This window comes from Squalius cephalus, assembly GCF_949319135.1.
Source record: "Squalius cephalus genome assembly, chromosome: 7".
Taxonomy (NCBI): domain Eukaryota; kingdom Metazoa; phylum Chordata; class Actinopteri; order Cypriniformes; family Leuciscidae; genus Squalius; species Squalius cephalus.
Window position 1 is genome coordinate 12,820,784 of NC_137128.1, and position 144,179 is coordinate 12,964,962.

Here is a 144,179-nt window from a genome sequence, read left to right on the forward strand (position 1 = left end):
ATATATGACGGTTCACAGGAAACCAAAAATGAACAAACACTCTCAACAGTCTTACTAATGCACTCTGGAACTAACTAGCAAAGCCAGACAAGGCGAGTGAGCACAAGGCTAGAGAAGTGATGATAGAGGCTTTTATAAATGTCCAGGAGTCAGCTGACCAAGCAGGGCGTGGCACCAGTCAGACTGCAGGAACCAATCCGGTCTTCTTCCTGGACAGAATACACACAAACACCTCCCACAACAAAAGGGAACACAGAAACTGATCAAAAGGTAACAATTTAGGCTTGTTCGACTTAATGCAGCGCTGCGCAGGCTGACTTGAAGCAGTGGATGCCGGTTGAAAATGTTGTCCCACTTAAGACAGCGCCGATGCCACATGACTGAAGTATGGCATCAAAGTACCGTGAGAGCGATTCGAGAGCAGCCGCAGGACTCAGCCAGCCCAGTTTCTCAAAAGTGGCTGCAAGAGCTCTGATGACGACACAGCTGTTTCACGATTGGCCGGATTCACTGCATGACAACAATCACGTGTGTTTTGTGTTTATTCCCACACCTTCAGTTCCACTTATGGTCACAAATCTGTTTTTTATAACAGTAAAATCTCTTTTCATGTAGTCGCAATGTTATATTGTTTCACGTTTATCAAAATAAAACTGATTAAAAACGTAGACCCCACTACATTGGTATTTAAATAGTAGGCTTATGTTATGTTGAACTTTATTCTTGTACAAACAGGCGCTGTATTAACTATATGGGTATTAAATGGAAACGTATCTGAAACATCTGTGTATCTGACAAATATTGCATTTATTTCACTTCAGCTGTGGTAAAGTATGCAAACACATCGCAAGAGTCACTAAGGGAAGCAGAAAGTGTCCAAATTCGCGTCTCTGGTCTCAGCTCCCCCTCTGCCTGCGGGTGGCAACTCTCGCTGATCAGTTACATCCAGCCACAGCCGATGTCGAACACACCTTTTATCTTACGACAGTGGTTAAGCACGCCCACCACTTTTCAAGGGCGGGTACTCGATCTATGTTCATCAAACAAAAAAATGTTCCATTGTGTACTGTGTTATAGTATATATATTTAATCATTGCGCAAGATTCAGAAAGCAAAAGCTTATTTTGTACAAGGCTGGTTATGCTGAAACACATAATAAACAGTAGAAGATGAGAAAATAGTAAAGTTACAAACTAAGCACAAGCCAGCCCCCACTTCGAAAAAACAGTCAATCTAGCTAAATTAGGAGATTTTACATGATTTATTCAGGTAGATTCCATTAAAGAAATCGAGCCTTAAAAACTACTCAAAAATATCATGTGTAATATTGTTACCATATTTTTTGAGATCAAAATTATTCACCCCCCAAATCAGGTTTTGGCAAAATGTATCAGCTGTTTGCAATGAAAAAATAAATAAAAATCAAACAAATGTAAATGAAATACGTAGACTATAAGTCATGTTATCGTTTTGATAAATCAGATAGCTATCTAAACAGGCCCATAGTGAATCTGTTGACCAGGCTACACATGACACGAGTTGTGGTCTCATTGGCACAAGTTAATTTAGATGAGATTAGATCAGATTAGACAGAACTGAAATGATCCCAGATTGATTCCACTCTTGTATGACACGGACTTCCGAAGCTTTGTTTGGCCACATGCTTTTTAAAAACGTATATCCTCTGCTCTGCGATGATTTTTCAGATGTACATTGTGTTAAAAGCTTCAAGTAATGAACCGTTTTTCGGCACAATTTGATGAAAGCCTCAAACACTTTAGGAAGCCTAAGTTTCCCATCACTAGAAGCAAGACTAGGGCATGTACTGTTCTGTAGCAAACTGTCTCCATATACTGTACCACAAAACAAACGGCCAATACATGAGGTAAGAGAGCACAATAAGTAGGGGGGAAGCACACAATGAACAGGTGAGAACAATTAGTAAAATGAGTATGAGAGAAAGACTAAACAAGGGGGTGTGGTAAAGGGAAACAGAGGCAGAACAAGAGGAGCACATGGCCAACATAAACAAAGGCAAAGCCATGTTTTTCTGAAGATTAAGCATACTACTATAAAACTCCATGTAATCGCCCAAATTGAAAACTGTCCACACAGTCTTTATTTTGGAGAAAACATCACAGAATCATGGAAGTGCAAAACTGTCAAGGGTCAATGTCATAAGGAAGTCTGATCCAATGCTTATAATTTTTGAGATAACATTCATCCATCCAGCTATTCGTTTTAATATACACTCAGGATGTTGAACTATAGGGTTGCCACTTCACTTCTGTGTATTTGTGTTTTTTGTGTTGTGGCTCATTTTGTTTTTTTATTTTTTATTTGACAAATATAAAAAAAAGTATAGATTATTTAATTTCATTGTGGGGGCTCGAGAGACCGCAAACATCCTGAGAGGGACTTTTTTTTTCACGCTATCATACAACCAGATAGCATTCCAATAAATTGTTTTGTTTGTAGAGATAGCAAGTGTCAACCAGAACATCAAGTATCATGCCATTTAGATGAAGGGACCTTTTTTTTAAATTAATTTCAGCTAACTTCATTTGGGGTCAAAAAGACCCAGAATAGCGCATACGAGTCAAATAGCCTCTGGACCTAGTATTCAAATTGCATGTGCCATAACAACACATTTTACAATAGTTAAATTAAATTGCCCAAAAAGGAGGTTTGTATGTGTCAGAATGACAAAATGGCTGATAGCAACAAGGAATACTCAGCACAGCAATTTGATTGACTATTTATCTGTCGTATGGTCAGTTGCGCTATAGTAATTGTTTGTCTAAAATCTTGTGCTGTCACCTTGCTCGCTGCTCACCTGTTATCCAGCAAGAACAAGGTGTGACTGCATCTAACTAACACCTTTTCTATTATTCATTTGGATTTGTTATAAATCTTAAAGCTACACTGTGTAACTTTTTTAGTTGATTCTTAGCAAAAAACACTTAGTTCTTTCAAAAATATATGTGCTCATTAATGTATATTTACTTCTTTCAAGTAATAAAGTATTCTCTTAAGTTTATAATCTGCCATTGAAAGTACATACGGGTGAGGGGTTCAAATGCCGGTCGCCATGTTGCCCCTCCATCTTGAAACTACATTAGCCAAAGAGGGACATGCCTGTAAATTCAAGCTTCGCCTTTTGCGTTTTTCACTCAGTGACACCGTGACGAATGCGAGGGGGAGATTACTCGCAAGCTCGCGAGTGCCGGCAGATTTGAAAGATAGTGTGGTGTGTGTGTGTGTGTGTGTGTACTCACATTTGAAAGAGAGAATTAAAACGTCAACGCGACAGACAAATCAGCAAGACCATAGTCAATATTGGAGTAACTTTTCCCAGATGGAAAGAGCTCATGAGGAGAAAAGATTTTAAAACGGACGCCGAGGTTGCCTGCTTTCTTCTCGACAGGTAATTCAGCCTGTTGTAATTCATTTGTGTAAATTCGAAGTTTTATAGTTGCTTGTCTAACCATAGCATGGTTGTGCATAACCTCTAGAATAACTTCATCCTCGCGTCAATGGTGAAAAAGTATTGTTTACCTTGTAACATAAATCTGTGCTGCGACGGATCACAGGTAATGAATAGTTTTAAAGGCGCAATTTTTTAAGCTATATATAAAAAAGGAGTTATTATTAATTTTTTTATTTAGTTATTTTTAATTGCTTTTACTTTGTACACATTGTAACGTTAGCCTAATCTGATTATGCTGGGATAGCCGATTCCAAGGGTGACGTTTACCTCCTGACATCTGTCCTGTAGTTTTATTCATTTTAGACGTATTGTTTATTATTGTCATGGACGAAGTCGATAACTGGAAGCCATGTTAATCTTGGAATAATACGGCCACCGTAGGAGTTAAAACGCCCTCGGAATTGAGAGGAACAGAAACTAATATTCACTGGGTAGTCATATACAATTTCACCGCTAGATGGGGGTAAAAATCACACAGTGTAGCTTTAAAGTCATTATCTGTGACTTTCCGAATAAGGCTTTGGGTACATTACCACAAGATTCGCTCCATTTTTAAATCTAAATCTTGCAGCAAATATTTATCGTCGTTTATTCATTGCCTCCACATTTTGAAACAGAAGATGAAACACGGCATCTGAATGTTTAATAGTTACTATTGACATCAGCATCATTACAGCCATGTCCTCCTACGTCAACTATATTCCATCCAATCATTACAGAGCTGAAATCAGTCGGGTGGACACTTCATTCCTCCCTTTGTTGACCTACTTATCTGACCCCGGCCTTTGAAAACTGGGCTCTTCCCTGGAAATGCTTGTCCACTATTGTCACTTTGTCAGTCCCAGAGTCTGAAGAGACAGTGAGGGGAAGGAAAGGGATTTTGTGCTAAAGGTAGCGCCTTATTTGATGACCTTAGAAAGCTTTCATCAGCTATCAGGCTTGACAGACAAAGCTCTATGACTCATGTTCTATAAGGTTAACTGCAGGACAAAGTAGGCAAACCCAAAAACCTTGGTTGAATATGTTCACTCAAAACTGCACAATTCTTCACTCATTGCACATTATTGCACATATTTTCAGATAGATTTACACTGACACCTAATAAACTTTCCTTCAGTTTGTTCATTGCTTTTAATGCTTTTACACTACAAGCAATAAGCTACTTTTTTTTGTGATTTTGGGGTTGATTGCTATGATATTGTGTTTCCCTCAGGGTCACCAGCAATTGAATCTCAGGCCCAGGAATCTTTTTCCATTATGATGTTTAACTTAAAAAACGGTGAGTATTGTGAGGACATGTAGTCTACAGAGAAAGCCTTAAGGAGATGGACATGCTCTGACATGTCATTACATATTATCATAAGAATTTCACAATAAGTAGAGAAGAAATGCAAATTAACAGTAGCTAACTAATATTTAGAACACTAACAGACTGGGTCTTCCCATCATGATAGATACACTTAGTAGATCAACTCAGTAATGTACTAATGCTTTTATCCAATAAAGTCCACTAAAGCACACTGTACAAACAGTGTACGGTTTCTATGCAAGCCCTATTCTGCTTACACATTCCTCAGACTCCTTGAAAGGGGGCTCCTCTGGACCTGCTCTATCAGTTGAGCAAATGATGCTTAAAAAATTCTTTACATTCTCTTTACAAGCCTGTTGTCTTTCACCAACCGTTTCCCTGGACATACATTATGCTAGCTATGATGTATAAAGCATATAGGAAATATATATTTGAGAGTAGCATTGGTATTGTCGTAGGAATCATTAAATAATTCTACAGGACAGATTTGTATTTGAAAAATGGCAAATTCTCTCACAAACAGCCCTTAAAGTCTATATTAAATCATTTTGAGCCCATTTGCTTTACTAATATATGTTATAGGTTCACATTATTCTAAAGAAAATATTGGTAACAATTTATTTCACAGTGTCCTTGTTGCATGTCACATGTAGTTGCTAGTAATAACTATAAACTAGATGTACCGCATGGCAGTACAAAATATGACCGTCGCTCAGGCCTGCACTGGCTTTCCACAAAAATAAATGACGTGGAGCAATTTGGCTGTATTGCGTGTTTATGTATATACCTAAAAAAGTAGTAGTATGTGCATGTCTGTCTGTGTGTGTGTGTATGTGTGTGTGTTTGTGTATGTGTGTGTCTGTGTGTCTGTGCGTGTATGTATGCGTGCGTACATGTGTGTGCGCGTGTGTGTTTGTGTGTGTGTGTCTGTGCATGTGGATTTGTATGTGTGTGTATGGGTGTGTGTCTGTGCGTGTGGATGTCAGTGTGTGTGCATGCTTGCGTTTGTTTGTATTCCTGCATGTGTGTGTGTGACAGTTAGGGTTGCCAACTTCAGAAAAGGAAAATGCGGGACAATCGTGGTTATTTATAGGAAAATGAGGGACACTCAAAATATTTGTACTGTATCACACAGTGTACGTCATTTCAGTGTCTGCAGTTAAGTTTGTGTTTAAAAGGTTATCAGACATAAACACATTTGTATTGCTTAACCTATTTATGTATTTAATTCTAAAAATAATTTTAATGTCATACATGAAAAAAGTCACATTACAAATGTGGCATGACGAGGAGTTACTAAGGATCTAATGTAATGACTACGCCACCTGGGAATTCTCAACCCAGGTGGCGTAGTCATTACATTAGATCCTTAGTAACTCCTCGTCATGCCACATTTGGCGTAGTTCGGCAGGGTTTCCCGTACTTGAGACAGAGACGTGGGTGTTTATTTTTGTGTAATTGTTTTTGGGGTTGTTATCTTGTTTTTTTTTGTTTTGTTTTGTTTTTTTCCTTTCTAGAAAAGCAGCAAAACAGCAGTGCCCGTTGAGTCGTCTAATTTTCGTGAGGAGGTTCTGTGTTGGTAAGTAAGAAGTTGCATATTATAATCATGAGTGAGGAACTCCAAGAGCTCAGGGAGTTGGTGGCCCAGTTGCGAGCCGATAATGAGATGCTGCGTCAAGAACGTGCCCCTGTTGCCTCACCAGGGCTAAGCAGACCCCCTGGTGACGCAAACGGTTTGCCCGCTACACCCCCGGCCCCATCCGTTGGTGCTAATGTTGGTTTGTCTGAACGATTTGTCTTTGTACCAAGGGATAGGAAGTGCCCTAAGTTTAATGGCCGGTCGGGGATTGGTATTAGTGAGTGGATTGAGGAGGTTCAGGCATGCATTCGAATTCGTCATTTGTCCACATCAGACCAAGCTTTCATTTTATTTGACCAATTGGAGGGGGAGGCACGAGAAGAAATTCGTTACCATCCTGCTAGCGAACGAGGTGACCCCGAGAAAATATTCGCCGCATTGCGTGAGGTTTATGGATGTTCTGAGTCCCATGTGGCTTCTCAGGAGGCTTTCTTTTCTAGGAAGCAACAAGAAGGGGAGACTTTGTTAGAATTTTCCCTTGCATTGATGGGTCTAATGGAAAAGGTTAAACAACATTCAGGCATTGTGATAGATGTTCCAGTTTTATTGCGTGATCAATTTTTGGAACATGTAGCTGACTGTGCGCTTCGGCAAGAACTCAAACAGTTAGTACGCCGCCAACCGACCATTACTTTATTGGAAGTACGTGGTGAAGCCATTAGATGGGAGCGAGAGGGAATGCCAGGGGGTGCGAGGGGTCGCAGTCAATCAGTTCCGTTGTCTTATGGCCTCCAGTATGGGGTTCAAGGAGAGTTGCATTCTGTTGTAGCTGCTTCTCCCAACTCATCTGAAATGGGTGAGTTGAGAGAAATGTTGAAAGCCCAACAGAAACAGTTAAATCAACTGACACAAAATTTTGCTCGGTTTCAAGATTTTCGTTCACGTGACCGTTCCCCACGTTATGGCCCCGTAATTTGCAGACGGTGTCAACAACCTGGCCATTTTGCCCGAGATTGCGAAGGTCCACGAGTACCTTCACGTCCACCAAATGTGGGCCCTCCAACGGTTCCTTCGTCTGTGGATGGGCGCCGTCAAGATCGTCAGCCGTTGGGAAACTAGTACCCGCCGACTTGCAGAGCCACAAATCGGTAAGGGTGAATATTGGCTTGAATGAATTGTCTAGCTCTGATCCTAGTTCGAACCTAATGTCTTCATGCCCACATCTTGTTGTCGGTATGGGAGGAGTTAAGATACCTTGTCTAATTGATACCGGCTCTATGGTTTCTACTATAACGGAAAGTTGCTTTCTTGCTAATTTTGCACAATGTGGGCAGGACCGTTTGAGGTTTTGCCAGTGGTTGCAGCTTAGGGCTGCGAATGGGCTTGAAATACCCTACATTGGCTACCTTGAGCTGGATATTGAGTTGTATGGGAAGGTAGTGTTAGGATGTGGAGTGTTAGTGATTAAGGATCCCCTGGGTGGGTTGGGTGTCCAAGTTCCTGGAGTTCTAGGGATGAACGTTCTTAGTCGTTGTTACCAGGAACTTTTTGGGCAGCATGGTTTGTCCCTTTTTAATTTACCTGCGGTTTCAGGCGCCCCGGGTCCTGTAATGCAAGCCTTGCAACACTGTCAACTGAAGGCTCAACCTTCTGGCTTAATGAGTAAGGTAAGGGTACGTGGGCATAAAGCCAGACGCATTTCAGGTGGTATGATGCAGATAGTAGCGGCCACATGCTCTGAACATTGTTCAGCAGATACAGTGTTGTTTGAGCCTGCTGATCCAGGCCTTCCTGCTGGGTTGCTTGTGTCTCCAGCCCTAGTACAGGTTTTTCGGGGTACGGTTTACATACCTGTTGTTAATGTGGGGACCGTAGATGCTCTTCTGTATCCTGGTGCAGTTCTAGGTACCTTGAATGCTGTTTTTGTGACTAGTTTACCCCAAGGAGTCACTGAAGTTAAAACTGCGTCTGCAACAGTTGGTTCGCAGTCATCACAGACTGGGTCCACTGTGTCTGAACAAATTGAGTCTATTGATTTAACTGTTTTGACACAGACTGACCAGGTCCAGGTGAGGATGTTGCTTCAGCAATATCAGTCAGTGTTTTCCGCCCATGATGGTGACTTGGGTTGTACCAATTTACTCTCTCATGACATTCCTCTTCTCGATGATACTCCAGTTAGGCAGAGGTATCGACGCATACCACCTTCGGAGTATGATGTTGTGAAGACCCACATCAGTCAACTTCTCAATGCTCAGGTCATAAGGGAGAGCTGCAGCCCTTATGCTTCCCCGATCGTTCTTGTAAAGAAAAAGGACGGTAGTCTGCGCATGTGTGTGGACTACCGTCAACTGAATGCTAAGACACGAAAAGATGCATTTCCCTTGCCTCGAATTGAGGAATCCCTAGATGCGTTAACTGGAGCTCGCTGGTTTTCCACTATGGACCTGGCCAGCGGGTACAACCAGGTTCCGGTCACCGAGACAGATAGGGCTAAGACTGCTTTCTGCACCCCTTTCGGTCTCTTCGAGTGGAATCGCATGCCCTTTGGGCTTTGCAATGCTCCCAGTACATTCCAACGTCTGATGGAGAGATTGTTTGGAGATCAGCAGCAGCAGTCTTTGCTCCTATACCTCGATGATATAGTTGTGTTCTCTTCCTCGGTGGCCCAACATTTGGAACGTTTGGAAGTCGTTTTGAGTCGATTAAAACGAGAGGGTTTAAAAGCAAATTTAGGCAAGTGTGCTTTTTTCCAACAACAGGTGAGGTATTTGGGGCATATTGTGTCTTCTCAGGGGGTGGCTACAGATCCCAGCAAAGTTGAGGTGGTAGCACAGTGGCAGCGCCCCACAAGTCTTTCAGAGTTGCGTTCTTTCCTGGGTTTTGCAGGCTATTACCGTCGGTTTGTAGAAGGATTCTCTAAGCTGGCAGCCCCCTTGCATAGGTTGGTAGCCGAAATGGGTGGTCGCCGACCCCAGAAACAAGTAGAGCGGAATTTTATAAGCACATGGACAACCCAGTGCCAGGAGAGTTTTGACGCTCTGAAGAGTAAACTCATTACAGCCCCTGTTTTGGCTTATGCCGACTTTTCCTTGCCGTTTATTTTAGAGGTGGATGCGAGTCACAGGGGTTTGGGAGCTGTGCTCTCTCAGGAACAGGAGGGACAGGTAAGACCTATTGCTTATGCAAGTCGTTGTCTTAGGCCCACTGAGCGCAATACTTCCACCTATAGCTCTATGAGGCTAGAGTTTTTGGCGCTCAAGTGGGCCATGGCAGAAAAATTTCGGGAGTACTTGTTAGGGCATAAGTGTACTGTTTTTACTGACAATAACCCTCTCAGTCATTTGGCTTCAGCTAAGCTTGGGGCGATGGAACAGCGTTGGGCCTCTCAGCTTTCAGCTTTTGATTTTGAGGTACGTTATCGTTCTGGGAGGAGCAATCGTAACGCTGATGCCCTTTCCAGGCAGCTTCCACTAAATAGTGGGGAGATGCTCGAAGTGCTCCCATTTACCTTAGTTCCTGGCTCTGTAAGGCAGGCAGCAGAGGTAGAGTTGGCCTCATTGTCTACCCAACCCCTGGTTACTCAATCTGTTATGACCACTCTTCCTTGTTGTCCATTGGCGGATATTAAGAGTTTGCAGGAGGCAGATTCGGTAATTGGGAAAATACTGCCATTTTGGAGGCGTGGAGTGTTTCCTAGTCCTCAGGAGCGTCAGATGCTATCTAAAAATACTGTGACTCTTCTTCGTCAGTGGGACCGTTTGGTCGAGCAGGAAGGTGTTTTGTATCGTCGTGTTTTCCGCCCAGATGGGAAGGAGGAGATTCTTCAGCTGATTTTGCCCTCTGTTTTAAAAGATAAGGTGTTAACAGGGTTGCATCAGGAACATGGACATCAAGGGGTTGAGCGCACAACCGAATTGGTACGGCAGAGGTGCTATTGGCCAGGAATGGCGAAGGACTTGGCTTGCTGGTACCGAGAGTGTGAGCGGTGTCAGCTTGGTAAGGACGTACAGCCAGGTGCCTCTAGTTTTTTGGGACATTTGCTGGCGTCCCGGCCTAATGAAATCTTGGCCATTGACTTTACCATGCTCGAGCCCTCTAGTTCAGGCATAGAGAACGTTTTGGTGATGACTGATATCTTTACCAAGTACACCTTGGCGGTTCCCACACGGGATCAACGTGCAGAAACGGTGGCACGGATATTGGTAGCTGAATGGTTTTATAAATTTGGCGTCCCCGATCGCATACACTCTGACCAGGGCAGGAATTTTGAATCCACATTGATCCAACAGCTTTGTGACCTGTATAAGGTCCAGAAATCTCGTACGACACCCTACCATCCGGCGGGTAACTGTTTTGCTGCTGTCTCAACTAGATCTTACAATTAAAGGATTTGCGTCAATCTCATCCCACTCTGGCTGCGGCCGAATCGAAACTGTTATGCTTTAAAACGTATGCAGGTTGACCAGAGGAATATCGCCTCCCTGTAGTTTTAGTGTGTTTGTGTGTGTGTGTGTGTGTGTGTGTAGGCAACGTGTGAGTGTGTGAATGTTTACAAGGAGAGTGTTGTGTGTTTGGTAATGGTATTGTTTTCTTTCTAAGGTTTATTGTTTGGTTATTTTGTATTTGTTTCTACTGTGAACTGTATTTAGTTATTTTCTGTATATTCTGTTTTTGATTTCGTTAGGAGTTGAGTGTCCAAGAGCAAAGGGGTGGGGCTCGACTTGATTATTTTTGTGCCGTGTAACTTATGGGCACTAGTGTGTGAAGGTGATACTAATTGTTATTGTTTTGGTTTTCTTTTGCATTTCGTGTTACTTACTGAGTGTTGTGGTGTTCATTGAGTCTCCCCCTTCTGGCCATACTCAGTCCTGTCGTTTGATTATTTGAGTTGTCTTTTTGTTTAATGTATTTATTTTGTATTTATGTTGTGAAGTTTGTGCAACTTATCGTGGAAGTATTATTTTGAACATTTTTCCTTGTATTGTCCCTGTCTTGAATTATTTATTACTATCGTGACCTTAAAGGGGGGGTGAAATGCTCATTTTCACTCAATCTCCTGTTAATCTTGAGTACCTATATAGTAGTATTGCATCCTTCATATCTCCAAAAAGTCTTTAGTTTTATTATATTTATAACAGAAAAGATAGGCTGTACCGAGTCTTTCCGGAAAAAACCGAGCGTCTGGAGGCGGGCCGTGTGGGCGAAACCAGAGCCATAGAGAGAATCCGTCGATCTGGGCTTTGTTTATAAAACATTCATCGTCGAAATGCAGGGAACAAACAGCATCCACTGTTCCTAACGCTGGGTTCTTTGGTAAGCTTTCCCTCACATCCAAAAACACACTTTGGATACACTATGCAGCGCTGCCGATGATTTCCTGTTGAAGCGCGTTGATGTGCGCGGTCTCGCTCTCCTCTGGTTGACGTGTGCGCGGCCGCGCTTTTCCGGGAGAAATGCTCATATAAGGAGTTCCACTCTGGTCTACGTCATTAGATCCACGGTCGAAAAAAAAACAGCCGAAACTTGTACCAACCCGGAAGTAAGATTTTCGGCACAGAAATTCTCCGTTATTCGTCCAAAATATTTTTTAAAAACTTTGGCCATGTTAAGCATGAGAATCCATCTCTTTAACACTGTAAACAACTCTGAATACATGAAACACCATTGTACCCCCCCTTTAAATAAAATAATAATTTATTTATCCACGTCTCTGGTCCTATCACGGGAATAAATCTGTGCAGCCTATTTATTAGGTTGGTTTTCCTGGGTTGAGAATTCCCAGGTGGCGTAGTCATTACATTAGATCCTTAGTAACTCCTCGTCATGCCACACAAACAAACCATAGTTCAAAATAACAGCATTTATCTAAAATAGAAAGCTTTTTTAACATTATACACTAGGCTTACAGTTCAAAAGTTTGGGGTTAGTAAGATTATTTTTTGGGAAAAAAAATAAAGAAAGTAATTGCCTACTTTTATTCAGCAAGGATGCATTACATTAATCAAAAGTGACAGTTAAGATAATGTTACAAAAGCTTTCTATGTACTTTCTAAAAGCTTTAAAACATTAATAATAATCAGAAATGTTTTTTGAGCATATTATTCCCTCAGGTAGATTACATGTTTTCTTGCGTGGCTGGATGTTAGACTCATGAACAATAATCACGTTGTTTGCATTCGCCAAAATTGATTAGCCGAAATCAAAACGTGGACAGTGAAAGGAAATTACCGTTAGCGCGAGACGAGTCCGGCTTGAAGCGGAAGCGACCAGACGGCAGAGGATGTTCGCAAATCAAACAATGATTTGTCTCAAAACAGTGATTTAAAAAAGCTGTGATTGGATGATGACAGGTGTCGGTGATCATTCTCAAGTGTCGTGGTCAGCACTGCTGCTGTTGCTGTTGTATCAGTCAGTGGTTTATCAGCTTGTCAAAAAACGGGACACGGGAGGTCACGCACGGGACAAATAAATTAGGCCCAAAATACGGGACGTCCCGCCTAATTCGGGACAGTTGGCAACCTTAGTGACAGTATCATCCTAAACCAGCAACCCTTCGCTCAACACCACCATCTACAGGCCGATGAGTGTACAGTCACTAAATGTGCACATAAATTAATTTATTTTATACCCCCCCATGGATGAAATTCTACGAAACTTAGCATACCCCCAGAGGATGTCAAGTTAATCATACACATGAAATATAGTGCAGTTCTGAACATCTCAACTGAAGATAGGGGCGATTTTTTATGGGAGGGGCGCAAATCACAAATGAGTGATTATGGGCTAGGTTGATGTGGGCCCTTAAGACCAACATACCATAAACATTTCTTCATCCTCGGTGCCACGGTTCAGGTAGTTATTTAGGAAAAACTGCATTTTTTGGGTTTGGGGGGGGGGGGGGGGGGTATGAGTGGCCCCCGGGGACCAAACAAAATTTTTCCGTAAAAGTCTAGTGGGGCTACATGCCCACCAAATTTCATGTTCCCCGGTGTTTCGGTGTCCCTGGTATCATTGACGAAAAATTCAGTAGATGACGAAAAAAAAAAAAAAAAAAAATCTTTGACAATCCCTATATGACCGCTTTCTCTAGCTATGCTAGCGGCGGTCATAATTATGCATATTTACATTTGGTTGTCTACAAACCGAAAGGTTGGTGGTTCAATCCCCGGTTCAACCTGACCAAGTGTCGAGGTGTCCATGAGCAAGACACCTAACCCCAGCTGCTCCCGACGAGCTGGATGGCGCCTTGCATGGCTGACACCGCCGTCGGTGTATGAATGAGTGAGTGAATGGATTAATGTGAGGCTCTATGTAAAGCGCTTTGGTGGCCATAGGTCTGTGAAAGCGCTATGTAAATGCAGTCCATTTACCATTGACCATTTTACATGCAACTGACCCTAAACCAAAACCAAATCCTGCCCTCATCCTATAGTAGGTACATGTAGTTTATTAATATTCCTCAGTACTGATGTATAAGGACACCCTAAAATAAAGTGTAACCACCAATATATCTCACAATCTCCAGTGACCAGCCCAGTCTCCAGCACTACATTTCCCAGAATCACTCTTGGCTCCCCCCTGCACACACTCCATCAACCGCACCTGCCACCAATTACTCACCTCATCAGCTCCTCATAAAAGCACCTTAGCCTCAGCATTTGTCTGGCCTTGAACAAGGAAAAACTCTCATATCTGCTCTCTCCTGATCCCCAGCGACTGCTGTGATGATTTCTCTGAAACTATTCTTTGTGTCTTCTCCTGGTGACTCTCTGTTTGTTCTGTCGATATCTACCTTTAGTACTGAGCTGTTTCGCCAGTCATCCGCTGAGATGTGTTCTCTGCTCTTCCCGTCATCATCCATCTAACCTGTTAGAGAAAGAGACTGTTAATATCATCGTTCTCCATATTCAAGACATTGCATTACTACTCACCTGTTCACCCTGTGTTTGCCGTTTTGCATTTGCCTACAATAAAGTATTGTCTGCACTGTAAATATTTTTTACTTTACAGTAAAAAAAAAAAAAAAAAAAAAAAAAAAACCCAGCTGTGGTTGCCAGAAATTGACTGTAAAAAATACGGTAGCAACATTTTATGTTTTACAGATTTAACTTAAAGGTGCTGTATGGACATCTGGGAAAATGCTAACTTTAACCTGATAGCAGTAAAAGCGTACATCCCACCCTTCCTGCAAATCGCTGTCCAAAGCCTTTCCTCCTGAAAGCATGAGGCCTTGGTTTTTCACAGCCAAGAAGACCGGAGACAACGTTACTGCAAAACCAATATCACGTGTCATTCACCAGTAAGAAAACTTTACAGTGTTACAGTAACACTACAATACCAAACGTAAACAAATTCTTTAAAAAAACAGAATTAGATGCAGCAAGTTTTCGGTTTGTTTAGCTAGCAAAACCTGTCCGTGTGTAATAATATTTCTCGCATGACAGAGAAGTCTGCTTGGCTCCGATGAAGATATATAGGTCGTAGTTCCTTTGCCAGTGCCACTTGTTGTCGGTTCAGAAGGAAAGTTAGGTTGTTGCTGCTTGCTTGCCTGCCATTGTCGCTCTGTCTGCACAGCGTACGTGAACACGCTGATGACTTATGTCTGCGTGAACAGTCTGCGCAGTGGTATGCAAACACACATTGACCGACAGGGAACACATGCTATAGGACCGTTTGGACTGAACGCAACGATTGAACGAACATTTTGTGGTCCTACGCCTTCCACAGAGGACATATATTTATAAAAATACATTTAGACCTCTTATTAGAGTGATTGCTATCAGGAAATGAGGAGACTTTCAACCAGCATAACAAAACAAAACAAAACAAAACAAAAAAAATCTGCAGAGAATCATCTACAGCACCTTTAAATTCATAGTAAATTTCTTATTTCCTTAACTGATATAATGTTAATTTATCAACATATTGAAGTACTAATATCTGTTTTGTACCTTTGTAATACACTGACAACCACCAAAAACAGTCGTGAAGAGTATGAATCAACTCATCACTAGTAGCTTTTTCCCACAGTGTCATTCACACAAACACTAAACACCATCATGGTAACATGCATGAAATTAAAAAAAAAACACAATAAACATTAACATTAATAAATGACGTGATCTTTTTTACTTCCAATTTTATTGTAAAATTACATTAAATGTGAGGTTAGATCTATTATAGTTAATCACCATATACAGTAAGGAAACTTTGTTAACCAATTAACTGTTTTTCACTGTAGCATCTTTTACCGTTAAAGTCACAATAATTTTTTACAGTGTGGATTCACTGCCATCTGCCTATAGTGGGTATTTCCTGACAATATATTCATACTCTTTGAGCAAAATGTAATAACTTGCTCCACCTCTAATGACTTTTCCTTTTGGCTTTTGTCACCAGTCTCTAATTTTTCAAATGTTCCTCTCCATACACTTGGCTCTATTATGGTACACTCACTTTCTACGATACAATCAATTTCACTATACAATTTGCAAAAAATGTTTTTTTTTTTTTTTTTTACACATTCTGGCTATTACAGATAAGACAGTGATAAAATTCTAACTATTTTAAATAAAACACTAACAGCTAAAATCTATTGTTTTAAATACAAGTCGATTTAAGCATCACTGTTATAATGCAAAGTATGAAAAATATACTAATTAACAGTGTAATATTGACCCATAACCACAGTGGTACATGTGTGTATTTCTAATAAATGCATACAGTGAAAGTAAAATAGGTTGTGAATTCTGTTGATGACTTTAAATGTGAAATTTCTTAGCCACTAGGGGCATCAAACAGAATTGCTGTTTCCTGACCAACCAGAAGTTGACATGTTGGACCACTGAAACAACCAACCATTTCACTTCTGTAATGTGACGTGTTTCAAAGTGAAACAGGATATTCAATAAGGAAAAAACATGTAGGGCGAAACTTGAATTTATCCATCTGGAATTGATCATAAAAAGTGGTCTCTGTGTGACAGGGGGGTTGGAGGTGGAGGAGTCGAAAAACAAGAGAGCTTGGTGACATCAGCCAAAAAAGAAAGTCATTTTAGCGCCAGATCAAGTTGTTATATTTTGATTAAAGATTACAGAGACAAACTTTTTTTCCGTTGGAATCTCATGCACCAATAAATCCCTCACAATAAGAGCAAAAAGACCCACTTTCTGAAGATGAGAGAGTAAATAAGGATTCGATTTCACATTGACTTTAAATGTGTGGTTTAAAGCCTCTCGTTTATGTTAGGGTGTGATAGTGCCCTCAGATGATTCAAAGAAAATAAACACTAGAGGGTGTCTCTGTAGTTGTCTGAGGTGCGAGATCTGAGACAGCCCCGCTCCACAGACGCAGTGTCAGCCTCCACATCCCAAACCACTAATGATGCCAAAAAATCCAGAAAATACCACAGGGCCCCGAAAAGGTTGGCGGGGTAGTCTGACTTGATGCGTTAATGTTAAATGGATGGTGTCATGATCACCAGCCGGAGAGCAATTGATATCCACTAGAGGGCACTCCTCCCTGGACCATTGTCATTCTATCAAGAACCGCATTTCCCATAATCCTTTGCCTGGATTCATCATGTGTGATTGCATTCAGGTACTTTTCATTACCTTGTTTACTCACCATATACAGTATAAGCCTGGTTTGTTCAGTCTCTCATAGCAAAGTCTTGTCTAGTGCTACACTGCAATTCTGAGCATGCTGTCTTTAGTTTTCCGTGTTTATAGTTTTGAATTCCGTGCTTGGTTTCTTGGATTTTACCATTTACCTGTGTTTTCTTCCCTCTGATTGTTTGGATTGTTTGCCCCGTGGTTCTGACCCTTACCTGTATTTTGGATTACCCTCAAATAAAGATGCATTTGGATCCCCACCCGTTTCTCCGAGCAGTACGTGATAGATGGAATTTAAATACACACAGAGAGTAAAGGAATACATTTTATGAGAAGAACCCCACAACCCAGTTCCCAGACTAACTGTAATTTCTTTACTTACTGCTGGTATTCACAAGGGTTGGATATGTTAAAGTAAGATGGCAGGAAGATAGCGCTGATTCATTCTGTTGTAGGGTCTGTATATGCAGAGAGAGGGAGGCCGTTGGATTGAACTTCACACTAAGTGAGTGTATATGTTGTAAGTAAACAGATTCTTATACTACATCATTATAAAATTAAGGATTAGTCATGCTGAGGTGTTGGTTTCTTTGCAATACATCGCATGGGTTAATTGGTGTTTTTCCTCACAAATTCAGTTAAATCAAAGGGTCCCACTTTATATTAATTGTATTTAACTATGTACTAACATTTAAATGAATCATTTGACACAATGTACTTACTGTATTGTGTACATAGTAAATGTTTTTACATTGTACTTATATTTTAAAAAAATGCCTGCATGTAATTACAGATGTAATACATTTCTGTGATTACTGTACATCTATAATTATGCTATTGACCCTTTACTTACACCTTAAACCTAACCATACCACCAAACCTGTGCCTAATCATGCCCTTATCCCAACGCACTAGCAGCAAAAGTGTTTTGCAATATAATATGAACACAATACGTATATTGTACTTATCACAGTGGTTATAGACAGACACCTAATATAAAGTGTGACCAATCAAAGCTTAAAAATGTGAAATACATTGAATATAAGCAATGTAAGTCACTTTGGATATCAGCATCTGCCAAATGAATTAAATGTAAAACATATATGTAAGCGTATATAGCATCATGCTTTAAATGGACATGAAAATAGTATTAAATAGTGTTTAATAGTGTTAAACCACAAAACAGTTAATTAAAGGGTTGCTATAAGAAATGTTTCTTGTGTTTGCCTGTGTGTGACACATGGAAGCACAGAAACATAAATAATTTTAAGTGGTGGCTCAAAATGAAAATGACTGGTTAATCACTCCTGTGTACATGCTCAAAACTGCAGCCATTCTGATCATTTACAGATGCTTGTTTGAGCATGTCTGATCTAGAAAAACACAAGTACAAATCAATGAACATGCATGGATGCACTGTTTGTAGGAGCGAATTTGTCCAACACACCTAACCATAAAACCCTGAAAGGCAACATGCGCATCAGTGCAAATGGCCTGTCAATCATCTTCTTCAGCTGTGGGTTTTTTTTTTTTTTTTTTTTTTGTAAACTCATGCATACGTCTCTATGAGCTAATTCTTTTCACTGAATTCCAGTCATACCCTATTCATTGAAAGTGGAGTGACCATATTGCAAACTGGGTGAAAAGAAGTTTTCTACTGCATACCCTTGGCTAAGAATCTAATATTTTATTAAATTCTCATTTTATACCAGTGGGCTATGTAAAACTTAAATTGCTCTGTATTATATTGTTCTGCTCTCCATTTGTACTGATGTTTTCTTTCACTTTGGGTGGTTTCTCAGACAGAGATTAAACCTAGTCATGGATTAAATAGTCTTTTAAACCAGATTAACAGAAATCTGCTTTCTCTGTCAAGGTTTTAAATAGTCCTAGAATTGGTCTAGTCCAGAGTTTAATAAACTGATTTCCTGGAGGAATGTGTGTGTGTGTGTGTATAGGCTGTATGTATGTATGCATGTATGTATGTATATATGTACGTAAATGAGGCAAGCTAGTAAGAGCTGTGTTTGTAAACTTCACTTCCCTGGCCTCAAGAATTGCAGAAGTGACTGATGCTAGAGACTAGCGTCCTTAGTGTGCCTGTCTTCCATGCTGGAGACCCTGGTTCGAATCCTACTCTGAGAGTTTCAAAATTTGGGGGAAAGCAAAGCATTTGCGAGAGAATGCTCTCATATTTTTTTTCTTCACCATGTAGATTCCACAAGTGGTGTATGCAGTTCTCTTACGAGAGGTCTCTCGTATTGCGTAAGGTTAGCTTACGCATCGGGAAAGTCTTCTTTCTTCGAGATCTGAAGCCAAAAAATTATCCTTAATTTTGTATACATTGTCAACGCAGTGCAGCAGCCGACAGACCTAGGCAGGCTGTATAAGCGTGCTCATTGGCTGCTCGGCGGCAACTGCTTAAGCCTATCGGTGAGCGCTCTGAACGCGGCAACCAATGAGGGCGCTTCGCGCCCTCCACACCCTTCTAACCGTCAGAATGGGTGTGGCCAGCGTGTATAAATTCAGCACTCACAGGCTAAAATTCTGATTTTCTTGTCTTCAGCGAAGCACTTCGCATCGCTGGATCTGGAGAAGCCGCCGCCGTTGAAACCAGCGACCAGCAAGCCTAGGACAGCGCCTGAAGAAGCCGGCCGCCTTCGCCGCCTTCAGCCTTCCGTGCCTGCTACGCTATCCGGCGTCATATCCTTTTCACTGCTGTGTGTTTGCCTACTGCATCACACCCTCTCCTTCTAAAAGAGCGCGGGGCGTTTTTCTAAAAATGCCCCGTTTTCCATGCGGCTCGTGCCACGCCCCGCTCAGCGACGGAGACCGCCATCTCATCTGCGCTCTCTGCCTGGGCCGCGAACACGCCGCCACCGCACTCTCCACTGGCGGCTGCCCGAGTGCGAGGAACTTCCAATGTCGACCCTGCGGGCTCGGCTTGGAGTTTTCGACCTACATGTCTCCCCGCCCGTCCCTGCTGGGCCGCGCAAGAAAAAGCGCCGCTCACAGCGACCACCGGAGACCAACCAGGCGTACAGAAGCTCGCCGGAGCCTTTCCCTCGAGCTTCTCCTTCGCCTTCCCCGCCCCCCCTCACGGCCGCGCAGCCGCCGGCCGCCGCCGCTTCAGGGGATGAGGCGGATGAGCTTGGTGAACGCGCCGCGGATACCTGTTCTCTCCTGGCCTCTGACAGCGAGGAATGGTCTACCGCCTCCTCTTCAGTCCAGGATTCAGACCGATCTCTAGCGGGTGAGGACGCGGAACTTTTACGCCTCCTCACGCGTGCTGTCGAACAGCTGGGCCTTGACTGGTCTTCCCCGGAAGAGCCAGCCCCGAACAGACTCGACGGCTGCTTCCTTCACCAACGCCGCCGACAGCTGGCGTCCAGAAAAGCACCCTTCCTGCCTGAGCTTCACAGCGAGCTCTCTAAATCGTGGAATGCTCCATTCTCCGCAAGAGTGTCTTCACACGCCTCATCGACGCTCTCACAGGTTGACGGCGCCGCTGAGAAGGGGTATAATTCCATCCCCCCTGTGGAGGAGGCGGTCGCAGCGCACCTTTGCCCGCCCTCTCGTTGGCGCTCAAAGGCTGCCCTCCCGTCCAAAGCATGCAGGACCACTTCAGCCCTCGTCGGCCGCGCTTTCGCCGCCGCGGGGCAGGCCGCATCAGCACTCCACTCTATGGCAGTACTGCAGATTCTCCAGGCTAACCTCCTCCGTGATCTGGACGAGAAGCACTCGGAGCCTGCTTCCATCACGGATTTGAGGAGCGCGACGGACCTTTCCCTTCGCGCCACGAAATCCGCTGCCCAGGCCATTGGAAGGTGCATGGCCTCTCTGTCAGTTACAGAGAGGCATCTCTGGCTCACGCTCGCGGACATGAGGGAGTCTGAGCGCGCGGTGTTTCTCAACACCCCCCTCTCCCCCACCGGCCTGTTCGGCCCAGCGGTTAGCGGGATCGTCGACCGCTTTTCGGAGGTTCAAAAAACTACACAGGCAATGAATTTGTTTCTGCCTCGACGCTCCAGACCTGCTGCACGCCGTCCTTCGGACCAGCCTGCACATAGCTCTGCCCAGCGCCCAGCTCGACCTCCGTCCTCGCAGCGACGACAGGGCGGCCGCCCTCGCTCTCGCTCGACCAGCCGCGTCAGACCGCCGCCTCCCCGGGGACCCCGGCAGAGGATCGCGGTGAAGCCTGAGCCTCCAAAATCCTCCTAGCCCGAGGAGAAAAGCGACGACTGGGTCCCGCCGCGGCCGGACCGTCGTCAAAGCTTCACGTTCTGTCAGTCCCCGTTGCTACGGTTACTGCAGACACTCATTTCGCAGCCAACGAGCCGGTGAACTCACCCTCTCGCCTGCACACAACCGCCGTTTTCACAGCGACTCAGAGAAATCTCAAAGAGAGTATTATGCCTGGTCGCGCGCCTCGCGCTGTAAGTGTTTCAAATGCAGAAAATGTGCCCACTTATCTGTGTTCACCTCTGCACACAAGCACTGTAAACTCCGTGTCTCTCACAGAGCCCACTCGCATAAAGCTGGCACAAGCCGCTCGAGTGATAAATGTAGGTCACGTGTCCACCCCGCTGTGCCCACACCTACTCACTACCCGCTCTGTTACACAACCCCTCACAACCGGTCAAGTTATAAACACGGATGCTGTGCCCGCTTCCACGCGCTCACACATCCGCTCTCTTACTTCGCCCCCCCACGCCGCCTTCGAGCGTCGTGCTTCACACTGTATGTTCCCCGTCAAAAGCCACCGGGACGCTGTGTGTAAAACGGCCAGTCACCGCTGTGTGCGACCCGCCGTATCTAAGCACCAAGAGCGCGCGCGTCACGCCCGCCCCTCCGTCTCGAGCTCTCGAGCCCGCGATCAGCGGCGATCAGAGCCCAGAGACCATTCTGCCCCTGGCTGCACACGCGAGAGCGTGGGAAGCTATTCCAGGCGCGTCAGAATGGGTGCTGAGCACAGTAAAACGAGGCTATACTCTGCAGTTCGCTCGCCGCCCTCCGCGCTTTCAAGCGCGTATCGAGACCAGAGTGAATGGGGAAGTAGCACATCTACTTCGAGCAGAAATAGCCACACTGCTGTGCAAAAGGGCAATAGAACCGGTTTCCCCTTCCATGAGCGGGTCGGGCTTTTACAGCCGTTATTTCCTCGTTCCCAAGAAGGACGGAGCTCTCAGACCGATTCTGGATCTGAGACGTTTGAACAAGGCTCTTATGAAAAGACCGTTCAAAATGCTCACAACCAGACAAATCCTCGCGCAAATTCGCCCGAGGGACTGGTTTATATCTCTCGATCTAAAAGACGCGTACTTTCAGATCCAGATAATACCCCGTCACAGGCCATTCTTGAGATTCGCCTTCGACGGTCAGGTATATCAGTACACCGTCCTGCCGTTCGGCCTGTCTTTGGCACCTCGCACATTCACGAAGTGCATGGACACGGCTCTCGCTCCCCTGAGGGGTCGGGGAATGCGAATTTTGAACTACTTGGACGATTGGCTGATCCTAGCACAGTCAGAGGCCGAACTCATCGCCCACAGAACAGTGCTTTTAAGCCATTTGGACAGCCTGGGGCTTACGGTCAACTGGACCAAGAGCTCGCTCGTGCCCAGTCAATCAACCTCTTTTCTGGGTTTGGATCTGGACACTGTAGCGATGACGGCCCGCCTGTCGACACAGCGCGCGCGCTGCATTCGACGCCTGGCCGCGTCCCTCCGGCCGGGCAGCACCGTACCTCTCAAAACATTTCAGAGGTTACTGGGTTGTATGGCCTCAGCCGCAGCAGCGCTTCGGCTGGGTCTTTTACGAATGCGCCCGCTACAACGCTGGCTGAATGCCCGAGTGCCTCACAGAGCATGGGCTTCCGGCGGTATTCGCATCAGAGTGACTCAGAGCTGCGTTTCAGCTCTGAAGCCCTGGTTAGCGGCCGACTGGTACCAGCGGGGAGTGACAATGGGAGCTATCTCACACCGCAAAGTTATCTCGACGGACGCTTCCACCTCCGGCTGGGGCGCTCTGTTCGAGGGCAAACCGGCTTTTGGCCTATGGTCAGACCGGGAAAAATGGCTCCACATAAACTGTTTGGAGATGATGGCGGTCGAGAACGCGCTCAGGCGCTTCCTCCCATTCATACGGGATCACCATGTGCTAGTCCGCTCGGACAACACGGCCGTGGTATCCTATGTGAACCGACAGGGCGGTGTCAGATCCAGGAATCTGTGCAGGCTGACAGAACGCCTTCTCGTGTGGGCTTACCGCTCGCTGCGCTCGCTGAGAGCCGCGCACATGCCGGGCCACCTGAATGTCGGTCCAGACAGACTGTCCAGGGACAACATTCCCCCGGGAGAATGGTCTCTGCACCCCCAGACAGTCCAGTTTCTCTGGCGCCTATTCGGCAGAGCGGAAATCGACCTCTTTGCGTCGAAAGACAATGCTCAATGCCAGAAGTTTTATTCGAAGAGCGAGGACGCGCTGTCCCAGACATGGCCCAGCCTCCTGCTGTACGCTTTTCCTCCGATCTCCCTGTTGCCACAGGTCATTTCGAGGATCAGAGAAACGCACCACTCAGTGCCCCGCGATGGGAAAACCAAACCTGGTACCCAGAGCTAGTGAGGCTGTCGCACTCACCCCCATGGCCGATCCCGGTGAGACAGGATCTCCTCTCCCAAGCCGGTGGGTCGATCTGGCATCCCCATCCAGAGCGCTGGTCGCTGCATGCATGGGTGATCAACGGATACCCGTTGACCTGTCAGACGGGGTCGTGAACACGATCACACAGTCGAGAGCCCCCTCTACGAGACGGCTCTACGCGTCTAAATGGTCGGTGTTTTCTAAATGGTGTGCTACTAAAAACTTGGATCCGCGCGCATGCGGGGTCCCGCGGGTGCTCTCCTTCTTGCAAGAGCTGTTGGAAAAGGGCAGATCCCCTTCCACGCTCAAAGTGTATGTGGCCGCTATTGCAGCGTTCGCTGAGACGACGCGCGGCCGGGCAATGGGAAGGAATGAGCTCATTATCCGCTTCCTCAGAGGAGCTAGACGGATGAACCCCCCGCGGCCCCCCTCGGTTCCCTCGTGGGATCTGTCCTTGGTCCTAGCGGCCCTAAAGGCTTTTCCCTTTGAACCGCTTGAATCCGCGGATCTAAAATATCTGTCGCTTAAAACCGTTTTTCTGATAGCTCTGTCTTCAGTCAAACGAGTGGGTGATTTGCACGCGCTATCTGTTAGCCCTGCATGTCTTGAGTTCGGGCCGAATGACTCGAAAGTCATTCTCAGACCGAGACACGGTTACATCCCCAAAGCGATTGGAACCCCGTTTAGGGCACAAGTTATTTCCCTCTCGGCTCTGCCAGCATCCGATAGTGGGGACAGTGATAACCTCCTTTGCCCTGTCCGGGCGCTGAGAGTTTACATCACACGCTCCGCCGCTTTCAAGCGTTCAGAGCAGCTCTTTGTTTCCTTCGGCGGACGCACCAAGGGTCTCGCCGCCTCGAAGCAGAGCTTGTCCAGGTGGATAGTGGACGCGATAGCAGCAGCTTATGCCTCCAGACACCTGCAGTGCCCTCTGGGCATCAGAGCCCACTCCACTAGAGGCATGGCCTCGTCGTGGGCCTGGTCCAGCGGAATTTCTATTCACGATATTTGTATGGCGGCGGGCTGGGCCTCCCCGTCAACATTCGTGAGGTTTTATAACCTGGAAGTTCCTGCCCTACAGGCAAAAATACTGTCAGTATAAGTGACGTGTATGCTCTGCCCATTTCTCGTGTGCAGACTACGTTCATATGCTGGCGCTATTCTGGTACTATACTCAGGGTGAAGTGTTTGACTCAGACCGGCTGATCCGCTCTGTTTCCTATTTCCCGTTACGCGCTGTTGTCGGTGCTGGCCCGCGCTGCTGGCCGCCCGTATTATTCTCTGTCGCGCGGGAATTTTTCCCTTCATGTGAGACCGACTATGTCGTTTTTCTCCTACCCTTATGAGTGCTTATGTACTGTATGGGCTCGCTCTGCCGGCCCTACTGTTTGTACTGTTATATGTTTATAGACCGGCCGCGCCGCTCTATTTCATATGCTGCATGAAGTGCCTGTACTGCGCTGGCCCGTCTCTCCGACCGGCCACATTTCCCAGCAGAGTGTTTTCCCCGGTTTCCCTGGGATTCATGGGCTGGATGCTCGGCGCACACGGCGTTGACAAAGGGTTCCCGATGCGTAAGCTAACCTTACGCAATACGAGAGACCTCTCGTAAGAGAACGTACTCGGTTACTAATGTAACCTCGGTTCTCTCTAGAAGAGGGAACGAGTATTGCGTAACCTGCCGTGTCGCGCCACGAGCTTTTGCGCTTCAGACTGCGAAAACCAGAATTTTAGCCTGTGAGCGCTGAATTTATACACGCTGGCCACACCCATTCTGACGGTTAGAAGGGTGTGGAGGGCGCGAAGCGCCCTCATTGGTTGCCGCGTTCAGAGCGCTCACCGATAGGCTTAAGCAGTTGCCGCCGAGCAGCCAATGAGCACGCTTATACAGCCTGCCTAGGTCTGTCGGCTGCTGCACTGCGTTGACAATGTATACAAAATTAAGGATAATTTTTTGGCTTCAGATCTCGAAGAAAGAAGACTTTCCCGATGCGTAAGCTAACCTTACGCAATACTCGTTCCCTCTTCTAGAGAGAACCGAGGTTACATTAGTAACCGAGTACGTTTTTATTTGCTATTTGCTTTATTTTAGTTTTCTCTTGCTCAGTAATTTTTTTTTTGTTGATTGCAGACTTTTTTCTGCTGTCATTGTTTTCCTTGAGTTTGCTTCTCAGTTCCATACAATTTTTAGTTTTTCTTGGTTCGTTCCATTTTATAGGTAACCTCGTCGTGCTAATTCAGATTAGCACAGTTGGTTTTAAATTAATCTTGTTTATTTTAGTTCAGGATTTCATAATCCAGGTGTTAGTAATCTGTACTTAATCTGTGTTTCAGAAAGCCATGATTAACTATTCTAGATCCTACTCTTGGCTCGATAGTTCTTAATTTAACGCATAGCATAAGGAGGACTCCTTGAAATGATTTAACGATACAGACTTGTTCAAAACTTGCTTGATGATGCATTCGACGTGGATCTCTTTCAGTCTTTCCCTTTAAATTGCTTTCATTCGGAAGATTGTGGGAGATGATGGTGGTCTGTTCACTGTCCACTGTCCAGGCCTGCGCCTGAGATTGGGGTAAATGTTAATACAGTAGGTTAGGGTAGGTGGCTCTTTTGTGTGGAATTGATGGGATTTGGAAAACCCATATTACAAGTAGTTGGAGGGAAGAGGTTGATAAATAAGAGGGATTTATGATGGTAGCGGAGCAAGAAGGCAAACTTTTTTTATTTGAAAAAACATACACCAAATATACTAAGAAAGTAAAAATAAATAAATAAATAAATAAATAACTCTGCATTAATATTGATTTTAAGGGACCCATGCTTAAATGAATTATGGAATCTTGTCTTTGCCAATTAGTTAAATCCAGTTTTAATTTGTGAGGTTGAATGCTCCATCATCTGGTGTCAATAAAGCAGATGTCATTGCCTCGTGGTTGCTAGGTAGATCCTCAATAATGCCATTTCACCTTTGTTTTTTTTTTTTTTAACCTGTGTCATGATCCAGCAGAACAGGCAGTTTAGCAAACAGAAACTTGGCAAAAGGTTCCAGTAGCCCACCTGTTGTTGCTACTGTGATCCTTGTGATTGAAAAGGTCCATTTTGTTGCAGCATTCAAGAGCTGTCATGTCAAGCATGTCAAGAGCTCCTTCCAGGTGTACCCAAGAGTGAGCTGGAACCAGCCCAACAGATCCCTATCTTACTAACATTTCGCTGCCAAAACAAAAGATGTGTAAGTGGTGGATTATGATGCCAAGATTTGTGTTTCATCTTTGACGTCAGTGCTAACTGGTTTTATTAATGTTTAATGACACGTCATTCTTTGTGTATCAGTAATTGAAGACTTCAGATACAAAAACCGTCTGACATGTTTTTTCTTTTAAATGAGCAGTTTTAATTTTTTTTATTTTACTCCTATCTGTGACATTTTTGAAAATAAGGCATTTCAATAACATTTTCAATGACTAATAAACATTGCATTGCCATTAAAGGGATAGTTCACTTTGAAATTAAATTTTGGTATGTTTTAGCTTACCTAAAGGGCATCCAAGATGTAGGTGTCTTTGTTTCCGCAGTAGTTTCAATTTTGATATTTTTAGGTCAAACCGTTCTTGTCTGACAGTCATATCATGCAGGTCTATGGTCACTGTCTCAAAGAGCATGCACAGAGTCCAAATTAAAACAATTCCCCATCGTCCAAATTAAACAATTCCCCATCGTAAGTACACATTGATGGCCTAAGACACGAAACGAGCGGTTTGTGTGAGAAAACGAACAGTATTTATATAGTTTTTACCTTTTGTAGACAGCCACGTCCGAGTGATCTGAAGGCGCGGGCACTTCCTATTGTGTGACGTGTGCGAAGACTGGTGCATATATATATATACACTAGATGTCGCCTCGTTCCAATGAACTGCCGTAGCCAAGGCGACCTCTAGTGTATATACGCAGATCACTCGGACGTGGCTGTCTACAAAAGGTAAAAACGATATAAATACTGTTCGTTTTCTCACACAAACCGCTCGTTTCGTGTCTTAGGCCATCAGTGTGTACTTACGATGGGGAATTGTTTAATTTGGATGATGGGGAATTGTTTTAATTTGGACTCTGTGCATGCTCTTTGAGGGGGTGACCATAGACCTGCATGATATGACTGTCAGACAAGAACGGTTTGACCTAAAAATATCAAAAGTGAAACTACTGCGGAAAAAAAGACACCTACATCTTGGATGCCCTTGAGGTAAGCTAAAACATACCAAAATTTTATTTCAAAGTGAACTATCCCTTTAAAGTAAACTGATAATCTAATAGAAAAAGAATGTAATTGCTCACTGCCACTGAACTTGTGCCAGCCAGTATGTCCCCTCAGAAATTAATTAATTAAATATTTAATTAAAGAAATGTCATGTCGGTTTCTGTGGACATGAGTAGATTTTTTACTCTATACTGGGCAAGCAATAACCAAATGAAACATGAATAATAGGGAAAATATTAATATGCTGGTTGAGTATGCTCAATATCTTTCATCAGCTCAGGAGCTTTTGTCTGATATTAAAAAGCCAGTACAGAGATTATGTATAGTCTATATCAGAAAACTGGTAAATTTATTCCATTTTAGAAGTATCACGATTATTACTGCCCATGCTTACAAAAAGCAAACGTAAATAATTAAGCCAGACTTACTTTCAAAATCTCTCTCTCTCTCTCTCTCTCTCTCTCTCTCTCTCTCTCTCTCTCTCTCTCTCTCTCTCTCTCTCTCCTGTTCTAAGTGAATGGGAGGGGCGCATAAATCCTCGGAGTGTATAAGAAGTGCCGTTCTCACAAGAAAGGATTTTACACAGCAACTTAGGACGAACGAAATGAGCTGCCCCAGAGCTGCTACAAAATGCTGGATGGACACCTTCTCCTTGGATGGTTATCATTTACCATTATAGTGCATCTGATCAGCTTGCCTGGACCGAGCACAGCTTACTTCGGGTAGGCAGAAGCTTTAAATGTTTTTTCAAGCTTCAGGTTTTTTAATGAATAGACGAAAGATAGATGTGAAATGATGAATCAAAGATCATAAACAAAAAAGACAGCGCAATCTAGGGGAAAATGTAAACTTCTCTCCACGTAACAACCTGTGGAGTTGCGATTTAGTGTGAGTATTGTTCTCATAACAACGTAATGTTTGCATGAAGTCTCCAGTTAATAACTTATTTATAAATTCATTAAATATGCCCCTATTTACAAATGTATTAAATACTGCATATCAGGACATTTACATTTCTTAGGCTAATTCAGTGACGGGCAGGTACAAGCCGGTCAGGTTCGTCTTTTTTCATAGATGCTTGTAGAGGAATGAAACTAGACACGAGCAGTTCTACACAGCTGTTAACAATAAAGCTACGAAGATCTCTAACCTGGTGGCCAAAACGTCTGTTAAGATCGCAGATAATATTTCTTCATCCAGCATAAACACTCGTTTTGGCACTCATTTTACTCCCTCACTAAGTTTAATTAGCGCAAGTTCAAGAATGTGTGTTGAATTTACAGTTTCCCCAGTTCCCCCTATAAACATTCCCCTAGCATAATTTTAATTGAGGTAATTGTGATACAGTGGGAACGCCTTTGGAATGTATTCCTCAATGACGCGTTCATTTCTGCTTATTGATATTCTTCCATTACGCGCCTTTAGCGGTCACACCAGAACTTCATGTTTCGAGAAACATGTGTTTAACTTTTAATCATCGTCTGTGAGCCATTGTCACTTGCATCAACAAGTTTTAAACCAGGTTTGTAGGGTAAAAGTAGCGAGGTTGACTGCTATTAAACTCTTATACGGACACAAAATGTAGGCTATTATAATGCTGGTGTAAACATAATCCAAAATGTATGGACATACTCCAAGGACAGGTGGGCGTTTAATATTGTCCTGGTGTTTTAACCCAGTCTGGCTGGAACTGTAGTGATGTACTTGGTTTTCACATTCAACAACTTCTCAACAGTTCAAGACATTGTATCATTATTTCTCTTGGCTCCATGGTGAAGAGTGATGGAAGATTATATGTAAAAAGGTGTGCTAAGGAGAGGATATTGTTAGGGCAAATCAAGGGCCAGGGCGGGAGTGGCTCCCTCAGGCCCCATTGAACATTATGAAGCAGTAAACCGGTTTGTTGGGCTGCAGTGGTTGTATATTGGGTCTAAGCCTATTCTACCCCCTCTTAGGAAGTCAATAAATTTAATAAATGCTGGCCTGTGTTAGCATGGGTGGGATAGTACTTCATATAAAGATTTATAGTCTCCATTATTTGATCTGAAAGATTGTTACCAATTGCAATTAGCCTCTTAAGAATATTTCCCCTTGTTTTTTGGCACATTAAATGGAAAAAGATAAACTACAATGTCTGATAATGAGCAGATATGCAGTGTCAAGAGGCTTCGTCTAATAAATGCCTTGATATTTTTAACATTCAATTTGTCATGCTTATGTGAGGCTAAATAGCCATTGTTTAAGAGTATTCACACTTTGCCAGTTTCAGCACTTTTTCTACTTTGACGGAAATTGCTTGTACTTCCATGTTATCAGGTCATGAAAACAAACTATAGGAAACTCATTAGTGATATATTTCGCTATGGCATTATGGGTGTTCTTGCTTATCTCACACAATGAGTGTTAATTTTTGAATGGTGATATGGGTGTCATTTTCCAGATAGCTAAGAACTCCACAGTCAGTGAGATACAGTAAATAAACAAACTTAAGTCTTTTCAACCTTGCCATTCGTGCCAGAGCCAGCATGAAATCGTTATATTTTTTATATGTTGTCACACTTGCTTCTACTAAAGTGCAAATAAATACCTTCCATGAAGCACATGCCGCATCTTCTTGGCACTGATTTACTTAAGTAGAGGGTCAATGTTGCATACCCAATTTCCCCAGTGTGGTGGAGCATATGTGAAATCTAAACACAGTCTCTGTTTGACCTCGGTCTGCGTCTCTGAGGGTTGGGTGGGATTCCTTGCCTAGTTGAGCCGCTGCTGAAATTGTCATCCTGGCCACAAGAATGCAAAGACTTAGTTTTTTACCACCCGTCCCATCTAGCCTGTTGCGGCAGGTGCCCAATGTTTGTTTCTGCTGTATCTCGTTTAACAAAAATCCCAGGGAGACCAGGTTTGGATGGTTGGGGACAAAGTAGTGATAGAACATTGAATGTTCCTGAGAAACAAGGCAATACTAGGGCTGCACAGTTTTTGTCTCGGTTTAGAGCTCACCTCAAACATCCTGAAGTAAGAAAGGGGAAGAGGTTACATGCAGGGAAAACATAAGGAAAATAAGCCCTGAATATCCATGGAATGAGATTCTTTTGTGCCTGGCTTTGACAAGTTTATGCAGATCTCCTGTGGAAGCCAGACTGGGGTACATGTGGGGAACTGCTGTCCCAAATGTGAACCTGAATCAAATTGAGGGAAGATATTTACGACTTTTGTGTGAGATGCTGGTTATTCCCACCTAAATTCTGATTCCAAGTATAAACCGAGGTGTAATCATGATGTACAAAGGGTCTACAATTTTTAAATATGTAGAGCCAAAAACTGATGCATATGATTTTTTTTTATTGGATTTATGACGAATTAATTGTCTTCTGTGTTTGTTTGTTTTTTTGTCATTTAAGGTGCTGTTTACACCTGGTATTAAGATGCGTGTTGGTCTATCGGATCACAATTGGGTGACGCTAAATACAGGTGTGAACAGGGTCTAAAACATTTTGAGCTTGCAGAGGTAGTCGAAAACGCTTATTTTGTCTGTTAGATCGAAAAAGATCTGAAAAAAAACATACATTTGCCCGCCCATAGACCCTCCCCTTGAAGAAATCAGGACAAAAGTGGTTGAAAGTGGACAAAAGAGATGGATTAAAACACCAGGTGTAAACGGCCATATGTCTGCCTCGTCTACTTGTGATCCGATTGACCAAAACACATCTTAATACCAGGTGTAAACAAGCCCTAAAAAAGACTGGTGAAATATACTTAGACCTATTAGCAAGAAACAATTCAATTGAACATCTTTATAAGTTGATAAGGTTAGATTTTCAGACACTTTTCTAGTAGATGATGTTTTTTTGCTTTAAATGCGGCTGCACTTTTGTTACTTACTATACATGTTCCAAAGCCCTGCGTTAAAGATGTTGGCTGCAACAACATGCATGTGCATGTACATTATAACCCTGTAATGAGGGCTCAACAATTTGGTGTCGTTCCGTCCTCCAAAACCCAGACAGAACAATGTCAGAACAGGCCCAAGGCTTCTACAGTCTTTCTATAGGAAATACTGTGCTTCTAGCACTCAGCCTCTGGCCTCTTACATTTCTAGATATGCATCACTCGCCATGTAATTAATTTATTCTGATTTGGTTTAACTAATTAATGAGTCATGATTTGTCAGAACCTGCCCATCAATAGGTGTAGCAGTACTTGCAGTGCCTGATGTTTCCACCAGGGGGTACAATCACTACTGTAAAAGTGCTCAGCTCTTCAGTCATCATCTGCTCCTTTATAAAACCTTAGCACAGTGGGAAATGAGCGGTAAAACAGATATGAGCACCGAGAGCTGTGTGAAGAGTATACAGGGAGAAGGTAAACAGAGCAGCAGTTTTATTCAAAGGTAGTTGTGGTCAGTTTGATCTGTTTGCAATGGCATTTTTTGGCCACAGCTCACAGGAAAGCCCCTATACAGAAGCAGTTTGCTGCATAAGGCTTCAGATTTAATCTCTTGACTAGACTTGTGCTTGGGAATGTTGATGAGAGCTGCTGCCTGTGCTGTGGTGGATCGCCTTTCAGTGCCAGAGAATAGCAGTGTCTGCAACTGAAGATCTTCACGTGACCACTTCCTTCAGTGGCTGTATACATGCACAGACAATTTACTGAATCAAAATTAAAATGCCATTGTTAACATTTCACTTAACAGACACATAATGTAAAGACACAACCCCACCAAAGTGTGTATCATTGCTGGACAGCTTAACATAGTGTAACTTTTGTACTATAAACACACTTAAGATTACCAACATTTCTTTGGCTTTCATGACATTTCAAGTAACCACTTGAAAAACAGAAAATCCGTGTCTCTATATTTCTACCGGTTTGTTTTTCCTCAATGGCTTTCTTGACAAGCTTTGAGAATGGCTTCTCCCGCAGGAGTCATCCCAACCCTGCCTTGATTATATGGTATTATTGCTCTGGGGAATGTCTTTAAATGTGTTTGGCTCACTTGCATCCAAACGGCTCAATATTCTGGTAGCATGGATCCAACCACAGCTTGGAGGTCTGCCTCAATTTTTTAAGAGAGGGCGGGTCCGTTCCTACCATCAGCTGTGTGCTTTGTAGATATGTAGGCTGTTGTTGGAAATGCTGTGATGGGCATCGCAGACAGCAGCACAGACAGGCAAAACCGGAAAGCCAATATGGAATCTGAATAGCTTTTGGTGGTCACGGATTGATGAAATGACGTTAATTAGTGGCACTACCATGTCATGGGTTTTCCGTCTCCAACCACAGACTGTTTTCCTCCACAGAGGGCTTTGGGTGGACTGTGGGCCAAAATGATCAGTGACTACAGCCAAGATTAGATGACTAAAAAAACCATAAGATGACTGTAAAAACCCTGAGCTATGAACCATACATGCACATTTATTGCATGGACTGGGTGTTGCTCTCAAAACAGTAGGCAAGTCAAACCCAGAATTTACCTTGATGGAGTTCATGCTTTTGCGGTTTCATTGTGCTTGCATCATTTTCTGGTGCATATGATACACACTTTATTGCGTGTAATACCCACGCACCCCACACCACTAATCCTACCCAAAAAGTATAATATGAACGTAGCCTAATCCTACCCAAGGGCTTTAGTGCATATCATATAAAGTCATTTTCGTGTATAAATTGCACGATAAACACAATGCGTGCTATAGAGAGATCTATAGAAATGAGATCTAATGAGAACAGGTTGAGTATATCATCATTGAACTGACTTGCATTTACTAACCTTTATCCATACTCCATTTGTGTCAGTAAATACCTGGGTTCACTAATGTCTCTGTCTCCAAGCCAGGTATATTCCTGACAAGATGTTTTTGGCTAATTAGGGGTCCAAGCACCAATTGTGCCAGAACCCTATTGTATTTGTACTGATACTCTTCTTAATTTTATTAGGGGCCAAGCACCGAAGGTTCATAGTCACCTATTTAATCTTCTAGGGGCGGTTTCCCGGACAGGGTTTAAATTAAGCCAGGAGTAGGCCTTAATCTAGAATAGTTAATCGTGTCTTAAAAAATGGCTTTCTGTAACACAGATTAAGTACAGATTAGTTACACCTGGACTATGGAGTCCTGAACTAAAATAAACCAGATTAATTTAAAACCAACTGTGCTAATCTGAATTAGCATGATAGAGGTTGCCTATAAAACATGGAATGAACCAAGAAAAGTTTATGGAACTGAGAAGCAAATCCAAGGAAACAATGGAATCAGAAAAAGACTGCAATCAAAATAAAAATTACTAAACAAGAGCAAATTATTTTTAAGCAAGCTAAATAAACTGCACACACCAGCTATGGAATAAAAGAAAAGAAATGCTGGAAGTCTGTTTGTAATTAATATATATATATATATATATATATATATATATATATATATATATATATATATATATATATATATATATATATATATATATATATATATTACAAACAGACTTCCAGCATTTCTTTTCTTTATATATTATATAATATATAATATATATATTATATACACATACAATATACACATTATATACACTTATATATATATATATATACACACACACACTACCGTTCAAAAGCTTGGGGTCAGTAAGATTTTAATGTTTTTAAAAGAAATATCTTCTGCTCACCAAGGCTGCATTTATTTGATAAACAATAAAAAAACAGTAATATTGTGAAATATTATGAAAATTTAAAATGACTGTTTTCTATTTTAATATATTTTAAACTGTCATTTATTCCTGTGATCAAAGCTGAATTTTCAGCATCATTACTCCAGTCTTCAGTGTCACATGATCCTTCAGAAATCATTCTAATATGATGATTTGATGATCAAGAAACATTCATTATTATTATCAATGTTGAAAACAGTTGTGTACAAATTTTTTTCAAAATTCTTTGATGGATAGAAAGTTCAAAAGAACAACATTTATCTGAAATCTAAAGCTTCTGTAACATTAAACACTATACCCTTCAAAAGGATATATATATATATATATATATATATATATATATATATATATATATATATATATATATATATATATATATATAATTACACTACACTATAAAGTTCTGTCAACTTTATATTCACATAGAAAACAGATGATTTACATTGGAATAATATTTCACAATATTACTGTTTTTGTTTGTTTTTTAATCAAATAAATGCAGCCTTGGTGAGCAGAAGATACTTCTTTTAAAAACATTAAAAATCTTACTGACCCCAAACTTTTGAACGGTAGTGTGTGTGTGTGTGTGTGTGTGTGTGTGTGTGTGTGTGTGTGTGTGTGTGTGTGTCCAAGTAATACATGTGTCCACTTTGAAATACAATGTTAATCTGAAGTTAAACCTGCCTCCTGGTAGGTTTAATTTAAGCCTCGATTTAGTCCTGGAGTAACTCTAGTCTTCCTCCAGGAAATCAGCTTATTAAACTATGGACTAAACTAAATCTAGGCCTTGACCGAGAAAGCAGATTTCTGTTAATCTGGTTTAAAGGGCAATTTTAGTCTAGGATTAGGCTTAATCTCTGTTCGGGAAACCGCCCCTTAGTGTTCCTCTTCTTCTTCTTATTATTCCACTCTTGAAGTCTATGGCTATGACAATGAAATTTTAAAAAGCAAACATAAGTTCACAACACAACGAAAAGAAGCCACAACACAATGGAATCAATCCACAACACAACGGAAATGCTCCCGACCAGGGCTCTTGGAGCGTGGTAAAGTTAGTTTTCCTTGCCACTGTTCTATAGAGTTGGCAGTCTTACAAAGATATCAACACCAAGATTAGTTTTAACAGTATGTAACCATTGTATATCGCCATGATTATTTATACCTGAGAATGCTTTGATGTGCTACCACAATGAATGATGCCTAAGGGAACGTCTCCTAATTCCACCAAGTGGTTAAAATGTATAATTTGTATTAATTAAAATGCCGCTGCAAAATTCCTCAAAGGACAACGTAAATTTGAAGTTTAAACTAAGCTTTAAACTAAGCGTGGTACTGATATCTTTGTTAGACTGCTGACTCTATAGAACAGTGGTAAGGAAAACTAACTTTACTGCGCTCTGAGAGCCCTCCAGTGGTCTGGAGAATTTCCGTTGTGTTTTGGCTTGATTCTGTTATGTTGTGACCTTATGTTTGCTTTTTAAATTTTGTTGTGTTGTGCTCTACTGGGCCACCGTATATGACAGCCCATAGAACCATATGGTAAAAAGTTGTGAAATTTGGCACACAGTGGAGTCTGAACAATAAACACAGCAAATTTGGACTCTACCTTAATCAAGCACCACCAACTGTCCAAATTTGCACTAATGTTTATGTTAAAACCTAATGTTAGGTTAATAATGACCCACAAGGGCTTCAAACTAAATTATATATTTTTTTGCTGATTCCTCTTGGATCAAGATGATTGCACCCTATGACGTTATGAATTTTTTTCCACCATTTTGAATTTTCTGAAAAACCTACATTTTCAAACTCCTCCTAGACCGTGGCTCTGACTTTCACAAAATTGAACCAGATAATCTTTAGAACATGCCAACAAAAAGTTATGGGTTTCAAGTTAGTCAAACCATTCTTGAATGCCAAAATGAGCATGAGGTTACCTGAGGATTACCTAAGGATACCTGCTAGTGGTCAGGAGATATGAAAAATGCCTTTTTTTCACAACTTCAAAATCGGTCTCTTTAGATTTGGCACAACATGCCAAGTCAAATGATACCAAATTGTGGGTGTCGGCCATTTTTAATTTTGTCGTAAAATGCTGTATTTTATGAAAGCATTAGTGTATCATTACAAAACTTGGTGTGTGTCATTTGCACCACGCCTTTAAGGTAGTGAAAAAGTTGAGACAGCGCCATTTTGTGGTCAAATTATAATGAAATTTCAAAAATGCTAATAGCTTTCAATTACTTTGGTCTAGTTTAATGAAACTAGTGTTGATTGATCCATTGAGTCATACTGAGAACAATGATACCAATTACGTCACATTTGGTTGAAATTGCTGTCTGCCATTTTGAATTAATTTGAAAACCTACTTTTCAAACTCCTCTTAGTCAGTTGTTCTGATTTTCACCAACGTTGACTCATATCATCTTCAGACCATGCCTTAAAGTTATTTGAAACTTCTTGATGGACCATTCTTGAATAATGCATCAACAAAATTGTTGGCATGATGCCAAACTGAGGCACTGTCCACACGAACAGCCTATTTTATGCGGTTTGGCTGTTCGTTCACATGCTCACCTCACACTGATCACTCAACATCAATTTGGAAATAGCGCCACCTATTGGTCAAAAGTAATAAGCAATTAGTATCAAAATAGTGATTGTATTTGAGATTTTTTTTCAGCCATTTTGCCTAATATAATCTAAAAATGTCTTTACTCATTATTGCAGTTGAGTCTATGGCAGCCCATAGAACCATGTGCAGGCTTGTCTCAACAGCAAGCACTCCTGTGCACGAAGCATAGTAGAGCATACTGAAAACACACTGGTGCTCCACTGGTGAGCCATGCCTTTGTGCCTGAGGTTGTTGTGTGCTGCGCTGTGCTTCACAATCCCACTTTTCTCAATGGGGACAACGTTGAGCCAGAGGATGATGAAGACCATGATGATGGCCCCCCTGAACCCCACAACCTTGAAGCAAGAGTGGAAGAACATGTGCGGGACAATCTGGCTGCCGCTGTGTCTGCTCTAAACATTTGTGTGCCTGCTCTACCTGTAAAATATTTAAATGTTTTAAAATTCATGTCAGCATTCTGTTTCTTGACATATTTTATTTCATATTTTTACAATTAACATGCTAATTTTTGTTGTGGTTTTATCACATGTGTGGTGTAGTGGGCTAAACCACTGAACTGATTAGCAGAAGGTTGCTGGTTCGTTCTCCACAGCCGCCACCACCAGTGTGTCCTTGAGCAAGGCACTTTACTCTTGGTTGCTCCAGTGGGATATTCCCTGTAATAAGTGCGCTGTACTGTAAGTCGCTTTGGATAAAAGGATCTGCCAAATGCATTAATGTAAATGTGATTTTTGTAATTCACACAAACGCTCAATAAAGCTGATTATTTCTTAAAGTTTATTTCTTCAAGGTACTACTATCAAATAAATGCATATATACATTTCATACAATTTCTATTTGGGGGACTTAAAGGTTTAGTTCACCCAAACATATAAATTCAGTCATTATTTACTCACCTTGTTGAGTTGTTCAATCTTTTTTCTTTTTCTGAACACAAAAGTTGATTTTGGTCAAGTGTGTCCCGCTGGTTTCTGTTCATTCAATATTAGTCAATGGAGCCTGACTTCCAGAAGCTTCATGACAATTTTGATGATGCTTTTGAAGCTTCTGAAAGTCAGGCTCCATTGTATGAACAGAAACCAGCAGAACAAACTTGACCAAAATCTTTTGGTCTTTTTCTAGAAGCTCTCGCTAGCTCTGGGCTCACTGAGGATGAAGAGACCACAACATCCGGGCCAGATGAGTTTAGGTCAATCAGTTCGTAGCTCTGCTTCAACTGTTCATCCGACCATCCGATTACTGGGCGGGAGAGGTTTATTGCCTCTTGTTTCCCCCTGTACACTGCACGGCAAATGACGCACAACAAAACTGAAAATCGGCCTGGCTCAAAAAAGAGTCGCATGAGTCAGAATTCGGCTCAAAATCGAACGAAAATTGCACAGTGTATGCCCAGCCTTAGTGCAGAGGTGCCAAATCCTGTTCCTGGAGATGTACCTACCTGCAGAGTTTCAATTCAACTCTTTCAAATCAGTGCAGCATAACGATTTGAATGATCCTCATCATGCCTTTCGGCCTCATGCTGCTTGCAGCTATATATACACGAAGGTGCCAAACTTATTATTTTTCTGCTGTATAAAGCTCTGGCCAGCCAAAACCATTCATCCGAGAAACACCTAATTTGGCAGGATGGTCTCAAATGCACCCCACTTCTCAGGTGTACACACACCTGACCATAGGTGGCGCTATAATAAGTACTTTTACGTTGCTGCTTGTATCTCTGCAAATATACTGGCTAGAATCAAAATTATTTTTCCTCTGATGAACAAGGTTGAACAAGTTGAACAAAATGTGTATATCTCTGTTATTATTATTATTTTTTTGTTGCCATGGATACAATTATTATAAATAACATTTTCAGTATACTGATTATATTGTTTTCATTAACTTACTACAAGTCTAGTGATGCACCGATTCCGAATGTGATAATAGGAAATTAAAGTAGCAGAGATTGTTTTGGCTTTACAGCAGCTCTAGAATAAAGTTATTGTCCAGCTAAAGTTAGTTTTGATTGATTCACTTTCTGTTGCAAAGATCATTAGTTATTAACTTAGGGGGCGCTTACACGACACCATTCTAACAGAAAATCATAATACAGATTTGTCACTTCCGTGTATCCATGCGAACTGGAATCATTTTGACAACGTTTTATCTGTATAGAGGTAAAGGGAAGGAAGCCTTCACAGGGGAGAGACTAGTTGACACTTCAAGACTGCGTTGTCATCGTTCTACACGGATGCCGTGTGTTGTTCACACAACTTCATGAATGAACTCCGTGATATTATTCTGAAGCTTCTGTTCTTCAAATCGCTAAACTCTGTCAACACAACTCGCTGCGCAGTCTCTGCTCCATATCTTCATCCAGACGGCATGAAGAACGCAACGCACCATAGGCAAACCTGGTCTTGTGCCGAATTTTGACTGCCTGCCAAATTATTACCCCCCTCGTTGAAGTCGCTACTTGATTGGCTAATCCTAACCCCTCCCCCACAAATAATCCTAAACCTACCAATACTAGGGGGGTAATAATTTGGCGGGGGTCAGAATTCGGCACAGCACCGGCATTGTGTTCATCACGGCACCAAATAATATCCAGTACGTCCATAAAAAGATTATTTTGAATTTGATGCGCATATATTAAATCAATAGCCGGTAACATGCATACTGTATGCAAATCTGAGTGTGGTAAAACCATACTTATTAGCGAATAATCAAAATAATGAAAATTGCATGTAAACTGGAGTAAAGAGTTCTTATTGTGTCTTGTAAACATCTTACTGCGATTAAGGCCGTACACTGATCGCATTATTGGTGCACATGTAGTGAGTGCGTTTACATGCACATTCTTAACCCAATTATGCTTAATAAGCTGACAATGCACGTGATCATGTAAACGCGTTAACCTGTTTTCCTTTATCGGAGTAAGATCATCAATGGCTTAAGCAGAAACCGATCGTCACAGCTAGATTTTTGCCCTTTAAGCTGATTTCTGTTGCTTATTGAAGTGGACATGTGTGATATGTGACAAAAATGCATCCTTAGTGTGGATTTAAGCACATCCAGACAGTGAGGGTTTTTCAGCAATGGAGGAGGAAATATATCGCAAACTCAGACTCTTTCTTGATACAAAAAATTATAAGTGTTCTCATCTCGTGCAGCAGCAAAAGAAGTGGTACAGTCAAAATGCTGCATCTATAACTGCATGAGAGGATAATAAATTAGCCGTAAATTTCCCGCTGACATGTTGCAGTCTTCTTTGCTTTTTAATGCTTTATTTACCATCACAACCGACACAATGAAATACTCGGGAGTCAGATACGTAAATTATTTAGTTTTGACATCCCTACTGGGAAACAACAGGATTTATTAATAAAGTCTTGTAAACATGGTTAACTTGCATTGTCGGTTTATTGGTTTTCATGTAAACCCAGACAACAGGTTATTTCAATAAGCTGATTTTTGTGAGTTATCAGCGTACTGGTGTGCATGTAAACATGCTCAGTATTATTTGTCTATTTTAATATAGTACATAGCATAATGCTTCCATAAAGAGATACTTATAGACTTTATTTTATTTGAAAAGAGACATGGACTTTGTATAACTGTAACATCTACACAAGCCATTTGTGCTTGGACCCAGATTATTTTAATTATAGTTTCGGTAACAAAACATTTAAGCAATACAACTGGTTCCTTTATAGGCATCAGTTGTGAAAAAGTGTCACAGTGTCTGGTGGTTCCCTGGGTTATACACTAGAGGTCCTCAGTTTTCACGGTGTCTATGCATTCTCACTACAATTCCCATGATCCTGTCTGTCACTAATTGTTCATTGCTTTACAGCTGTTTCTCGTCACCTTGTTAGCACTTGTGTATAAATACCCTGTCTGTTTTAGTGTTTGTCACGGAGTCCTTGTATATTGTCCCCACACTTCCGTTGTTAGTTCAAGCCTGTTTCTTGTGTTTATCTTTTATGTTTTTGGATTGCCTTTTGGATTATTGACCTCTGCCTGGGCTGGTTGTGAGTACGGATTACCCTTTAATAAAACACTGCTTTTGGATCTTACCTTTCCGTGTGTGTGATCGTGACAGAAGGACGCCGTCACACTGCATAGATCCAGCAGTATGGGTCTTCATATCCTTCCCCCAACCACTAAGCAGGAGAGGACGGCACGTTTCATCAATTTAACAAACCTACGCCAGCGGGGCCAGACGGTGAGTTGTCTAGCGCAGACTTTTTGGACTCTCTCGAGAGGCATGAGGTATAACGAGGCAGCATTGAAAGATATTTTTAATAGCTGCCTTGATGATCCTTTGCCTCAGTGGGAGATGAACGGACTTGAGATTTTGGATTTCTGGGGATTCACTAAGTATTTACACCATCGGAGCCAATGGGATACACCAGCTACGCCCATCTCTCCGGACAAGATGGCCACCATACCCTTGCAGGAGACTGTAACACTTCCTGAAGCGGTCGAGGACGCTGCAGCATCCCCAGAGGTGGTAAATCCGATGCCACCATCTTGCCACCATCTTGCCATCGTAGGCGAAGGAGGAGGGGGAAGCAGGCGTCCACCGTCCCTCAAGACATGGAGGCTGTCACATCTGCCGATCTTGAGACTGTTCACGTCACATCTGTCGAGCCTGTGTCTTCGGACAAGATGGCCACCGCCGAGCCTGTGTCTCTGGACAAGATGGTCACCGCCGAGCCTGTGTATCCAGACAAGATGGCCGTCGTCGAGCCCGTGTCTTCGGACAAGATGGCCGCCGCCGAGCCGGATCCGGTGTCTTCAGACAAGATGGTCGCCGCCGAGCCTGTTCACGTCATGTCTGTCGAGCCTGTGTCTTCGGACAAGATGGCCACCACCGAACCTGTGTCTCCGGACAAGATGGCCACCGCCGAGCCTGTGTCTCCAGACAAGATGGCCGTCGTCGAGCCTGTGTCTTCGGACAAGAAGGCCGCTGAGCCGGTGGCGTTTGTTTCTGAACCTGAGCCGGTGGCATCTGTTCCTGAACCTGAACCTGAGCCGGTGGCATCTGTTCCTGTTCCTGACCCTGAGCCGGTGACGTCTGTTCCTGTTCCTGACCCTGAGCCGGTGGCGTCTGTTCCTGACCCTGAGCCGGTGGCGTCTGTTCCTGACCCTGAGCCGGTGGCGTCTGTTCCTGACCCTGAGCCGGTGGCGTCTGTTCCAGTTCCTGAGCCGGTGGTGTCTGTTCCAGTTCCTGAGCCGGTGGTGTCTGTTCCAGTTCCTGAGCCGGTGGTGTCTGTTCCAGTTCCTGAGCCGGTGGTGTCTGTTCCAGTTCCTGAGCCGGTGGTGTCTGTTCCAGTTCCTGAGCCGGTGGTGTCTGTTCCTGTTCCTGAGCCGGTGTCTGTTCCTGCGCCCTGGCCGCCCGAGGGGTCGTCTCCGCCCTGGCCGCCCGAGGGGTCGTCTCCGCCCTGGCCGCCCGAGGGGTCGTCTCCGCCCTGGCCGCCCGAGGGGTCGTCTCCGCCCTGGCCGCCCGAGGGGTCGTCTCCGCCCTGGCCGCCCGAGGGGTCGTCTCCGCCCTGGCCGCCCGAGGGGAGGGCTCCGCCCTGGCCGCCCGAGGGGAGGGCTCCGCCCTGGCCGCCCGAGGGGAGGGCTCCGCCCTGGCCGCCCGAGGGGAGGGCTCCGCCCTGGCCACCTGAAGGGTCGTCTCCGCCCAGACCGCCCGATGAACTGTCATCCCCTGTGTCCATTCCCTCCCATGGTCCTGGCCCTCCGTCCCTCCCCCTTATTCCCCACAGTTCCACCTCCCTCCTGTACTTTTGTCGAGTTTTTTCTGTCGTGGAGCGTCTGGTAGCCGCTCCGTAAGGGGGAGGTTATGTCACAGTGTCTGGTGGTTCCCTGGGTTATACACTAGAGGTCCTCAGTTTTCACGGTGTCTATGCATTCTCACTACAATTCCCATGATCCTGTCTGTCACTAATTGTTCATTGCTTTACAGCTGTTTCTCGTCAACTTGTTAGCACTTGTGTATATATACCCTGTCTGTTTTAGTGTTTGTCATGGAGTCCTTGTATATTGTCCCCACACTTCTGGTGATAGTTCAAGCCTGTTTCTTGTGTTTATCTTTTATGTTTTTGGATTGCCTTTTGGATTATTGACCTCTGCCTGGGTTGGTTGTGAGTACGGATTACCCTTTAATAAAACACTGCTTTTGGATCTTACCTTTCTGTGTGTGTGAGATCGTGACAAAAAGGAAAGATATAAATAAATGCATTTTGGTCTTTGGTTCCTCTAGGAACAAGCTGCAGTATGTGTAGATGTAATACTTTTACAAGAGTCTCTAATATGTAGGAAAAGCTATAATTTATGTCAGCAGCAAATATAACTAACTAATTTAGGTGGTATTTTAAGATTAATTGGTTTTGTAAAAGGCATTTTGGTCTTCTATTTGAAATGAAGATGATCAGTGTACCCATAGAATCAGTGTCATGGATGCGGTGTCATTATGTTGTCTTGCATCTTACAATAAAACCATAAATGCTATGTTACGGACCCCCACAGTCAAAGCATGTTAGGATTCCAATCTTCTCAAGTCCATTTTTATGCCTTCATGGTCAGGACAAACACATCATTAAGGTCTGTTTGCATGCTTTTAGAAAAGGCTTTTAGTGGAAACCCAAATGAGAGAGTGGAGCAGCTCTCGTACCTGTCACTGGGTGCTGGTGTTCTCAGTGCCATGGTGTGAGGTCGATAGGTAGTCATGTGGAGCTCTGTGGCGCACCCATGCTGTGCCAGTCACACAGTCACCATCGCTGAGCAGCTGACCTGTGTCGAGCCCCGCGATTAAACCTCTTACTAATGCTAACCACACGCACGCTACTGTATGCACCAACTTACTGTGTGTGTCCTACTCTACCACCCTTACATTTATAGTTATTTTCTAAGAAATTGTGGCTTGGAAATATTGTTTCTCATTGACATAAGTGAGATTACTTGTGGAGTCTGAACTGCTTCTCAAGTTAGTCTCCATATAAAACAGTTCACAACAATGTGAAAAACTATGCCTAAATTTGTAGTTACCATATTTTCCGGTATTATAAATGTCAACAATACCATATTATAAATGTCAGTGAATTCAATTTGAGTCAAGTAATTTCTCATCAAATTCGTCCAAGACCAAATCATCTCAGCAATGCTGTCCACAATTATATTACTAGTGCTTGCCAAAGGAAAGCATCACTATTAATATTCCTCAAACTTGGGCCCATCCTTTCTCCAATCCACTTTGTCCTGGTTGTGGGGATGCTGGAGCCTATCCCAACGTCTCAAGCCACAGATGGACCTTTCTAATAGACTAGAATTTCATTGAAACATGGGGGTGGGCTCTTTTGACTGCAGACAGTGAGCAACTACCAGAAACCAGCCAGAGCACCTGGCAACCACTGAGCTTTGAACTAAAACAAACACCATGTGCATTTTCTTCAGAAAATGTAAAAATCCAGCTATTCTTGTGCACCTCAATTAATTTGTGTATTTCAAACAAAGTTTTAGAGAAACATCAATGACAAAGTTGATACTTGATTAAAACATAACTGAAAAATCCTCTGAGAAATAATTTTCCTTTGGTATGTGCTTGGTATTGTCCATTAACTTTTCCTTTGGATATTACACCTGGTTACAGCTGTAGTAGACTGGCAACTCTGTTAATGATTTTAAGTACACTCTCATGTGACCTTGCCAAACAAAATATTAGTGCCGAGTAAATAATCATCTCATCCTCATCCATCTGGCCCCACTAGCACATGGAAAACATGTGCTTTTCTTTGCAAAATGTTCAAACAATCTCAAATGTCTATCCGTGTCCAATTGATTTTTAGCCATCCTGTGTTTGTACTTATCTGCAGTTTCCCTGTAGATTTTGGTGTGTTCTTAAGTGACTAGAACAGACAAATTTACAACCTTATATTTCTCAACCTCTTAGCCATTTTGCCAGTTGACTGGTGTTGGGAACAAGAGAACAAGTCTCATTAGGTAGCTACATCCCACAGTGACTCTAAAGGTCATTCTGTGTGTGTTACTCAACTGTTCCCATCATGACCCATCATCTTCATGTTATTTGGTTAACATTGGTTGGATAAATTTAGGGGTGAAAAATTGTGTTCATGAAGATGTGTCATCATATAGAACAGCTGCTGTATGTTTACTGGCATTGCTTGAAGAAAAAAAAAAAAGAATATATTCTTGGGACTTGGAATGTCTACAATGCTTTTTTTTGTCAAATTTGTGTTAATAATTTTAGAGAAAAATTAAGTCATGAGTGATCTGGCACCAGGTCTCAGTCAGGTGTTTTGTCAGACATGTAATTGATTAAACCATTACACTAATGTGTACACTAATTTACTATTACCATTACACCAATTTACTATTAAGTAAATGTTGTCATATACTAAACAGTTATGTTTAAGTTTAATCAGTTACCGTTCTCCTAACATGGTATACAACACCTGTATACTACTACTACTTCACAGCTGTCACCAATTTAAAAATTCGTAAACAAATAAACACATCCAGCAAGTCTTTTCGATGAATCCACCTGTCAAACACTAATCAGCAGTAATCTGTAACCTGCCATGCTAACCGCACCCCACAGGTAAACATTAGCTTTAGCATGATCATTATGAAGGGAGTCATTAGAATTTTTTGGCTGCCACACATGTGGGGGCGACACAATGCACAACTGGCTGCCACTGCTGCTTGGCTGGATCTACCACTATTGCTTTCCTGCTTGGTCAGGCCAGCCAGACTTTAGATGGGACTCCAGCACTGCAGCCTGAAATTCATCCAGCTCTCTGGATTCTTCTACCCATGAAGTATAGGAGGAGGTGTTTTTCTGCCCCTGGATGAGGAGGTGTTCTTTCTCTAGTGGAGGAAGTGCTTCATGGGCCCCCTCTACCCCTGGAGGAGGTGTTCTGACAACAAAATACAATCAGACAGGGTCAGGGTTGGAGGCCACAGGTTCATTTTGCTGACACTGAGCAGATATTGAGCATTTTTATAGTATGGAAAGATTTGCTTGGTACCTCTTCAATATTTGTAACAATGACTGTGATGTGTGAAATGTCATTGAAGCATCTTGAAACACTCTGAACAATCTGAACAATCATTGTGGACTAATGTTAAATCCATCTTGCAGACCCATCTGTTGAGATTTGGCTATGATTGCCATGTTTTTGTCCAGAGAATTGAAGAAGTGCATTTCAAGCCAAGATAGAAACACGAATGGACTCCTCGAAGGTTTTTGTTTGGCTTGTGCGAGTAACTCATACTTTTCCTCACATCTGTCTTTGTTTTGGGTTACTGTGGTAGACAGCTGGGGGGGGGGGGGGGGGGGGGGTGTCTGAGAAAAGGCTTTGTTTGGGGTCAACAGCTGGGGGGAATGATTGGCATGCATTTGAAGTAATTGGGGACCCTGACTTGCCAGCCAGGAGACCACACAACCAGCAAGCCCAAACGTGTTGAAAGCAAGTTCGCTTAAGGGGTGGTCACACTACAGTTTTCGTTCCATTGACTTCCATTCATACACGTGCAAATGTGGGAGACAAAAAATGCAAGCTGAAGCGAAGAAGTTTTGAATTTTGCTGCATTCCAAAGTTCAAATTTGGTGAACTCTGACCTGGGAATTCGTATCATGTGAAACCTTGTGACCAATAGAAGATTGATACAACACACCGTGAATATTTAGCTCATATAAAAGAATAGAAACTTTAAATCTACAGGATTGCAGAGTTACAGTAGAGTGGGCTAGACTGTATATATACTGAAATTGTTTTTTTTTAAAAAAGACGCTGCAGAATGTGACATTATTTTGTTACCATTGCAGAAATTTTGTGTGCTCAAAGTGTGACCGCAGCTTTAGTCTAGGTTCTAGTCTCTGTGTAAACAACAAAAACGCGAATGCACATGCATATTACGTGTTCAGTCTATAGTGTTTCATTGCCATCTAATGGCCTGGCAGCAGAATACAGCATTTTTTTCTTGTTTTCGTGGATCTGTGTGAATGGGGATAGTTTTGACAATAGCGGCATCTGTACACGGAAAACTCAAAGGAAAAACTTCTCTGTTTTAAGCATATCGTTGTCATGTAAACGTTTTTACTGATGTGACCAATAACCCATTGCTTTCGATGAGAAACGTTTGGTGGCAATACAAAGGATGTCTATTTTTATGATCAAAAGTTACTTTCTCAAAGTAACTTTATAATTTTGCCAGCTATAATGTGTCCATGTTAATGTTTATTTTTAAAGAATGATGCATATTGATGATTATACACATTCAGTCTTCACAAATTCAGAAATTATATTTTTATAATCCTATGCTACATATAAAACAGGCAGATAAAAGTGTTGTGAGGTTTTGCGCTGCACGCGAAGTCGGAGAACATGAGCGCAAAACCTCACAACACCCACTCCCTGTCAGTGATTGGTTGGAACACTATTTAATAATAATAACCTTTATTTTCTATAGCGCCTTTAAATGTACATCTCAAAGCGCAGTACAGAAACAATTAAAACAACAAAGAAGAAAGAAGATACAGCACACAAAGAGACATAATACACTGTAAAATAAACATAAAAGACAATAAATCAATTAAAAGCAAACCTAAAAAAATGAGTTTTAAGCTGTGATTTGAAAATACCAAAAGATTTAGCTTGCCTAATCTCAATCGGTAGAGAATTCCAAAGTTTTGGAGCTAATGAAGAAAAAGCCCTGTCTCCCATTGATTTTAAACGAGTTGAGGGAACAGTTAAAAGACCAGATTCCGAAGAACGAAGATCACGTTTTGGAGTATATGGAGTTAAAAGCTCGGTCAAGTATTGAGGTGCTAAACCATGCAGTGCCTTGTAAGTAAGCATCAGAATTTTGAAGTCCACCCTAAACCTAATGGGAAGCCAGTGCAAAGACTCCAAAACGGGAGTAATATGATCATGTATATTAGTTCTAGTAAGGATTCTGGCAGCTGAATTTTTAAAACCTGCATTCTGTTTAAGGTAGCTTTTGACACGCCAGCTAACAAGGCATTACAGTAATCAATACGGGAGAACACAAAAGTGTTTATCAATCTCTCAGCAACAGTAAACGATAGCATTGGACGCAATCTGGCAATATTTCTTAGATGGAAGAATGAAATTTTAACAGTATTCAAAACATGTGGCTCAAACGTTAGATTGGCATCAAAAATTACTCCTAGATACCTCAATTTTGTTTGAAACTCCACATTTGAGCCATCAAGAGTTAGAACAACCGGCTCTGATTTGCGTAGATGGTAGGGTGAACCAACAAGCATAATCTCAGTCTTTTCACTGTTAAGACAAAGAAAATTATCCGTCATCCATTCCTTCATCTTTGAAATACACTCAGAAAGAAAATTAACAGGCACAATTTCATTAGGTCTAAAATGAATATAGATCTGGGTATCATCTGCATAGAAGTGAAATTTTAGACCAAGAGATCTCAAAAGCTGGCCAAGAGGATAGACATAAATATTAAAAAGAAGAGGTAATAAAAGATAATAAAATATTATTTATTTTGGTTTTGAGTGGTTGGTGAAACCAATTGTTTTTGTGTGCAGATCTTAGAGCCTAGGCTGCCTAGAGACGCGTTTTTTGACGGCCTGCTTATGGGGCGGGCAGCTAGCGGATCGTTAGGAAAGATTAGATGAATGTGATCATTTATGTTTGGGCCTGAAATCGCTGATACAACCGTTAAGTAGTCTTTTATTTTATTACTATTATATTATCACCAAGTAGTTTTTATTTTTTAAATACACACTTTTAAGATTTGAAGGGATGCTTTACATGGGAGTGAGGTAAGCAGCTGAAAAACAAGCTCCTCCCAAACTTTTGTTTAGAACTCCATATTTCAAAGTGTCAAGATTTTGAGTGTGATTAGTTATTGTACTAGTTACTGCATCTCTTCACATCTGTTTTCTATAATCTCTCTTCCATACTACGAACAACATCAGGTTTTTAATGTTATCCGGTGCATGCAAATTTAACAGAAAGGTCATGATCTTGATCTTGTGAATGGAATGTCACTCATTTGTCATGTTGTGGACAGCAGGCAGAGAGGATGGCAAAGTTTGAACTCCATTTCCACACAATGATGTGGAAAGGTTTCAATTCAGTATGATCAGGTTTTAACTCTTGCCTTGCCATGTGGCTGAGATACAGGACAGCCACAAAAAAGATAGATTTTCAAATACATTCTTGCATTACACAAACTGGACAAAAAAGAAACACATCCTCTTTATATACATTCATGGAACTGTATACACTTAATGAGTGCTGTTTGTGACAGCAGTGTATATAAACTCATTACTTATAACTCATTACGGTATACATACACACATAAGTGAAATTTCAACATTTGAGAATCATATTTGGACTCTATATGAGTTTAGCACAATGCCTAGATTAATCTGGATGTGGTTTTGAAATTAAATAAAAATAGGTAAAATCTTAAAGACACTGTTCAAACTGTGAACTTTAAGAGTGGGGCCATACTGTGTTTACCTAGCTCTGACCCCAGCCATTCACAATAGCCGCTTTCCGACCAAGTAGTTCTAGGAACTTAGTTCTAGGAACTGTCCACTTCTAAACAGTTCTAAGAACTACTTTCCCCCAAACTCGGTTTTGCTGTTTGCGTTCGCACTGGCCAAGTGGCCATAGGAACTGGTAGGAGGGGTAAGGGAGTGACGCAAGCACGGTGACTTTTATTTTGACGGCGCGACGGACCTTTGTTTTGGCGGCGCTGAGACCGCCAGAGCAAACAATGCTCGCATTCTCTGTGTTTATTAGTTAGCGATCTGTCTAACAGTACTGTTTAATATCTTATCAGATAGAACTGTTATAAAAAGTAGACATTATGTGAAAAAAGGTTATTAGCCTATGCCGTGTGGTTGATGTCCAGTGTTGCTAGCTGGGCAGATAAACATAATCATGTTTGGCTTGGTCCCCTCGAAGTTGCGTTGGATTTTCTCTTCAGCATAAAGGTTTAGAGACCCATCTATCACTGTTTTCCATGTTTAAACTTTGTATAGTTAGTTTATGGAGTAAATATATAGGCTATAATCTGTGTGTTTACATTCTAGCTGTTTTAAAAATGGCGGGTGCTGGTGTTTCGCGTGCGTTCGTTCAATCAGCGTACACTAATGTCACGGGTAGTTCCTATAGTGCTGGTTTAGACCCTACTCTGAAGTAGGACCTAAATTAGTTCCTACAAATGGAGTTCCTAGAACTAAAATCGTTCCTAGTTCCTGCGGTGCGAACACGCCGACATCCGGGTACTTTAGCCAATAGTTCTAGGAACTGTGAAAAGGTTCCTCCGGTCGGAAAGCGGCTATTGTTGGATCAGAAAGGCACCAGTTTGAAAATACCTCCTGCTCATGAAGGATTAAAAGGATCTGAGCTTTAGAAAAACAACAACAGCAATAACCACAAGCAAACTTTCTCTTCAAAGCTCCTCCATCTGCATATTCCAGATTGCCAGGACCTTCTGCACCAACTTTAAAACATTCACTTCCAAGGTACCTTCATCTGTGTGTTCCAGACCTTCTCTGTGCTCCAGGAGTTCAGCATTCCACAGTACTTTGTGTTCAAGGCTCTAGACATTGCCCGCATCAGACTCATCACCACGTGTAACGTAAATATCACCTTCCCAAACCTCTTCCCTGAGACCTTGGCATTAGTTTGTGTTGTCAGTGTATTATTTTTTAATTTGCATAAGATGTTGTAGAGCTGATGTTTGTTAATATCAAATAATCATTGAGTTTATTTGTTAAATTTAGACAGTTTACCTGGTTAATCTTGGATAAACAAGCATTTTATCTTAAGATAATATAACTTTTCCAAAGTAACATCCAATTCAGTCACCAATCACTTTATTTCTTTATCCATAGGTATTCATTTAGTAGCTGTGTTAGTTACTTTTTTCAATCTTTTTGTTAATAAAATTCCTTTATTATACTGGTGTCTTCCTTGATGATAAACTAATAGGAGGCTCTACAAGTTAATCTGACACTCTCACACTCCTTTTAAGTGACGTGTGACCACAACATTAGGGCTGCATCCGAAATCGAAAAACAGTATGTGACAAAAGAAGTATGTCCAAATTCACAGTACTCATAAACGAGTAAGCATAAAGTACCTTGATGACCTACTTCTTCTGGTGAGATTCTGAAGGGTGCATACAATGAACATTTTACTATCCCATGAGGCCACAGGAGAGGATTTATGAATGGCAGTGAAGCAACGTAACTGATGCTGGCAGATCACATGATAATGACAAGATGGCGAATGTAGTACATCCAGATTACATTCATACTACACACAGTCATTCGATGTAGAATGTACTTTTTTAGCGGCCGTAAAGTAATTACTCATTCAAAATAAGTACCTACTCAAGAGTATGCGATTTCGGATGCAGCCTAAATGACTTCAAAAGTAGGTTTGGGAGGAGTCTAATCATTCAGTCCTGTCAATCATCATTATGAGTGTATATAAGCAGCAGTCATTGCACCGTCCCAGTGACAAATCTTCCAGCATCTTTCCACCGCTCCATCTTCTCCTCTATTTCTCTCATTCACCCTCTACGTAGTACAGTTATTGGGGGGCTTGAGCCGAGCCTTGGGTTCGAGCCTCCTTCGAGGACAGCAAGCCCAGTTAATTTTCCATTTACTATTAAGTCTGGATGTGCAGGCAAACTCGTGAATTTGGTGCTACAGGTGAGAACCACTACAGTCATGAGCCGTCTATGTGCAGTAGCTTTAGTATTTGACAGAGTTAATCCTCAGATTCACAGGCAAGGGCATAATTAGCTTTTTAATTATAATCAAATGAAATGTGGACATTTGTTGTCAAGTCAAGTCAAGTCATCCTCATTTATATAGCGCTTTTAACAATGTAGATTGTCTCAAAGCAGCTTTACAGAGATAAATGTATAATTTAACGTAAGATTGTTTTGGCTTTATAGCGGTTCTTTAATAAAGTTATTTTCCAGCTAAAGTTGGTTTTGATTGATTCGCTTCCGTCGCAACGATCATTTGTTATTAAATTAGGGCCGCCAAGACGACACCATTCCCTCTACACAGACTTTAAATGCGATCCTGTGAGAAACGCTGATGGCATTCAGATGCGCATTAAGAACGGGTTCAATAGTTATGTGCGTTTGAATATATGTGTGCAGGTTTGGAATTCCCTACAAACCAAGCCTAAACAAATTACTGGTGTTTCCTTATAGTTTTGATTCAGAATTTTATTTTATTTTATCAATTCGGGGTAGATACGCAAATTGAGTTTTCCCGACGACGCTTTATCTGTAGAGTGGTAAAGGGATCCTCCATAGGGAGAGACTAGTTGGCACTTCAGCACTGCGTTGACATCGGGTCCAGGCGAAGGTCCTTCGTCAGATCTGGAAACGGCCTCGATCCGGCAGGCTGCGGGAAAACCTTGGGATAAACAAAGACACTAAAATTAGCGTAGATGCCATTCTTCTCATGATGTAACAAGTACATCAGGATTTATGGGAAGTGTTCCCGGTTCCAGCTGACCTAATCTATGCAGCCTAATATTGAATTATAGAAGTCTATAATGTATTATGTGAATGCTATGTCAAAGAGATGTGTCTTTAATCTAGATTTGAACTGACAGAGTGTGTCTGCTTCCCGGACAATGTTAGGAAGACTGTTCCAAAGTTTTGGTGCTAAATAGGAAAAGGATCTACCGCCAGCAGTTGATTTTGATATTCTAGGTATTATCAACTGGCCGGAATTTTGAGATCGCAATAGACGTGAAGGAGTATAATGCGTTAAGAGCTCGCTCAAGTACTGCGGAGCTAAACCATTTAGTGCTTTGTAAGTAATCAGCAATATTTTAAAATTAATGCGATGTTTAATAGGGAGCCAGTGCAGTTTTGACAGAACTGGGCTAATATGGTCATACTTTCTGGTTCTGGTAAGAACTCGAGCTGCTGCGTTTTGAACTAGCTGTAGTTTGTTTATTAAGCGTGCAGGGCAACCACCCAGTAGAGCATTACAATAATCTAACCTTGATGGTATGAAAGCATGAACTAATTGACGTAATTTAGATATATTTTAAGATGGAAAAATGCGGTTTTACAGATACTAGACACGTGACTTTCAAATGAAAGATTGGTATCAAAGAGCACACCCAGGTTCCTAACCGACGACGAAGACTTAACAGAGCAGCCATCAAGTGTTAGACAGTATTCTAAGTTATTACGTGAGGAAGTTTTTTGTCCAATAATTAGAATCTCTGTTTTTTCAGAATTTAGAAGTATTTGTTGTGGCTTTCCAATGTGTCTCACATTAATCTTTGAAATCTATTGGTGCTCATCCATTAATCATCTTATTGACATTTTTTCATTCATAATCACTTCATCACAAAATCAGAACTAAGCTCCACAAAAATGCTGAACAGACAGTAATAAAAAAGGGGGCAAACAAGCCCCAGAGTGCTAAGTGACAGGACTTCAGCGAAGACTCTTGTGAGAAAGCATGATGGAAAACGCCAAGTGGTGAAAAAATCATACAACCATAAAGATAGAATCTGTACATGAACACCTGTAATAAAAACTATAAATGGTCTGGGACTGATAGTATGCGTCAATTCAAATTTATTTTTATAGCGCTTTTCACAATTAACATAGAAGTCACAATGTTAAGTTTATAATGTCTTAATATATAGAGCGCTATAGAGCGTGTTTTTAGGACTGGGCGATATGATATCTATGACAAAAAGTATAGACCCTTTTTGCGCCGATGTCACAGTTATGTCACGGCGTTAGCTGGAGGCAAAACAAAGGGAAAACTGGAGGCAGCCAATACAAACCAGCACAGATTCGGCTACATAAGGAGCTTAAAATTTCACCTTGTTGTGTTGTTGGGTGCACTAATCGACGACAATTTTATCGCATAATGATTTCTAAACTATTGTGATTATTTGTGAATCATCTATGATTGTATACATTGTTGTGATTGATTGTGACTAGACTTTCTGAAGAACATGGTAAGAAAGAATGATCAAATACATAAAGTTAAAAATGAATTTGATGTATCTGTGAATTTTTATTTCTAGAAAATATTCACATCTTTAAAATTGCACTGTAATGTCACTCTTTACATGGTTGTCTTCTGGCCTTGGCGCTGGCTAGGCAGAACTTCGGATCGGACCACACAAGTCGTATACATAACCATTCAGAAAATAGTTACAGGCATCTAAAGATTTATATGCCCTCAGTTTCTCTTTATGCTCGGTTTCTCTATCAGGTAGGTGTAAATGTCAGGTCACTTAACCGGAGGTAGCGTTAACGTTAATCCTGTCAGATCATCCATCCATTGAGTGAGCGTGTACGGGTCAGCCAATCTGGTTCCGTCCGTTAAAATGAACTTTTGCAAATAACAATCATGGTCCTGGACAGTGAGTGACCTTACACATTAAGATAAAATCGGATTTTCTCCAGTCATTGTTAAAAAACAAGCTAACTAAACTTGCTAACTAGCGTTAGTGAAGCGGCCAGAGGAATCGTTCTGCCTCCACCTAAGCTCCGCCCACAAGAAACGTTTACTAACTGAAAAAGGGTCTATATTACAATGGTATAAATTATTCTCCAAATTTTTATCTAGCTATATTGTGTTTATTTTGTGTAGCAGATATTTCAGTGGCACATTTTCTTGGGCACACTCCTGGGTGTTCAAATGTACAGTAAGTCTGTAGTTTTCAATGGAAGATCAAGTTTTGATGTTTTGATTCCCCCCCAAACAGAACATAGACATGGATGAATAGTTTACAATAAGATCTATAACAAGCATTTACAAAATGGATTTCATGCCAGCTTGTTAAGATATAAATATTATATTTGGTTTTGCTTGGAGTAAGCAGTTCTCAAAAAGTATTAACGAAAATATGATTGGTTGTCCCAAGTGAATTTAACTGGTTGTCGCAAAGTCTGATGTGAGTTTCACATGTGATGTGAGTGAAGTTAAACTTATATTGCAGATGAGAGTTCACATTCATACACCGTGTATATTTGGAGAGACCCAGCACCTTAAACTTTCAATCAGACTTTAATTAGTTAGTCAAGCTCTTTGAGTTCACATGAAAATGATAGACGGGTTGAAAATTCTGTGGGAATGTGGATCTCCAGAACAAGTACTGAGCATTTCCGGTTTAGAACAAGTGACCTTATAATTTACTCTTCCCTTTTGTTCTCATACATTTACCATATTGGCACTAGGCTGTTCTAGTACAAAAGCATCTGTATTCCTCCTACTGGTGCATCTCTGATCAATCTGATAGCTACACTGTCATTGTTTGTTTCCTCTTCCTTGTCTGATCATACACTGTTCATTTGTTGTCCAGAAGAGAACTGGCCGTCCGAATGAGCCTGGTTTCTCCCAAGGTTTTGAGGAGAGAGTAAATTAAAGGTCCCGTATTATGCCCCTTTTCACAAGATGTAAAATAAGTCTCTGATGTCCCCAGAGTGTGTATGTGAAATTTCAGCTCAAAATACCCAACAGATCATTTTTTACAGCATGTTTAAATTGTCTTAAAAGCTCAGTTTTACTTTAGAAAATCACCATAAGAGCTGAGTAAACAGTAAGTTATAAGAAGTGCACAAGTAGCCAGTAGAGTTGAGGGAGCATTCCTGTGGGCGGAGGTTAGTCAAAAAAGGTTCTAGTGACATCATTAAAGAAGGAAGTAGAGGGATGTAGTCCAAACGAGCCGTTCACTGTAGTCGACTTCTGTTAAATAAAATATCTCGCTTGGCATTGAACTTTGAGCTTTATAATTTTACAGATATTATTTATGCTCTAACAGCAACATTACACACTAACTAAAGTTTGAAACATGGGATCACGAAGAACGGGACCTTTAAGTCAGGGAACAAATTTTAGTATGGGTGTTGCAAATCTCTTCTCAAAATCTTTGGATTTAAAAATTGTGACAATGAGAGAGATAGAAAAAGGTTGAGTTTTATTGGATACCCAAGTTTTTTTTTTCTCCATTAGGTCACCTGATGGAGTTTTTCGGTTCCTTGCCACTGTTGCCTTTGGCTTGCTCAGTTGGGGATACTTAATTTAATTAATCAATCAACAATACTATTGATCAGCATTACCAAACGTGGACGTTTTACACTAGAAATAAACACTGATGTACTATTTTATTTAATACTGTGAAGCTGCTTTGATACAATCTGTATTGTGAAAAGCACTATATAAATAAAGTTGACTTGACTTGACTTAAAATATTGCTGATTACTTACAAAGCACTAAATGGTTTAGCTCCGCAGTACTTGAGCGAGCTCTTAACGCATTAGAGTCCTTCACGTCTATTGCGATCTCAAAATTCCGGCCAGTTGATTATACCTAGAATATCAAAATTGACTGCTGGCGGTAGATCCTTCTCGTATTTAGCACCAAAACTTTGGAACAGTCTTCCTAACATTGTCCGGGAAGCAGACTCACTCTGTCAGTTCAAAGCTAGACTAAAAACACTCTTTGACCTAGCATACACATAACACATTATAGACTTTTATAATTCAATGTTAGGCTGCATAGATTAGGTCAGCCGGAACCGGGAACACTTCCCATAAATCCTGATGTACTCGTTACATCATAAGAAGAATGGTGTCTACGTCTAAGAATATTAGTCTCTCTGTTTATCCTGAGGTTTACCGCAGTCCGCCGGATGCAGGCCGTATCCAGATCTGATGAAGGAACTGCGCCTGGACACGATGACAATGCAGTCCTGAAGTGTCAACTAGTCTCTCCCCTGTGAAGGCCTCTCCCTTTACCTCTGTACAGATAAAACGTTGTCGGGATAATTCCGGTTCACGTGGCTACGCGGAAGCGATAAATAATTATATTTAAGGCCAGACAAGTAGTTTGTTGAAGGTTGGTTTGTAAAGAAGGACTACACGCCTGTGCACATATATATTCAAACGCGCATACCTTTGGACTGGACACATGATGCGCATTTGCGCGGCATCTGCGTTTTCTTGGGTTTGGCATTTTTGAGGTTTGCGCAGAGATAACCTTTTTTTCAAAACATTTCAAGGCTTGCACCTTGAGTTGAGTGTTTTCTGTTAGAACGGTGTTGTGTTAGCGGACCCTAAGTTAGTAACTTTAAGTTAGTGATCTTTGCAACGGAAGTTAATCAATCAATCAAAACTAACTTTAGCTGGACAATAACTTTATTCTAGAGCTGCTGTAAAGCCAAAACAATCTCTGTTACTGTAATTTCCTATTATCACTGTAAAGTTGCTTTGAAACAATCTATATTGTTAAAAGCGCTGTATAAATGAAGGTGACTTGATAATAGAATGTAATTTGCAGTTACATCAAATAAGCAATGTGATTACGTAATGTACATTACTTTTAATGCATTACTCAGATTGATATGTTAAATTAAATGCTCTTTTTTTTCATTCTACCAAAAATGTGCTGGGAGCCCACTGTTGCTATAGTAACAAACTAACTTACACTTTTACGTGCATTTCATTGACAGACAAATCATGCATCTTATTTCACTGTTGTTGCTAAAGTCTAAAGTTGAAGTTATTTCAGCTTTGTACACAGTTAGCTTAATTTGTACATTTAGTTTAACAGTATTGTTATAGAGGGCAAGCTTTGCCATTCAAATGAACTGTGTGCATGAATTTTAGACACTTACATTGTTCCTGCTTTATCCTTGCTATAACTGCGTCCTTGTTATGAGCCGAGTTTTCTATTTACTTCAACTGCTCAGTGCTCTGGTATTATCAGTGGGATGACCCATTTCAGGAGTTGCCATAATTAAAATTTTAAATCAGAATATGAGCATAGCTCACTTACATTCACTAAAACATTGAAACGTTTGTGAATAGCGATACTGATTCAAAACGCAAGCACCAGTGATTGAATGTCACCGCGGCACGGATTGAACGCCCCACCCCCCAGCCGAACTGGAAGTTTTGATTGGTTTTGCACCCGAGTCAGACCTGTCATTTATTGGCTGAAGCGCTTCAGATCTGTCTGTTATTGGCTGAAGCGCCTCAGATCTGTCTTTTATTGGCTGAAGCGCTTCAGATCTGTCAGTTATTGGCTTGTAATGCGTTACTCCCAACACTGTTCATTTCAGATGAGATTGAAAACACCGGATCACTAGTTTTTTTACACAGTCTGAAAACATCAATAGATCAATGTAGATTTCAGTCAGAGGTTTTCTCAGAGAGGAGAGCTACAGTACAGTAGAAATGTGTCCATTTTGAACATAAGCATAATTATCAGCTAATGAGGGTAAATTGACGTACTCTGGGTAGACCGGAGGGAGTGTGATCTCTTCAGTTAAAACCAAAAACACATACTGTCTACTCAAGTGGACTCCTGAAAATCTCATAAGAAAAAAACCTGACTGAGTTTGTCACAATTCATGCATTTGGTGATGAACACGACTGATTACAAAAATCTGTTTGGCCGTTTAAAACATTTAATACTGTTCAGAAACAGAAAGTAGCTGCTTTGTTTATGGGAGTTACTGAGGTAAAAGCTGCATTTCTGCTATTCAGTAGCGCCATCTGCTGTCAGAGAGTGAATGTGCATTTTTGTTCAGCGCGACTCCTTCACTCTTCCGCCATGCTTCTCATCCGTGTTGGTGTAGTTTACATCAGAGTGTGGATGACTCTTTGATGCAGCATACAGCGGTGTTGTGCATTTTAACCGGTTGATGGAAAAGTTTTCTCAAAATGCATTCTAAAAATCTGAATAGTTCGTAATACAATAATTATCACAATATTTTGAAGTGCTCATGATAACAAAACCGTGCATGTTCATTATCGTGATATATCATATTGCAGTATATTGGCACGTCTAATGCAGATAAGCTGTATTAAAGTCTGTAAAAATATAATTTATTGTTTTATTTATTACCATTTTTGTCAGATTGTATTCCTTATTTGAAATGTTTTATTGAAACAATATAATTATATTGTATAATTATTAATATATAAATATATATTATATAGATTTCAGAGCTGGAGCAGAGGGGACCAGGAATAACATCTTATTGTGACAATGAACTAAATGGAAAAGAGCTGTGAGAAGATGTAAGAATATTCTTCATAAATTCAATATTTTGTGTTCTATGGAAACAACAGGACATGGTTTTGGAATTACATGAGGTTGGGTAAATAATGACATGACAAGTTTAATTTTTAGGTGATCTATTCCTTGAAGAAGTCAAATGATAAGGTATTTCCAGGGATAAAACTTCAATGTAAGATTTATTGCTTGTCTCTGTTGACACTGTAGACAACCTGAGCAGTAAGGCTGTCAAATCTATACAGTTTTGGAAAAAGAGCCCAAATAAAAGCTCACACATAGCTGAGGTGACTTCATCTTTCAAAAGCTGAATACTTGACTGCTCTCCATTCTCACACATCCAGGTTTGCCCTCCAGCACTCTGGGTAAAAGGCTAAAAATACTGGGCTGTAAGCCATCACCAGTAGCCCAGGGATTAGAGGAGCTCAGTGTCTCTGGCAGCTCTCCAGTTCCATAGTAGCTTTTGTGTTTCAGATAGAGGCTTGTCTCAAAGACTTCTCAGAGGCCCAACATGAAATTACTGTTTTGTTTCTGTGAGATCTGTCAGTTTGTTCTCTGTTGAATCTTACAGCCTTACATGTCTCTGGTCTGTATGTTATTGGCTGATAATGAATTCTTAATCCTTTTTTAAATGACTGAAGGGTACATTGTCAATTTTGAGTTGGGACTCTGAAAACCTTAGTACACGATTGAACCTTTAAAAAAAAAGAAGTAGTAATTTCATATCGCTTTAGGCCAGAATATAACACTTTAAAGGTTTTGTAATTTTGAAAAAAAAAAAAAAAAAAAAAAAAAAAAATTCTGGTTCTTCCCTTAGAAACAGCCAATTGTTGTGTCTTTGATATTTGATAATAATAAAACAATGGTCACTTGTGAGTGTGTGAAGTTTTTATCAAATGCATACATTTGATATTTTTTAGTTCGTCAAATTTAGCCTACTAATTAACGAAGTTTACTTGTATCGTTAAATTTGGCTGTGTTGGAGAGAGATAAACATGTCATTATAAAATAAGCAATGGATGTGGGTGTTGTTAATATGTGTTTGCAAGTCTTTGCTTGCCTAGTTTCTGTTCCATGACTTGTCAATAGATGTCAAATTGCTGCAGTAAACAGATTCGTTACACTTAGCTTCAGTTCACAAAGATTGTGTTTGTGTTCATTTAAACATGCTGAAATCATGGCTTGTCAGGGCTCCCGAGAGAAATGTCTCACAAACATTTGCAGCCACCTGTTTAAATCTGTGTTATGTCTTCAGAATTTCCCTTTAGTACTTGGAATGAAACCTGCAGACTATGTATGTTTGGCACTCATAACAATTTTCATCATATTTTTTTTTTTTTTTTTTTTTTTTGTCAACTTCTCTTCAGCTTCATTGCACTTGTTAGCTTATTAACTTGCAGTCTGCAGTCACTACTGAGTTGTATCTAAAACTTGTAGAAGAAATTGCAAGTATTTTACAGAAGCGGAACCAGGATGTAGGTATAATGGAAATATACACTTTGCTTGGGAATTGAACATTCCTTTTTGCCATTCCCAGAGAACTTTAGTATGTTGGAATGTTGAGGGAGTGAGCCAGAATATTACAGGATCACAGTCAAGCCACAGTGTCTAATGTCCTAATTGGATTATGCAGTTTCGGTTTCTTGACAGCAAATTATTCAAACAACCCGAACCTATGCTTTTTTCAAGAGATGACAAATAAAGACAGCATTTTGGCATTGACCTCAAAATCAGCATTTAAGTCTACTCTTTAAAATGTTAAGGTAACATCGCCAGATGGTATGTGACTACATAGTGTTAAAGCTCATTCATGAAGCGATCAAGAACTTTGTGGTCATTGCTGAGCACCCAGCACATTTGCTTAAATAATTCATGGGAAAAGTAGCTGAAGTAATTTTTTGTTTCCCCCAGAAGTCCCCCATTTTGTCAACCAGATCTCACAACAAGCCTGAAGGTTTGAACTGAATAAAAACACAAGTGGACCCCCTTATATTTTTGCATGAAGTCACCTTTGAGCAACTGAATAAACATCTGGGGTTTTTTATGTGTCATGATTTCCTTATGAGGCAGCTCTTTTTCATGCTCAGGATATATTGCATGAACATTTGGAAATGTAGCTGCATGACAAGGGTCAGTATCTAGTGCCAAAAACTTGGTGTCTTGACATGGCTTTCCTCAGCAAAAGTGTATCAAAATGATCAGAGCAGAATGTTTCTATAAACCTCCAGTGCTGTCATTAATGTCAACATCTGAAGCTCTGTTGATGTATGTTTTCTGGTCAACCCATAGGTTGTAGTTAATAATAGACAGCACCTATATTAGAAGACAAAAGTGGCAGATTTAAAGCTATAATCTTCACTGTAATAACATATGTGTTTTAAAACCTGTGTCCGTGAGTTTTGTAAATCCATTTATTCCTTTGCCTCTCAGTGAATGTGTAAAAGGAACCCAGAAATTACACATAATGAGCTACTGCTCTGCCAATGCTGTCAATTGGTGTGACCAATATGGTCATTAGCTGACAGTCTTGTCCCTTAAATGTGTTATGAAAGTAACTCTCAGCTCTTCTCGTCACAAACCGCAGAATGCTGGTTAGATTTAAGCCAGCTATGCGGCAGACCCAGCAAGTGTGTTTTTATGCTTGCATGCTCTAAAATAAACTGACAAAAGAGGGACTGCCCCATCACATGCTGCCTACACCATGTCTAAATCATGCAACATTTGCTGAAATGTACCGAGCAACCATAACTGTAAAAGTATACTGTATGTGGGGTTCATTACTAGTAATTTGGTTGCTGATATTTCTGTGATTATTAGTGGTCTTAGCATCATTATTAGGGGCCAAGCACCGAAGGTGCGTAGTCACCTATTGTATCTGTTCCCTTTCTTATTATTATTCTTCCGTTTCTTCCGACTGGGTGTCTATGGCAGCCCATAGAACCGCTTGCGGGAAAGTTATGAAATTTGGCACACAGATAGAGGACAGTCCAATCTGTCACCACAGCAAATTTGGTGTCTTAAAACCAATCCCTCTAGCGCCACCAACTGTCCAAAGTTGCACTCATGTTTATGCTAATAACTTTTGAACCATATGGGCTAGAAACAAATTTTTTTTAGGGGTTTTTTATGGATTTTGGGGCTGGGTCCGTGGGACTGTTTCTGGGGGACGAGTCTGAGGGAAGAACTGGAGACAATGGTAAGGAGAATGCAGAAGACAAAAGGTAGGCAAAATAAAAAGTGAACCCCCAGAAACACTCCCACGGACCCAGCCCCAACCCCCATCTCTGCAATAATAATTAATAAAGGCTGGTTTAAAGTACTTCTTCCTGCCTCTATGTATTAATGTTCATGGGTAGCCTAAATGGGCTCCATTCAGACCTTAACATTAAGTATTTTACTGTTATATGTCAACAAGATTCAACAAGACATTTTCGCCTGGCTATACCCAATGTTTAGACCTGGTGTGTTATTTATGCAAATTAGCACATACGTAATTAGATTATGCACTGTTTGTCCATGTTAACAAACAATTTAAAAAAAACTTGTAATACATTTTTTGTTTGTCTTGATGTACTGTAAGTAATCAACTCGGAAATTTTCAAGGTGATATCTAAAGGTTAAAATTTTTACCCTATTCACGTAAGAAAAAGAATGAATAGGCAGATGAATAGGCTATATTTGGGTGTTTTTCGAAACTTTCCCCTAATGGGATTCTTCGGGGCTTTTTTTCCTTACTCACGACATATTGAGAATAAAAAATCAGTTGAGTTTGATTCTGTTGCAATTTGTTCACGGTTGACCCCCATTTTGGCTTAAAACGCCTGGACTATACACCTAGGATGGCTTCAAGGTGAGTAAAAAAAAATTAATTTTTGGATGAACTATCCCTTTACGTGTAATGCGCAACTTATGCGAGTAATGCGACATACTGCTGATATTTACGCTACGCCATGATGCACTATGCTACTTCTGATGTCGCAAGTTGCGCTTTAGGCGTAAGTAGACTGTGTTTGGCCGGAAGCTAGAATTTTTCTTTGTAACATGTTAAATATGAATATTTTTCTTACACAAACTCATCGCTTTGCTTCAGAAGGCCTTTATTAACCCACAGGAGCTGTTTGGAGTTCGTTTATGATAGATGGATGCACTTTTTTGAGCTTCAATCTGTTGGTTGCCATCCACTGCCATTATCAAGCTTGGAAGAGCCAGGACATTTTTTAATATAACTCCGATTGTATTCGTCTGAAAGAAGAATGTCATATACACCTAGGATGGCTTCAGGGTGAATAAATCATGGGCTAATTCTTATTTTAAAGTGAACTACTCCTTTAATGAGTAATGGGTGTGTTTTGGGTGTAACATGCAAAAAGACCAATCAGAGTGTAATTTCCCATTCCTTTTAAAAGCCAGATGCGCTCGCGCCATGAGGGATTCACTATTTACATGGCGGAATTTGCAAGCAGACTGAACATTTCTCCTGAGAGCAAACGGATCTGCTCGTGCGCGAGGTTAAAGCGTGCAAGCAGACCATCTCAGGACAAGCCGGATTCCACCATCTCTTTATGTACACAATAATAATCTTATTAAATTTTAATCCTTTTATTTTCAATATTTGGCATATCTGTGTGCTGCTGCACGTCCCTGTGTGTGATAAGCAGAGTGTACGCAGGTTGTGGACCCGCCTATAGGCACACATTACTAACGCGCTCTTTAAATAACAAAAAAAATAATATTGCGCCATTGACTTTAGACCAGGTTTTTGTTGGTCAATTGGTTTCAGTTGCCTCAAAATAGCAAAGCGCCAACAATATGCCTGAACACACCTGGTTTTCAGACCAGCACGCCTATGGACGCAAATGCATTTGCTATTTAAACAACATGGCGCAGGATGTGAAAATGATAAATGTGTCGGGCTGATACTACCAAAAAACACTTGCGCCTGGCGCTGCATTGCACCAGGTGTATGATAGGGTCCAAAGGAAACATAGAAAATGTGCAGTGCTGTGGCTCCCCACGTCTAGAGTTGAGAACCGCTGCTAAATGCACAGAGCTGGACAGTAGATAAAGTGAAGCCCAGTGTAGGTTCATACAAACATTAACTTTTGAACTAGAATTGTGTTTTCCATAGGGCATTAGACATTTGAGAACATTAACCACATCAGAATTCATTCATGCTTTTGAGCTGACAAGGACGCACATAAAAAAGTGCCCAAAGCACCCCTCCTTCATTTTTTCTTCCTGGAGGTGAAGCCGGGCTTGTCCTTTCATTCATTCAGTTATGTAGCAGGAACTCTAAAGTAGTTCTTATTTGTCTGGACTGATAGTATCACATTTAAGTACCACAGTCACACTTTAAGCTCCTTTTACTTCCATTCATACACATACAAACATAGGGGTCCAACTATTGTCAGTATTGGACCCAAGTACTGTACGTTATTCCACTCAAATCAGTTTTATCTCGAAAGGGGGCCACTATAAACTAATAAACTACTGGTCAACCTGTGCAGCTTTATCAGCTCATCAAAGTTTGAACTGCCAGTACTTTATTAGAGGGGCTATATGTCAGAATATTCCTATGATGGCACGGGATATTTTTGCCGGGAAAATCAAAAGAATGTCATGTTTATGCTCGCTCTTCTGTTCAGTGACACATGAAATTGATTTTACAATGTTCAGGATCATGCCGAAAGAGCTGCACTGTAATGTCAATGTTGCATGCAAAGAAAATTGATTAATTCAAACTATACTCTCAAATAGGGCTGTGTAACGATTAATCGCGAATATAAAAAATAAAGTTTGTGTTTACATAATATATGTGTGTGTACTGTGTATAATTATTTTGTATATATAAATACACACATATGCATGTATATTGTTTATATAGTCACTATGGATTTGCTTTTGCAGCACATGAAAACAGAATCTTCTCGTCATGTCAACAAACCAAACTCTTCCAGGCCTCAGCTACAACTACAGTGTCTGAGAGTGGGTCAAAGTAGATTCTGTTTGTGGGCAGCCAATGGAGACCATAGGCTGGCATTATGCAAATTTGTTACAAATCTACGTAGGTTTGTGCAGGAAGTAAATCGCTATGATCAGATGCTTTCTTAACTGCTGTTTTCTCACCACTGTCATTTTTGTTGTGCGTTTATTTTGTTACCGAGAGGAAAGCTTATGGCACATATTTACATACAGTATTCATCTAAACGTCACTCTCAGCAGCATAGACGATGTCAAGATGTTCGTTAACAGTACATCGCTGCAAAGGTATATCCAACTTCTTTTTAATTCTAAGCGAAGAACGAGAACAAGAACTGAGCAGCGAGTATATCGGGGCCTTGAATCACGTTCAGTCTTGTACATTATGTGACTGATTTGGTCATCCAAGGCTAGCTCGAGTCACTATGGAGTGTGTGCATGAGTGCGATCACGAGCAATAAGTTGCTGGCTGCAGTTCACTTAACGGCCACCGGTGTCGCTAATAAATAGGGTTTATGAATTCTACATATGGTCTCTTTAAGAACAGCTGCAATTTCAGAGAAATTACAAAAAAAGAAGGAAGTCAAGTCAAGTCAAGTCAAGTTTATTTATATAGCGCTTTTCACAATACAGATTGTATCAAAGCAGCTTCACAGTATTAAATTAAAATTATTAAATTAAAATAATACATCAATGTTTGTTTCTAGTGGAAAAGTCCACGTTTGGTAATGCTGATCAGTAGTATTGTTGATTGATTAATTAAATTAAATATCCCCAACTGAGCAAGCCAAAGGCAACAGTGGCAAGGAACCGAAAAAACTCCATCAGGTCAAAAAAAAAACCTTGGGAGAACCCAGGCTCAGTCGGGGGCCAGTTCTCCTCTGGCGTCTATGAACTAGAGGTCGGATTTAACTGTAAGATTAAAAGTATTATATGTATGCCCGGCTGAAGAGATGCGCCTTTAATCTAGTTTTAAACTGGGAGAGCGAGTCTGAGCAACGAACAGTATCTGGAAGACTATTCCAGAGTTTTGGAGCTAAATGTGAAAATGCTCTCCCTCCTTTGGTGGACCTAGATATCCTAGGTATGACCAAAAGCCTCGAATTTAGTGATCTTAAAGAGCGCGATGGATTATAGGGCGATAGAAGGTCCGTTAAATAGACTGGAGCTAAGCCGTTTAGGGCTTTATAAGTCAGTAGCAATACCTTGTAATTAATACGGAACTTTATAGGTAACCAATGTAGTGATGATAAAATTGGTGTTATATGATCATATTTTCTTGATCTAGTAAGAACTCTAGCGGCGGCATTTTGGACTAACTGTAGCTTGTTTATTAACCCTATGGGGTCTAAGGTGTTTTTGGGGCCCTTGGGATGTTTTGACATGCCCTGACATTTGTGCTTTTTTCAGTTATTTATAAACATGATAATGGCAAAGGTGTAAATTCACTCTATATAGCACAAACAGGGCTACCATAATATGCGAGCAACATGTATGTAGATGTGTATGTAGATGCGCATGTGAACGCCATCAGCGTTTATCACAGGATCGCGTTTAAAGTTTGTGTAGAGAGAATGGTGTCTTCTTGGCGGCCCCTAATTTAATAACAAATGATCGTTGCGACGGAAGCGAATCAAACAAAACTAACTTTAGCTGTAAAATAACTTTATTAAAGAACCGCTATAAAGCCAAAACCTTAAATTATACGTTTATCTCTGTAAAGCTGCTTTGAAACAATCTACATTGTTAAAAGCGCTATATAAATGAAGATGACTTGACTTGACTTGACATGTTTGTATTTTTAAGAGAATAATGTTTATGCGTGGTTATTGAAAAAAATAAAAATGAAAGTTGCTGAAATAAGACCACAAAACTCATACTAAATATGTGTCCACAAGACTTTTGACTAATGGATGTTGTCGCTTCGAGTTCTGGCTTCAAAATTATGTGAAAATAGTCTTGCTTTATCGTTCACGTAAAACAATACATTGATTTAAATTGAGTAAAACAGGTTTTGCTTGGAAAGCCAATATGCGAGGGGGGCATGAAGGAGGAGTAGTTTACACCTGAGAATACAATGCCCCACCCATTATGCGTAATGACTCTGTATAATGAGCCATTCATTCAGGTGTGACACTGACTGAGCCAAGAATGAATGCAAGGACAAAAGATATATTTAGAAGAAGACTTATATTGACCATTTAAGATTTTGCTTACATCTATCTTGTAAATATGTTTTGCTATTTTATTAAAAAGGTTACAATTACAACAATATTTCAAGTGTACTCTTTCTTTGTAAAAAAAAATGATTATAGGCCTACATTTTATCATATGTATTCATTAGTTTGAATATAGCCAACATTGGAACATCTAACATCTTAGTTTATGACTTTATTTTTGACAAAAATAGTAATATATATATATATATATATATATGTATATAGAACATATGAGCAGAAATTGCTAAACAAAAGCTTATTTGATGTGGCAGTATATTCTACAGTAAAAACTGTACCCAAATGTGCGCTGTGTTTACAGCTGATGTGGGCGTTTCACAGGTCTGAAATGGTTCTCAGAATTTGCGTTTGAATAGCGCGCGCTCTCCGGAGCGTGGTCACATTACATTTGAATGAGCTCTTATGAGCTCGACTGGAATTGCCCTCTTTTAATACAGATTTCACAAGATGAGAATATTTGTTTTTTATATAAATTACTTCATTTAAAAGAAGAGAATTCAAGCTTCATGCCTGTGCGTCTGTATGCCTGTTTGACTGAGTATTCGCTGAGTTAGTTCATTTTCGGACGCGTTTCAGAATGGACTTAACTGACAGAGAGAAGGCAGACCTCGCATCACGTTTATTTTTCTTTATTTGGCGAAAAGCACAACACTTTGTTTTTATTGTGAGTATACACAAAAATAATACACACTTAACAGGATCGATTGATGTATAACACAAGCATATAAAATAAAAATTAATATTAGTATTTTGATTTTTTTTTGCACTGATAAGGAAAAAAACGAGCCTATCGCGCCGGCGCGATTGCCGACCTCAGGGGGTTAAGGATGCAGGACAACCGGCTAATAAAGCATTACAGTAATCTAGTCTCGATGTCATGAATGCATGAACTAACTTTTCTGCATCAGAAACTGATTGCATGTTACGTAGCTTAGCAATGTTTCTAAGGTGGAAAAAGGCTGTTCTTGTAATATATGAAATATGATTTTCAAAAGACAGGCTGCAGTCTAGTATAACACCCAGGTCTTTTACTGTAGAGGATAAAGTAACAGGACATCCTACTATGTTAAAGTTGTAGTGTGAGGTTTTGTGGGCGGTTTTTTGAACCGATGATTAGTACCTCTGTCTTGTCTGGATTTAGTAAAAGAAAATTGCGCGTCATCCAATCTTTTATATCTTTAACACACTCTGTCAATTTGGATAATTTAGCGTTTTCATCTGGCCGTTATGAAATATAGATTTGAGTGTCATCAGCATAACAATGGAAACTAATTCCATGTTTCATTATAATATTTCCAAGTGGCAGCATATATATTGAGAATAACAGAGGGCCTAACACAGATCCCTGCGGCACTCCATAGTTTACTGGAGTTATGATCGATTTTTCTCCATTTAAACAGACAAAATGGTAGCGGTCAGATAAGTATGATCTGAACCAGCTTAATGCTTGTCCTTGAACACCAGTATAATTTTGTAGTCGATCTAAGAGTATTGTGTGATCTATAGTATCGAACGCAGCACTAAGATCAAGTAAAACTAGTATTGAGATACAGCCTTGGTCAGAAGCTAATAGTAAATCATTTGTGATTTTAACAAGCGCAGTTTCAGTGCTATGATGCGGTCTGAATCCAGACTGAAACTTTTCATAGATGTCATTTTCTTGCAAGAAAGTGCCCAGTTGGGCGGATACAACTTTTTCTAGTATTTTAGACATAAAAGGAAGATTTGAAATGGGTCTATAATTTGCTAGGTTATTATGATCTAATTGTGGTTTCTTAATGAGTGGTTTTATAACTGCCAATTTAAATGTTCTTGGAACATGACCTAAAGATAAAGATGAGTTAATAATATTGAGGAGAGGCTCTTCCACTACAGGTAACACTTCTTTCAGTAGTTTAGTGGGTATAGGATCTAATAAACATGTTGTTGTTTTAGATGAAGTAATAAGTTTATTTAACTCTTTTTGTTCTATAGTTGTAAAGCACTGTAATTGTTCTTGTGGGGTGATAGTTGAGGCTGAATTATAAGGCGCGATTGAGGACGGAACGTTTACAATTGTGGTTCTGATGTTTTCTATTTTCTCAGTGAAGAACTTCATGAAATCATTGCTACTAAACTGTAACGGAATACTTTGTTCAGGTGACATCTGTTTATTTGTTAGTCTAGCCACGGTGTTAAATAAAAACCTAGGATTGTTTTGGTTGTTTTCTATTAGTTTGCGGAGGTGCTCAGCCTTGGCCGATTTTAGGGCCTTTTTATAACGTGACATACTGTCTTTCCATGTGATTCTAAAGACCTCTAAATTAGTTTGTTTCCATTTACGCTCTAAATTACGGGTTTCTCTCTTTAGAACATGCGTAGTATTGTTGTACCAGGGTGCTTTACTTTTCTCTCTGACCTTTTTTAATCTAATGGGTGCAACAATATCCAATTTTCCAGAGAGAATGGTGCTCATAGTGCTAGTTAATTCCTCTAGTTCATCTATTTGTTTGGGTTCACTGATCAGCTGAGACAGATCAAATAAGCTATTTGAAAAATTATCTATGGTGGATGGAAGGATTGTTCTGCCTGATCGATAACGCGGCGCAGCATGACATATTACAGCAGTACGTAATATGCAAGTTACCATGTAATGGTCAGTGACATCATCACTTTGTGGAATGATGTCTATATCGGTTGGATCGGTTCCATGTGATATAATTAAATCGAGTGTATGATTAAAACGATGAGTTGGTCCGGTAACGTTTTGCTTGACCCCAAAGGAGTTTAATAAATCTGTAAACACAGCCCCTAACGCATCATTTGGATTATCTACGTGTATGTTAAAATCTCCAACAATTAATGCTTTATCGACATTGACTAATAGGTCTGAGAGAAAATCTGCAAACTCTTTTAGGAAATCAGCGTAAGGCCCAGGCGGTCTATATACGGTAGCCAAGGCTAGAGATAATAGGGATGTTTTTCTAACATCTAAGAGCGTAACATTTAGTACAAGTACTTCAAACGAAATAAACTTATAACCCGTTTTCTGAGTAACATTGAGAATATCTCTATAGATTGTTGCAACACCGCCGCCACGACCAATCAGACGGGGCTCATGCTTATAGGAGTATCCTGATATAGTAGACTCATTTAGACCGAAATAATCATTTGGTTTAAGCCAGGTTTCAGTAAGGCAAAGTACATCGAAGCTATTATCTGTGACTATTTCATTTACAATAACTGCCTTAGGTGTGAGTGATCTAATGTTTAGAAGACCTAGCTTTAGAAATTGTTTTTGTTTACTAATAGCAACATTTTCTGTTTTAATAACAATTAGATTTTTCCTAGATCCTGCAGTAGATTTATTATTTGATCTCACTAAACGAGGAATAGACACAGTTTCTATGCAATGTTCTACACTAGTATTTATATCAGTTAAATTGGTGCAGCAGAGACTGTAATTTGGACTTTTGGTTACTAGTGAAAAGGTATTTAACATTTTGGAGATGTTATCCGACAGAAGATCCGCTCCGAATCTGCTTGGGTGTAAGCCATCAGCACAGAAAAGCCTAGGACGCTCCCAAAACAGATTCCAATTATTTACAAAGAGCAGTTTCTGCTCATTGCACCATGACATTAACCATTCATTTAGCGCGAATAATCTACTAAACTTTTCATGTCCTAGTCGGTACGTAGGAAGCGGTCCTGACACAATGATCGTTGTTTCAGGCGATGTGCTGTGTACCGTATTGATCAGAGTCCTGAAGTCTTTCTTCAGAACCACCGTCGGAAAGGAAGGAAATTTAATAAAACAGAGCAAAATAGGATCAGGAAATAATCTGAATAAGATTTGAACTTGCATTGGCCAGACAAACAGCTTGGCTCAATGTGTAGAGTGTATTTATATCACAATAACGGTATCATATATCACAGTAACTGTAAACTGTACCTCACAACTGTCTATATATTAAATAAATTTGTCTTTGTTTGGGACACAACCTTTTCTAAATGGTAAAGGCTACTGGCTGACACATCCCTTCTGACATTCATATATATGCCATCATACCAACAAATTATTGCCTTTTAACAATTCCCAGTAACAGTGATGATATTTGTCTCATTGATCTCTCTTGTAGGCTGACAGGTAATGAACCCCTGTCCATTCTGCCACTGACCTCACAGCCAGATGAAAGGGCGGGCAAGGCACACTACAAGCTGTGTGATCGACTCAAACTGGAGAAAAAACAGCGCAGAATGTGCAGACGGGACCCTGGAGTGGCTGAAACTCTCATGGAGGCCATTAGCATGAGTGCCTTAGAGTGCCAGTACCAATTCCGCTTTGAGAGATGGAACTGCACCTTGGAGGGCCGCTACAGGGCTCACATTTTAAAGAGAGGTTAGTAGTATGCGATCTATACAATTACTTTTTTGGTGGTCTCTATAAACCCCCCCCCCCCCCCCCTTTCCGAGAGCCTACTCTGCTCTGATGGCCCAGTCTGTTGTGATTGGTCTATGAAACATCCATTATTATTACCATATCGGAATTTTAGCTCTGGAGGCTTCCTTAGTACAAATGCATGCAAAGTGGATTTACATTTGCAGCACAAGAAAACAGCATCTTCTCTTCATGTCGACAATACAAACCAAACTCTTCCAGGCCTCAGCTACAACTACAGTGTTTGAGAGTGGGTCAAAGTAGATTCTGTTTATGGGCAGCCAATGGAGACCATAGGCTGGCATTATGCAATTTGTTACAAACCTACTGGAATTTCTGACAACTTGTTTCGGGCATTTAACCCCTTGCCCGTCATAGGGCCACTGGTGATCCCAACTTAACGTTGTTCAATATTCATTACTCTTTAAAACATCACACTCTTACTTGATCTGGACAAACTCAGCATCATAAGGAAGGTTTAAGACTCCAGCTTCGATATTTGACCACTGTTTATGATTTAAGTGGTTTGCAGTGACATTAATTTCTTAATTTATGACAGGAGTGCAAAATAATTAATCTGTAACGATCGTTATTTTGAATAGAAATTATCACTCACAAAACATTCATTCTCGTCTTCTCCGGTTTATTTGTGGTCAAATACATATAATAAACAGCATCCGCCAGGGTTATTAGTCCAATACTGCGCATATTTGGAGAAAAATGATTAATTATCACATGTTGGTAAAATATTTTGATCATACAGAATAAAAAATGTATTCATTTTCCACTCAATTATGCGATCTTTAGAGCTCAAACAGCGCACAGAGCGAGATGTGTTTCTCCTCTTCCTGATTTGCGTCATACTTGACCTCAAATCTTTATTATTCGCTGTACCAGCTGTCAATCATCTTCACGTGATTCAACGTGACCTCTTATGCATGACGCGTATGTTTACACTTCCTGATTCTGCACATCCATGATAACAAAGCGAAAGTGACATCTCTTCACCTGAAACAAGTAACTAATAAATGCACGATACGAAGTATTTGTGTTTTGTGGGTGATTTTCGTGCGATTTGGGTTTTTCATATGAATAAAGAATGTTTACAGAATGCATAGGTAATGATAGCCCATAGCTTCATCTAAAATGCTAAATATAACATATTTCAAAATCTTTTTAATACTTGAAACAATTTTAAACCGTGACCGGAATATGAAACAAATACTCGATGGTGTTTAAAAGTGAGCTTTAAAGAAAAGTGTAATATTAATAAATTAAATTGTGTCATGTAGCTTGAGGCTACCTGTTGTGCTAATGCACCTGCTGCAGGAGCTTTCAGTTCCATACAATCATTTTATAAAAATAATTCGCATTTAAAAGTTCCAATAATAGTTGTGTATTGTTTGTTTTCTAACAAGACTTAAGGATTAATCATGTATTCACGATTTACATAGCTATCGATGGCCAAGCATTATGCCAGAAGAAAGGCTGTAATGGCTGAATTCAAACAAAAGAATAAGGATAAAAGAATACTGAAGATTAAGTTTCATGCCGGCAAAGGTGTGAGATTGGACGATTTAAATGAAAAGAACACTAATGGGTCAGTTCTCCTGCCAGACATGAGTCAGAGACTGTAAATTGGCGTTTTATAGGGCAATAAACTATTTGATGAGAAACTTGTAGCCTTCTAAAAAAAATTCTCTGAAATCCTCCCCTGACATGGTCTCACAATAGGCTTCATAAAATGCATAATTTTAGAGATAACATACTCAGATTTGAAATGAAGCATGACCACAGTTGTGGCTACACTTTAGTTGTGGTTATAAGTTGCTATCCTAAATTCACATAATATTTTTATACATTTAATAAATATATTCTTAATATTTGTTGCTTTTGTTTTTATGTTTGAGCTTATATATCTCAATATTAATAACAGTCTGGTTAATTTTGAGTCTTGAACTATAAACTCTCAAGGGTTGGCTTTCTAAATATATGTTGGTTATGTGTCTATTCAGAATGACTTATGAGCAGCAACCTTTTTATTTTGGGTATTTTTTTTTCTTTTGACAAACAATAACTCCATTTATTGTGCATTTCGATCTTTGAAACTTTGCAGATCTTTTACATGAAAGGTAATATCCACAAAAAAAACATAATGGGAAACTTTAATTTAACCGTGTTTATCCAGTTGACTTTTCCAATGTATTTAAATTGACAAAATTTAAAAAAGTTATCTCAACTTTTGGTTGATTAAAACTCAAAAAAGCCCATGCAAAAAAAGAAACAATATAATTTATATTGAGATTTTTTTACTGTGAATTTTTTACTGAGATGAATTGGCAGTGGATTGCAACCAAAAGATTGAAGCTCAAATAGTGCATCCATCCGACATAAAGTCCAAACGGCTCCGGGGGGTTAATAAAGGCCTTCTGAAGCAAAATATCTTTTGGCACCACCAGTACAGTTATTTTAATTATTTTAGTACAACCACTAGGTACCCACAATACAGAAAGTTTAAAGAAAAACATTTATTTGAAATAGAAATCATTTGTAACATCATAATTGTCTTTACTGTCATTTTAGATTAATTTAATGCGTCCTTGCTGAACAAAAGTAAGAGCAAGGTGAGGTTGGTGCTGTTACTAGCATTCCCTGTGGGTGAAATTCAACATAAAATCACAGGACAAAAAATCACAGGATTGAAGGTCAGTAATGAACTGTTGGCTGCCTCATAATCCCCATGTTCCTTACAGGCTTCAAAGAGACGGCATTCCTCTATGCCATCTCTTCAGCAGGCCTGACCCACGCCATGGCCAAAGCCTGCAGCGCTGGCCGCATGGAGCGCTGCACCTGTGATGAGGCTCCTGACCTGGAGAACCGCAAGGCTTGGCAGTGGGGTGGCTGTGGAGACAACCTCAAGTACAGCAACAAATTTGTCAAAGACTTCTTGGGTAAGAGGTCCAACAAGGACCTCCGCGCCCGGATAGACATGCACAACAGCAATGTAGGAATGAAGGTAGGCTGCTAAGATATATATTAAAACGTATTTGTCTGGTTTGTATGTTTATGTTTATTGGGGTGATTTTTTTTTGGATCAGGTGTACTGATCCTGAACGTCACAAGCAAAACTGTCTTTAAAACGGGGAATCATAAATAATGTGAGAAATGTTGTGTGAAAGAAACATGCATGAGAAACTTGGAGTTATCTGCACACAATAAACTGTAAAATAGTTGATTGTATCACTTAGCGTTCTTTCTTTGTTGTGGTTAAATTAAAAGCTTCACACATTCTTTAAGGTCAATTAAATAGTCTGTAAAAAAAACATTTTAAATCACTTAAATTTACTTTTTAATTCAGTAATTTATTATAAATGCCCTTTAATCAAGGTTTGGTTTCCCTTTCAGTCTAAAGAGCACTAAGTGTGTCCAAGTCTTCCATTGTTTTTGGTAAGAGAAAGAGCCGAGGTAACATTGTAAGAGTAAAAACAAAAAAAGAAGGTACAGAAAAAGACCCATAACAGAGAGCCAAAGTAAACTACAGGTCTGGCACCAACATATTGTCTCATATTGTTAGTTTTAGTTTTAGAATGAATATAAATTACAGCACCGCTCAGCAGAGGCTCAGGACTCTTTGCTCGTCCATCTGAAGTAGTCATCCTCGGGCCATTTTGTCTGCGATAAGAGATTTACAACACTGCATTTTTGGTCCATCTGCACATGTAAGGAGGTGTAAGGGGTTTGGGGTCAAATCCCATATGGAGAACAAACTTGGAATGTGCTAGCCTCGGCATCACCTGCATTTTAAAGCTGACGTTACACATTTTCCTCTCCTTTCTTTGTGGTGGATTTGCAGTTTTTGTTGAACAAGTCTACCACTGGTTCAAGAGAAACTGTCCAGACAGCGCCTTTTTATGCTTATCGTAAGGTTCACTTTCTTACAGAAATGTTGAAGGGATCAAACATTGTGGTTGGTAATGCTCTCTGCATAACATGAAATTTAAGGGACAGTTCACTCTAAAATGAAAAATAGGTCATCATTTACTCACCCTGCAGTATGCTTTTCTTTCTTTTTTGGACCACCAAGGAAGAAATAATAATAATAAAAAAGAAATGTCCCGCTCGTGCTCATCAGCATCAAATATATATTTTTTAAATGCAAAAGTATCACAGAATAAATTGCTACACGTGTCAGATATTACAAGTGTTCTGGGGGAATATGATAGGGTTTGGTAAAAAAACAAACTGAAATTCGTTCGCAAGATTCTATTTCACTCCGATTCACCCAGAAAAAGCACAAAAGTTGTGAGAAATCAAGATTTAAAAAAGTATCTGTGTACTTTCTTCTTTTTGTAAGTTCATCTCCTGATTGGAACTCTGGTTGTCAGATGACAGTTGACAGATGTGAACACGATAACTTCTTGTTACGAACAGATATATTCACATAAGAGAAGAAAGTACATGGGTTATATTTCATGTCGTGTTTGAATAAATCCTGATTAAAGATTAAAAATCTCAAGCGTGTGTTGGAAATGTAACGCCCCTTACCATAATCGTGAACTTCCGCTTCCAAGGCTTCTAAAGCCTCTGTAAACACAGTTAATAATAGTATAGAAGCAGACTGATCAAAACCAAATTTGCAAGCATGACTTGAGCAGAACATTTCACAGTGGTAAGTTTTTATTTTGAAACTCTCTTACCTTTCAGATATGATGTTATAACGGTTTCATTTGTATTCTTCACAGTAAAAATTGTATGTCCTCAAGTGACAACATAAAATACTGTTTAAATTTTTTTTTACTGAAGTGTATATTTCTGATTTATTTAGGTGTATATAGCCGACATTGTACACTCCAAAGTTCAGGTAGCTGGGAGACAACGCGCTGCAGCTCCGTAACTTTTGGGTTATATTGATAAGGAACAGGCGTTATAGCCTAAACAAATCTTAACCATGGATTTGTAAGTTCATCCATTTTTGCAAGGCCAGTCAAAGGTGTTTGCTTTTGCATCAAAACACGTCTCCACGACATGGTAGCAACACTACAATTCACTGAAGCCTCGTCTTCTTTCTTTACGTATGCCTTTGGGTGGGCATTATGCTAATATTTAACATTGTGAAATAGACATTGTCACGAGGTGTTTGCAGACAGACAGATGAAGACAGATGAATAAAGTTCTCAGTTATGTACTCAAAAACAGGCAAACAGGCATTAGCAAACACAACTACATGTGATCAAGACCAGGGGCCCGTTCTTCGTACGTCGCTAACTCAGTTAGCTGGATTTGATTGTTGGCGATTTGGCATGATCTTGGATTGTTTGGTTCTTTCGACGTTCATCCTGGACTTGCTGTCATAGCAACAGGTGCGCAAGCTTAAACCTGCTTGGGAGCAGGCTTATTTTATGTTAACAGGATTAGATCCTAGGTAATACGGGAAGTCCAGCGCAGCGCGATAGTGCACTTTCTGAGATATATATTTTTTTTCTCGTGACTTGTGAGTAGGGCTGGGCGATATGGACCAAAAGTCATATCCCGATATATTTAGGCTGAATATCAATATACGATATATATCCCGATATTTTTTCCGCAAAGTGAGAGCAAATGTTCAGTCAAAGCCAAAGCCAAATATGACATGTTAAAAGTAGTTTTATTGAAACCAGCTATTTCAGTGAACAGTTGCAAAATCAAATGAATAAATAATAAACAGGTTTCTTCACCTTAGGGCTGCACGATTATGACAAAAATCATAATTGCCGATTATTCCCTTCGAATTGTTATTTGCGATTTATTAATTATGATTATCAAAGTTTACATTGAATATATATAAACAAATTTTGTGTAAACGTTATAATTTGCCTATATATATATATATATATATATATATACTTTTCCCCTTTACTTAACATGAATTGTAAGAATATGACTAATAGTAAAGACTAGTACTAATAAATAAACATTAGGCCTATGTTAAAGCTATTAAATAGCAGTCCCAAACTAGTTTTTGTTAATACAATGTTGGTATGAGCCACTACAGTCATTTAAAAATATAAAAAATAACACAAAGAAAAATAGTGGCATTTTGGGGTTAAAGGAGAACTCCGGTCAATTTTAACATTGAGCTCATTTTTTGTACATTTGGAGTGCTGTCAATACAGAGAACAACGACAAAAATCGGTGTTGCCTACACCGTGTTATCCTCTTTTTAAAATTTGCACCCAGTTGACTTCAATGGGGCAAGTTTTAAACCTGCTTTTAGCCTCTTAACATCCTTGATGTGTCATTACAAGTGCACAGGTCATGTGAGTGATTACTTCGGAGTGAACGCGGGTCAATCTGACTGCAGTAGATGTGAAAGATATGAATAAAAATGATGTTTATTCAGCCAGCGCACATACCTGTATTTACATCCTGTTTTCGGTCCATAGTAATCGATTGTCGAGTTCACGCGCATGATCATAGGTACTAAACCAAATGCGCGTGAACTCGACAATCGATTACTATGGACTTTGACCGAAAACAGGATGTAAATACAGGTATGAGCGCTGGTTAAATAAATAGCATTTTTATTCATAACTTTCACATCTACTGCAGTCAGATTGACCCGCGTTCACTCCGAAGTAATCACTCACATGACCTGTGCACTTGTAATGACACATCAAGGATGTTAAGAGGCTAAAAGCAGGTTTAAAACTTGCCCCATTGAAGTCAACAGGGTGCAAATTTTAAAAAGAGGATAACACGGTGTAGGCAACACCAATTTTTGTCGTTGTTCTCTGTATTGACAGCACTCCAAATGTACAAAAAAATGAGCTCAATGTTAAAATTGACCGGAGTTCTCCTTTAATAACGACCATGGTGAAAAACGACCATGGTGAATTTTGGGGTTAAAAACGAACATGGTGAATACACAATATTAACAATAACTGTTAATGAAACATGGAAACTGCTCCTGGTGAATAGAATGAAAATCATACCTGCATTACTTTTATTTCGTGTAATGTACAACGTAACGGCATTGCATGCTCGTAGTTTCTTTTGCACTTGATCAGTGAGGCGATACACAGCGCGCGCTGCCGCATTTGCGCGTGCCATTGAGTGTGCGCTCCGAGCACAGGATAATGGCTGACAGGACAAGAAAGTCCGTTTTTCTGAGGTGAAAGACTTTATTTCAGCGTACACTTATGTCACTGACTGGTAGTTCCTATTGTGCTGGGTTTTCTGAAGTAGGCTAGTCATGATTCGCCTCTCGTAACATAACATGCTCTAAACACACACGCAAAGTGGAAAAGGAGGAGCGGAGGCGTGGGGAGCAGAGCGCAAATTTGAGCTATATTGATATATGCGATATGGTCTAATTTCATATCGCATTTAAAAATATATCGATATATTTTTTATATCGATATATCGCCCAGCCCTACTTGTGAGATTGTCGTTTACATTATTAATTTGTTGGAAACGCACATTTATTTTCGACTTGTCGGATTCGGGCTTTAACTACAGCACAAACTGTTTGCATTCCCCTAAGATTATTTGCGAGTGGCTCTTTCCTTTACACTATTGGAGATGTGGAGAACTTGATGGAAAGTGCTGTCTGTCGTGTCATTCGGAGTTTACCTGGCGCTTTTAGGTTTAAAAAACAGTTTTTTTTTTTTTTTGTGGCATTTCCAAGCCACTTAAGACCCAATTTTGTAAAGCAGTTTTTTTAAAGCAGGTTTTTTTTAGGCTATCATCATTTTTTATGAAGATCATGCAATCATGACCATGCCGATTACAGTATATGTCACTCAGGCTTCACTAACGTGATTGGTACCATAGACTATAGGCTGACCATAGGCTGCCATCAAGGCCTCAATGAAGGGGATTATGTGAACAGATAGGGGGTTCACAATGTAAATGTGCAGCCCAGTTACTATTGTGATTCTTAATATTCCAGATTAGTAATATTATATCAAATTAAAAAAGGCAGCTGACTAAAATCTTCCATATCACAAATGTGAAAGCAAAATGGCCAGGATCTGTGCATGATCTGTGCATGATTCACATTTATGCACATTATTTGAAAGTGGCAAGGAAAGTTCCACAATTAAATATCAAGCTCACTGTATTACATACACTTATGCTGATCCTAACAGAACTGCATTTTTCATAGGTGATTATGACATGTTCCTGCCTGCAGACAGGTGTTTTATGACCCCATTCCCTGACCCAAACCAGTTACAATGCAGCTCTTGCCAGGACAAGGGCACACAATGAAATTAACTTTGGCTAACTAAAGGGAAGATTTCAGTGTCTGAAAAGTCTGAGGGTTGCACACCTGACAGGGCCTGGGACACTGTTGCATGTGTCATATTACACAACATTGCCAAAAAAAAAAAAAAAACCCCACTTTTCATTAAATGTTTAATAAAAGACAAATATACTTAGTTCCTTGAGTTTTATTTCAATTGTTCTTTGTAAAGAAAAGCCAGTGGTCAAGTGCCTGCAACAAGAGATATTAGACACATGCCTCATGCAACAAATAAAAAGGAAAAGTTGGCTATATACACTGCCCACCTGTAGGCCTATGTCTCCTCTGTCTGTGCAGACTCTTCTGTAGGCCTGTTCTGCCCTTCAGGCATTTAAGTTTAATTTTTATGCTTTTAATTTGGTATACTTTCAGTTTCATGCAGACTCTTATTTTGACGTTTGTTAACTGAGCTAAAACAGGAAGTAGGAAACCGCATTAGAAACGCGATAGAAACGGCAGACTGGTTAAAAATGCAGACAGTCATTTTGTCAGAGAAAATTCATCTTGCCCGTTGATTCCCCAGCAGAAGCATCGCTTGTATGTATATAATCTTTGTTCTGACTAAGATAACTTTTAAGCATTTGATTTTGTGCTGTAAAAGTAATGTTCATGAAAGCTAAGTGGCTTAGCTAATTTCAGTATTTTGCTGTTTGTTTTCTAGTTTCACTCTCTCATTTCTCATCACTCATCTCATATGTATGGATTCAGTACAATGTGAAGAAAATAAATCTGCATACAAGGAATTTTGGATTTCTTCATGTTCATGAATAGAGAGAGTTTAGCTCACTGTTTAGTTGGAGTTGTTACACCTCAGCGAGAACAGTACAGTGAAAAAGCGCAATCCGGCTGGAGTTTTCAACATCTTGAGAAGCAAGTAGATAAGCAAGATAAGTAAAATGGAATCTGAAAGGACTGACAATGCATCTGCGCGCACAAGAAAATCAAGGAGCTCTCACTCATCGGCATCGAGTGCAGCGGTAAGGGCGCGCGCTAAAGCAGAGGCGGCGAAGGCACGAGCAGCATTTGCTGAGAAAGAAGCAGAGCTGAAGGTACAAAGGGCAGAGAAGGAAGCAGAGCTACAATTAGGCAAAGCAAAGCTGGAAGCCGAACTAGGCGCACTGGAACTTCAAAGAGAGGCAGCCGCAGCTATTGCCCAAGCTGAGGCATTAGAAGCAGCCGAACTAGATCTAGAAGGTTCAATCAAGACCGATGTATCTTCTCAAGCAAATTTACAAAATGAAATTGTAACACGCACTAATGAATATGTTGAAGCACAAGCTGAACACAACGTACCACAAACTCAACCATCTGCCAATGCAACATTACCTGATGCAACATGGTCAGAAGGGAGCTACGTCACATGGAATCCTCCAGCAGAACGCAACTTACAGTTAGTGGATGGGCAAGAAGAGGTTGAAACCCATAACAGACCATCTGAGTATAACACAGCGGTGACAAAGCCATTTTTCAGCAACCATGCTAAATTCAGGGATGTAACCCACATCAGCACACCACTTAATGGAGGTCATGCAGGTCTGGTAAGATATGATGGACATCATACAGCACCCATTAGAGACGGTGGACTTCACACAACACCTGATAGAGACCACGGACACCCTACAAAACCCAAGACAACACATCATCCTCACAAATCACCACTTAAAGCAACAGCGCCATCATACGTGCCTGTGTATGCTTCATCCAACCCAAGCGTGACACCTGAAACAGAACACCTGGCACGATACCTGGCTCGTCGTGATTTAGTGAGTACAAGTCTCTACCGATTCGATGATAAACCTGAAAATTATTTAGCATGGCAGTCATCATTTAGCAATGCTACTACAGGCTTAGGACTCACCTCTACTGAAATGTTAGATTTGCTGATTAAATGGCTCGGACCAGAGTCTGTGAAACACATCAAAAGGATTCGCTCTGTGCATGTCGGGAACCCAGATGTAGCACTTAAAAAGGCCTGGGATCGCCTCCAAGAGTGCTACGCTGCGCCTGAAGTAATGGAGAAGTCTCTTTTTAAGAGATTGGATGAATTCCCAAGAATATCAACCAAAGATTATGGGAAGCTGAGAGACTTAGGCGATCTTCTTATGGAAATACAGGGTGCCAGAGAAGAAGGTTACCTCGCAGGATTGGCCTACCTGGATACCGCCAGAGGCATTGGGCCCATCGTGGAGAAACTCCCTCACGGGCTACAGGAGAAATGGCTCTCAGTTGGCTCAAAATTTAAAGAAGATAACAAAGGCTACTTCCCCCCATTTGATTACTTTGCCGATTTCATCTGCGACGAAGCACGCCGGAGGAATGATCCCAGTTTCATGCTTCTATACGCCAGCAACAACGGACTGAAGTCAGACAAGGTAGTCTCAAATAATCATGGAAGAAAAATGTCCGTTTACAAGACAGACATCTCTTCAGGTAAAGACCCACCTGCGAACTCACCTGAGAGAAAGCCCGGTGGGCCAGAGAAAAACTCCCCCATTCACAACAAACCACATTCTCTAAGGAAATGCAGAGTATTTAGAGGGAAGACTCTTGAAGAAAGAAAGCGCATTCTCAAGGAGAATGGAATTTGTTTCAAGTGCTGCATATCAGCAAGTCATCTTGCAAGAGACTGTAAAGCAGCAGTAAAGTGCCTGGAGTGCTACAGTGAACGACATCATGCTGCTATGCATCCAGGTCCACCACCTCAAGTCTACAGAAGGCCTACACCCCCACCAGATAATGGCGGGGAGGAAGAGGAACATGTTAGCGACAGCACAGCCATCTCCTCACACTGCACCCAGGTATGTGGTCCAGATCGTACAGCAAGATCCTGCTCGAAGATCTGTCTGGTACGAATATACCCTCAAGGTCAACGTGAAAAGGCAAAAAACATGTACGTTATTTTGGATGATCAAAGTAACCTTCACTGGTGCGTTCAGATTTCTTCGAGCTTTTCAACATCAAGGGCCAACCATTCCCTAACACATTGAAGACCTGTGCCGGATTGGTTGAGACGTCAGGCAGAAAGGCAGAGGGTTTCCAGGTCGAATCGCTTGATAGGCAGACTAGCCTATTGCTACCACCGCTAATTGAGTGTAATGACATTCTCATTGATCGCTCTGAAATACCGACGCCTGATGCAGCCCGTCACCATCCTCACTTACGAAGAGTAGCAGCACACATACCAGAACTCGACCCCAAGGCGGAAATCCTCCTTTTGCTAGGCAGAGACATTGTGAGAGTCCATAAAGTCCGACAGCAAGTGAGCGGACCTCACAACGCCCCCTTTGCACAAAGACTGGATTTGGGATGGGTCTTGGTAGGAGACGTGTGCCTAGGAAATGCACACAAACCAGCTGTAAGTGCAATGAAGACAAGTGTGCTAGAGAATGGCCGACCCTCTATTCTCAGACCATGTAAAGGCTTCATGAAGCTGAATGAAGATGTGTCCAATGGCAAGGAGCAGAAGAACAAACCACACAAGGCATCGTTGGAGGCCCTTGGACTACATGTCTTCAGTGAGACTGAGTCCGACAACAAACCCGCCCAGTCCATGGAGGACACAATCTTTTTGGAAATCATGGACCAAGAAATGTATAGAGACACGTCAAACAACTGGGTCGCTCCTCTACCCTTTAGAGTTCCCCGTCAACGCTTGTCCAACAACCGCGAACAGGTGTTCACTCGCTTTGCCTCCCTGGAGAAAACGCTGCGGAGAAAAACTGAGATGAGAGACCAGTTTCTAGAATTCATGAAGAAAATATTTGACAACAGACATGCAGAAGTAGCTCCTCCACTGGAGGAGAATGAAGAGTGTTGGTACCTGCCTACTTTCGGAGTTTACCACCCGCAAAAGCCTGGAAGCATCCGCGTGGTGTTTGACTCCAGCGCAAAGTACTTCGGCACATCTCTAAATGGTGTTCTTCTGTCAGGCCCAGACCTCAATAACTCACTCATTGGGGTGCTGATCCGCTTCCGCAAGGAACAGGTAGCAGTGATCGCTGACATACAGCAGATGTTCCACTGCTTTCTTGTCCGCAGAGACCACAGGAACTACCTAAGGTTTTTGTGGTACAGAGACAATGACATGTCTAAGGACATTATCGACTACAGGATGAGGGTCCATGTTTTCGGCAACAGTCCGTCACCATCCGTTGCCATCTACGGACTAAGGAGAGCCATCCATGAAGGTGCACACAAATACGGAGAAGACACGGTCCAGTTTGTTGAACATCATTTTTACGTAGATGATGGGCTCATCAGTGTGCCAACTGAAGCTGAAGCCATCAGTCTGCTACAGAGAACACAGACCTCTCTCAGTGAATCGAATTTGAGGCTTCACAAGTTTGCCTCAAACAATGAAGCTGTTCTTCAGGCCTTTGCACCAGAGGACAGAGCAGTTCTGAAAGACCTTGACTTGAGTGGTGAAGTTACACCAGTGCAACGCAGTTTGGGACTGCTGTGGGAGACAACAACAGACACTTTCACATTCACAGTCTCAGAGCACAAGAAACCCTTCACTCGCAGGGGAGTTCTGTCAACGGTGAATAGTGTCTTCGATCCTTTAGGCATGGTCGCACCGGTGATTATTGAAGGCAAAAGTCTCTTGAGGGAACTCCGTGTCAACACATGCGACTGGGATGATCCTCTTCCAGAACAAAAGTTGAAGCAATGGGAAGCATGGCGTGAGTCACTCCATGACTTAAGTAAGCTGCATATCCCTCGTTCATACACAGCAACGTCACTTTCCAATGCTGTACACAAAGAGCTATGTGTGTTCTCCGACGCGTCCACAAAAGCCATTGGAGTTGTGGCATATCTCAGGACCATTCAAGCTGAGGGACAAGTCGAAGTAGGATTCATTCTAGGGAAGGCTAAGCTGGCACCACAGTCCGAACCTACCATTCCTCGGTTGGAATTGTGTGCCGCAGTATTAGCCGTGGAAGTCGCCGAACTTATCCAAGATGAACTGGACCTGAAGCTTGATGAGATCAAGTTCTATTGTGACAGCAAGGTTGTGCTTGGTTACATTTACAATCAGACAAAACGCTTCTACGTCTACGTTCACAATCGAGTCAGACGAATTCGTCAATCCACAAGGCCTAACCAATGGTTCTACGTCAACACAGAGGACAACCCGGCTGACCACGCATCCAGGTCAGTTCCTGCGTCCCAACTGACAAAGACTATGTGGTTCACTGGACCAGCCTTTTTACACAAACCAAATCCATCTGACACAGATACAAGCTGGATGTTTGAACTTGTCAACCCAGAATCAGACATGGAAATACGACCTGAAGTGAGTAGTTTTCTTACTCAGACTCAAAACCGAGGTCTTACCACCACGCGGTTTCAGCGGTTTTCATGTATGCACTCCCTCACCAGGGCTATTGCCCTACTCATCCACATAGCCAGTGCTTATAGACACAACAAGTCCAGTGAATGTAAGGGATGGCATCACTGCAACCTCCCACGTACTCCGGATGAGTTGTCTCAGGCGAGACACATCATCATCAGAGCAGCACAGGAAGGTGTTTATGCAAAAGAGCTCGCAGTTCTTGAGCTTGGACAAGCTGTAACCAAGGACAGTTCTCTTCACAAACTCAGACCTGTTCTTGAAGGTGATCTGATTTGTGTTGGTGGCAGATTAAAACACACTGACTTGAGCACTCAAGAAAAAAACCCCATCATCTTGCCCAAGACCAGCCAAGTTTCTCTGCTGTTGGTGCGACAATATCATGAAGAGGTAAAGCATCAAGGCCGCCACTTCACAGAAGGGGCCCTGAGAGCAGCGGGCTTCTGGATCATAGGTGGAAAACGGCTTATTGCCTCTGTCTTGCACAAATGTGTAGTGTGCCGGAAGTTACGCCGAAGAACAGAGGAACAACTTATGGCAGACTTGCCTCCAGAACGCTTGCACACATGTCCACCCTTCACTTATGTAGGAGTGGATGTGTTTGGACCATGGCAAATCGTCTCCAGGCGTACACGAGGTGGACAGGCCCAAAGTAAAAGGTGGGCAATGCTCTTCTGCTGTATGAGCTCCCGAGCCGTGCACATCGAGATCATTGACTCCCTAGACACGTCCAGTTGCATCAATGCATTGAGACGTTTCTTTGCCATACGGGGACCTGCAAAGCAGATAAGATCGGACTGCGGAACAAACTTTGTGGCAGCTGCAAAAGAACTGGGATTAAGCCGACAACAACCTGACTTCAAAGTGCAGAACTTCTTGAGTCAACAAGGGTGCTCATGGGTGTTTAATCCTCCTCATGCGTCCCATATGGGTGGATCATGGGAACGTATGATAGGCCTATCAAGACGGATCCTCGATGCAATCCTGCTTCAAGAGAACATCCAACTTACCCACGACGTCCTGTGCACACTCATGATGGAAGTGACTGCGATAATCAATGGCAGGCCTCTCATTCCAGTCTCCACTGACCCAGAGTCACCGTTCATATTGTCTCCTGCAATGATACTTACCCAGAAGGTTGGGGTTGCCCCACCGCTCGGAGACTTCACAGAAAAGGATCTTTTCAGTAGACAATGGAAACAAGTCCAAGCTCTCGCTGACAGATTCTGGCGTCGCTGGCGTCAGGAGTTCCTCCCCACCCTGCAAGTCCGCCAGAAATGGAGAGATTCTCAACGGGACCTGAAAGAAGGGGACATTGTGCTCCTGAAGGACAGTCAAGCTGCACGTAACACATGGCCTATGGCAAGGATCACAGCTGTCTTCCCTGGGAGAGACAGCAAAGTAAGGAAGGTGGAGCTCAGGACATCAGATCAAGGTTCTGCGAAGGTGTTCTTGAGACCAGTGTCAGAAGTAGTTCTTCTTCTGCCCAAAGACTGAAGATTCTGAGACATTTGATAGTTAATAGTGACCTTTAAGGTCAGACGGGGAGTGTTCTGCCCTTCAGGCATTTAAGTTTAATTTTTATGCTTTTAATTTGGTATACTTTCAGTTTCATGCAGACTCTTATTTTGACGTTTGTTAACTGAGCTAAAACAGGAAGTAGGAAACCGCATTAGAAACGCGATAGAAACGGCAGACTGGTTAAAAATGCAGACAGTCATTTTGTCAGAGAAAATTCATCTTGCCCGTTGATTCCCCAGCAGAAGCATCGCTTGTATGTATATAATCTTTGTTCTGACTAAGATAACTTTTAAGCATTTGATTTTGTGCTGTAAAAGTAATGTTCATGAAAGCTAAGTGGCTTAGCTAATTTCAGTATTTTGCTGTTTGTTTTCTAGTTTCACTCTCTCATTTCTCATCACTCATCTCATATGTATGGATTCAGTACAATGTGAAGAAAATAAATCTGCATACAAGGAATTTTGGATTTCTTCATGTTCATGAATAGAGAGAGTTTAGCTCACTGTTTAGTTGGAGTTGTTACACCTCAGCGAGAACAGTACAAGGCCTTTCTGTAGATGTGGAATCCTGCAACTTATATTCAGCCATAAAGCATACAAGTATAAATTAAGTAAAGTTATTTATGCACTTGCAGGTAGGCTAGTTCCTCCATATGACAGTTATCTGAGAGGGTTTATTCACTGTCCAGTGCAATGGAAACAAATGGACATTACAAAGTCTTATACTTTCTTTCCTTTGGAAAGTTAGAAAATGTCCACTTACTGCACATATTTCAGCCACCACTTTCTTGGGAACAATTACAATGAACTACACTCTGAAAAATGTGATCAATAACTCATGGCAAAATATTTTTACATTAACATAAGTTTATCAGTTTTCACTTTCACAAGTCAAAGCAATTCATCATTACTCAAGATTTAACAGTTGAAATGACTATGCGGCCTTAATTTAATGCAGCAAAAATTATTTTACACTGTAGGCTACTAAGATATATTCTTTTCTTTTTTTCTCAGCCTTTTTCTTGGTTGCTTTTATAAACAGACAACCATTTATTTAACAGTGCCTTTTATAGACTGTAATATAACTAAACATTACCATTATGTAGAATATTTTTGTACTTCACTTTTATTTGTTCCCATGTTCTAGTGTGGTGACTCTGACATTACAATGAACAAAGTAATTATGCAATTATTAAAATACAAGAATATAGGCTATTAAGTGATAAAAACATCTAACATGGCCACTTCTAACGGATTTAAATTGTCTGCTACTTTTTGCCAAACATTAAAATTCCGAATAAACTTCGACTATTAGTTCTTGCTCTGCTGAGGAGAAAAACTGAGCCCGCTCTTTGGCCACGCTGAACAGCCAATAGCAGCGTTGCTGATCAATGTTTCTACTATCGACACATATCCCCTTTTAAACTAGCGCATGAACGCGCAATTATCTCAGATAACTCAATCCAGCTATACTAATCATATCCGGCAAGTGTGTTTGAAGAACCTAATTAGCCAGATCATGATAAACACGATGATATCATCTTGGATGTGTAATTTGATCTCGGATGTTTTAAGCAACGTACGAAGAACAGGCCCCAGACAATGAGTGAAGATACTCGTTACAACTATACAACTATATGCGAGATAAACAAGGTAATTAGAACACAGCTGAAACAAAGGAACTAATAATGACGTGACCATAGTAACTAAAGAGAGGTGGGAAATCAAACAAAGGAAGGTATGACCTGAAGAAATACAAACTAAAAGTACTATCTAGACTTCGATCAAGGTGTTTTAGGCCAGTCTGGAGCAGTGTTCTCTGTTAGATAGCATACATCTCTTTGTGGGAGACTATGAGCTTTGTAAATTTGCAGATCTTATATTTACACACAGATACATTACACACTAAAGGAAAAGGGAAACATTAAAAAGCATCAAATGACCCCTTGATGCTGGTTGGCATTCACTGCTATTATATGGATGATTGCAAGCAGGGCTTTTTTTATTCTCCTTGTGTGGCTACCCACCATGGTGAGACAATGACTTAATTTCGATTTTAGGTTAAATCAAGTTTGTTTGTATGTGTGTGTGTGTGTGTGTGTGTGTGTATGGTGGGGGTGGTTTAGGTATACCCTACATTATCGGGACAAAATATAACCACAAAATTTCGGCAATATCCAAAATCCTTGTACTTGTGGGGATGTTTTATTCCCCATGAGGAAAACAGCTTATAAATCATACTAAGTGATTATTATTTGAAAATCTAAAAATGCAGAAAGCTTTCTGTGATGGTGTTATGGGATAGAATATACAGTTTATACATTATAAAAATCATTATGTCTATGGAATTTCCCTAATGAAAATCCAACAACTCTACTTTGTTGCATGTCAGTGGTGATTAAAAACATAAAAAAACATAAAAAAAAAAAAAAAAAAAAAAAAAAAAAAACCTCCACATATTATATTGTGATTGAATTTAAAGTTTCCACAGCTATCATTATAATAATTTATTTGGTCAAACTTCTTTTTAAAAATTGTATCCTTGTGTATAACTGACTGTTTAAAGCACAGCTTTTTCATGACAGCTGATGCTGCTTTTGATAAAGCCATAATTATGGCAATTAAGTAAGAATGAGGATAATACCTACTCCTCGGTGCCCTGTATTATATTGTTTTTCAGTCTTGGAAAGGGTTACAGCAATCAAACTATGTGGGAACATCAACGTTATTGCCTCAATGTGCTTTTGTAATTCTTGTTTTGTAAATAACATTGCCCATCAGTTTAACTGACCTTTAAAGATTTTTCAATATACAGGGTAACATAAGGGTTTGGTAAACACTGCACTTACTGTGTCTTTCATGTATCGCAGCTGAGCTCTTTGCTGTGTCTGCTGAGATAACTGGAGACATAAATGTTGATGTTTGGTAAAACTATAATTCCTTTGATGTGTTGTGTCTCACTTCTTTCAACATTTGTCCCGCACAGGTCATCAAGGCTGGGGTGGAGACCACCTGTAAGTGTCACGGAGTTTCAGGTTCGTGTACCGTGCAAACATGCTGGAGGCAGCTGGCGCCCTTTCATGAAATTGGTAAGCAGCTCAAACAGCGTTACGAGACTTCAGTCAAAGTGGCCAGCTCCACCAACGAGGCAACTGGGGAGGGGGAGATCTCCCAGACCCGATCCCAGGGGCAACAGCCCCCTCCAGGCCCTCGACCAGACCTCATTCCCCGCACCCCCGATCTTCTTCACATTGAGGACTCGCCGAATTTTTGCAGGCCTAGCAAATATTCAGCGGGCACCTTGGCCCGCAAATGCTACAAGGATAAGAACTGCGAGGCCATCTGCTGTGGCAGGGGGCACAACACTCAGAGCCGAGTGGTGACGAGACCGTGCCAGTGCCAGGTGCGCTGGTGCTGCTATGTTGAATGCAAACAGTGCACACAAAGAGAAGAGGTTTACACCTGTAAGGGGTAAAAACCATCACAATCATGCAGAATATCTTTCACCAGTCTAGGAACAGTGGAGAGAAATTAATGAGTGGAAGCCAAAAAGAAAGAAGAAGTGAAAAGTTTAGGTGGATTCCCTTGTCCTAGTTTGGGGAAAGGTCTCAAATGCATCAAATTAGTTTAAAAAAAGATGAAAGCACTTTTTGAGAGGTTTTGCAGGACGTTTTATTTTATTATTATTATTATTATTATTATTATTATATTTTTTTCTGTTTTCCATGTGGAGCAGTGTGAAAGCTGTGTAATATACCAAGCCTAAGGGAATGGTCTACAGTTTTAAGCGACACTTTGGAACTAAATTAAACATTTCACAGAGTAATTTGTCTGCCAAAATATCAATCAGCGGTAAAGTCCAGTCTTGGACAGACAATTATTGATCCAATGATTTGAATAATAGCTTGAAATGTCTCAAGCCGTATGTGTAAGAGTATGTGTTTCTATGTGACTTTATTCCAAATGATTTAATTTGGAGATGGAATTTGCAATGACAAAATGGTGTCAGATTTATTCTACATGCACATGTATTCTACACCCACACAATAGTGTGTATGCATATGTACATAGATAAAATTACATTATAATTCTATTATATACACCACTTATCTGAGTATGTTAAATAACCACTAACCACACAAATGTTTTATTGTTTGTGTGCTTGCATTTGTGTTGTATCTCTCTCTTTGACAAGGCCCTTAGGAAAGCAATACTTTTGATTTGTGTTTTTCTGTGGATATAATTTGTGGAACACCGCAAGGAATAGTTCTTGCAAGGAATGAAAATGATTTGCTTTTACTTTTTTTTACTTTTCTTTTGCTTGACAGTGGAAGTCTTTGCCAGTCTATTTAAGATTTAACTCTGCCTTAAATGAACTCTACAAATGACTGTTCAGGGAACAAGTGAAACCACTATGCACCATTCGATGGTAAAGAAATCCTGGAGATATCACAATGAGCATTAGTCTCCATGATTTAGGCTTCCGCTTGATGACAGATCTGTCCATCCTCATTTAAAGCTGCTGATTCAGTGCTGTAATCGTTGCAGCAGTGCTTTTCAGGACAATGCTAGTTAAATATGAAATATGCTATGGTTCATGGTCACTTAATGCTCTGTCAGTTTCACAGGCAACTGGAGGGAGCAAATAAAAGTTGAGAATAAACATGACAGCAAATATGGGCCACTAATCTGCATTGGAAAGAAAGAAATTTCCCCTTTTCTGCAATGCATTTCTAGGGGGAAATAATTAACCTCAGAGTTAATACATTTTCCAGCAGATATTGATTTTGGAAAATTATGGTGGACAGTTTTTAGATTCAAATGCCCATGCTTGTTAATCAATCAGTGGTTCTTCTAAAATGACTGTTTCATTGAATCTATTCACAATTGTTGAGAGGCTGAACACAACATTTTTTTTAATATATGGATGAAGTAGTCCATATATTGTAAAATAGAACAATGAAATTCCATATTTTTGAAAATTATTTAACATAACAGCTGGCATGGAGAATACCGCTGTGTGACCAAATGACAAGATCTAAGTTTCTGATCAGACTTTTAATAATTTAAAACACAGAATTTTGACAATATATGACTTTGTATCCATATCACCAAACTCTGTTGAGATCCACTCAGTGTAAATAAATTATATAGAAACAAAGATATGACAAAATATATAAATGAATTATATATGCTCTTTATTTTTTTAGTTTAGTGTGAATGAACTACTGAGTGAGAGACCGACAATAAGTAAAAAAATAAAATAAAAAAACGCACTGAAGCTTGGAAAATCTTTTATTTATTATTTTTTTTTTAAGTTGTAAATAGCTATGGTTATAATCCTGTGGCATACAGACAAAAGTGAGGCACATGCATACCCCTTACATGCATTTGGACAAAAGTTTCCAGAATACTGATGTTTAGATCTGTCTAACTTGATGTTTTAAGTTAAATTAAATTCAGACTCAAACTGTTTTTCCCCAAAACTTTGTATGAAGTGCCAAGTTCAGTGCTTTGTAAATAAATGTTATGCTGTTACGAAATTATCCTCAGAAAGCACACCTATGTCGCTATGATCTCTGTGAAAGTATATGTCATCTGGAAAGCACTGTATTTTATTTTAAATCTTATTTGTGTCAAATCTTTAAAAGTAGCGAATATACTTTTTGTTATTTTTTGAACAAATGTTGCGAAAACATAAGGTGGATGATTCAACTAGTAATGTTTTTGTGATACATTGAAGATAAGCAAATTCTCAACTAAAAATGACATCCACATAAATATGAAAAAGTCAAACATGACAGCACTACAAAAAAATCGTTGTATTATTATTGTGTCCTGTATCCCAGTAAAAATATCAAAACATCCATTAAACAAGATACATTTACTTGTGCAAATTTGCATACGATCTAAAGTAAAAATGTTTATATATATGCCTGCCAAAAATGCTGATATTCCATACTGATAGTAATAAAAATAATTCAGAGAATAATTTGATGCAAAATTTAAATAGAAACACAAGGGTGTACGAGTACATAGGAAATATTTCTGTCTGAGAAGGGATTCATTTTTGGTAACACTTTGCTTAAAGCCTTTATGTATAATGCATTATAAAAGCATTTTTAAATCTGAAATGAATTTGTATACACCTTATAATGCATTGTATGGTCTCATGAATAATTGTAACCACAGTTATAATACATTATAATACATGACAAACAACCAATTTCAAATGTAACAAGGAATCTGCAAATATTATAATGCATTTTTACTTTGGTTTCAGATATTTATGAAAAGATATAATGCATTATACCGTACATTATGCATTCCTTTAAATGCATTATACATAAAGGCCTGTTACCAATTTTTTATTTCATTTAAAGTAATGAGCTGAATTCCAAGTAGTTGATGGGGAGACATGCAAATTAAAGAATGCTTGGAAACACAAACACCTTAGCACACTACAACCATAATGGCTATATCTAGTCTTTCATGGTGTCTGCTCACAGCAGAGTTGAACAGAAAACAGCAAAGACAAACAAATGAGATGCAATTCTCCTCAGATGCCTGTTCACATCACAGCTCAATAAGTATTTTGACAAACAATGTAGATATCATATATAGTTGCATTTTTGGCATGCTGCATGTTCTCAGTAATCAGTAAAGGCTTTTTTTTAGATTTTCATTTTCTTTCTGTTTTTGTTGTTGTTGTCTTGGTTCCTTAATCTTACTTTCCAATGCAACCTGTATAAAATGTATTTGGTAGGGGGAAAAGGACACAGAGACAATATATAACTTATTTTTTAAATGTTTTATGAGCATGTGTTATTTGTACATTTTGTAAAGTTCTAGATGATTTTCTATATATTTTTTCTTCCATTTGGCCTACAACTGGGTATTTGCTTTTTGGGGTTGAGGTATAATGTTTTTTTCCCCTCTCAGTGTAATTGTTCCTGATGGTCAAAGATAAAGAGAAATGCCAACACTCTATATTTTAATTCTGCTCTTATGTCTGAAATGCAACTTTTCCTTATTTCATTATAAGGAATACATACCAAAGAGTAAGAATATTAGCATGTAACCAATACTAAACTTCAACACCCACAGTAAGAATATATATATATATATATATATATATATATATATATATATATATATATATATATATATATATATATATATATATATATATCCCAGTTAGCTGTAGCAATCTTTCTTTGTAGCAAAATGGTAATACTGAACAATTTTATAGTACTATATTGATTATTGAATCAAATAAACATAACGTTAAGAACCAGCAAGTGAGTTCATTGTTTAGACTTACATTCATTAAAAGTGGATCACAGACACTTAGAATTTGACCAATGTTATTTTTTTCTCTCTCTTAAATTCTAATGGCCTGGTCACTATTCTGATTTTTGTCTGGGTTTGTGCAATGCTGCAACTGTTAAAATGCATTCTTTTTCTTTTAAGGGCAGAGATTTTTCAGTAGTTTGTCTTTGTCCACTTTTTCTTGTCTTATGGTAAACTATTTTCCTCTAAATTATTTTCCTCTACCTCATGTGTATAGCTTGTAGGTATAAACTGATCATGAATGACTGGTAAGAATGTATTTAAGTTATTTAACATCTTTGTATAACAAAGGCAAGAAAATCTGAAATAATAAAAGATTTTTTAAAGAATGCTGAGATTCTGTGTTTCTGATTTTATAGGACTTAAGATGTGGGGATTTTATTTATCTGAAAATTGTTGATCAGAAATGACTTATCTGATGAATGAAAAATCTGATGAATGAAAAATGAAATCATCTTTAAAATAAAGAAATGAGTCCAAATGTAAAGAAAAAAAGAAAGAATTAAAGCTGCAAGCATCATTGATCACACCTTGGTGCATGTTAGGGGAGTGTATCACAGTGTAAAACATGTCAGTTCCTGTTGCCAATGATTATAACTGAATATTGGCATGTAGATGTCTACAGTTCCAGAACTCTGAACAAACACTGGAATTTGGGGGCAGACTGGACATTGTTTGAGTTACAAAAATCTCCTGTTTCACACCAAAACATTAAAATTTGTCAGGCCAACACAAACACTCATTTCAATGAAGATTCAAAAGCTTTGCAATTTAGAATTGCAGAGGTCTTTGGATTAGACTGACTAGAATTGATGTTGATCTGATTAAATCTCCAGGATTTAAAAAAAGGGTCCACTACAGAGAATTTTTAAAGTGACACACTTCCTGCTACCAGTTGGTGGCTCTATGACATGGACTCACAATAGTCACATCCATGTCATCAGCCTCCTTCAATGAACAGACTTTCTGTTTCCCTTTTTTCGCCATTAATTTATAGCCTTGCCACGACCAAACCGTTCGAGATATCAAAAAACTTTGCAATTTAACATCCTCAATGTCTTGTCATCATGTCTTGGCAATCGCTTGAATTCCCTAGGAGGAGTATTAAAAAGTTCAGTGTATGCGTTTTTCACAAAACCCTAAATAGCTGACTTCCTGTTGAATGGAGCACATGTCTTGCAGTGCAGAAGTTGTTCAGCTCGATGAGAACTACATGTATACCAAGTTGCTTACATATATGTGCAAGAGTCAATCAAAGGGGGCACTGTAGAGACCCCCCTCCCCACGCCCGTGCCCTAATGGCCGACGATTCCGACATGTGTACAAAGAGTTTTTGAGCATGTTAAGGGCCTCAAAAACACCCAAACGATTAAAATAAATAAATACATTTTCCATAGGAAAAAAATAGGGCCCTGTGCAATTTCAATGCTTGGACCCTAATCAATGGAGTAGTTCCAAGCATCATAGGTGTGCAGGTCATAAAATGAAAAAAAGAAAGATCTTAATTTATATCGTCATATCCAACTTGACCAGTTTTACTAAAGGTAATCCTCTCTACTGTTAAAAGTTGTAAAAGTGATCTGAAGGGTTAAAAATCTTTGGGTTTCATTCAATTAAATTATATTTTAATTTTGAAAAAAGTAACCTATGCTGCCAGGTTAACATTTAATATAACACAACTCATGCACTATACAATTAAGTGCAAACAAAGACATGCCATCAAGGAACTGAACTGATCAACATGGTGTCACAGTTTCCTGTTCTTGCCTTTATCCTGTTTTGGGAGCACAGAGATTAATTACAGACAGGAAACAGCTGTCTCAAGGTGCTTTTCTGCAATGACAGATTTCTGTAAGGAATTTATATTGGATGGTTTTCATATCTGTATATTTAAGTCCACAAACTTGGTTCAGTTGAAGCCATTTCAAACTCTCTCTGGAATAGCATCTTCCAATGTCCGGCTCTAATTGGGGATGGGATTGAATTTGTTGCCACCAGAGATGTAATTAGTGAGAATTGGTGAGCTGAGAGGACGATGCACATCTGGGCAGATGGACAGGACAGGGGAAAAAAAGAAAGTATACAATTTCATCTTTTGTAGCATATTTTTGACATGTCTTGTTACCAAACCCTATAATGTTTTGTAAAACATAAACAACAAAGTAACATTTATATGCACCTCTCTGATGACATGTTTTTGCAAACCTGTTCAACATCATGCTGACATAATTTAAGAACCTCTGATTATGTTGAATCAGAAGTGAAACAACTTTGCCAGATTATGATACTAGTTCCCCACTGAGGATCTTTTGTTCAGTCAACAGCCTCAATGTCTTCACCAGCTGTGTAAAGCCTTATAGTGAGAGAGCTCTGACTTTCCCAACAACATTCATGTGTTAAGAATATAAGAAAATTGCTCATAAAAGTGATTTAGCATTGACAAATCTACTTCAGTTATAAAGTAATAGTTCACCCAAAAATAAACATTCTGCTATAATTTACTCACCCTCATACTGAATTTTACTGAATACTGAACTCAGTGGAAAACAATTTTTTTTAGCAAAACAAAAAAGTATTTAGCAAAACGTAAACACTATTTTCCATACAATGAAAGCATAGACCACTGAATGTCAAGCTCCAGCAAAGATAATAAACACCTTAAAAGTTATCTATAGAAATTTCTGTGCTATATTTCAAGTCTTCTGAAGCCATTCGATAACTTTGTGATGAACAGACTGAAATTTACACTTTTGTTCACTGATCATCCACTATCCCAAAGCTCTCAAATCTCAATCATGGTTTGATGTTAATTATGCAGAATTCCATTGGTTCATTGATCGGAATCTAACCTATGACCTATGCTTGACTGCATGTTCACTATGAACTTCACTGTAAGTTCTAACAGGATATGAACCTTACCCCGATCCAGAAACATGCATTGTGTTAGTTCAGGCTGATCATATTAATCAAGCTCGCAATCAGCTGACATTCAGATGATCATGAGCAGTTCCTCCATTCACTTATTCTCTCACTTATTCTCTGCCTCTCAATTCCATGGATGCAAGCTGTCCTGTAACAGCCTGTTGCCTCAAGTACTCTTTATATATGTCTTGTTAATCTAAGCTGTTAGAAATCTCAGGTTAGTAATCTATTGTGTATTTATCTTAGATGTGTTATTGTACCTTTATTACTTTGAAGTTATATCAAGTGTCCATTCAATGTAACATGCAAGTGAAACTGTCTGCATCATGTAGTAATGTAATTCTGCTGGATCTTTTCTGTTACCACTGTGGGGCTTAGTCCAACACATACAGTTTTCTTCAATTGTCAGTGAAGTCTGTATCATTATTATTTGATAAAATCCTGACTGAATATTATTATTATTAATAATATTATTGTCAGATGCAGTACCAGAGAAACTGAGCCTCACTATATTCCTTCAATAACAGCTTGTTGTGGTGGTTTAAATCTAAATGGTGTACTGTATGTCAGAGAATGTTCAGTTTCCTCATTGTTAATCGTTTGTAGCTAGATCATCACAGTAGAAACCCTGTCATATATCTGACATATGTTTCAGAATTACAAGCATTAGCATGGCTGCTCTCATTAGATTAGCTTTTCCTCCCTTGGGCTGCTCTCACCTCACTCTGACGAACCGTATGGCCCTTATTCCTAGCATGCATCACCCCTCCTAGCTTCCTGTCCTCTGCCAGGCTCTAATGCCAGTGCGGTGTACTGTAATCCTGCAACGTTTTGACAGCTGTTACCATTGAGGAAGTGGGTGCAACTAGAGCAAAGACTGTAAAAAATACCAAGCAGACACACACACACACACACACACACACACACACACACACACACACACACACACACACACACACACAAAAGAAATCTGTTTCCTCTGTTCTCACCATTTTGTCTGCTAAGCCCCACAACAGGGTTGACGTGGTCAAGAAGGGTGGGAAAGTGAGGTAATTTGTCAGTCTAAACTCTTGTGTGAAAACAGCACAAAAGTACACAGCAGTCCTCTCACTAGCCTCCCATTGAGCAGAAGTGTGTAGCTGCCCATTCCATAGAGGTTTTGTGCTGAAACATGTTTCATTCTGTCTGAGGTTGGATGTGAAACCAAGGGCTATGAGGTGAAGAAGCCACAGAAATGGAAGAGTTTGCACTGCAAGTTAACATTGTTTACACAGGTAGTGTTTCTAGGCAACTAAAGCTCTATTCGGACGGGATTAGTTTTACAAGGGTAGATGGAGTAATGTAATTTTACCACAGGATAATATTAATGGCCAATTCGCATGGGATAAGAAATCTCAGTAAAACTAGCAGAGTGGCAGTGCTTCCTGATATCACATGTGCAAACACATTATAATATATATATATATATATATATATATATATATATATATATATATATCACCTATATATAACAGTTAGGTCCAGTCGATTGATTTATTCATTAAATTAATTACATTCTGACTGGATTATATTGGTAATAGGCACTTACTTAAAGCTAAAAGAAGTTTTGTGCCTCTGACAAGTGCTTTCGACCTTCTTTTTGATCTTAATGGTATGTGGAAAACACTTCTGTTCTGGTAAGAACTCTAGCTGCTGCGTTTTGGACCAGCTGTAGTTTGTTTATTAAGCATACAGGGCAACCACCCATAATAGCATTACAATAATCTAGCCTTGATGTCATGAATGCATGAACTAATTGTTCTGCATTTGTCAGTGAGAGCACATGACGTAATTTATATATATTTTAAGATGGAAAAATGCAGTTTTACAGATACTAGAAACGTGACTTTCAAATGAAAGATTGGTATCAAAGACCACACTCAGGTTCCTAACTGAAGACTTAACAGAGCAGCCATCAAGTGTTTGACAGTATTCTAGATTATTACGTGAGGAAGTTTTTTGTCCAATAATTTGAATCTCTTTTTTTTCAGAATTAAGTAGTAAGAAAGTACTAGTCATTTCCTTCTCATACATTCCCGTAGCGTCACAGTGCATTTCCCTGTTGAAGCCCAGCGTCCATTGACTTCAATGGGGCTTCTTTGAACAGTTTTTTTCAGTGCTACGAAACTAGACGGTCATTGGATAAATGCTGCAATTATGTCTCGCCCACGGACGCTCAGCGTCTCTGGGGGTAAATGAGGAGTGGGCTGGCCTGGACTCCGGGCTTCTGCGTGATGTTTGGAGGGTCTGTCGAAAGGCTGCATTTCCTTTTGATTGACAGCTATTTCACACAATAAAAAGTCGCTGACGCTGAAGCTATTCGAGCTCAGTCCCATCGCGGATTTTGCAAGTGTAGTCGAAAGACAAACTGCAGCAAAATTATTTCTTGGTATTTGCTTGTCGAAATTACTTGCCAATTTTCATAATACATTTCACACAATTATACATTTATATCTTTATTATATTATTACTTATTATATTTTTTATATTATTAGTAGTAATAATTAAAAAATAATTATTAAAATAAAAAAAAATATTATTAGTAGTAGTATTATCATACTTTATTATATTATTATTTATACCTTTATTATATTATTATATTGATCCAATTATACATAACTCTGCAGGCCATTGAGAGGACACTGGTCAAGTCACTGGAAAAGACGCCTAGTTGGTACGACAGGGTCACAGAGCATTTTCTTGAAAAGGAACGTAGGGCAGAATTCACGTATAAATAAATGGACAATTTTTATGATGTAGGCCGAAAATGAGCTTCCCCTCTTTGAAAGACCAGCAGCCGCCACTGTAGTCATCCAATTTTTTATATCAGCTATGCATTCCATTAATTTTGTGAATTGGTAAGTTTCGTCAGGGTGTGAAGAAATATAGAGCTGAGTATCATCAGCATAACAGTGAAAACTAATTCCATGCTTCCTAATTGCAAATAGCTTCACTGGCGAGGAACTTTATCTCAAAAACTCAAATTTCACAGTTTTTTTTTTTTTTTTTGTAGTTTGTTTCATTTTTTTGGCCCTGGCACAAAATGACCCGCTCTAACATCATTTTACTAACCATATCATCAGCACATGGGAAGTGTAAAAAAGTACTAGTCAGGTGAAATCACTCTATCATACCGATTGCTATAAAAGGTCATTGTGTCCTTGTGTTAGCAAAGGTTACCTCTAAAAAAAGACATGCAGCCATCACTTTGCATCAAAATGGCCTCACATGCAAGGAAATTGCAGGATGTCCCAGAGTGTCCAACAAGCACCAGGACTGTCTCCTTCTGAGTTAGCTACAGAATCATGTCACCACATGTGCAGAGCTTGCTTAATACTGGCAACTGGTCAGTGTGAGTGCAGTGAGGTCTGTTCTGAACAGACAACTAAACAAAATATCATGTCATTTACATGATAAAATATCATGTAAGGTTCTGACAAAATGTTAATTATCTGTAAAAAAAAAAAAAAAAAAAAAGCTTAATTAATTTGAATATTTTTTAAAAATAGGTTTGAATGATTAATTCAGTGACTCACTCATCAATACTTGCTTCATTACTGGGTGAATCCGTGTTTTGAACAAATCTTTTGAATGAATAATTCGATGACAAATGCATTTTTTAATAGTCCCTTTTAATTGATGCAATTGTTGTTTGAAGCTTTAAGCTAATTTCAAAAGGTGATTTGCTCTATTTTGATCGCTACCGTATACAATATAGTATATATTCAAACTATAAACTTTTATCCCAGTACTTCTGATAATTTGATTATTTGTAACACAGATAATGATAAATAATGATAAGGTGAGGCTGAAAAGACTGTTTGTGAAGCTGTTTCATATGTGTGACAACTGCTCTCTCTAGGTCAGTGGCAGCACCAACACAGATTTGAATGTTCCGCTGTGATTTTGTCAAAGGCAAATTGTTTAGGAATAAGATTGCAGTGATGTTTGAATCGAGATTGCGATCTTTTAACGATTAATTGTGTAGCTCTACAAGAAGGGCAGCAAAGCTTCTTTCCAAGAAAAACATCAAGAACAGACTGAAATTCAGCAGGAAGTACAATGATTGGACAGCTGAAGAGTTATTTTCATGATGAAGCCCCCTTCTGACTGTTTGGGACATCTGGAAAATCGATTGTCTGGAGAAGAAAAGGTGAACGCTACCATAAGTCCTATCAACAGTGAAGCATCCTGAGACCATCCATGTGTGGGATTGCTTTTCATCCAACTGAGTGGGCTATCTCACAATTCTGCCCAAAAACGGGACGCTTTCTGTATAATGTATTCCTATAACGAAAATACAAATACTCTCTGTAGGGCCTGTACAACCAAGGAGAGATCCCAAGAGGCAGAGGTATGGTCTTGGAGGATTAAACTTCCGCACACTTCTCAGGAACCTGACGATCAGGTCATGTACACCTTGAGAGTAGAAGCAGTGAGCTGCTTCTCTAAGCCTTCTTGGAGGAAGAAAAGCACTGACCTGACTGTGCACCTTCATGGATTTTCACCCTGAGAGGAACACCACAAAAAGGTGCCACTTCAAGGCATATAGCCGTCTTGTAGAGGGGGCTCTAGTCTGTGTGATAGTGTCAACCACGGCTGGTGATAGACCTCTGAATTCCTCCTCATCCCATCCAGGGACCAGACATGGGGGTTCCAGAGGTCTTTCCAGAGGCTCTAAAGAGGTTCCTTCCTCAGGGTGATTTGCCAAGAAAGGCCGATGAACTCTGAGAACCAAGTCTGGTTGGGCCAGTAGGGCACAATCATTAGGACTTGTTATTCTTTGAGGCATCTGTTGTGACAACAACACGCCTGGACACTCGTTCTAGGGGAACACCTGCCTGTAGAAACACGAGGTCTGACCAAGAAATTGGAAGTGCGGTGAAAGTGAAGGCTGAAAGTGCGAATACAGATCAGTGTGATGGCCATGTGGAAGCCATATGCCCCAGGAACCCCTAAAAGTATTTCAGTGGAACCGCTGTTTTGTGCTTGAAAAGATTCAAGCAGTCCAGCACTGACCAAGCACGCTCCTCTGAGAGACGTGCTGCCATAGTGACCGAGTCAGCTTCACACAGAGACAAGAGATGCTCAGCACGGGAGAGAGCTTGTTCTTCTCCCAGTTGACCCGAAGTCCCAATTGGCCTAGGTTCCTGAGGACCAGGTCCCTGTGTTCGCATAACAGCTCTCGAGAGTGAGCCAGAATTCGCCAGAATTCGCCAGTCTTCGAGGTAGTTGAGTGTGCGAATGCCCACTTCCCTGAGAGAGACATGGGCAGCCTCTGCGACTTTCATGAAGACGTGAGAAGATAGGGAAAACCAGTGGCCATTACACAGAGCGAATGAAATTATCATTACAAATCCAACGAAGCTTCTAAGCAGAGGTGAATGGAGAGAGTGGAGAGAGAAGCACAGAACAAATCTTTAAGTTTTTAATTTTGTAAATACTAGAATTCTGTGTTTAAATATTGCACTTTCATCCTGTTTCAACCAAACCGTGACAACATGATCAATAAAATAGGGTAACATGTCATTGCCATTCATACAAAACAAAGATAATAACAAGAAACTAGAAAAAAAAGTTTGTTGAGACAAACTTTAAGTTGGCTTGAGAAAGCCGGACCAGAGAGTTTAAAGAAGTTAAAAGTAGTTTGATGTTTAAAGTAGGTTAAAGTTTGATAGATAGATTAGTTCGAAAGAAAGAAAGAATAGTTAGGAAAAAAGAAACAGATTAGTTAGAAAGAAAAATAAAGATAGATAGATAGATAGAGGTTTGAAGATAGATAGAAAGAAAGAAAGAAAGAAACAAAGAAACAAAGAAAGAAAGAAAAGAAAGAAAGAGAAAAAAAGATTGATTAGTAAGAAAGAAAGACAGAAAGAAAGAGAAAGAAAGAAAGAAAGAAAGAAAGAAAGAAAGAAAGAAAGAAAGAAAGATTAGTTAGAAAGAAAGTACGATTCGTTAGAAAGGAAGAAAGAAAAATTAGTTAGAAAGAAAGAAAGAAAGAAAGATTAGTTAGAAAGCAAGAAAGCAAGAAAGAAAGAAAGAAAGATTAGTTAGAAAGAAAGAAAGAAAAATTTGTTAGAAAGAAAGAAAGAAAGAAAGAAAGAAAGAAAGAAAGAAAAATTTGTTAGAAAGAAAGAAAGAAAGAATAATTAGAAAGAAAGAAAGAAAGAAAGGAAGGAAGGAAGAAAGAAGGATTAGTTAGAAAGAAAGAAGGATTAGTTAGAAAGAAAGAAGGATTAGTTAGAAAGAAAGAACGATTAGTTAGAAAGAAAGAAAGATTAGTTAGAAAGAAAGAAAGAAAGAAAGAAAGAAAGAAAGAAAGAGAAAGAAAGAATGAAAGAAAGAGAGAAAAAATGATTAGGTAGAAAGAAAGTACGATTCGTTAGAAAGGAAGAAAGAAAAATTAGTTAGAAAGAAAGAAAGAAAGAAAGATTAGTTAGAAAGCAAGAAAGAAAGAAAGAAAGATTAGTTTGAAAGAAAGAAAGAAAAATTAGTTAGAAAGAAAGAAAGAAAGAAAGAAAGAAAAATTAGTTAGAAAGAAAGAAAGAATAATTAGAAAGAAAGAAAGGAAGGAAGGAAGAAAGATTAGTTAGAAAGAAAGAAGGATTAGTTAGAAAGAAAGAACGATTAGTTAGAAAGAAAGAAAGATTAGTTAGAAAGAAAGAAAGAAAGAAAGAAAGAAAGAGAAAGAAAGAATGAAAGAAAGAGAGAAAGATTGATTAGGTAGAAAGAAAGAGAGATAGATTAGTTAGAAAGATAGATTAGTTAGAAATAAAGAAAGATAGATTAGTTAGTTAGAAAGATAGATTAGTTAGAAATAAAGAAAGATAGATTAGTTAGTTAGAAAGATAGATAGATTAGTTAGAAAGAAAGATAGATAAGTTAGTTAAAAAGATAGATAGATTAGTTAGAAAAAAGAAAGATAGATAAGTTAGTTAGAAAGATAGATTAGTTAGAAACAAAGAAATATAGATAAGTTAGTTAGTTAGAAAGATAGATTAGTTAGAAACAAAGAAAGATAGATAAGTTAGTTAGAAAGATAGATAGATTAGTTAGAAAGAAAGAAAGATAGATAAGTTAGTTAGAAAGATAGATAGATTAGTTAGAAAGAAAGAAAGATAGATAAGTTAGAAAGATAGCTAGATTAGTTAAAAAGAAAGAAAGAAAGATAGATAAGTTAGTTAGAAAGATAGATAGATTAGTAAGAAAGAAATATATATAAGTTAGTTAAAAAGATAGATAGATTAGTTAAAAAGAAAGAAAGAAAGATAAGTTAGTTAGAAAGATAGATTAGTAAGAAAGAAAGAAAGATAGATAAGTTAGTTAGTTAGAAAGATAGATAGATTAGTAAGAAAGAAAGATAGATATGTTAGTTAGAAAGATAGATAGATTAGTATGAAAGAAAGAAAGATGGATAAGTTAGTTAGAAAGATAGATTAGTAAGAAAGAAAGATAGATAAGTTAGTTAGAAAGATAGATAGATTAGTTAGAAAGAAAGATAAGTTAGTTAGAAAGAAAGAAAATAGATAAGTTAGTTAGAAAGATAGATTAGTAAGAAAGAAAGATAGATAAGTTAGTTAGAAAGATAGATAGATAGATTAGTAAGAAAGAAATATAGATAAATTAGTTAGAAAGAAAGAAAGAAAGAAAGAAAGAAAGACAGATATGTTGGTTAGAAAGATAGATTAGTTAGAAAGAAAGATAGATAAGTTAGTTAGAAATATAGATAGATTAGAGTAAGAAAGAAAGATAAGTTAGTTAGTTAGAAAGATAGATTAGTTAGAAAGAAAGAAAGAAAGAAAGAAAGAAAGATAGAAAGATAGATAAGTTAGTTAGAAAGATAGATAGATTAGTTAGAAAGAAAGATAGATAAGTTAGTTAGAAAGATAGATTAGTAAGAAAGAAAGATAAGTTAGTTAGAAAGAAAGAAGGAAAGATAGATAAGTTAGTTAGAAAGATAGATAGATTAGTAAGAAAGAAAGATAGATAAGTTAGAAAGATAGAAAGATTAGTAAGAAAGAAAGAAGGAAAGAAAGAAAGATAAGTTAGTTAGAAAGATACATTAGTAAGAAAGAAAGAAAAGTTAGTTAGAGAGATAGATAGATTAGTAAGAAAGAAAGATAGATAAGTTAGTTAGAAAGATAGATAGATTAGTTAGAAAGAAAGAAAGATATATAAGTTAGCTAGAAAGATAGATATATTATAAGAAAGAAAGAGAGATAAGTTAGTTAGAAGGATAGATAGATTAGAAAGAAAGAAAGAAAGATTAGTTAGAAAGAAAGAAAGAAAAATTAGTTAGAAAGAAAGAAAGAAAGAGAAAGAAAGAATGAAAGATTGATTAGGTAGAAAGAAAGAGAGATAGATTAGTTAGAAAGATAGATTAGTTAGAAATAAAGAAAGATAGATTAGTTAGTTAGTTAGAAAGATAGATAGATTAGTTAGAAAGAAAGATAGATAAGTTAGTTAGAAAGATAGATAGATTAGTATGAAAGAAAGAAAGATGGATAAGTTAGTTAGAAAGAGATAGATTAGTAAGAAAGAAAGATAGATAAGTTAGTTAGAAAGAGATAGATTAGTTAGAAAGAAAGATAAGTTAGTTAGAAAGAAAGAAAATAGATAAGTTAGTTAGAAAGATAGATTAGTAAGAAAGAAAGATAGATAAGTTAGTTAGAAAGATAGATAGATAGATTAGTAAGAAAGAAATATAGATAAATTAGTTAGAAAGAAAGAAAGAAAGAAAGAAAGACAGATATGTTTGTTAGAAAGATAGATTAGTTAGAAAGAAAGATAGATAAGTTAGTTAGAAATATAGATAGATTAGAGTAAGAAAGAAAGATAAGTTAGTTAGTTAGAAAGATAGATTAGTTAGAAAGAAAGAAAGAAAGAAAGAAAGATAGAAAGATAGATAAGTTAGTTAGAAAGATAGATAGATTAGTTAGAAAGAAAGATAGATAAGTTAGTTAGAAAGATAGATTAGTAAGAAAGAAAGATAAGTTAGTTAGAAAGAAAGAAGGAAAGATAGATAAGTTAGTTAGAAAGATAGATAGATTAGTAAGAAAGAAAGATAGATAAGTTAGAAAGATAGAAAGATTAGTAAGAAAGAAAGAAGGAAAGAAAGAAAGATAAGTTAGTTAGAAAGATACATTAGTAAGAAAGAAAGAAAAGTTAGTTAGAGAGATAGATAGATTAGTAAGAAAGAAAGATAGATAAGTTAGTTAGAAAGATAGATAGATTAGTTAGAAAGAAAGAAAGATATATAAGTTAGCTAGAAAGATAGATATATTATAAGAAAGAAAGAGAGATAAGTTAGTTAGAAGGATAGATAGATTAGAAAGAAAGAAAGAAAGATTAGTTAGAAAGAAAGAAAGAAAAATTTGTTAGAAAGAAAGAAAGAAAGAAAGAAAGAAAGAGAAAGAAAGAATGAAAGATTGATTAGGTAGAAAGAAAGAGAGATAGATTAGTTAGAAAGATAGATTAGTTAGAAATAAAGAAAGATAGATTAGTTAGTTAGTTAGAAAGATAGATAGATTACTTAGAAAGAAAGAAAGATAGATTAGTTAGAAATAAAGAAAGATAGATTAGTTAGTTAGTTAGAAAGATAGATAGATTAGTTAGAAAGAAAGATAGATAAGTTAGTTAGAAAGATAGATAGATTAGTTAGAAAAAAAGAAAGATAGATAAGTTAGTTAGAAAGATAGATTAGTTAGTTCTACCAGAAAGACTCGGGAGAAGATATTGTAACAATCATGCATTTATTAATGACCCAGCAAACAATATATGCGATAAGTATTTGGCGTAGGCCCCGTCCGTAACTCGCAATCCGAGGGTACGGATTCAGCATTTCCTGCCTGAAGATGAAGGCAGGGGCGCAGCCGACCCCCTGTGAGGTATTGGAAGGGACCGTCCTGGTGGTGGTGGGGAGGTTGGTGGGGAAGGGACCATCCTGCGGTGGTAGAAAAGATGGAGTGAAGAAACCATCTTATTGGTGGAGGGAAGAAACCATCTTGGTGGTGGTGGGGTGGATGGTGGTGAGTCAAAGCGCTCAGCATCTGCGAACTCAGACAAGTGTAAGTACGGGTCCTTTATACTTCTAGTATTAGAACATGATTGGATAGATGAGAAGGTAATAAGTGACGCAACAATTGAGTCTTCCCGGCAGAACTTACGCTAAAGCTTTCATAAACAAAGAAAGATAGATAAGTTAGTTAGAAAGATAGATAGATTAGTTAGAAAGAAAGAAAGATAGATAAGTTAGTTAGAAAGATTAGAAAGATAGATAGATTAGTTAGAAAGAAAGAAAGATAGATAAGTTAGAAAGATAGCTAGATTAGTTAAAAAGAAAGAAAGAAAGATAGATAAGTTAGTTAGAAAGATAGATAGATTAGTTAGAAAGAAAGAAAGATAGATAGATAGATTAGTTAGTTAGAAAGATAGATAGATTAGTAAGAAATAAATATATATAAGTTAGTTAAAAAGATAGATAGATTAGTTAAAAAGAAAGAAAGAAAGATAAGTTAGTTAGAAAGATAGATTAGTAAGAAAGAAAGAAAGATAGATAAGTTAGTTAGTTAGAAAGATAGATTAGTAAGAAAGAAAGATAGATATGTTAGTTAGAAAGATAGATAGATTAGTATGAAAGAAAGAAAGATGGATAAGTTAGTTAGAAAGAGATAGATTAGTAAGAAAGAAAGATAGATAAGTTAGTTAGAAAGATAGATAGATTAGTTAGAAAGAAAGATAAGTTAGTTAGAAAGAAAGAAAATAGATAAGTTAGTTAGAAAGATAGATTAGTAAGAAAGAAAGATAGATAAGTTAGTTAGAAAGATAGATAGATAGATTAGTAAGAAAGAAATATAGATAAATTAGTTAGAAAGAAAGAAAGAAAGACAGATATGTTGGTTAGAAAGATAGATTAGTTAGAAAGAAAGATAGATAAGTTAGTTAGAAATATAGATAGATTAGAGTAAGAAAGAAAGATAAGTTAGTTAGTTAGAAAGATAGATTAGTTAGAAAGAAAGAAAGAAAGAAAGAAAGATAGAAAGATAGATAAGTTAGTTAGAAAGATAGATAGATTAGTTAGAAAGAAAGATAGATAAGTTAGTTAGAAAGATAGATAGATTAGTAAGTAAGAAAGATAGATAAGTTAGTTAGAAAGATAGATTAGTACGAAAGAAAGATAAGTTAGTTAGAAAGAAAGAAGGAAAGATAGATAAGTTAGTTAGAAAGATAGATAGATTAGTAAGAAAGAAAGATAGATAAGTTAGTTAGAAAGATAGAAAGATTAGTAAGAAAGAAAGAAGGAAAGAAAGAAAGAAAGAAAGATAAGTTAGTTAGAAATACATTAGTAAGAAATAAAGAAAAGTTAGTTAGAGAGATAGATAGATTAGTAAGAAAGAAAGATAGATAAGTTAGTTAGAAAGATAGATAGATTAGTTAGAAAGAAAGAAAGATATATAAGTTAGCTAGAAAGATAGATATATTAATAAGAAGAAAGACAGATAAGTTAGTTAGAAGGATAGATAGATTAGTTAAAAAGAAAGAAAGATATATAAGTTAGTTAGAAAAATAGATAGATTAGTAAGAAAGATACACAGATAAGTTAGTTAGAAAGATAGATAGATATGTAAGAAAGAAAGATAAGTTAGTTAGAAAGATAGCTTAGAAAGAAAGATAGATAAGTTATTTAGAAAGATAGATTAGTAAGAAAGAAAGATAGATAAGTTAGTTAGAAAGATAGATAGATTAGTAAGAAAGATAGATAAGTTAGTTAGAAAGATAGATTAGTAAGAAAGAAAGAAATTAGTTAGAAAGATAGATAGATTAGTTAGAAAGAAAGAAAGATAGATAAGTTAGTTAGAAAGATAGATAGATTAGTTAAAAAGAAAGATAGATAAGTTAGTTAGTTAGAAAGATAGATTAGTAAGAAAGAAAGATAGATAAGTTAGTTAGAAAGATAGATAGATTAGTTAGAAAGAAAGAAAGATATATAAGTTAGCTAGAAAGATAGATATATTAATAAGAAAGAAAGACAGATAAGTTAGTTAGAAGGATAGATAGATTAGTTAAAAAGAAAGAAAGATATATAAGTTAGTTAGAAAAATAGATAAGATTAGTAAGAAAGATAGATAGATAAGTTAGTTAGAAAGATAGATATGTAAGAAAGATAAGTTAGTTAGAATGATAGCTTAGAAAGAAAGATAGATAAGTTATTTAGAAAGATAGATTAGTAAGAAAGAAAGATAGATAAGTTAGTTAGAAAGATAGATAGATTAGTAAGAAAGATAGATAAGTTAGTTAGAAAGATAGATAGATTAGTAAGAAAGAAAGAAGTTAGTTAGAAAGATAGATAGATTAGTTAGAAAGAAAGAAAGATAGATAAGTTAGTTAGAAAGATAGATAGATTAGTTAAAAAGAAAGATAGATAAGTTAGTTAGTTAGAAAGATAGATTAGTAAGAAAGAAAGATAGATAAGTTAGTTAGAAAGATAGATAAATTAGTAAGAAAGAAAGATAAGTTAGTTAGAAAGATAGATAGATTAGTTAGAAAGAAAGAAAGATAGATAAGTTAGTTAGAAAGATAGATAGATTCGTAAGAAAGAAAGAAAGATAGATAAGTTAGTTAGAAAGATAGTTAGATAGATAGATAGATAGATAGATAGATAGATAGATAGATAGATAGATAGATAGATAAGGTTTGAAGATAGATAGATGGATAGATAAGGTTTGAAGATAGATAGATAGATAGATAGATAGATAGATAGATAGATAGATAGATAGATAGATAGATAGATAGATAGATAGATAAGGTTTGAAGATAGATAGATAGATGGATAGATAAGGTTTGAAGATAGATAGATAGATAGATAGATAGATAGATAGATAGATAGATAGATAGATAGATAGATGGATAGATGGATAGATAAGGTTTGAAGAAAGATAGATAGATAGATAGATAGATAGATAGATAGATAGATAGATTAGTATGAAAGAAAGAAAGATAGATAAGTTAGTTAGAAAGAGATAGATTAGTAAGAAAGAAAGATAGATAAGTTAGTTAGAAAGATAGATAGATTAGTTAGAAAGAAAGATAAGTTAGTTAGAAAGAAAGAAAATAGATAAGTTAGTTAGAAAGATAGATTAGTAAGAAAGAAAGATAGATAAGTTAGTTAGAAAGATAGATAGATTAGTAAGAAAGAAATATAGATAAATTAGTTAGAAAGAAAGAAAGAAAGAAAGAAAGAAAGAAAGAAAGAAAGAAAGACAGATATGTTGGTTAGAAAGATAGATTAGTTAGAAAGAAAGATAGATAAGTTAGTTAGAAATATAGATAGATTAGAGTAAGAAAGAAAGATAAGTTAGTTAGTTAGTTAGTTAGAAAGATAGATTAGTTAGAAAGAAAGAAAGAAAGAAAGATAGATAAGTTAGTTAGAAAGATAGATAGATTAGTTAGAAAGAAAGATAGATAAGTTAGTTAGAAAAATAGATTAGTAAGAAAGAAAGATAAGTTAGTTAGAAAGAAAGAAAGAAAGATAGATAAGTTAGTTAGAAAGATAGATAGATTAGTTAGAAAGAAAGATAGATAAGTTAGTTAGAAAGATAGATTAGTAAGAAAGAAAGATAAGTTAGTTAGAAAGAAAGAAAGAAAGATAGATAAGTTAGTTAGAAAGATAGATAGATTAGTAAGTAAGATAGATAAGTTAGTTAGAAAGATAGATTAGTAAGAAAGAAAGATAAGTTAGTTAGAAAGAAAGAAAGAAAGATAGATAAGTTAGTTAGAAAGATAGATAGATTAGTAAGAAAGAAAGATAGATAAGTTAGTTAGAAAGATAGATAGATTAGTAAGAAAGAAAGATAGATAAGTTAGTTAGAAAGATAGAAAGATTAGTAAGAAAGAAAGAAGGAAAGAAAGAAAGAAAGATAAGTTAGTTAGAAAGATACATTAGTAAGAAAGAAAGAAAAGTTAGTAAGAGAGATAGATAGATTAGTAAGAAAGAAAGATAGATAAGTTAGTTAGAAAGATAGATTAGTTAGAAAGAAAGAAAGAAAGAAAGATAGATAAGTTAGTTAGAAAGATAGATAGATTAGTTAGAAAGAAAGATAGATAAGTTAGTTAGAAAGATAGATAGATTAGTAAGTAAGAAAGATAGATAAGTTAGAAAGATAGATTAGTAAGAAAGAAAGATAAGTTAGTTAGAAAGATAGATTAGTAAGAAAGAAAGATAGATAAGTTAGTTAGAAAGATAGATAGATTAGTAAGAAAGAAAGATAGATAAGTTAGTTAGAAAGATAGAAAGATTAGTAAGAAAGAAAGAAGGAAAGAAAGAAAGAAAGATAAGTTAGTTAGAAAGATACATTAGTAAGAAAGAAAGAAAAGTTAGTTAGAGAGATAGATAGATTAGTAAGAAAGAAAGATAGATAAGTTAGTTAGAAAGATAGATAGATTAGTTAGAAAGAAAGAAAGATATATAAGTTAGTTAGAAAGATAGATAGATTAGTAAGAAAGAAAGACAGATAAGTTAGTTAGAAGGATAGATAGATTAGTTAAAAAGAAAGAAAGATATATAAGTTAGTTAGAAAAATAGATAGATTAGTAAGAAAGATAGATAGATAAGTTAGTTAGAAAGATAGATAGATAAGTAAGAAAGAAAGATAAGTTAGTTAGAAAGATAGATTAGTAAGAAGGAAAGTAGTTAGAAAGATAGATAGATTAGTTAGAAAGAAAGATAGATAAGTTAGTTAGAAAGATAGATAGATTAGTTAAAAAGAAAGATAGATAAGTTAGTAATTTAGAAAGATAGATTAGTAAGAAAGAAAGATAGATAAGTTAGTTAGAAAGATAGATAGATTAGTTAGAAATAAAGATAGATAGATAGATAGATAGATAGATAGATAGATAGATAGATAGATAGATAGATAGATAGATAGATAGAAAATGTTTGAAGATAGATAGATAGATAGATAGATAGATAGATAGATAGATAGATAAGGTTTGAAGATAGATAGATAGATAGATAGATAGATAGATAGATAGATAGATAGATAGATAGATAGATAGATAGATAGATAAGGTTTTAAGATAGATAGATAGATAGATAGATAGGGTTTATAGATAGATAGATAGATAGATAGATAGATAGATAGATAGATAGATAGATAGATAGATAGATAGATAGATAGATAGATAATGTTTGAAGATAGATAGATAGATAGATAGATAGATAGATAGATAGATAGATAATGTTTGAAGATAGATAGATAGATAGATAGATAGATAGATAGATAGATAGATAGATAGATAGATAGATAGATAGATAGCTTAAAGCTTAATTGAGTATCAATGGCTTCTAGCAATTTACATTGAACATAGTTCAAACAGACATGGACCTTTGGTCAATGAAAGTCTATGGGATTTTTATGATTTTTAATATTCATTTTTAAGAAAACCGTAACTCAAACCAGTCTGAAAAGATATAGCACACCAAGTCAGAACAGTATGAAGGTCTGACCCGAGTTTGGAGTATGTAGCTTGAACGGTCTAGGAGGAGTTAGAGTCCAAAAATTTGCGGAAGAAGAACTAGAAAAAAAAGTTTGTTGAGACAAACTTTAAGTTGGCTTGAGAAAGCCGGACCAGAGAGTTTGAAGAAGTTAAAAGTAGTTCGAAGTTTAAAGTAGTTAGAAATTTGAAGTAGTTTGAAGTTTAAAGTAGTTTAAATTTTGATTGATAAATTAGTTAGAAAGAAAGAAAGAAAGAAAAAAAGAAAGAAAGAAAGAAAGAAAGATTAGGTAGAAAGATTAGGTAGAAAGAAAGAATGAAAGAAAAAATAAAGAAAGATTAGGTAGAAAGAAAGAAAGAAAGAAAGATTAGGCAGAAAGAAAGAAAGATTAGGTAGAAAGAAAGAAAGAAAGAAAGAAAGAAAGAAAGAAAGAAAGAAAGAAAGAAAGAAAGAAAGAAAAAGATTAGGTAGAAAGAAAGAAAGAAAGAAAGAAAGAAAGAAAGAAAGAAAGAAAGAAAGAAAGAAAGAAAGAAAAAGATTAGGTAGAAAGAAAGAATGAAAGAAAAAAGAAATAAAGAAAGAAAGAAAGAAAGAAAGATTAGGTAGAAAGAAAGAAAGATAAGTTAGAAAGAAAGAAAGAAAAGTAAGCAAGAAAGAAAAGAAAGATTAGTTAGAAAGAAAGAAAAAGAAAAAAGAAAAATTAGCTAGAAAGAAAGAAGAAAGATTGGCTAGAAAGAAAGAAAGAAAAAAGAAGAAAGATTAGTTAGGAAAAAAAAAGATTTGTTAGAAAGGAAAGAAAGATTAGTTAGAAAGATTAGATAGAAAGATAAGTTAGATAGAAAGATAAGTTAGAAAGAAAGATTAGTTAGAAAAAGAAAGAAAGAAAGAAAGAAAGAAAGAAAGAAAGAAAGAAAGAAAGAAAGATTAGTTAGAAAGAAAGATAGATTGATTAGTTAGAAAGAAAGAAGAAATATTAGTTAGAAAGAAAGAATGAATGAATGTTGGATTAGTTAGAAAGAAAGAAAGAAAGAAAGAAAGAAAGAAAGAAAGAAAGAAAGAAAGAAAGAAAGAAAGAAAGACTAATTAGTTAGAAAGAAAGATAGATTAGTGAGAGAGAAAGAAAAAAGATTGATTAGTTAGAAAGAAAGAAAGAAAGAAAGAAAGATGGATTAGTTAGAAAGAAAGATAGAAAGATAGATTAGTTAGAAAGAAAGATAGATAGATTAGTTAGAAAGAAAGAAAGATAGATTGGTTAGAATGAAAGAAAGAAAAATATATTAGTTAGAAAGAAATATGGATTAGTTCGTTAAAAAGAAAGAAAGATGGATTATTTAGTTAAAAAGAAAGATAGATTAGTTAGTTAAAAAGATAGATAGATAGATAGATAGATAGATAGATAGATAGATAAATAGAAAAGGTTTGAAGTTAGATAGATAGATAGATAGATAAGTTCAAAATATAGATTTAGCCAAATATAGTTTACCATGATTTACCATAGTTTACCATGATTTACTATAGTATACCATGATTTACCATGTTCAATTATGATTTACTGATTCAAGCATGATTTACCATAGTTTAACATGATTTACCATAGTTTACCATGATTTACCACGATTTACCATAGTTTACCATAATTTACTATAGTATACAGCGATTTACCATGTTCAAGTATGATTTACTGATTCTAGCATGATTTAGCATAGTTTACCATGATTTACCACGATTTACCATAGTTTACCATGATTTACTATAGTATACCACGATTTACCATGTTCAAGTATAATTTACTGATTCTAGCATGATTTACCATATTTTACCATGATTTACCACGATTTACCATAGTTTACCATGATTTACTATAGTATACCATGATTTACCATGTTCAAGTATGATTTATTGATTCTAGCATGATTTACCATAGTTTACCATGATTTACCACGATTTACTATAGTTTACCATGATTTACTATAGTATACCACGATTTGCCATGTTCAAGTATAATTTACTGATTCTAGCATGATTTACCATAGTTTAACATGATTTACCATAGTTTACCATGATTTACCATGATTTACCATAGTTTACCATTATTTACTATAGTATACCATGATTTACCATGTTCAAGTATGATTTACTATGATTCTAGCATGATTTACCATAGTTTACCACGATTTACCATAGTTTACCATGATTTACCATAGTTTACCATGCTAGCATGATTATCATGTTGCTAGCATGATGCTAGAATTTTTTTTACCATGTTGCTAGCATGGTTTACCATGATTTACCATAGTTTACCATGATTTACCACGATTTACCATAGTTTACCATGATTTACTATAGTATACCATGATTTACCACGATTTACCATAGTTTACCATGATTTACTATAGTATACCATGATTTACCATGTTCAAGTATGATTTACTGATTCTAGCATGATTTAGCATAGTTTACCACGATTTACCACGATTTACCACGATTTACCATAGTTTACCATGATTTACTATAGTATACCACAATTTACCATGTTCAAGTATAATTTACTGATTCTAGCATGATTTACCATAGTTTACCATGATTTACTACGATATACCATAGTTTACCATGATTTACTATAGTATACCATGATTTACCATGTTCAAGTATGATTTACTGATTCTAGCATGATTTACCATAGTTTACCATGATTTACCATAGTTTACCATGATTTACCACGATTTACCATAGTTTACCATGATTTACTATAGTATACCATGATTTACCATGTTCAAGTATGATTTACTGATTCTAGCATGATTTATCATAGATTACCATGATTTACCATAGTTTACCATGATTTACCACGATTTACCACGATTTACCATAGTTTACCATGATTTACTATAGTATACCACGATTTACCATGTTCAAGTATGATTTACTGATTCTAGCATGATTTAGCATAGTTTACCATGATTTACCATGATTTACCATAGTTTACCATGATTTACCACGATTTACCATAGTTTACCATGATTTACTATAGTATACCATGATTTACCACGATTTACCATAGTTTACCATGATTTACTATAGTATACCCCGATTTACCATGTTCAAGTATGATTTACTGATTCTAGCATGATTTAGCATAGTTTACCATGATTTACCATGATTTACCATAGTTTACCATGATTTACTATAGTATACCACAATTTACCATGTTCAAGTATAATTTACTGATTCTAGCATGATTTAGCATAGTTTACCATGATTTACCACGATTTACCATAGTTTACCATGATTTACTATAGTATACTAGGATTTACCATGTTCAAGTATGATTTACTGACTCAATATGAAGTTACTGTGCCGGTGTTCAATCAAATAATGCTACCTACCAGACTGTACGGTTATCTGCCTTTGTTTTAATGTCCATTAAAATTAAAATTACGGTGTAGCCTGTGTACTTTGTACAGCTGCCATCAGTCGCTCTAACTTCTGATGTCCTCAGAGCGGTCAGAACATTTAGTATGGTCTGCTCCATCGACAAACGTGCAATATCGATCGCGAAGGATTATGCAGAGTTGACAGAAAAACGTTACACATTGCCGTATCAGATGAATACAACCAAGAATTAAAGCTCGGCAAACTAGCTGGCAGAGTGCCAAAACTTCGCCTTCAGCCCCGCCCTAAACGCGGTCGAGTTAACACTGGACTAATAGGAGGTATTTTGTCATGTCAAATGTATTAATAATGCCATCAGAATGCAACCAAAGCACAGGATAGCAATAAGTAGATGGCTATAAATAATTGTAAATCATACAAAATAAATGCCATGATCACTAGATTTTATACAGGTGTGTACTATAATGATTTTGTTAATGGTGATCAGCAACTAAATATTGATAATGTGGAAGTTACTGCCTTTTGCCTTGGCATGACTTCTCACTTTTTGCTGACAATACAAAGGCAGAGTACAGTAACTTTAAAATAGTGGTCAAAAGTCAAGTTTGAGCTCAAGATTTTTTTATGTATATAATTTCCATTACTAAAACATCTATTTGCCAGATTTCCAGTGTCCTACCTATAATTAATTTGGCGAGACAACTAAAAATCTTTAAAGTCATTTTTCTCAGTTCCACACTCTAGCGACTTAAGGTCTTTTGCCTTTGTAGGGCAGTATAGTATACCATGATTTACCATGTTCAAGTATGATTTACTATGATTCTAGCATGATTTACCATAGTTTACCACGATTTACCATAGTTTACCATGATTTACCATAGTTTACCATGCTAGCATGATTATCATGTTGCTAGCATGATGCTAGAATTTTTTTTACCATGTTGCTAGCATGGTTTACCATGATTTACCATAGTTTACCATGATTTACCACGATTTACCATAGTTTACCATGATTTACTATAGTATACCATGATTTACCACGATTTACCATAGTTTACCATGATTTACTATAGTATACCACGATTTACCATGTTCAAGTATGATTTACTGATTCTAGCATGATTTAGCATATTTTACCATGATTTACCATGATTTACCATAGTTTACCATGATTTACTATAGTATACCACAATTTACCATGTTCAAGTATAATTTACTGATTCTAGCATGATTTACCATAGTTTACCATGATTTACCACGATTTACCAAAGTTTACCATGATTTACTATAGTATACCATGATTTACCATGTTCAAGTATGATTTACTGATTCTAGCATGATTTATCATAGTTTACCATGATTTACCATAGTTTACCATGATTTACCACGATTTACCATAGTTTACCATGATTTACTATAGTATACCACAATTTACCATGTTCAAGTATAATTTACTGATTCTAGCATGATTTACCATAGTTTACCATGATTTACCACAATTTACCATAGTTTACTATGATTTACTATAGTATACCATGACTTACCATGTTCAAGTATGATTTACTGATTCTAGCATAGATAGATAGATAGATAGATAGATAGATAGATAAGGTTTGAAGATAGATAGATAGATAGATAGATAGATAGTAGATAGTAGATAGATAGATAGATAGATAGATAGATAGATAGATAGATAGATAGATAGATAGATAGATAATGTTTGAAGATAGATAGATAGATAGATAGATAGATAGATAGATAGATAGATAGATATATAAGGTTTGAAGATAGATAGATAGATAGATAGATAGATAGATAGAGTTTAAAGATAGATAGATAGATAGATAGATAGATAGATAGATAGATTGATTGATTGATTGATTGATTGATTGATAGATAGATAGATATATAGATATATAGATAGATAGATAAGTTTTGAAGATAGATAGATAGATAGATAGATAGATAGATAGATAGATAGATAGATAGATAAGGTATGAAGATAGATAGATAGATGGATAGATAAGGTTTGAAGCTAGATAGATAGATAGATAGATAGATAGATAGATAGATAGATAGATAGATAGATAGATAGATAGATAGATAGATAGATAAGGATTGATAAGATAGATAGATAGATAGATAGATAGATAGATAGATAGATAGATAGATAGATAGATAGATAGATAGATAGATAGATAGATAGATAAGGTTTGAAGATAGATAGATAGATAGATAGATAGATAGATAGATAGATAAAGGTTTGAAGATAGATAGATAGATAGATAGATAGATAGATAGATAGATAGATAGATAGATTAGTTATTAGTTAGAAAGAAGATAGGTAGTTTAAATCTTAATTGAGTATCAATGGCTTCTAGCAGTTTAAGTTAAACAGTTCAAACAGTCATGAACCTTTGGTCAATGAAAGTCTATGGGATTTTTATGATTTTTAATATTAATTTTTAAGAAAACCGTAATTCAAATCAGTCTGAAAAGATATAGCACACTAAGTCAGAACAGTATGAAGGTCTGACCCGAGTTTGGAGTTTGTAGAGTTAAAGCTCTAGGAGGAGTTAGAGTCAGAAAATTTTGGGTCAGAAAAAGAATAATAACTAGAAAAAAAAGTTTGTTGGACAAACTTTAAGTTGGCTTGAGAAAGCCGGACCAGAGAGTTTGAAGAAGTTAAAAGTAGTTAGAAGTTTGAAGTAGTTTGAAGTTTAAAGTAGTTTAAATTTTGATTGATAAATTAGTTAGAAAGAAAGAATAGTTAGAAAGAAAGAAAAGTTAGAAAGAAAGAAAGAAAGAAAGAAAGAAAGAAAGAAAGAAAGAAAGATTAGGTAGAAAGAAAGAATGAAAGAAAAAATAAAGAAAGATTAGGTAGAAAGAAAGAATGAAAGAAAAATAAAGAAAGATTAGGTAGAAAGAAAGAAAGAAAAAGATTAGGCAGAAAGAAAGAAAGAAAGAAAGAAAGAAAGAAAGAAAGAAAGAAAGAAAGAAAGAAAGAGAGAAAGAAAGAAAGGATTAGGTAGAAAGAAAGAGAAAGATTAGTTAGAAAGAAAGATTAGTTAGAATGAGAATTAGAATTAGAAAGAATGAAAGAAAGAAAGAAAAAGATTAGGTAGAAAGAAAGAATGAAAAAAGAAAAAAAGAAAGAATGAAAGAAAGAAAGAAAAAGATTAGGTAGAAAGAAAGAATGAAAAAAGAAAAAACAGAAAGAAAGAAAGAAAGAAAGAAAGATTAGGTAGAAAGAAAGAAAGAATAAAGAAAGATTAGGTAGAAAGAAAGAAAGAAAGAAAGAAAGAAAGAAAGATAGATTAGGTAGAAAGAAAGAATGAAAGAAAAAATAAAGAAAGATTAGGTAGAAAGAAAGAATGAAAGAAAAATAAAGAAAGATTAGGTAGAAAGAAAGAAAGAAAAAGATTAGGCAGAAAGAAAGAAAGAAAGAAAGATTAGGTAGAAAGAAAGAAAGAAAGAAAGAAAGAAAGAAAGAAAGAAAGAAAGAAAGAAAGAAAGAAAAAGATTAGGTAGAAAGAAAGAATGAAAGAAAAAAGAAAGAAAAAGATTAGGTAGAAAGAAAGAAAGAAAGAAAGAAAGAAAGAAAGAAAGAAAGAAAGAAAAAGATTAGGTGGAAAGAAAGAATGAAAGAAAAAATAAAGAAAGATTAGGTAGAAAGAAAGAAAGAAAGAAAGAAAGATTAGTTAGAAAGAAAGAAAGAAAGAAAGAAAGAAAGAAAGATTAGGTAGAAAGAAAGAAAGAAAGAAAGAAAGAAAGATTAGGTAGAAAGAAAGAATGAAAGAAAAAATAAAGAAAGATTAGTTAGAAAGAAAGAAAGAAAGAAAGAAAGAAAGAAAGAAAGAAAGAAAGAAAGATTAGGTAGAAAGAAAGAATGAAAGAAAAATAAAGAAAGATTAGGTAGAAAGAAAGAAAGAAAGAAAGAAAGAAAGAAAGAAAGAAAGATTAGGTAGAAAGAAAGAAAGAAAAAGATTAGGTAGAAAGAAAGAAAAAAGAAAGATTAGGTAGAAAGAAAGAAAGAAAGAAAGAAAGAAAGATTAGTTAGAAAGAAAGAAAGAAAGAAAGAAAGAAAAGTTAGAAAGAGAAAGAAAGATTATTTAGAAAAAGATTAGGTAGAAAGAAAGAAATAAAGAAAGAAAGAAAGAAAGAAAGAAAGATTAGGTAGAAAGAAAGAAAGAAAGAAAGAAAGAAAGAAAGAAAGATTAGGTAGAAAGAAAGAAAGAAAGAAAGAAAAAGATTAGGTAGAAAGAAAGAATGAAAGAAAAAAGAAAGAAAAAGATTAGGTAGAAAGAAAGAAAGAAAGAAAGAAAGATTAGTTAGAAAGAAAGAAATAAAGATTAGGTAGAAAGAAAGAAAGAAAGAAAGAAAGAAAGAAAGAAAGAAAGAAAGAAAGAAAGAAAGAAAAAGATTAGGTAGAAAGAAAGAATGAAAGAAAAATAAAGAAAGATTAGGTAGAAAGAAAGAAAGAAAGAAAGAAAGAAAGATTAGGTAGAAAGAAAGAAAGAAAGAAAAAGATTAGGTAGAAAGAAAGAATGAAAGAAAAAAGAAAGAAAGATTAGGTAGAAAGAAAGAAAGAAAGAAAGAAAGAAAGAAAGAAAGAAAGAAAGATTAGTTAGAAAGAAAGAAAGAAAGAAAGAAAGAAAGAAAGAAAGAAAGAAAGATTAGGTAGAAAGAAAGAATGAAAGAAAAAATAAAGAAAGATTAGGTAGAAAGAAAGAAAGAAAGAAAGAAAGAAAGAAAGAAAGATTAGGTAGAAAGAAAGAATGAAAGAAAGATTAGGTAGAAAGAAAGAATGAAAGAAAAAATAAAGAAAGATTAGTTAGAAAGAAAGAAAGAAAGAAAGAAAGAAAGAAAGAAAGAAAGAAAGAAAGATTAGGTAGAAAGAAAGAATGAAAGAAAAATAAAGAAAGATTAGGTAGAAAGAAAGAAAGAAAGAAAGAAAGAAAGAAAGAAAGAAAGATTAGTTAGAAAGAAAGAAAGAAAGAAAGAAAGAAAGAAAGAAAGAAAGAAAGAAAGAACGAAAGAAAGAAAAGTTAGAAAGAGAAAGAAAGATTATTTAGAAAAAGATTAGGTAGAAAGAAAGAAAGAAAGAAAGAAAGAAAGAATAAAGAAAGATTAGGTAGAAAGAAAGAAAGATTATGTAGAAAGAAAGAAAGAAAGAAAGAAAGAAAGAAAGAAAGAAAGAAAGAAAGAAAGAGATTAGGTAGAAAGAAAGACAGATTAGTTAGAAAGCAAGAAAGAAAGACAGATAGATAGAAAGATTAGTTAGAAAGATAGAAAGATTAGTTAGAAAGAAAGAAAGATTAAGTAGAAAGAAAGACAAATTAGTTAGAAAGAAAGAAAGAAAAAAAGATTAGGTAGAAAGAAAGATAGAAAGATTAGTTAGAAAAAAAGAAAAGTTAGAAAGAAAGAAAGAAAGAAAGAAAGAAAGAAAGAAAGAAAGAAAGAAAGAAAGAAAAGTTAGAAAGAAAGAAAGAAAGAAAGAAAGAGAAAGAAAGAAAGAAAGAAAAGTTAGAAAGAGAAAGAAAGATTATTTAGAAAAAGATTAGGTGAGAAAGAAAGAAAGAAAGAAAGAAAGAAAGAAAGAAAGAATAAAGAAAGATTAGGTAGAAAGAAATAAAGATTATGTAGAAAGAAAGAAAGAAAGAAAGAAAGAAAGAAAGAAAGAAGAGAGATTAGGTAGAAAGAAAGAAAGAAAGAAAGAAAGATTAGTTAGAAAAAGATTAGGTAGAAAGAAAGAATGAAAAAAGAAAAAAAAAGAATGAAAGAAAGAAAGAAAAAGATTAGGTAGAAAGAAAGAATGAAAAAAGAAAAACGAAAGAAAGAAAGAAAGAAAGAAAGAAAGAAAGAAAGAAAGAAAGAAAGAAAGAAAGAAAGAAAGGATTAGGTAGAAAGAAAGAGAAAGATTAGTTAGAAAGAAAGATTAGTTAGAATGAGAATTAGAATTAGAAAGAATGAATGAAAGAAAGAAAAATATTAGGTAGAAAGAAAGAATGAAAAAAGAAAGAAAGAAAGAAAGAAAGAAAGAAAGATTAGGTAGAAAGAAAGAAAGAATAAAGAAAGATTAGGTAGAAAGAAAGAAAGATTAGGTAGAAAGAAAGAAAGACAGATTAGTTAGAAAACAAGAAAGAAAGAAAGATAGAAAGATTAGGTAGAAAGAAAGACAGATTAGTTAGAAAGAAAGAAAGAAAGAAAGAAAGAAAGATTAGGTAGAAAGAAAGACAGATTAGTTAGAAAGAAAGAATGAAAAAAGAAAAAAAGAAAGAATGAAAGAAAGAAAGAAAAAGATTAGGTAGAAAGAAAGAAAGAAAGAAAGAAAGAAAGAAAGAAAGAATAAAGAAAGATTGGGTAGAAAGAAAGAAAGATTAGTTAGAAAGAAAGAAAGAAAAAAGAAAGATTAGTTAGAAAAAAGAAAGAAAGAAAGAAAGAAAGATTAGTTAGTAAGAAAGATTAGTAAGAAAGAAAGAAAAGTAAAAAAGAAAAAAGAAAGAAAGATTAGTTAGAATGAAAGAAGACATAAAAAAAGAAAGGAAAGAAAGAAAGAAAGATTAGTTAGAAAGAAAGAAAGATTGATTAGTTAGAAAGAAAGAAGACATATTAGTTAGAAAGAAAGAAAGAAAGAAAAAAGAAAGAAAGAACGATTTGTTAGTTATAAAGGATAGATAGATAGATAGATAGATAGATAGATAGATAGATAGATAGATAGATAGATAGATAGATAGATAGATAGATAGATAAAAGAAATAAAAGAAAAATTAGTTGTCACGGTTGTTGAATGCATTGTTTTCTTCTTGTCTCGTGTCATTGTTGTTTATGTGTGAGTGGGCGTTGTCCCGCTCACGTGTCCGTCAGCGCTCCAGCTGATCATCATCATCATCAATCACTGTTCACAGCTGCGATTCATTTCCGTTCCTATATATACTCACACCATTCTCTGTTCCAGTGTCGGATTGTTTGTTGATGTCCTGTGATCTGCCGTGTCTGTTTCCCCGTGGAGTTGCCGTGTCTGTGTTCGCCTTGCCTTGTCTTCCTGCCGTTGTGTTCGTCATCCTTGGGTTCACCGCACTCCAGCACCGGGATTGGGATTCACCACTATCACCGCACCAGCGCACCACAGACCATCTAGTCCCTGCCTGAGTCTGAATCGCCGCCTACCTGTTCTTTCTGTTGTGTAAACTTTGGAGAGCTCTCCTTGGGTTGCCACCTCATCGTGGTGGAGAGCCTTGCGTGTTCCGATGAACCTGAGAGCGATGCCGTCTGGAGCTTAAGCTCCTGGTAGGGCCACCCATGGCGGTAAGGTCGAGGGGGAGGTTCCAGACAAAGAGCGACCCAAGGGATATACCATCATACCTCAACAGAGAAGGAAAACTCTGTACAGAAACCCTCGTGAGCCACTGCCTTGTGGTTAGCTCCAGGGAAAGCAAAGGCTAAGGGAGTAAACCCCAACAGAAAATCAGGAGTGGAGCCCCTCGGGCGGATGGTGAAGGAACATGTCACCATCCGGCAACTCCTGCAGCTGCGCTGACACTGACTGTATTGGCTCGCCTTTCTGTCAGACCCTGCCAGCAAAGCCGAGAGGGGGGTCCTGACGTCTGGGCAACCCAGGATCTCCATATTATTAGCCCAGGCCTGCACCTGGAGAGGTCACTCCAGCTGCACTGTCTCAGTGCAGAAACAACACGGGGAGCAGCAGTCTACCAGTGATAAGTCATGGCTCATTTGGCGTCGAGCCGGGCGCTAGGGGTTGCTCCCGACGGTGGGAGGAACCATCGTGCTCCATTGGGTCGTTACCGCCCGCCTTAACCCGGGCAGCCCCCGGGCAGTTAGGTACTACCCCGCCACAACCTGCTTGCTTCATCGGGTGCATGGAGCTTAGACAAAATCGACAGGCAGGTTGTAAAACCCAGCACCAGGAAATAAAAAAAATAATCAAAAGACCAAAAAGTCACCAGCCCTGCGGCTGGCAACTTGGAATGTCAGAACATTGTGCCCTGGCCTCTGTGACGATCTTCAGCAAGTCGACGACGCTAGAAAAAACCGCTATCATCAATCACGAGCTGTTAAGGCTCAACATTGATGTTGCTGCCCTTCAAGAGACACGTCTTCCATCCAGTGGAAGTCTGAAGGAGAGAGATTACACTTTCTTCTGGCAAGGACTGGAGCAAGACAAGCGCCGACTTTATGGGGTCGGCTTTGCAGTGCGAAATTTTCTCTTACCATCAGTAGAACCTCCTTCTCAGGGGACTGAGCGTATCCGCTCCCTCCGTCTCACAACCTCCTCGGGACCCTTGCACATCTTTAGTGTCTACGCCCCCACACTATGCTCCACAGCTGAGGATAAAGATGCTTTCTATTACGAACTTGAGGCCAAAATTGCAGAGATTCCACCGAAAGACAACCTGCTCATGCTCGGAGACTTCAATGCCCGGGTGGGCGCTGATAACATCTCCTGGCCACACTGCATTGGACATTTTGCCGTTGGCAAGCTTAATGAGAATGGACAGCGACTACTTGAGCTATGCTCTTACCACAACTTGTGCATTACCAACACCTTCTTCCCCACCAAGCCCCACCACAGAGTGTCTTGGAGACACCCCAGATCCAAACACTGGCACCAGCTTGACCTTATTGTTACTCGGAGACCCATGCTCAAGCACGTGCTCGTCACCCGCACGTATCATAGTGCTGACTGTGACACGGACCATTCCCTGGTCAGCAGCAAGGTGCGCCTCCAACCTAGACGAACCCATTGCTCGAAGCAGAAGGGCCGCCCTCGCATCAACACGGCAAGAACATCAGTGCCAGAGCTGCGGGAACGCTTCGCCAGGGCCATTGATGAGGCCCTGGAGGACTGCCCTGTAGACAGTGTTACGATGCGATGGGAGTACATCCGTGACACCGTGTACAAGGTCGCCTCAGACACCTTCGGGAAGAAGGTAAAAAAGAGTGAAGATTGGTTTGTGGCAGGGATCGAGGTACTGGAGCCTGCCATCACTGCAAAACGTACCACTCTCCTTGAGCACAAGAGACAGCCTTCTGCTAGGACATTGGCTGCCTTCAGAGAGGCACGTAATAACACCAAGAGGATTGCCCGAAAGTGTGCGAACGACTACTGGTTGAAGTTGTGTAGCGATATTCAGACTTCAGCGGAATGTGGTAATATCCGAGCCATGTATGAGGGCATGAAGAAAGCGTTTGGTCCCAACGCCATCAAGACTGCTCCCCTAAAATCTACTTCCGGCGAGATCATCACAGATCGCAGAAAGCAGTTGGAGAGATGGGCTGAGCACTACCAGGAACTGTACTCAAGAGAGAACATTGTTACTGACACAGCCATTCGAAATACCATGCCTCTGCCCATCATGGAGGAGCTTGACTCGCCACCCACCATCGAGGAACTTGGGAAGGCCATCGATTCACTGGCCTGTGGGAAAGCACCAGGCAGTGATGGAATTCCACCAGAGATCATCAAGGCAGGAAAAGTGAGCTCTCTTCTCGGCCACCTCCATAACCTCCTGCTCAAATGCTGGGAAGGGGGCATCATACCCCAAGACATGCGAGACGCTAAGATCCTCACGCTCTATAAGAACAAGGGCGATCGCAGTGACTGCAATAACTATCGTGGGATCTCCCTCCTCAGTGTTGCGGGGAAAGCCTTTGCACGTGTCATCCTTAACCGCCTACAACTGCTCGCCGATCGTGTGTACCCGGAGTCGCAATGCGGGTTCCGAGCAAAACGGTCAACAATTGACATGGTGTTCACCCTTAGGCAGCTACAGGAGAAGTGCCGTGAGCAGAGACGTCCCCTGTTCCTTGCCTTTATAGATCTGACCAAGGCGTTCGACATGGTCAGTCGGACTGGCCTTTTCACTCTCCTACACAGGATTGGATGCCCCCCCAAGCTCTTGAAGCTGATTATATCATTTCATGAGAACACGGTGGGCACAGTCCAGTATGGTGAGTCATCCTCAGACCCCTTCCCAATCAGGTGTGGTGTGAAGCAGGGGTGTGTCCTGGCGCCAACACTCTTTGGCATGTTCTTCTCCCTGCTCCTGCGCTATGCCTTCTGCAACTCCGAAGACGGGATCTTCCTCCATACTAGGAGTGATGGGAACCTCTTCAACCTTGCCCGCCTCAGAGCAAAGACTAAGGTCCGCAGGGTACTCATACGGGAGATGTTGTTTGCAGATGACGCTGCTCTTGCCGCACACACTGAGGGTGCCCTCCAGCGACTTATCACCTGCTTTGCAGATGCATGCACAGAGTTTGGCCTTGCCATCAGCCTCAAGAAAACCAACATATTGGTACAAGATGTCAACACCACTCCTGCAATCACTATCGGCGACCACACCCTGGAGGTAGTGGAGAATTTCACCTACCTTGGCTCCACCATCTGCAGCAACCTATCCCTGGATACCGAGCTCAATATTAGGATAGGCAAAGCAGCTACCGCCATGGCTCGACTAGCAAAGAGGGCTTGGGACAACACTCTGTTGACACTCAAAACAAAACTGAAGGTGTACCAAGCATGCGTCTTGAGCACCCTCCTCTATGGCAGTGAAGCTTGGACTCTATATTCTCACCAAGAGCAAAGACTGAATGCCTTTCATATGCGCTGCCTCAGACGACTCCTGAGCATCACCTGGCAGGATCGTATTACAAACAGAGCCATCCTGGCTCAGGCAGGTATACCAAGTATGTTCACCATCCTCACACAGAGGCGACTGCGCTGGCTTGGCCACCTGTGCAGGATGGATGACGGTCGTATTCCAAAGGACGTTCTGTACGGGGAGCTTGCCACAGGAACACGACCAACTGGACGGCCAACTCTGCGCTACAAGGACGCCTGCAAGCGAGACTTGAAAGCGTGCAGCATCTGCCCAGCTGATTTGGATGCAGTGACATTGGACCGCGAAAATTGGCGATCCACCGTTAAGACTGGTGTCCTTCTAGCCGAAGAAAAAAGAGCAATGCAGTGGGAGGAGAAGAGGACCCGCCGGCAGCAAAGCGTTCAGCCTGCCCCCACTGACACCACCACTGCTTACACTTGCAGCAAATGCCAGCGGTGCTGTCGCTCCCGTATTGGACTCTACAGTCATAGCAGAGTCTGCAACCAAACTACAGACTGACCTGGGTGCAGATTCTAAACCATTGTCTCTCGAAGACAGAAGGATGCCAACTTTGGAGAATAAATATCACTTTGAGTATCTGCGATTGCTTCCTGTTTATTCTATCATGACATTAGTTAGAAAGAAAGAAAAAGAAAAAAGAAAGATTAGCTAGAAAGAAAGAAGAAAGATTGGCTAGAAAGAAAGAAAGAAAGAAAAAAAGATTAGTTAGAAAGAAAGAAAAAAGAAAGATTTGTTAGAAAGGAAAGAAAGAAAGAAAGAAAAAAAGAAAGAAAGAAAGATTAGTTAGAAAGAAAGATCGATTAGTTAGAAAGAAAGAAGAAATATTAGTTAGAAAGAAAGAAAAAAGAAAGAAAGATGGATGGATTAGTTAGAAAGAAAGAAAGATTTGTTAGTTATAAAGGATAGATAGATAGATTAGGCAGAAAGAAAGAAAGATTAGGTAGAAAGAACAAGAAAGAAAGAAAGAAAGAAAGAAAGAAAGAAAGAAAGAAAGAAAGAAAGAAAAAGATTAGGTAGAAAGAAAAAAAGAAAGAAAAAGATTAGGTAGAAAGAAAGAAAGAAAGAAAGAAAGATTAGGTAGAAAGAAAGAAAGAAAGATTAGGTAGAAAGAAAGAAAGAAAGAAAGAAAGAAAGAAAGAAAGAAAGAAAAAGATTAGGTAGAAAGAAAGAATGAAAGAAAAAAGAAAGAAAGAAAGAAAGAAAGAAAGATTAGGTAGAAAGAAAGAAAGATAAGTTAGAAAGAAAGAAAGAAAAGTAAGCAAGAAAGAAAAGAAAGATTAGTTAGAAAGAAAGAAAAAGAAAAAAGAAAGATTAGCTAGAAAGAAAGAAGAAAGATTGGCTAGAAAGAAAGAAAGAAAAAAGAAAGAAAGATTAGTTTGAAAGAAAGAAAAAAAAAGATTTGTTAGAAAGGAAAGAAAGATTAGTTAGAAAGATTAGATAGAAAGATAAGTTAGAAAGAAAGATTAGTTAGAAAAAGAAAGAAAGAAAGAAAGAAAGAAAGAAAGAAAGAAAGAGATTAGTTAGAAAGAAAGATAGATTGATTAGTTAGAAAGAAAGAAGAAATATTAGTTAGAAAGAAAGAATGAATGAATGGTGGATTAGTTAGAAAGAAAGAAAGAAAGAAAGAAAGAAAGAAAGAAAGAAAGAAAGAAAGAAAGAAAGAAAGAAACTAATTAGTTAGAAAGAAAGATAGATTAGTGAGAGAGAAATAAAAAAGATTGATTAGTTAGAAAGAAAGAAAGAAAGAAAGAAAGAAAGAAAGAAAGATGGATTAGTTAGAAAGAAAGATAGAAAGATAGATTAGTTAGAAAGAAAGATAGAAAGATAGATTAGTTAGAAAGAAAGAAAGATAGATTGGTTAGAATGAAAGAAAGAAAAATATATTAGTTAGAAAGAAAGATGGATTAGTTCGTTAAAAAGAAAGAAAGATGGATTATTTAGTTAAAAAGAAAGATAGATTAGTTAGTTAAAAAGATAGATAGATAGATAGATAGATAGATAGATAGATAGATAGATAGATAAATAGAAAAGGTTTGAAGTTAGATAGATAGATAGATAGATAGATAGATAGATAGATAGATAGATAGATAGATAAGTTCAAAATATAGATTTAGCCAAATATAGTTTACCATGATTTACCAGTTTACCATGATTTACTATAGTATACCATGATTTACCATGTTCAAGTATGATTTACTGATTCAAGCATGATTTACCATAGTTTACCATGATTTACCATAGTTTACCATGATTTACCACGATTTACCATAGTTTACCATAATTTACTATAGTATACCATGATTTACCATGTTCAAGTATGATTTACTGATTCTAGCATGATTTGTCATAGATTACCATGATTTACCATAATTTACCATGATTTACCACGATTTACCATAGTTTACCATGATTTACTATAGTATACAGCGATTTACCATGTTCAAGTATGATTTACTGATTCTAGCATGATTTACCATAGTTTACCATGATTTACCACGATTTACCATAGTTTACCATGATTTACTATAGTATACCATGATTTACCATGTTCAAGTATGATTTATTGATTCTAGCATGATTTACCATAGTTTACCATGATTTACCACGATTTACCATAGTTTACCATAGTTTACCATGATTTACTATAGTATACCATGATTTACCATGTTCAAGTATGATTTACTATGATTCTAGCATGATTTACCATAGTTTACCATGATTTACCATAGTTTACCACGATTTACCATAGTTTACCATGATTTACCATAGTTTACCATGATTTACCATAGTTTGCCATGCTAGCATGATTATCATGTTGCTAGCATGATGCTAGAATTTTTTTACCATGTTGCAAGCATGGTTAACCATGATTTACCATAGTTTACCATGATTTACCACGATTTACCATAGTTTACCATGATTTACTATAGTATACCATGATTTACCATGTTCAAGAATGATTTACTGATTCAAACATGATTTATCATAAATTACCATGATTTACCATAGTTTACCATGATTTACCATAGTTTACCATAGTTTACTATGATTTACTATAGTATACCATGATTTACCATGTTCAAGTATGATTTACTGATTCTAGCATGATTTATCATAGATTACCATGATTTACCATAGTTTACCATGATTTACCACGATTTACCATAGTTTACCATGATTTACTATAGTATACCATGATTTACCATGTTCAAGTATGATTTATTGAGTCTAGCATGATTTACCATAGTTTACCATGATTTACCACGATTTACTATAGTTTACCATGATTTACTATAGTATACCACGATTTGCCATGTTCAAGTATAATTTACTGATTCTAGCATGATTTACCATAGTTTAACATGATTTACCATAGTTTACCATGATTTACCATGATTTACCATAGTTTAAGTCAAGTCAAGTCAAGTCAAGTTTATTTATATAGCGCTTTTCACAACATAGGTTGTATCAAAGCAGCTTCACAGTAATAAAACAATACATCAATGTTTGTTTCTAGTGGAACGTCCACGTTTGGTAATGCTGATCAATAGTATCGTTGATTGATTAATTAAATTAAATATTCCCAAATATCCCCAACTGAGCAAGCCAAAGGCAACAGTGGCAAGGAACCGAAAAACTCCATCAGGACCTAATGGAGGAAAAAAAACCTTGGGAGAACCCGGGCTCAGTCGGGGGCCAGTTCTCCTCTGGCGTTTATGAACTAGAGGTCGGATTTAACTGTAAGATTAAAAGTATTATATGAATGCCTGGCTGAAGAGATGCGTCTTTAATCTAGTTTTAAACTGGGAGAGCGAGTCTGAGCAACGAACAGTATTCAACGAACATTACTATAGTAAACCATGATTTACCATGTTCAAGTATGATTTATTGATTCTAGCATGATTTACCATAGTTTACCATGATTTACCACGATTTACTATAGTTTACCATGATTTACTATAGTATACCATGATTTACCATGTTCAAGTATGATTTACTATGATTCTAGCATGATTTACCATAGTTTACCATGATTTACCATGTTCAAGTATGATTTACTATGATTCTAGCATGATTTACCATAGTTTACCATGATTTACCATAGTTTACCACGATTTACCATAGTTTACCATGATTTACCATAGTTTACCATGATTTACCATAGTTTGCCATGCTAGCATGATTATCATGTTGCTAGCATGATGCTAGAATTTTTTTACCATGTTGCAAGCATGGTTAACCATGATTTACCATAGTTTACCATGATTTACCACGATTTACCATAGTTTACCATGATTTACTATAGTATACCATGATTTACCATGTTCAAGAATGATTTACTGATTCAAACATGATTTATCATAGATTACCATGATTTACCATAGTTTACCATGATTTACCACGATTTACCATAGTTTACCATAGTTTACTATGATTTACTATAGTATACCATGATTTACCATGTTCAAGTATGATTTACTGATTCTAGCATGATTTATCATAGATTACCATGATTTACCATAGTTTACCATGATTTACCACGATTTACCATAGTTTACCATGATTTACTATAGTATACCATGATTTACCATGTTCAAGTATGATTTATTGAGTCTAGCATGATTTACCATAGTTTACCATGATTTACCACGATTTACTATAGTTTACCATGATTTACTATAGTATACCACGATTTGCCATGTTCAAGTATAATTTACTGATTCTAGCATGATTTACCATAGTTTAACATGATTTACCATAGTTTACCATGATTTACCATGATTTACCATAGTTTACCATGATTTACTATAGTAAGCCATGATTTACCATGTTCAAGTATGATTTATTGATTCTAGCATGATTTACCATAGTTTACCATGATTTACCACGATTTACTATAGTTTACCATGATTTACTATAGTATACCATGATTTACCATGTTCAAGTATGATTTACTATGATTCTAGCATGATTTACCATAGTTTACCATGATTTACCATAGTTTACCATGATTTACCATAGTTTACCACGATTTACCATAGTTTACCATGATTTACCATAGTTTACCATGATTTACCATAGTTTACCATGCTAGCATGATTATCATGTTGCTAGCATGATGCTAGTATTTTTTTTACCATGTTGCAAGCCTGGTTAACCATGATTTACCATAGTTTACCATGATTTACCACGATTTACCATAGTTTACCATGATTTACTATAGTATACCATGATTTACCATGTTCAAGTATGATTTACTGATTCAAACATGATTTATCATAGATTACCATGATTTACCATAGTTTACCATGATTTACCACGATTTACCATAGTTTACCATAGTTTACTATGATTTACTATAGTATACCATGATTTACCATGTTCAAGTATGATTTACTGATTCTAGCATGATTTATCATAGATTACCATGATTTACCATAGTTTACCATGATTTACCTTAGTTTACCATGATTTACCACGATTTACCATAGTTTACCATGATTTACCATGTTCAAGTATGATTTACTGATTCTAGCATGATTTATCATAGTTTACCATGATTTACCATAGTTTACCATGATTTACCACGATTTACCATAGTTTACTATGATTTACTATAGTATACCATGATTTACCATGTTCAAGTATGATTTACTGATTGTAGCATAGATAGATAGATAAGGTTTGAAGATAGATAGATAGATAGATAGATAGATAGATAGATAGATAGATAGAAAAGGTTTGAAGGTTTGAAGATAGATAGATAGATAGATAGATAGATAGATAGATAGATAGATAGATAGATAGATAGATAGATAGATAGATAGATAGATAGATAGATAGATAAGGTTTGAAGATAGATAGACAGATAGATAGATAGATAGATAGATAGATAGATAGATAGATAGATAGATAGATAGATAGATAGATAGAAAGAAAGAAAGATAGATAGATAGATAGATAGATAGATAGATAGATAGATAGATAGAAAAGGTTTGAAGGATAGATTAGGTTTGAAGATAGATAGATAGATAGATAGATAGATAGATAGATAGATAGATAGATAGATAGATAGATAGATAGATAGATAGATAGAAAAGGTTTGAAGGATAGATTAGGTTTGAAGATAGATAGATAGATAGATAGATAGATAGATAGATAGATAGATAGATAGATAGATAGATAGATAGATAGATAGATAGATAGAAAAGGTTTGAAGATAGATAGATAGATAGATAGATAGATAGATAGATAGATAGAAAAGGTTTGAAGATAGATAGATAGATAGATAGATAGATAGATAGATAGATAGATAGATAGATAGATAGATAGATAGATAGATAGATAGAATGGTAGTTTAATTGAGTCTAGGGCTTCAGAGAATTTAGATTTGAGTTTTTGGCTTGTACACTAATGGGCCACCGTAGTCTTGGCTCATTTTGAGCAGTCTGCAATGAAAGTCAATGGGGTTTTTATGATTTTTAATATTAATTTTTAAGAAAACCGTAACTCAAAGCAGTGTGAAAAGATATAGCAACTCAAGTCAGAACAGTATGAAGGTCTGACCCGAGTTTGTAGTATGTAGCTTGAACGGTCTAGGAGGAGTTAGTGTCTAAATTTTTTGGGTCAGAAGAATAATAATAACTAGATGCAAAAGTTCGTCGAGACAAACTTTGAAGTTGGCTTGAGAAAGTTTGGACCAGAACGTTTTTTGCTAGGCGGTTGCTAGGATGTTAAGGGTGGTCGCTATGGTGTTGCTAGGCGGTTGCTAGGGTATTCTGGGTGGTTGCTTTGGTGTTGCTAAGCGGTTGCTAGGGTATTTTGGGTGGTTGCTAGGCTGTTGCTAGGGTGTTCTGGGTGGTTGCTATGCTGTTGCTAGGCGGTTGCTAGGGTGTTCTGAGTGGTTGCTATGCTGTTGCTAGGTGGTTGCTAGGGTGTTTTGGTGGTTGCTATGCTGTTGCTAGGGTATTCTGGGGGGTTGCTAGGCGGTTGCTAGGGTGTTTTGGTGGTTGCTATGCTGTTGCTAGGCGGTTGCTAGGGTATTCTGGGGGGTTACTAGGGTGTTGCTAGGGTGTTTTGGTGGTTGCTATGCTGCTGCTAGGCGGTTGCTAGGGTATTCTGGGGGGTTGCTAGGGTGTTGCTAGGCGGTTGCTAGGGTGTTCTGGGTGGTTGCTATGATGTTGCTAGGCGGTTGCTAGGGTGTTTTGGTGTTTGCTATGGTGTTGCTAGGCAGTTGCTAGGGTATTCTGGGTGGTTGCTAGGGTGTTGCTAGGCGGTTGCTAGGGTATTCTGAGTGGTTGCTAGGGTGTTGCTAGGCGTTGCTATGCTATTGCTAGGCGGTTGCTAGGGTATTCTGGGGGTTGCTAGGCGGTTGCTAGGGTTTTCTGGGTGGTTGCTATGGTGTTGCTAGGTGGTTGCTAGGGTATTCTGGGTGGTTGCTAGGCGGTTGCTAGGGTGTTCTGGGTGGTTGCTATGGTGTTGCTAGGCGGTTGCTAGGGTATTCTGGGTGGTTGCTAGGCGGTTGCTAGGGTGTTCTGGGTGGTTGCTATGATGTTGCTAGGCGGTTGTTAGGGTGTTTTGGTGGTTGCTATGGTGTTGCTAGGCGGTTGCTAGGGTATTCTGGGTGGTTGCTAGGATGTTGCCAGGGTGTTTTGGTGGTTGCTAGGATGTTGCTAGGCGGTTGCTAGGTTGTTCTGGGTGGTTGCTATGCTGTTGCTAGGCGGTTGCTAGGGTGTTTTGGTGGTTGCTATGGTGTTGCTAGGCGGTTGCTAGGTTGTTCTGGGTGGTTGCTATGCTGTTGCTAGGCGGTTGCTAGGGTGTTTTGGTGGTTGCTATGGTGTTGCTAGGCGGTTGCTAGGGTGTTCTGGGTGGTTGCTATGATGTTGCTAGGTGGTTGCTAGGGTGTTTTGGTGGTTGCTATGGTGTTGCTAGGGTATTCTGGGTGGTTGCTAGGGTGTTGCTAGGTGGTTGCTAGGGTGTTCTGGGTGGTTGCTATGGTGTTACTAGGTGGTTGGTAGTTGTCACAGATGGTTACTATGGAGTCTTTATAGAGTTCTTAGCATGATCTTGGCATGATATAGCACTTAACTAATCGCTATTAGCATGTAGCTATTCACTGCTAGCATGTGTAGCATGTTGGAAGTGCTGTTTGCTTGCATGAGTCAAAAGAGCCTAACCTCATCTCTATACGATGTTCTGATACAGAGATATAGGTCTTGCAAAACGGTTGCTAGGGTACTCACGTTTGGTTGCTATGGAGTTGCTTGGGAGCTGGAAGCTTTAAACTTAAGAAGTTTAAAGTGGTTTGAAGTTTAAAGTAGTTTACGAGTTTTGAGTTTACAAGTTTACAAGTTTAAATGAGTTTAGAGTTTAAGTTTAAATGAGTTTAGAGTGTGTGTGTGTGTGTGTGTGTGTGTGTGTGTGTGTGTGTGTGTGTGTGTGTGTGTGTGTGTGTGTGTGTGTGTGTGTGTGTGAACACACACACACACACACACACACACACACACTCAGAGTTTATGAGTTTAGAGTTTATAAGTGTATAAATTGATGAGTTTATAAGTGTAAGAGTTTTTGAGTTTAGAGTTTATAAGTTTTAAATGAGTTTAGAGTTTATAAGTTTTAATGAGTTTAGAGTTTATAAGTTTAAATGAGTTTAAGAGTTCAGAGTTTATTAATTTATGAGTTTAAGAGTTCATAAGTCTATGAATTCATGAATTTATAAGTTAATTAGTTTATAAGTGTATGAGTTTAGAGTTTATTAGTTTAAATGAGTCTCAATGGCTCATATAGTATATAGAACGGCAGTTTGGTTTAGTCTTCAAGGTGTTTTGATTTGAATTTTCGTCGGTTTGAATTTTTTAGAACTCCCAATGAAAGTCAATGGGAATTTTTGAATGAGTTTTTTCGAGTTTTGATCGTCATTTTTAGGAAAACCGTAAGTCCGATCAGTCTGAAAAGATATAGCAACTCGAGTCAGATCAGTTTGAGTGTCCGAGCCGAATTTGGAGTATGTAGAGTTAAAGCTCTAGGAGGAGATCCAATTTAGTTTTTTTAGTCTCAGAAGAATAATAATAACTAGATGCAAAAGTTCGTCGAGACAAACTTTAAGTTGGCTTGAGAAAGTTTGGACCAGAACGTTTTTTTGCTAGGCGGTTGCTAGGGTGTTCTGGGTGGTTGCTATGGTGTTGCTAGGCGGTTGCTAAGGTATTTTGGGTGGTTGCTAGGCGGTTGCTAGGGTGTTCTGGGTGGTTGCTATGGTGTTGCTAGGCGGTTGCTAGGGTGTTCTGGGTGGTTGCTAGGTGGTTGCTAGGGTGTTTTGAGTGGTTGCTAGGCGGTTGCAAGGGTATTCTGGTTGGTTGCTAGGGTGTTTTGGGTGGTTGCTAGGCGGTTGCTAGGGTGTTCTGGGTGGTTGCTAGGCAGTTGCTAGGGTGTTCTGGGTGGTTGCGAGTGCCTTATGAACGTTTTTTGCTAGGCGGTTGCTAGGATGTTATGGGTGGTCGCTATGGTGTTGCTAGGCGGTTGCTAGGCTGTTCTGGGTGGTTGCTATGGTGTTGCTAGGCGGTTGCTAGGGTATTCTGGGTGGTTGCTATGGTGTTGCTAGGCGGTTGCTAGGGTGTTCTGGGTGGTTGTTATGCTGTTGCTAGGTGGTTGCTAGGGTGTTCTGGGTGGTTGTTAGGCGGTTGCTAGGGTGTTCTGGGTAGTTGCTATGGTGTTGCTAGGTGGTTGCTAAGGTATTCTGGGTGGTTGCTAGGCGGTTGCTATGGTGTTCTGGGTGGTTGCTATGGTGTTGCTAGGCGGTTGCTAGGGTATTCTGGGTGGTTGCTAGGCGGTTGCTAGGGTGTTCTGTGTGGTTGCTATGCTGTTGCTAGGCGGTTGCTAGGGTATTCTGGGTGGTTGCTAGGCGGTTGCTAGGGTGTTTTGGGTGGTTGCTATGCTGTTGCTAGGGTGTTCTGGGTGGTTGCTATGCTGTTGCTAGGCGGTTGCTAGGGTGTTTTGGTGGTTGCTATGCTGTTGCTAGGTGGTTGCTATGGTGTTTTGGTGGTTGCTATGCTGTTGCTAGGGTATTATGGGGGGTTGCTAGGGTGTTGCTAGGCGGTTGCCAGGGTGTTCTAGGTGGTTGCTATGATGTTGCTAGGCGGTTGCTAGGGTGTTTTGGTGGTTGCTATGGTGTTGCTAGGCAGTTGCTAGGGTATTCTGGTTGGTTGCTAGGGTGTTGCTAGGTGTTGCTATGCTGTTGCTAGGCGGTTGCTAGGGTATTCTGGGGGTTGTTAGGGTGTTGCTAGGCGGTTGCTAGGGTGTTCTAGGTGGTTGCTATGATTTTGCTAGGCGGTTGCTAGGGTGTTCTGGGTGGTTGCTATGGTGTTGCTAGGCAGTTGCTAGGGTATGCTGGGTGGTTGCTATGGTGTTGCTAGGCGGTTGCTAAGGTATTCTGGGTGGTTGCTAGGCAGTTGCTAGGGTGTTCTGGGTGGTTGCTAGGGTGTTGCTAGGCGGTTGCTAGGGTGTTGCTAGGCGGTTGCTAGGGTGTTGCTAGGCAGTTGCTAAGGTATTTTGGGTGGTTGCTAGGGTGTTGCTAGGCGGTTGCTAGGGTGTTCTGGGTGGTTGCTAGGGTGTTCTGGGTGGTTGCTAGGGTGTTGCTAGGTGGTTGCTAGGGTGTTCTGGGTGGTTGCTAGGCGGTTGCTAGGGTGTTTTGGGTGGTTGCTAGGCAGTTGCTAGGGTGTTCTGGGTGGTTGCTATGGTGTTGCTAGGTGGTTGCTAGAGTATTCTAGGTGGTTGCTAGGCGGTTGCTAGGGTGTTCTGGGTGGTTGCTATGGTGTTGCTAGGCAGTTGCTAAGGTATTCTGGGTGGTTGCTAGGCGGTTGCTAGGGTGTCCTGGGTGGTTGCTATGGTGTTGCTAAGGTATTCTGGGTGGTTGCTATGATGTTACTACGTGGTTGCGTGGCCAAACCTCATCTCTATACGATGTTCTGATACAGAGATATAGGTCTTGCAAAACGGTTGCTAGGGTACTCAAGTTTGGTTGCTATGGAGTTGCTTGGGAGCTGGGAGCTTTAAACGTAAGAAGTTTAAAGTGGTTTGAAGTTTAAAGTAGTTTACAGTAGTTTGAAGTTCATGACAGATAGATAGATAAATAAGTTAGATACACACACACACACACGCGCACACACACACACACACACACACACACTAACTCGCTCACACACTCAGACACACACGCACACTCAAGAGTTTATGAGTTTAGAGTTTATAAGTGTATCAATTGATGAGTTTATAAGGTTATGAGTTTTTGAGTTTATAAATTTAAATGAGTTTAGAGTTTATAAGTTTAAATGAGTTTAAGAGTTCAGAGTTTATTAATTTATGGGTTTAAGAGTTCATAAGTCTATGAATTTATGAGTTTATAAGTTAATTAGTTTATAAGTGTATGAGTTTAGAGTTCATTAGTTTAAATGAGTCTCAATGGCTAATATAGTATATAGAACGGCAGTTTGGTTTAGTCTTCAAGGTGTTTAGATTTAAATTTTCAACATACACACACACACACACACACACACACAAGCACGCACGCACAGACTCTCACTCTCTCTCTCACACACACACTATCTCTCACACACACACTCACTCACACACACACTCACTCACACACACACACACAGACAAGCTCATTAACACACACACACACACACACACACACACACACACACACACACACACACACACACACACACACACACACACACTCACGCACATAGACACACACTCTCTCTCACACACACACACACACTCAGAGTTTATATGAGTTTAGAGTTTATAAGTGTACAAGTTTTTGAGTTAAGAGTTTATAAGTTTAAATGAGTGTGTACGAGTTTTTGAGTTTACACACACACACACACACTCACACATAGACACACACGCTCTCACTAACTCACACACACACCCTCACTAACTCACACACACACACACACACACACACACACACACACACACACACACACACACACACACAGACATGCACACTGTCTCACACACACACACACACACACACACACACACACACACACACACACACACACACACACACACACACACTCACACATAGACACACACGCTCTCACTAACTCACACACACACACCCTCACTAACTCAAACACACACACACACACACACACACACAGACATGCTCACTGTCTCACACACACACACACACACACACACACACACACTAACTCGCTCTCACACATACACAGACACGCTCACACACATAGACACACACACACTCTCACACACACACACACACACACGCACACACCCTCGCTAACTCTCTCTCTCACACACACACACACACACACACACACACACTCACGCACATACACTCACTCACGGACATACACTCACACATGCACACACACACACACACACTCACTCACGGATATACACTCACACATGCACACACACACACACAGACATGCTCACTATCTCACACACACACACACACACACACACACACACACACACACACACACACACACACACACACACTCTCTCTCACACACACATACACGCGCACACACTCACACACACACACTAACTCGCTCTCACATAGACACACACACTCTCTCTCTCACACACACACACACACACACACTCACTCACGGACATACACTCACACATGCACACACACACACACACACACACACACACACACACAGAGACATGCTCACTATCTCACACACACACACACACACACACACACACACACACACACACACACACACACACTCTCACACACACATACACGCGCACACACTCACACTAACTCGCTCTCACATAGACACACACACTCTCTCTCTCACACACACACACACACACACACACACACACACACACACACACACACACTCACTCAGTCACGCACATATACTCACTCACACACAGACACACACACCCTCACTAACTCACACACACACACACACACACCCTCACTAACGCACACACACAACCTCACTAACACACACACAGACATGCTCACCGTCTCACACACACACACACACACACTAACTCGCTCTCACACATACACAGACAAGCTCACACACATAGACACACACGCTCTCTCACACACACCCTCGCTAACTCTGACACACACACACTTACGCACACACACACACTCACGCACATACACTCACTCATGGACATACACTCACACATGCACACACACACACACACACACACACACACACACACACACACACACACACACACACACACACACACACACAGACATGCTCACTATCTCACACACACTCACACACACTCACACACACGTACACTCAAGAGTTTATGAGTTTAGAGTTTATAAGTGTATCAATTGATGAGTTTATAAGTGTATGAGTTTTTGAGTTTATAAGTTTAAATGAGTTTAGAGTTTATAAGTTTAAATGAGTTTAAGAGTTCAGAGTTTATTAATTTATGAGTTTAAGACTTCATAAGTCTATGAATTCATGGGTTTATAAGTTAATTAGTTTATAAGTGTATGAGTTTAGAGTTCATTAGTTTAAATCAGTCTCATTGGCTAATATAGTATATAGAACGGCAGTTTGGTTTAGTCTTCAAGGTGTTTAGATTTGAATTTTCGTCGGTTGGTAAGTTTGAATCTGGATTTGAATTTTTTAGAACTCCCCAATGCAAGTCAATGGGAGTTTTTCCGAGTTTTGATCGTCATTTTTAGGAAAACCGTAAGTCAGATCAGTCTGAAAAGATATAGCAACTAACTTCAGATCAGTTTGAGTGTCTGAGCCGAGTTTGGAGTATGTAGAGTTAAAGCTCTAGGAGGAGTTTGAGTCAACAGTTTTTTTACAGAAGAATAATAATAATATTAATAATAACTAGAATGTACATTTCCTAAAGAAAATGTGAAGTGGTGCTTGCAGTGGCAAAATTCGGCACGGTTGCTAGGGTCTTGTACATGATTGCATACGAGCCAACAACCATGTCTGTACGATGTTGTGGAGCTGAAATATGGCTTCTATATGTTGCAATATGGTTGTTAGGTGGCTCTAAACGGTTGCTAGGGTGTGAATACACAGTTACCATGGTGATATTTACAGACTGTTTTCCAATCGAAACTGAGCCAACCCCCATCTCTATACAATATTCTGATGCAGAGATGTAGGCCTTTTAAAATGGTTGCTAGGGTACTCTGTTTGGTTGCTATGTAGTTGCTAGGCAGCTGCCAATGATGAAACTCCAAAGGCTTCTTGTCACTATGAATGATATAAACCAACTCCCATGCCTCTGTGACATACAGAATGGAAGATATCCCTATTTGGATATTGGTTGCTAGGGTACTGTATTTGGTTGCTAGGGAGTGGCTTGGCAGCTGCCAATCATGAAACGCCAAAGGCTGCTTGTCAGTATGAATGATATAATCCAACTCCCCTGCCTCTGTGACAAACAGAATGGAAGATATCCATCTTTGAATTTTGGTTGCTAGGATAATCTGTTCGGTTGCTAGGGAGTGGACTGGCAGATACCAATAACGAAACTACAAAGGCTGCTTGTCAGTTTAAATGATATAAACTAACTCCCATGCCTGTATGACATTCAGAATGGAAGATATCCCTCTTTGGATTTTGGTTGCTACGATACTCTGTTTGGTTGCTATGGAGTTGCTTGGCAGCTGTTAATGATGAAACTGCATAAGCTTCTTGTCAGTATGAATGATATAAACCAACCCCCATCTCTATACGATGTTCTGATACAGAGATATTCTTTTTGCTAAACGGTTGCTAGGGTACTCTGTTTGGTTGCTAGGGAGTAGCTTGGCAGCTGCCAACCATGAAACTCCAAAGGCTGCTTGTCAGTATGAATGATATAAACCAACGCCCAGCTCTATACGATGTTCTGATACAGAGATATTCTTTTTGCTAAACGGTTGCTAGGGTACTCTGTTTGGTTGCTAGCGAGTGGCTTGGCAGATGCCAATAATGAAACTCCAAAGGCTGGTTGTCAGTATGAATGTAAAAAACCAACTCCCATGCCTCTATGACATTCAGAATGAAAGATATCCCTCTTTGCATTTTGGTTGCTAGGGTTCTCTGTTTGGATGCTATGGAGTTGCTTGGCAGCTGCTAATGATGAAACTGTAAAGGCTTATTGTCAGTATGAATGATATAAACCAACTCCCATCTCTATACGATGTTCTGATGCGGAGATATAGGTCTTGCTAAACGGTTGCTAGGGTACTCTGTTTGGTTGCTAGGGAGTGGCTTGGCAGCTGCCAATGATGAAACTGCAAAGGCTTTGTGTCACTATGAATGATATAAACCAACTCCCATTTCTCTGTGACATTCAGAATGGCAGATATCCCTCTTTGGATTTTGGTTGCTAGGGTACTCTGTTTGGTTGCTATGGAGTGGCTTGGCAGCTGCCAATCATGAAACTCCAAAGGCTTCTTGTCAATATTGAATTATATAAACCTTCCCCCATCTCTATACGATGCTCTGATACAGAGATATAGGTCTTGCTAAATAGTTGCTAGGGTACTCTGTTTGGTTGCTATGGATTGGCTTGGCAGCTGCTAATGATGAACTCCAAAGGCTGCTTTTCAGTATGAATGACATAAACAAACTCCCATGCCTCTGTGACATTCAGAATGGAAGATATCCCTCTTTGAATTTTGGTTGCTAGGGTAATCTGTTTGGTTGCTATGGAGTTGCTTGACAGCTGCCATTGATGAAACTGCAAAGGCTTTTTGTTACTATGAATGATATAAACCAACTTCCATGCCTCTGTGATATTCAGAATAGAAGATATCCCTCTAGGATTTTGGTTGCTAAGGTGCTCGACAATGGTTGCTAGGGAGGGGCTAGGAAGTGTTGAGGTGATTCATGATTGGCCATTTGATGCCCTGAGTGAAACGAGACCACCTTGGTGTTTCTATGATCTACTAGAGCGTTTCTAGACGTTGCTAGGGTGTTCAGGATGGTTGCTAAGGTATTTTTGGTAGTTGCTATTTTGTTACTAGGTGGTTGGTAGTTGTCAAAGATGGTTACTATGGAGTTTTTATAGAGTTATTAAAATCTTTAATAACGAGTGCCTTCAGTACGGCACTCGGCCTACGGCCTCGTGCCTATGGCCGAATAGGCACAAGCATGGAGCAATATCGCAAGGCCACGAGTGTAATATTGCGTTAAAAAATACAAAAAAATGTAAAAAAAAATTTTTTTTGGTTTAGGGTGGTTGCTAGGGAGCTCTTAGTGGTTGCTAGGGTGCTGTAACTGGTTGCTAGGGTGTGGCTATGAAGATTTTAGGCCATTACTTATTGGCTGCTTGATAATATAAATCCTCTGAGGGAGAGAGAGAGGGAGAGACGCAGGGGTGTCAGGCCCTTTGGAGTGGTGTGTGTGTGAAAACGTCGGTTGGGATTCAAATGTTTTTAGAATGCCCAATGTTAAGTCAATGGGACTTTTTTGGCCGCTTTTTCGTCCGCTGTGCGAACATCGTACACCCGATCGCTTAGAAAAGTCATAGCACACCTCTCCTCAATGAGCCGCTCGATTTGACGCCTCACTCAGGGGTCTGTGACAAACGGTGCGGGGCGAGTTTCGCGCCAAACTTTTGTGTGGAAGAATAATAAAAATTATAAAAAGAATAATAAGTATGAGCAATAACAATAGTGATGCTTTTAAAAAAGCACCACTAATAATAATAATAATAAGTTTAAATAGGATTTCAATATGTTGGCTCTCTCAAGCCAACTTAATAAGTATGGAGGATAACAATAGTGATGCCTTGCTTTCAGCAAGCACCACTAATAAGTATGCAAGAGAACACTAATGATGCCTTGCTTTCAGCAAGCACCATTAACTAGAATGTACATTGGAAATGTGAAGTGGTGCTTGCAGTGGCAAAATTTGCCACTGGACAGATGCTAACACAATTACCATGTTGTGATACCATGATATACCACGTTTTAGCATTATTTACCACGAGTTACCATGTTTCTAAGATTATTTACCACATTCCAGCATGATTTACTATGATTAACATGTTGTTAGAATGATGCTAGCATGATTAGCATGTTGTTAACATGATTAGCATGTTGGTAGCATGATGCTAGCATGATTAGCATGTTGCTACCATGCTTTTAACAAGATGCTAGCATGATTAGCATTTTGCTATCATGTTTTTAGCTAGATGCTAACAT

The 144,179-nt window shown here is 38.6% G+C and overlaps 1 protein-coding gene across 2 annotated transcripts; it reads left to right on the forward strand.

The window, feature by feature from the left end:
• The first annotated feature begins 28,469 nt into the window (after positions 1-28,469).
• Positions 28,470-94,229, forward strand: wnt9a (wingless-type MMTV integration site family, member 9A). Of its 2 annotated transcripts, XM_079875254.1 has the most exons (5): positions 28,470-28,614; positions 50,725-50,769; positions 71,675-71,934; positions 74,727-74,989; positions 90,117-94,229. In XM_079875254.1, exons 1-5 carry the CDS (start codon positions 28,523-28,525, stop codon positions 90,603-90,605), a joined length of 1,149 nt encoding a protein of 382 aa, XP_079731380.1. In that variant the 5' UTR covers positions 28,470-28,522; the 3' UTR covers positions 90,606-94,229. The 2 variants fall into 2 exon arrangements, with proteins under 2 accessions (XP_079731380.1, XP_079731381.1); XM_079875255.1 differs by lacking the exon at positions 50,725-50,769.
• The last annotated feature ends 49,950 nt before the right edge of the window (positions 94,230-144,179 follow it).

What these genes read in the sequence shown, in the direction of transcription:
- wnt9a (XM_079875254.1), top strand. Translation starts at nt 28,523, where the DNA reads ATGCTGGATGGACACCTTCTCCTTGGATGGTTATCATTTACCATTATA. An exon ending in GGCTCACATTTTAAAGAGAG is followed by an intron (nt 71,935 to 74,726) that starts GTTAGTAGTATG and finishes TGTTCCTTACAG; the next exon opens with GCTTCAAAGAGACGGCATTC. An exon ending in ACAGCAATGTAGGAATGAAG is followed by an intron (nt 74,990 to 90,116) that starts GTAGGCTGCTAA and finishes TGTCCCGCACAG; the next exon opens with GTCATCAAGGCTGGGGTGGA.